At 43.4% G+C, this 144,179-nt stretch overlaps 3 protein-coding genes across 4 annotated transcripts; all 3 read left to right on the forward strand.

Annotated features, from left to right (window-relative positions):
• Window positions 1-19,860: 19,860 nt before the first annotated feature.
• Window positions 19,861-29,445, forward strand: LOC311132085 (NADH dehydrogenase [ubiquinone] flavoprotein 1, mitochondrial-like). The gene is made up of 11 exons (XM_084165261.1): window positions 19,861-19,944; window positions 20,673-20,788; window positions 20,907-20,989; window positions 24,651-24,821; window positions 25,002-25,185; window positions 25,412-25,601; window positions 25,825-26,037; window positions 26,400-26,566; window positions 28,367-28,448; window positions 28,645-28,790; window positions 29,131-29,445. The coding sequence occupies exons 2-11, from the start codon at window positions 20,681-20,683 to the stop codon at window positions 29,206-29,208; spliced, it is 1,422 nt and encodes a 473-aa protein (XP_084021387.1). The 5' UTR covers window positions 19,861-19,944; window positions 20,673-20,680; the 3' UTR covers window positions 29,209-29,445.
• Window positions 29,446-34,083: 4,638 nt separating this feature from the next.
• LOC311132677 (uncharacterized protein) lies at window positions 34,084-40,920 on the forward strand. Of its 2 annotated transcripts, none has more exons than XM_084165945.1 (5): window positions 34,084-34,119; window positions 34,717-34,877; window positions 34,958-35,073; window positions 35,600-35,743; window positions 39,950-40,920. In XM_084165945.1, the coding sequence occupies exons 2-5, from the start codon at window positions 34,763-34,765 to the stop codon at window positions 40,664-40,666; spliced, it is 1,092 nt and encodes a 363-aa protein (XP_084022071.1). In that variant the 5' UTR covers window positions 34,084-34,119; window positions 34,717-34,762; the 3' UTR covers window positions 40,667-40,920. The 2 variants fall into 2 exon arrangements, with proteins under 2 accessions (XP_084022071.1, XP_084022072.1); XM_084165946.1 differs by having other exon boundaries at window positions 34,118-34,334.
• A 2,155-nt stretch (window positions 40,921-43,075) lies between these two features.
• LOC311133065 (histone-lysine N-methyltransferase 2B-like) lies at window positions 43,076-115,257 on the forward strand. Its single transcript, XM_084166498.1, has 37 exons — window positions 43,076-43,404; window positions 62,929-62,995; window positions 63,194-64,783; window positions 68,221-68,456; window positions 70,127-70,186; window positions 70,796-70,952; window positions 71,129-71,375; window positions 71,555-71,616; window positions 73,966-74,229; window positions 74,583-74,656; window positions 75,163-75,555; window positions 75,753-75,866; window positions 76,115-76,261; window positions 76,352-76,444; window positions 76,752-76,869; window positions 85,096-85,212; window positions 85,591-85,775; window positions 86,141-86,245; window positions 86,522-86,632; window positions 90,066-90,142; window positions 90,408-90,592; window positions 90,900-90,997; window positions 94,703-94,837; window positions 95,216-95,374; window positions 95,601-95,718; window positions 103,793-103,871; window positions 104,100-104,257; window positions 104,517-104,675; window positions 104,934-107,313; window positions 107,455-107,562; window positions 110,626-110,780; window positions 110,946-111,077; window positions 111,305-111,557; window positions 111,795-111,908; window positions 112,028-112,111; window positions 112,244-112,373; window positions 112,797-115,257. The coding sequence occupies exons 1-37, from the start codon at window positions 43,105-43,107 to the stop codon at window positions 113,070-113,072; spliced, it is 9,240 nt and encodes a 3,079-aa protein (XP_084022624.1). The 5' UTR covers window positions 43,076-43,104; the 3' UTR covers window positions 113,073-115,257.
• The last annotated feature ends 28,922 nt before the right edge of the window (window positions 115,258-144,179 follow it).

Genomic DNA, 144,179 nt, shown 5'->3' on the forward strand with positions numbered 1-144,179 from the left:
CCCAGCGACAGCCCCAAAACATCACTGCTCTAGAGGAGATCTGCATGGAGGAATGGGCCAAAATACCAGCAACAGTGTGTGAAAACCTTGTGAAGACTTACAGAAAACGTTTGACCTGTGTCATTGCCAACAAAGGGTATATAACAAAGTATTGAGAAACTTTTGTTATTGACCAAATACTTATTTTCCACCATAATTTGCAAATAAATTCATAAAAAATCCTACAATGTGATTTTCTGGAGAAAAAAAATCTCATTTTGTCTGTCATAGTTGACGTGTACCTATGGTGAAAATTACAGGCCTCTCTCATCTTTTTAAGTGGGAGAACTTGCACAATTGGTGGCTGACTAAATACTTTTTTTCCCCACTGTACGTTTTTCCAGCAGCAGACTATGATCGATAATGTCAAAAGCTGCACTGAAGTCTAATAAAACAGCTCCCACAATCTTTTTATCATCAAGTTCTCTCAGCCAATCATCAGTCATTTGTGTAAGTGCTGTGCTTGTTGAATGTCCTTCTCTATAAGCATGCTGAAATTGTCAATTTGTTTACAGTAAATTTGGCATTTTATCTGGTCAAACACAATTTTTCCCAATAGTTTACTAAGGGTTGGTAACAGGCTAATTGGTCGGCTATTTGAGCCAGTAAAGGGGGCTTTACTATTCTTAGGTAGCGGAATGACTTTTGCTTCCCTCCAAGCCTGGGGGCACACACATTCTAGTAGGCTTAAATTGAAAATATTGCAAATATTAGTGGCAATATTGTCCGCTATTATCCTCAGAAATGTTCCATCCCGGTGGCTTGTTATTGTTAATAGACAACACATTTTTTTCACCTCTTCCACATTCACTTGAAGGATTTCAAAATTACAATGCTTGTCTTTCATAATTTGGTCAGATATACTTGGATTTGTAGTGTCAGCAATTGTTGCTGGCATATCATACCTAAGTTTGCTAATCTTGCCAATGAAGAAATTATTAAAGTAGTTGGCATTATCAGTTGGTTTTGTGATGAATGAGCCATCTGATTCAATGAATGATGGAGCTGAGTTTGCCTTTTTTTCCCAAAATTTAATTTAAGGTGCTCCAAAGCTCTTTACTATCATTCTTTGTCATTTATCCTTGTTTCATAGTGTTGTTTCTTCTTATTTTTTATTCAGTTTAGTCACATGATTTCTCAATTTGCAATACGTTTGCCAATCGTTTGTGCAGCCAGACTTATTTGCCATTCCTTTTGCCTCATCCCTCTCAACCATACAATTGTTGAATTCCTCATCAATCCACGATGATTCAACAGTTTGCACAGTCATTTTCTTAATGGGTGCATGCTTATTAGTAACTGGAATAAGCAATTTCATAAATGTGTCAAGTGCAGTGTCTGTTTCTCCTCATTACACACCACAGACCAACATATATTCTTTACATCAGCAACATAGGAATCACAAAACTTATTGTATGACCTCTTATACACAATACTAGGCCCAGCCTTTGGAACTTTGGTTTTCCTAGATATGGCTACTATATTGTGATCACTACATCCAATGGATTTGGATACTGCTTTCAAACAAATCTCTGCAGCATTAGTAAAGATATGATCAATACATGTTGATGATTTAATTCCTGTACTGTTTGTAACCACCCTGGTAGGTTGACTGATAACCTGAACCAGGCACTGGTTACAGTTTGAAGCTTTCACTTGAGTGGGCAGCCTGATGAAAGCCAGTCAATATTGAAATCATCCAGAAAGTATACCTTTCTATTGATATCACGTACATTTTCAAGCATTTCACGCGTTATCCAGATACTGACTGTTAGCACTTGTTGGTCTATAGCAGCTTCCCACCAGAATTGGCTTTAGGTGAGGCAGATGAACCTGTAGCCATATTACTTCAACAGTATTTAACATGAGATCTTCTCTAATCTTCACAGGAATGTGGTTCTGAATATAAACAGCAACACCTCCACCATTGACATTTCTATCTTTTCTGTAAATGTTATAACCTTGTATTGATACCACTGTATCATCAAAGGTATTATCTAAGTGAGTTTCAGAGAATATGAATGTCATCTGTTACTAGCAAATTATTGATTTCATGAACCTTGTTTCTTAAGCTACATATGTTAACGTGGGCTATTTTGAGCACTTTTCTTCTGGGATGCTTACTTGTTTTTATTGCTTTTCTGGGAAGCTTAGCAGCAGTAGATGTGCTCATGTTCTTTATGTTAGTGCAGCGTGAGCTGCACACAGTGGACTGCCACCTCGGGCACACCGGCTCAGTGCTAACAGTATAAATCTGGTTCTTAGGCACATGACTACTGCACACAATAGCTGTAGGATCAGCAGAGGCATTCAGGGCAGTTAGAGGGACATACATTAGGTTACTGATATTGTATCTACCGACGCCCCTGATATAATGTACATTTGCTGAAGCATTTTCACAACTCTGCGTCACAGTTAACTAGATGAGTTGAAAACCAGGGGTGAACATAGAACAAGGACCAACAAGGTTAACACTAACGATGTCGTTGTTAGTGATGAAAAATTAATTAACGTTTTAGTTAAGACTTAGCTGGTAACGTTAGCTAGCTAGCTTCTTTAACAGGCTAACGTTAGCTAACTTGGTATACAGTTAGCGTAACAATAACGTTAACTTCACTTAAACACGTTTATTTTACACATTAAAAACCTAGTAGCAAGCTACATCTATGAAGAACGTAGATCATATACAGAGCTCTAGCTAAGTGAATAGCAATATGTTGCGTTAGCTGAAATACCTACCACCATCTCTACCTAAGAACATGCACTGAAAGTTCGAACGGTCAAAGCAGAACCCAAAACGGTCTTGAGTGGCAATGCATCTTATCTTCTTCTTCTTTGAGATTGGGTTGGCGGATCGCATCCAACTTTTAAGGTGCATACACCACCGCCTACTGTACTGGAGTGTGAGGCCAGTCACGGCCTACCTACATTAAATTATCTTCATTAGTCCTGTTCCTCTAAGAAAGTGAAATAGAGCGCTAGACACCACTTCCCTCCCCTTTCCTCCCCCACTACACCACCCAAACCCCAACCCCGTCCAGCCTCTCTAACCCTTTCACACATTCTCTCCCTATCTATTTCATACAGTTCACAAAATATCAACACATACTCTACCATTTCCTCCACTAAACCTGTTTCATGTCTCCCTATCATCCACAACGTGGCATTCAAACCTGTGTGCCCATACCATAGTCTACTCCACACAACTTCCTCTCTCCTACATCCCATACTCCCCACCTCTTCCCTAACTGACCGTTGCATGCGATAAAATTGCCTCCCCTTACTACATCCCACTCCCTTTGCCAAAGATCGAGCCCTTTTGCCCGGATCAAGGACTTGACTTCGCTGCGGCCCAGCGGGACCTGAATATCTACCCCCTCTCTCCTCACCGCACTCTTAGCCACCACATCAGCCTTGTCATTACCCTCCACACCCACATGGGCGGGAACCCAGCAAAAGCTTACCACCATTCCCATCCTCTCCAATCCCATTAACAGCACCATCATCTCCACAAACAAGTCTCCCCAATCCGACCTTCCCGTCTTCACACTACTCAACACTGCAGCCGAATCAGAGCAGATCACCACTCTGAGTGGTTTCACCTCCTCCAAAGATCTTAAACCTATAATCATGGCATCAACTTGGCCGCATACATTGACACATAATCAGTTAACCGCTTACATACTCTAACATTGAAATCTGGGATATACACCCCTGCCCCCACCCTACCACTGACTGCATCCTTTGAACCATCTGTATATATCCTTAAAAACAAATAAAACCGATTATCTATATATCTCTCCACACACCGTCTCACATCCTCAACCCATTCTCTCCTACCCTCAATCCTATCCACATCTACACTTGGTTTCGGAAACATCTACAGAGGAATGTTCTCCAATGCAATTGCCGGCCCTATCTCTCTCTCCCCCATTTCCATATTCTACCACTTTCTGCCCAATTGTCCACCCGTACGCCCTCTACATACCCACTCGCTCCCAGCATTCCCCAGTTGCCGTGACTGGAGGATGTCCTTCTAAACTCCCTTTCAACCTCGCCCAGTACGCTAATGCAAGTTTGTCCCACCTTATCCTCAGTGGCAGTTCCCCACTATCCACCTGCAATGCCTCAACAGGTGTCATCCTGAAGGCGCTGTAGTACCGTTTTGGCTGCCAATCCATATACAAAGCATCCATAATCCAAAGATGACCTGATCAATGCCTGATACATATACAGTGGGGGAAAAAAGTATTTAGTCAGCCACCAATTGTGCAAGTTCTCCCACTTAAAAAGATGAGAGAGGCCTGTAATTTTCATCATAGGTACACGTCAACTATGACAGACAAAATGAGAAAAAAAATTCCAGAAAATCACATTGTAGGATTTTTAATGAATTTATTTGCAAATTATGGTGGAAAATAAGTATTTGGTCAATAACAAAAGTTTCTCAATACTTTGTTATATACCCTTTGTTGGCAATGACACAGGTCAAACGTTTTCTGTAAGTCTTCACAAGGTTTTCACACACTGTTGCTGGTATTTTGGCCCATTCCTCCATGCAGATCTCCTCTAGAGCAGTGATGTTTTGGGGCTGTCGCTGGGCAACACGGACTTTCAACTCCCTCCAAAGATTTTCTATGGGGTTGAGATCTGGAGACTGGCTAGGCCACTCCAGGACCTTGAAATGCTTCTTACGAAGCCACTCCTTCGTTGCCCGGGCGGTGTGTTTGGGATCATTGTCATGCTGAAAGACCCAGCCACGTTTCATCTTCAATGCCCTTGCTGATGGAAGGAGGTTTTCACTCAAAATCTCACAATACATGGCCCCAATCATTCTTTCCTTTACACGGATCAGTCGTCCTGGTCCCTTTGCAGAAAAACAGCCCCAAAGCATGATGTTTCCACCCACATGCTTCACAGTAGGTATGGTGTTCTTTGGATGCAACTCAGCATTCTTTGTCCTCCAAATACGACGAGTGGAGTTTTTACCAAAAAGTTCTATTTTGGTTTCATCTGACCATATGACATTCTCCCAATCCTCTTCTGGATCATCCAAATGCACTCTAGCAAACTTCAGATGGGGCTGGACATGTACTGTCTTAAGCAGGGGGACAAGTCTGGATTTGAGTCCCTGGCGGCGTAGTGTGTTACTGATGGTAGGCTTTGTTACTTTGGTCCCAGCTCTCTGCAGGTCATTCACTAGGTCCCCCCGTGTGGTTCTGGGATTTTTGCTCACCGTTCTTGTGATCATTTTGACCCCACGGGGTGAGATCCTGCGTGGAGCCCCAGATCGAGGGAGATTATCAGTGGTCTTGTATGTCTTCCATTTCCTAATAATTGCTCCCACAGTTGATTTCTTCAAACCAAGCTGCTTACCTATTGCAGATTCAGTCTTCCCAGCCTGGTGCAGGTCTACAATTTTGTTTCTGGTGTCCTTTGACAGCTCTTTGGCCTTGGCCAAAGTGGAGTTTGGAGTGTGACTGTTTGAGGTTGTGGACAGGTGTCTTTTATACTGATAACAATTTCAAACAGGTGCCATTAATACAGGTAACGAGTGGAGGACAGAGGAGCCTCTTAAAGAAGAAGTTACAGGTCTGTGAGAGCCAGAAATCTTGCTTGTTTGTAGGTGACCAAATACTTATTTTCCACCATAATTTGCAAATAAATTAATTAAAAATCCTACAATGTGATTTTCTGGATTTTTTTTTCTCAATTTGTCTGTCATAGTTGACGTGTACCTATGATGAAAATTACAGGCCTCTCTCATCTTTTTAAGTGGGAGAACATGCACAATTGGTGGCTGACTAAATACTTTTTTCCCCCACTGTACAACAGTGTTTGTCTATCCGACCCCCAATCATATCCTGCCACTGCCCTCATTGGGTTTAGCACCTTCCTACACTTAATTTCAATATACTCAACATGTCTCTTCCATGTAAGCATCTCATCAAACCACATACCTAAACACTTTAACTCAGAAACCCTACCTATATCCTGACCATATATTTGCAGCTTAACATCTTTAACCTTCTTCCTAGAAAACACCATAAAGCAGGACTTGGCCACAGACATCCTAAACTCCCATGTTAGAGACCAATCTTCCACAACTCCCACAGCTTCTTGCATCTTCCTCATCACATACTGTATTTCACATTCCCACCTCTCTTCCATACAGCCCCATCATCAGCATACAAGGCCACACTCACTCCCTGTCCCACCTCCTTAAATATGTCATCTATCATCAGGGTGAACAACACAGGACTAACCACACTTCCCTGAGGAGTACCATTGTCCACTTCAAACCACATTGACAATTCTGACCCCACCCTCACCCGTATGTTTCGATCGAACAGGAAGTCCATGATCCAGTTATACAGATGTCCCCCAATGCCCAATGCACTCAACTTGATCAACAACCCTTCCCTCCACATGGTATCGTAAGCTTTCTCAATGTCAAAATACAACACTCATCACCTCTTTTATTGTCAGGACCTTGACTATCTCTGTACTAACTGTCACCAGAGCATCCATGGCAGACCTGCTTCTCCTAAAACCACTCACTCATCAAACCCCTAACTTCCAAGAAATACATCATCCTACTCACTATCATCTTTTCCATCAACTTACACATGTTGGATGTCACGCGATAGGCCTCTAACTGCCCGCCCTAGCGGGATCTTTACCTGGTTTTACAAACGGCAACACCACCGCACGTTTCCACCCAGCAGGTATCACCCCAGTCCTCCACACCTTATTATACAACCCTAACACTGCTTCCAACACGCTGTTCGGTGCATGCTTATACATCACATAACACACCCTATCTTCTCCAGGAGCAGTCTGCCCGCAGCCCTCCAATGCCCTTGTCATCTCAAACATATAAAACTCTGCATCCATAGCTTCTCCTGACTCCCCTTTTTTCTTTAAAGCATCTCCATACCCCTTTAACCTTTCTCTACGTCTATGAACTGCTGCAAACGCACCACCTAGGACATTTGCCTTTTCTTTACTTGATACAGCTGTGACGTTTCCTTTTACCAACACTGGAATTCCAGCATTTTTACCTTTCCCCATAATTTTTTAAAACATTTTCCAAACCGCATGTGATGCATACTGAGTGTAAGAAGAGGCAGGACGCAGACGCAGGAATTAACAAGGTCAAGGTTTACTTAACAATAAGAAAGATAAATAACAAAGAGAGAGTAAACGACACGACGCTAACCAATCACACACACAACATCATCCAGAACAGTCCAGGGCTAAATAGGGTTGGTGATGAGATGATGAGGTGCAGGTGCGCTGGAGGTGAATAGGGTGCGTTGGGTTTCCATTCCGATGTTGCCGAGGTGGTGCACTCAGACTGGTGGCTCAGTAGACTGGCGAATCAGAGTGCCGTAGGGGAGCAACGGGAGGAGATGTGACACCGCACCATTTTCGGTCCCTCTAGCAATAGTGGAGCAAAATTCACGCCATGCCTCCCTTTTCGCTGTCCTAATCGTTCTTCTCACCATCACTCTCTTCCTTTGATACTCCATTAGATTCCTTTCTGTCAATCCATTCTTAAGTACCCGTAGAGCTATATCCCTTTCCTGCACCACCTTCGAGCACTCGTCTGTCCACCATGGCACCACCCGCCGTCTTCCTCCCCCCGAACACACTGGAATGGTCACATCTGCAGCTGATATAATTACAGACGTTACTGCCTCAGTGCACTCATCCACAGACCTTTCCATTGATAACTTTTGTCCCGCCCGCTCAGACAGCCTTGAACATCTTCCAGTTAGCTTTCTCAAAGCACCACCTCATGTTATTGCCTTTACTTTGCATACACACACTTATATTGACCTTACATCGAACCGGAAAATAATCTCTCCCTACCGTGTTTTCTCTCATTTCCCATTCACACCTCCCTGCCACCACCGCAGATACCAATGTCAAGTCCAAGCATGACTCTGTACGCCTCGCCACATTGATTCTCGTCCCCCTCCCATCATTAACACACACTAATCCCCTGTTATCCATTAATTCTTCAACTATACTCCCATTGTTATCTTTATGCGTACTTCCCCAGATTTCATTATGGGCATTAAAATCACTACACCATATTACCTTCCTACCCCTACACGTCCTATCAATCCCTTCTAACTGTGCACTAACATGAGAGGTTTGCAGGGGTTATAGAAGTGAACTATTACAATGTTGCCCCTATTCCTACATATTTCTATCCCCACACATTCCTATTCCTGTATCTCCAATACTCTGTACGCCATCCCCTCATTAACGAACGTAGCACAACCCCCACCCGACCCCTCCACTCTATCACGCCGTACCGAACTGAATCCCGGAATCACAAACTCCAGTCTCTTGGACACACACTACATCTGGCACTACATCCACGTCATATACAAACTTCTTAAACTCCTGCCCATTAGCTATTAAACTTCTAGTGTTCCATTGAAGGACAGCAAAAACCATACTAAATAGGTTGTTACAACCCATCACCTCTTGGCTGATTCAACATCTCATGCATCATTACTCCAGTTGCTTCTGTAATTCCCAGGAAATCTTTGGCAGCGCGTACCACCACAGCGATGTGTGCAGAATTTTTCTTAACTTGAACACTCATATTCATCACACTACACATGAATGCCAAGAAGTCAACCCTGTTCACCACCAACGATTATTTTTTGACAGCACACTGATGGTCACATTTTGTGGAGACCCTAGTTTATGCTACTCCCTCACCTCCCCCTTCCATCGGAGGCCGCTGCACCAATTTCCTAACAGGTTCTGTACTTTGAACTCTCCGTCCTGCTTCAGCATACGTTACCTTGTTTGTGATCTTATATCTCTGTACCTCTGCTTCCTACTTCTGTGCTATTCATCCCCCGAACGCAGCACTATGTTCCCCGCCGCAGTTACAGCACCTTGCCTTGGCCTCCACCCCACACTTGCCATATTCTTGTGGTCCCCCACACTTCTCACAACGTCTCTGCCCCTTACAGACGATAGCTACATGTCCCATGCGCTGACACTTAAAGCACAGAAGCGGCACTGGCACAAACTCCCTAACATAAAAGCTGATGAATCCTAGATGTACTCGTCTCGGAAGATTCCGTTCAAACTCTAACAGCACCGTAGTGCTTTCTACTCCACCCTCCCTTTTCTTACTGATCATTCGCCTCGCCTCAATCATTTTCCTCCCGGTCACCTCCCTCTTAAACTCCTCCATTGACACCTCCATCGGTACTCCCGCAATCACCCCTCTAACTTTCGCCCTTCTGCCAGGGATATGCAGTAGGGTGAAGGTTTTCGCCTCCATTTTCAATATCTTGTCCCTCTGAGCCATATTAACCTAAAATATCAATACCTTTCCTTTTCCTACACACCTTGCATCTTTTACATGTCCTATATCTGATTTGATGGCCTTTGACAACGTTATCGGATGTAACATTTTACTGGTTGGCTCAGAAATAAACACCATTACTTTGTTCTCCTTTACCTCATCTCCCTGCCTGTTTGCTCTTCTAGATTCCCCCCTTCCATCTATGTCCCCATCTGTGTTAAATCCACCCTCATCCCCTTTTCTGAACCTTTCCTATTTTATTTTTTCCGTACAGTCGTGTAGGTAGACTCATCACTGATCCTACTACCTTTATCCTTCTCAGACGTATTCCCATCTGAGCTACCTGCCATGCCTACCTCAGTCTCAGTACAGCTGTGCAGATCCGCCAACCAAATGCACCACTGCGTTCACTTCCAAAACCGAATGTTATGATCGAACACAAAACAAAAACGATGTCAATGTTCAAAGTCAAATTCCGCGTTTATCTGGTACGTCGTGATTCAAACCGGGTGCTCGCCCAATTGGCACTGCTCTTGATCCTCCCGTTTCTTAAACTCTGCTCCCCATCCTCTGACTTCTCTAATTTTTTACATTTTAGTCATTTAGCAGACGCTCTTATCCAGAGTGACTTACAGTTAGTGAGTGCATACATTTTTCATACTGGGCCCCCGTGGGAATCGAACCCACAACCCTGGCGTTGAAAGCGCCATGCTCTACCAACTGAGCTACAGGAGGCCTTCATTTGGACTAATCTTCCAAGAGTCCTTAAACATGAAAATACAATTTATAATACAATCACATTTTCACATATAACACACTGTTACAAACAACAGACATAATACACTGACATATTGACCGGATAAATACTCTGACAGTCTGAAAAGATAGATTGATTCGTTAATCTACCATAGTCCTGCACAACCTTCCAATGTATTATATTTAAATGGTTCTAAAGTGTTGTTTGAATTTATATATCAAAAGGTTTCTGGTTTGCTCAGATAAATTATTCAATTTCTTTATTGCTCTGAATCGAAATGTTATTTTGCCAATTTCTCTTTTCTGCCGGGATAACACATAGATGGTGGACAATCTATTCCTAGTATTGACTGAATATCTGTCTCTTACCAACTGAATACTGTTGTGAATGGAGTTTGGCCGTTTTAAATGGTGTACATTGTGAAATAAAATATGCATGTTTGTTTCAATTATCTTGTCGACTGATGAGCTTCCAAGAGCACTGAGCATGACTCCAACAGAAAAATCATATCTCCACCTTAAAACAATCTTTGCTGCTTTGTTCTGTGCAATCTGCAGCATCTATTGGATATTCATTTGGCAAGAAAAGGACAGCTGAGATTTACAAAACTTGTCTAGTATGTTGAAAGCAATATTGTATCAAGGTACTGGCCTTTTTCTTTAGTGTGGACCCGATCCAATGTAGACTTAAAGGATTGTCATTACTATTGGAGATTCATTTGGCAAGAAAGACATGTCATCAGTAGACACAAGTTTAAGGATATCTTGTATTAAACATACAAACTTCTGAGGCTTAATATGCAGTGCACTGAATTCTAGCATGCTTAGTTGTGTAACATTTTAAATGAGTCAACAGTCAATTTACTAATACATAGCAGTCAAGACTTGGATAACTTGTCCAGTTTGAAAATATTATTGCATCAAGATAATTGACTTTTTCTTTAGTGTAGACCCGATCCAATGTAGACTTTTAGAACTGTCATTACTATTGGAGATTCATTTGACAATTAAAAAAGACAAGTCATCAGTAGTCAAAAGTGTAATGACATCTTGTACTTAACATACAAACTTCTAGGCTAAATATGCAGTGCACTGGATTTTCACAGGATGCTTTCTGTTGAACATTTTAAACTCGAGTCAGCATTAAATGTACTTATACATAGCAGCTGGGGTCTCTGATAGCCCATATAGACTATGAATTAGAAACATATCATTTTCATGCCTCAAACCATTTTACTGTAACCTACTGGACTCAATTTACCATAAAAAAAATTGTGAAACCCTTGCCCACCATAGCAAATTGCCTATGTGAAGACAAGCTTAAACTCTGCATAGGTTCTCATGTGTACATTGGTAATATGATAGTTTTTGAGCAAGCACTTACTGTAGGAAAACACAAACTGTGACTAGATTTGCGTACAAGACAATCATGATCAGAGAGGACATTGATTATAAAATCTCTCCTTTCAGCAGGGGCGGTGTGTTCATTAGGGCGATATGGGCGACGCACTGCCAAACGGGAAAAGGAAGGGATTTTTTTTCTAATCAATTATATCACGGCAACAGTAGTTATCAGTGTTCTAATCTAGACGTCTGATCTGCCACTAAATGTCCAATCAGGCTAAAGTCGTGCTTCAAATGGCCCCGCCCCTTTTGGGGCGATTTCAGTCAGGTTGAAAATCGCCCCAGAAGTCTCTCATAGACTCTCATGTAAAATCATTTTTTTTCAAATATCAGAGCTTTCAATACAATCTCTATGGGTTCCGGGAGGGCTTGCACTTACGCGCTTTCGTCATACGTAACATAACCATGAACGTAACTAAGAAAAGAGCGGGTAGCAGCGTCAATCAATTCACGTACTACTGTCAAGATGGCTAGCGTTCAGTGCAACTCGATTGTCTCTTTGAAAGAAGTTCCTTTTTGTCTGCGAACAAATCAAGATAAATTGGCAACGAAACAATTAGGACCTCCCAGACCAAATTTAATAATTCAACAGGTTTCTACTAAAGGGGGAAAGTCCTACACCCGAGGATTTTCAAAAAATTGGTACGAACGAAAAACCTGGCTAGCAGGCTGCGATGTAGCTAATGCAGTCATCTGCTACCCCTGCTTACTCTTTCACCCTGAAGGCGGCACGGCAGACAGCACCGCTTGGACAGCGACTGGTGTAACGGACATGCACCATCTTTCAGAAAAGATTAAGAAACATGAGCTGTCAAAGACCCACATGGATAGCTGTTTGAGATTGTCTGCTTTGGGGAGAGTGAACATTGCCACTCAACTGGATGAGGGATACAGGCTAGCTGTCCGCCGCCACAACGATGAGGTTAGCAAGAACCGCCACATCCTCAGCCGGCTAATCCAGTGTGTGAAGTTTTGCGGAGTGTTTGAGTTAGCTTTGCGAGGCAAAGATGAAACTGAGGGCTCCACCAACCCTGGTATTTTTCTTGGACTTGTCAACTTTGTGGCACAATTAGATGAGGTGTTTTATGGAAATGCATATTGTTTATGCAGTGTTGAGGAATGTGAAAGAACACCCTTGATTATTTTTACTGTGATAACTTATTTTGCTTTTGTAAGCCAACACTTTTGAGATCAGTCAATAAATGCTTCTGGTATTGACTTATATGCTGCCCCTGTCTTCATGTTGTTGCTGGACATATCTTTTTTTAAATGTGTGTAGGTCACCTAAATCATCAGAAAAATTGCCCCCTCTGAGAATTTTTTCAGGAGCCGCCACTGGTTGGTAGTGAGGGCACGTGGGCTTGGCCGCTCAACCACTGCATGACGGATGGGATGGTTACTTGCTCATATTGTCGTTTGCCTTCTATTGGTCCTGAAAGACAATATTCATTCATTTCTGGCTCATATGCATAGTGTTTACTGTGGTGGGTTGGGCCTGAACAGCAAATATGATAAATTGTTTTTGTAAAATGAATAATTCTCTCAAACAATACTATCACTTGCCAAACTAAGATGTCATTAAGCAAACTACTGTAATGTACAGTCGTGGTCAAAAGTTTTGAGAATGACACAAATACTAATTTTCACAAAGTCTGCTGCCTCAGTTTTGATGATGGCAATTTGCATATACTCCAGAATGTCATGAAGAGTGATCAGATGAATTGCAATTAATTGCAAAGTCCCTCTTTGCCATGAAAATGTACTTAATCCCCCAAAAACATTTCCACTGCATTTCAGCCCTGCCACAAAAGGACCAGCTGCCATCATGTTAGTGATTCTCTCGTTAACACAGGTGAGATTGTTGACGAGGACAAGGCTGGAGATCACTATGTCATGCTGATTGAGTTAGAATAACAGACTGGAAGCTTTAAAAGGAGGGTGGTGCTTGAAATCATTGTTCTTCCTCTGTTAACCATGGTTACCTGCAAGGAAACACATGCCGTCATCATTGCTTTGCACAAAAAGGGCTTCACAGGCAAAGATATTGCTGGTAGTAAGATTGCACCTAAATCAACCATTTATCGGATCATCAAGAAGTTCAAGGAGAGATGTTCAATTGTTGTGAAGAAGGCGTCAGGGTGCCCAAGAAAGTCCAGCAAGCGCCAGGACCATCTCCTAAAGTTGATTCAGCTGCGGGATCGGGGCACCACCAGTGCAGAGCTTGCTCAGGAATGGCAGCAGGCAGGTGTGAGTGCATCTGCATGCACAGTGAGGCGAATACTTTTGGAGGATGGCCTGGTGTCAAGAAGAGCAGCAAAGAAGCCACTTCTTTCCAGGAAAAACATCAGGGACAGATATTCTGCAAAAGGTACAGGGATTGGACTGCTGAGGACTGGGGTAAAGTCATTTTCTCTGATGAATCCCCCCATCCGGAAAACACCTTGTACGGAGAAGACAAGGTGAGCGCTACCATCAGTCCTGTGTCATGCCAACAGTAAAGCATCCTGAGACCCTTCATGTGTGGGGTTGCTTCTCAGCCAAGGGAGTGGGCTCACTCACAATTTTGCCTAAGAACACAGCCATGAATAAAGAATGGTACCAACACATCCTCCGAGAGCAACTTCTCCCAACCATCCAAGAACAGTTTGGTGACGACCAATGCCTTTTCCAGCATGATGGAGCACCTTGCCATAAGGCAAAAGTGATAACTAAGTGGCTCGGGGAACAAAACATCGACATTTTGGGTCCATGGCCAGGAAACTCTCCAGACCTTAATCCCATTGAGAACTTGTGGTCGATCCTCAAGAGGCGGGTGGACAAACAAAAACCTACAAATTCTGACAAACTCCAAGCATTGATTATGCAAAAATGGGCTGCCATCTGTCAGGATGTGGCCCAGAAGTTAATTGACAGCATGCCAGGGCGGATTGCAGAGGTCTTGAAAAAGAAGGGTCAACACTGCAAATATTGAATCTATGCATAAACTGAATGTAATTGTCAATAAAAGCCTTTGACACTTATGGAATGCTTGTAATTATACTTCAGTATACCATAGTAACATCTGACAAAAATATCTCATAACACTGAAGCAGTGAACTTTGTGAAGACCAATACTTGTGTCAATCTCAAAACTTTTGACCATGACTGTAGTTGGTCACACCTAGTGGCCGGGGACTTTAATGCAGACACTGTTTTGGTTCAAGGCTATAAGTGAATCAGAGGTCTCCTATTCTAAGTGCCACTATGGAGCCCACTATGCAAATCATATGCCATAATGACCCTATGAAGAAAAATGTATTGCGTTTTTAAACATTCAATGGGTAAGTCAGTGAAAATGTGTGTTTATACTGTGTCCTTACAATACAAATAGAACAGAATACATTTGAAATGCTTGTATAATGTAACTATTTGGCAACTAACCATTGAAGACTTCAGAAAAGGCTAAATAAGTAAGTAACACTTAAATAGTTAATCACACATTTTCTAACAAAACATTATTGGTATTATGGGTGTTATGTATTAAAAGGTTTGTCTTCCAGTTCCTACCACAATCATTACTTTAACATTCAGTTTATTTTTAAGTATTTTCGGTTATGTCACCCGTTTCTTTACATTCAGTATTTTAAGTAATTTTATGTATAATACTGTACAGTATATCATGATGTGGGAGACAGCTAGCCTCCTATGAACCCACATCATCCTATTAACTACATCAACTCCCTCATACAACAAAACTTAATTGGCATGACCTTGGTGTCCTGCTGGATAAAAGCCCCAGTTACCAATAAGTATCGGTGTAAAGGATATTTTGCTTGTCCCTCTCTGGTTCCACGTACATGATCACTAGCATTCAGTGTTCTTTCAGCTCATGGGCATGCAAGCAGCAACTTTACTTTATTTATTATTATTCTAACTACTTTACCTCTTAACCAAGTGGCATCTATGCAGAAAGATCAGGATCACTGCAGAGTCTCTTCGCAAGAATGGGTGTTCTTTAGGCTTGACAACCTCAAGATCTTTACGAGTCATACACCTTGCTGGTTACCAAACTGTGTATCGAAGCCTCTCCTGGGAGAGGGGACACAAAGCTGCTTGTGCAGCAGTTCAGTTGAATACAACTAGAAATCTTCACCTCTCCCTTAATCTCATCGCCCTCTACAGTTCTCCATGGCACACCCTGGTTTTACATGTTACACTAGCTGCTCAACAAGATGCTGTGGCAGCTTCCCTCCAGATGAGGCCTGCTCACAGCGAGGAGGAGAGATTAGGCATCTGAATCGAGATCACCTTGAAGTTTATGTGGCATTTGATGGGTCAGATCCCCTGAAGCAGTCTGTAATGAGACGGTCATCCACACCACATTGAGCACTAGTGGAGCTCTCTCAACCAGATTGCTTTATGCATGTAGGTGAAAATAGTATTGTATACGCTGAAACAGTCAGGCTGAGGACTCAGTGAATTGCACTGTATCTGACTGGGTTTCCACAATACCACAATCAGATGGTCAGCCTCAGTCTGAAAGGTGTATGTAGCTGCCATATCTGTATGACATGCCACTGTAGAATATCAATAAGTGTCAGCACACTTCTTAGACAGCAGATCATTATAAAGAGCTGGATGACTATAACCTCCATGCATCATCAGTTACTGTATTATAACTACAACAGTGAAGTTTCAGTCCGCTAGGTATATCTCAGCATGGGCATATCTCTGGGTGACGTGGACATCCCCAAGCTTATCAAAATATTACTAATACAATATTGCACCATCCCATTCTCTGGGCTCTGTCTGCAATCATAACCAGTAGTATATACCAGGAATAATGACACATAGAATAATAATAGATGTTTGGTGAAACTATGATTTATGTATGACCACTGGTGTCTTTGCCACTCTATTCTGTAGGAGGGATTTAAAATAATTTGACATGATTTATATGAATCGGGTCATGCACATACAGACTTTGAAATGAACAAGGGAGAGGTTAAATGTAGGCTAAGTCTGGCATAAGCTTATTCCCACACTTTACAATAACTCTGCTGCAGTGGTCTTAGGTAGTCTCTGTATAGGCCCTCCATTGCGACACTGCTGCCCAGTTGAAGAGCTTGTGATCTCCATGCAGCACCACAACCCCATGCGCCTTCGGAAAAGCACCCCTCAGCCTCAGAAGATGGCCTTGTGGAGGCACGCAGCCATAGAGTCATTATACCCTAATGTAGGCTTATTTGCCTACTAAAGTGTAGAGCATGCATGATGCGTGCAAACTCGTCATTCCAACCTATTTGAACATTTCATTAATCCTTCATTCAGTTCAGTCAGACAGTATGTCATCCATTCTGTCATTTGTCTAAGTTGCAATAGGAACTAAATCATAGAGAATAGAACAGTCTTATCCATTTATTTATTGAAATCCATGAGTGTATTCAAAATGATCTAAATTCTCCAAAGTTCTTTAGCCTATCACTTTAATAATTCAATGTTTAATTTAGGCCTATCCAAATACAAATAGGCCTTCAACTTGTAGGCATTGCAATTTAGGCTTTCATTTTGGGTACTGGTGTCTTGCAGAATAATTTGAGAACTATATGTGTTTTATAACTGTTTTTATTATAGAGCTCCCCTTAAAGAGAGACCCTAACTCACAGGCCTCTAAATATAGCCTGTAAATACATTTTAAACAAAGTAGTTGAAGAAGCACATGAAGTGGCTGATAGGGAAAACAGATCTGGCAATAAGAATAGGCTATAGATAGTCTTGACCATTTGGGACCCCTTGGCTATTTCGCTCAGGACAGGTTATAGCCAAGACTTAATCAATATTTTGTTTTGTCTCATTTATTGATATGGATATAGCCTCTGCGTGGTGGGGTTGTGCAATGCAAACGGCTATAACAAGCCTACATACAGAGTGGAATTCGCTAATACAACAGTCAAAATGCCTAATATAAGGCCTACAGTCCGTGCTCCCAAATACTGGAAAAAGTGTGATTCATTAGGTTACATGATCACCACAGTAACCCCACGCTGGCTATTAAATAACACACAATAGCATGGCATATTTAGAAATCGGAATAAGCCTAAATCATATTTACTTTCTATTTTGCAGCTCAGGCGGTTATTCTAGACAAGGCTCTTCTGTGTCTTTTATCATTCTCACACAAGTCATTAGCTAAAGGCCCAAGCCTATACTACGCCATCTACTGGTATAACATTGTTATCGAATGCAGTTCTAAAACAAGCTCTACACTTTTATTTTGGAAATGAAACCGGAAGCTGCAAAGCAACTACTGTCTGGGCTATAGTTACTTGATTGACTAGCTAACTTCGACTAGCTACTTTCGATTCATGTCCTTTGCAGATGCCACATTACTGACAAAAGTTTGTAAGCATAAAAAAGATCTGTAACCGAGTAAAATGAGATGTAAAGTAAGAATTGAATGTGTAAATGTTAATTCATAGTCGTAACATAGGGTTTGTACGTTTACAGATCTAATTTAATATTTACATTTCATGTTTTCTTACAATCCTAACCATTTATATATGGATTTTCTTATGATCCTAAAGATAGATAGGTTCAACCTTTTGGCAGCTATCACGCTCCATACAGCTGAGTCAAGGAGACAGAGGAGCAGGAGCACACTTCGTGCCAACTTTTTACCAGTTGTAGGTAGGCTATTTAGATTGCTCATTATGGAAACACCCATTTCCCATAAAACATATTAACGCGCTAGAACTGATTTAACAGCGACAAAGCATTGGAAAACAACTTTAGGCGTACTAGAGCTCTTTAGATAAATTCGCCCAGAGGTGTTTTAAAGCAAACTGCATTCTAATGTTGACTTTTCTGATGGATAACAGTATCAAGCGAAGGGTTTTACTCATACTCAGTTCTAGGGTCTGGAGCGCTGCTTGAGTGGACATTTTAAATGGAAGTTTTGGAAATCCCTCGCGTGCTTGTGTTATGAGAAAAAGTCCACAATGAAAATTACATTAAATGTGGAGAATGATAGGCTACATTTGCATCTGTTGGCCACCAAGTTGGCTATTAATGTATATTCCATTGCAGGCTACTGTAGCCTACCATTTGATACAATAAATATATTGAAATGATGATATCACTGGAGTCATTGCAAATCAATGTGCCAATCAATTTGTGCTACCTGGAGCTGGCAAACGGATTTAATAAATAGCCTATAACTCAGTTTGTTGTTGTAGCCTTGTGTTATTATGCAATTATTAATGGCCATGTTTAGTAAATTAAATTGGAAGTTATCAATTGTGATCATGGTCACAGCTCTATCGCAAATGTATCATTCTCTACATTTAATGTCAGTTTCATTGTGGACTTTACTCTGAAATTAGATGTTGGCATGTTGGCCTATTGGCCTATAGGCTACCTGCGTCTAGCTCAGCCAACCATGGCAAAGTTGAATTGCAATTGTAAACCCAGATTTTAGTCAATAGCCTATGCCTATTGAAATAACAAGTCAATCTAGCAAATAGGCCATTTATAACGGTTTGTAGTCTTAACATCTGGCACATAAAAACGGCACAATTGCCAGAAAATAGCCCAACATTCCTTTTTTGAAGTTCGTTCAAGTGTTTCTTGCACAGAGATTTCGAGATCCTCTGTCCAACTTTCATCACTCAAACTCTCCTGTCGGATTTATCTATAGTTATGCACATGTGCAAACAGGATTTATTTAAGCAATAATGCCCGAGGGGGTGTGGTATATGGCCAATATACCACGGCTAAGGGCTGTTCTTACGCACAACGCAACGCGTTCAGGGTTTGAGCCCTGAATGCTGATTGGTTGAAAGCCATGGTATATCAGACGTGTACCACGGGAATGACAAAGACTTACTTTTTACTGTTCTAATTACGTTGGTAACCAGTTTATAATAGCAATAAGGCACCTCAGGGGTTTGTGGTATATGGCCAATATACCACGGCTAAGAGCTATGAACAGCCCTTAGCCATGGTATATTGGCCATATACCACACCTCCTCGGGCCTTATTGCTTAATCATAGCAGTCAAAACAAGTAAAATTGACATCCATTGATGGAAAATGATCTGGAGAGTTTAATAAGGGCTACATATTCTTAAACTCACGATAATCTTTATTTTGATGGAAATCCGGATTTTGCTTCTTAGCCTACGTCGTTAAAAATGACGTCGGTATTCTTCTTAATTCGCTCTATAACGTTATGGAAAATTGTTTATTAATCTTTTGCCGCGAAAACAGTTTTCATGCCTTGTGGGCTGGTTTTCAGAGGTCAATTGACTACACATTTTTGCTAGACCTGGCAACCCTGTTTACACCGCGGACTGTTTCCGAACTAGAAGCATTAGCTTCCGTTCAATATTTAGTAACACTTGCTCGGGACACAACACTAAGGTAGGAAAACCTCTTCAACAAAAACATTGGTGATTTTGTTGTTTTCATGGCTACATTAATACAGCACACAAAACAACAAGATTCTTATGAGACTTGGAGCAGTTTTATGGACCAGAAGTCGATTGTCGTCTCCTGTTTAGCATGCTAGTTAGGTAGCTAGCTATCACAATCAAAGTGGAGGTCATAGTGGGACGTACTATGCAGGTCCTGCCAGTGCAGTGTCAGGGTAGAATGTGTTCGGCTTTTAGCTAACTATATATTTGACGATTTCTCCTTATACACCTTTGAACATAAATCCGGGAAATTGTACAATTCAGTGCTATTTATCCCAACCTAACATGTCTGATTAGCTAGCAATTTATTGTTAATGAGTTGGCAATGACAAGTGTTTTCTTTAACTCAGTGGCTGCGAAAAATAGCTTAAATTAGAGAAGTTGGGCATTTGCCTGGCACATAAGCAGTACGTTAGGTAAGCTTCCGTGGATGTTATGATGTGCATTGATGCCAGTCATGTAACTGCGCCTAATGTTTTTGTGTTGTAATTGGGTCATGTCATATTGCCATTGGGTTTTGTAATGTTGCTCAAGCTTTTGTAATGGGGATGGAACTGAAGCCTGCCCTAGATGTTGCCCAGCGGATTTAATTGTATTGTGGCTACATTTGAAATAATTTCTGAACTATCGACTTGTGTACTTTCCTGCATCCTGCCCATCCTGTCCTTCAACCAGTCATCAGAATGCTGACCTTGTCCCGGCGGGCGTTGGTGTATGCGGCGGCTCCGGCCCCAGTTGCTGTCTGTCAAGGCGGAGTGACTGCAATCACACGATTCAACAGCATGGCTGAGGTATCCTTCCACGCAACATGCGTAAACAAAGTGCAAACTTGACAGTTGCAGACTGCAGGCAGCAAATACTCTATATTGTATTTAGATGATTAGGCCTACAGTTTTACAATCTCTTTAGGCACCGCCAAAGAAGACAACATTTGGACCCCTGGCTGACCAGGATAGAATTTTCACCAACCTGTATGGCAGACATGACTGGAGGTACCATCACAAACTGCTCTCCATTAGGGCTGACCCCATTTAGTCAATTGTTTAGTCGATAGGCTGTTGATAGACTGAGATTTCTTTAGTCAAGCAGTAGCAAAAAAATATATAAATAAGTATGGTGTACAAGACACCTGTCTGAGTGGACTGATCCATTGTGGAGGCAGTGGGGATGGCACAGTCCATCAGTCTAAAACATGTGCTACTGAAATTGTATATGGTTATATTACATAAGAACAATGGTGCAACACCTTGTGGTGATGTATGTTCTTATTGTTAATCCCAGCCCCTGTCCCCGCAGGAGGCCTTTGCCTTTTGGTAGGCCATCATTGTAAATAAGAATTTGTTCTTAGCTGACTTGCCTAGTTAAATAAAGGTTAAATAAAAAAAGTAATAAAAAACACCGAATAAAAATTATATTATTTTATAACAAATGCACTTTCTCCTACGTTGGATAGTGGTTGCTGTCCGCGGTTCAGAAACACATCAGTGCACTGTTGAATTGGCGCCTTTTCCTAGACCATGTTGCTATGTGCATAATAGCAAAGTTAACCAGCATATTGGTGTTGAGAGCAATGCGGCGGAGGCAGCAGCAGAATGAGGGGATGAGAAAACAGCCCTTGCCTTATTGTCTAAGAAAAGTGAGGAGAGAGGAAACCTCAACTTAATTAGGTCTATAATCAATAGCCTAACTGTTAAATGTGCCTGGCTTTATAAATCATCAACATATCTACAGAAATAAGACAGATTCTGCTTCTGTTGCCTGTTTGAGTGTTTCTTTAATAGCCTGCTGATTCCTTGAGTGCCAAGCCTCACACAACGACATGTCAACTAAACAATTTCACAAATGTGGCTGTTTTTAAATATTTGCTTTGCTGTAATAAAGGCTTTACACTTGTTTTCGTTAGAACAGTCTCTGGTATTATAATACACTGCTCAAAAAAATAAAGGGAACACTTAAACAACACAATGTAACTCCAAGTCAATCACACTTCTGTGAAATCAAACTGTCCACTTAGGAAGCAACACTGATTGACAATACATTTCACATGCTGTTGTGCAAATGGAATAGACAACAGGTGGAAATTATAGGCAATTAGCAAGACACCCCCAATAAAGAAGTGGTTATGCAGGTGGTGACCACAGACCACTTCTCAGTTCCTATGCTTCCTGGCTGATGTTTTGGTCACTTTTGAATGCTGGCGGTGCTTTCACTCTAGTGGTAGCATGAGACGGAGTCTACAACCCACAAAAGTGGCTCAGGTAGTGCAGCTCATCCAGGATGGCACATCAATGCGAGCTGTGGCAAGAAGGTTTGCTGTGTCTGTCAGCGTAGTGTCCAGAGCATGGAGGCGCTACCAGGAGACAGGCCAGTACATCAGGAGACGTGGAGGAGGCCGTAGGAGGGCAACAACCGAGCAGCAGGACCGCTACCTCCGCCTTTGTGCAAGGAGGAGCAGGAGGAGCACTGCCAGAGCCCTGCAAAATGACCTCCAGCAGGCCACAAATGTGCATGTGTCTGCTCAAACGGTCAGAAACAGACTCCATGAGGGTGGTATGAGGGCCCGACGTCCACAGGTGGGGGTTGTGCTTACAGCCCAACACCGTGCAGGACGTTTGGCATTTGCCAGAGAACACCAAGATTGGCAAATTCGCCACTGGCGCCCTGTGCTCTTCACAGATGAAAGCAGGTTCACACTGAGCACATGTGACAGACGTGACAGAGTCTGGAGACGCCGTGGAGAACGTTCTGCTGCCTGCAACATCCTCCAGCGTGACCAGTTTGGCGGTGGGTCAGTCATGGTGTGGGGTGGCATTTCTTTGGGGGGCCGCACAGCCCTCCATGTGCTCGCCAGAGGTAGCCTGACTGCCATTAGGTACCAAGATGAGATCCTCAGACCCCTTGTGAGACCATATGCTGGTGCGGTTGGCCCTGGGTTCCTCCTAATGCAAGACAATGCTAGACCTCATGTGGCTGAAGTGTGTCAGCAGTTCCTGCAAGAGGAAGGCATTGATGCTATGGACTGGCCCGCCCGTTCCCCAGACCTGAATCCAATTGAGCACATCTGGGACATCATGTCTCGCTCCATCCACTAACGCCACGTTGCACCACAGACTGTCCAGGAGTTGGCGGATGCTTTAGTCCAGGTCTGGGAGGAGATCCCTCAGGAGACCATCCGCCACCTCATCAGGAGCATGCCCAGGCGTTGTAGGGAGGTCATACAGGCACGTGGAGGCCACACACACTACTGAGCCTCATTTTGACTTGTTTTAAGGACATTACATCAAAGTTGGATCAGCCTGTAGTGTGGTTTTCCACTTTAATTTTGAGGGTGACTCCAAATCCAGACCTCCATGGGTTGATACATTTGATTTCCATTGATAATATTTGTGTGATTTTGTTGTCAGCACATTCAACTATGTAAAGAAAAAAGTATTTCATAAGATTATTTCATTCATTCAGATCTAGGATGTGTTGTTTAAGTGTTCCCTTTATTTTTTTGAGCAGTGTATATTTAGTGTTGTTTACACTGTTCCAAATTCTCAGAAATATGTATTATAACAATAACGCACCTTTTTCTTGATCTTCTTATTGTTATTATTACTATTATTATTATGATCATAAGTAATGTCATTATCATTAGTAGGCTTAATATAGCAACCTTGTATAACCACCATTGAGCTGTAGGCGTAAGAGCGCATCCTTTTTAGTCTTAATACCGTAACTTACTTAGGCCTATATTTCAATACTTATATAGGCTACTGTATCAATCAATCATTCATTTGTTCATGTCATCACACAGTATACGAGTTATTCATGATTTGAAATGCAATCATGCATTTTAGTTTTAAAATAAAATAAAGCAAGCCTCTAATAATTAGCTTAAACAATAAATAAACCGTTCCTTTTTGGAAATTGCATTCACTAATGAATGCGACTGTTTTTACTCTTTGCTGTAACAAAGGCTTAAAATTTTTTTTTACAAAAGACTGATACGCTTATCATTTATTTAGTGTTGTTTACATAGTTCTAAACAGTCAGGAAAATTATATAGTAATCTATACATCACCTGTTTTGCACACATAATATGCACGCACCTTATTTTTCTTGATCTCCAGTATTTTCCACTACTAGTCAAATTTATTGCACACATCTGACTTTCCCTTTACCTCCATTTACCTTCCCTTTCCACCTTTACCTCCTAGTCCCGTCCGAATCTGCCATGTCAGTAATTTTGACATAGCAGGAGTGTAACAATTCCAGCCAGAATAACCTACTGTTTTTTGACTCCCTCTAGTAATTTGTGTGTCTTAATTATTTAATCAAACAGTGTGCTTAAAGCATCAGACAAGCTCAGTGAATATAGTTGATTTGATTAAAACACATAAGATGTGTCAATATATGGAGAAATACACTTTTTGAAATTTCGACCAAGATTATTTTTAGTTGGGGACAGCCCTACTCTCCCTACACAACATTGTACACAATGTTGGAAATGCTGGCCTTTGGGATATGAGAGCTTGGGCCAGTGTTCTTCATATGTATAAGAATATACCATTCCATGCATATTACTTATTTATAAAGTATTATGCTAATGTTGTAGTATTCTTAGGAATTAGGTGTCATATTTATCCCTCTCTCCCTATGTTGTCCCAGGTTGAAGGGAGCTCAGAGTCGTGGTGACTGGTACAAGACCAAGGAGATCTTGCTGAAGGGAGTGGACTGGATCCTCAATGAGATCAAAGTCTCAGGGCTGCGGGGGAGAGGTGGAGCCGGGTTCCCCACTGGCATGAAGTGGGGCTTCATGAACAAGCCCAGTGATGGCAGGTCAGTGGTACTGCCCTTATTGCTCATTTAAAGCTCTGTGGTGACATTTCCCCTAGGTACTGATCTAGGATCAGCTTCCACTCCCCCAATTCTAACCCCCATTTGACTCCTGTGCCAACTTTGACCTGAGTAAGGAATCTAAAACTAAAACTCCTATCCCCCCCTTCATCTGTTCCTTAGGCCAAAGTACCTGGTGGTGAATGCTGATGAAGGAGAACCTGGCACCTGTAAGGACAGGGAGATCATGCGTAACGACCCACACAAGCTGGTGGAGGGCTGCCTGGTGGCAGGAAGGGCCATGGGAGCCCGTGCTGCCTACATCTACATCAGGGGAGAGTTCTACAACGAGTCCTCCAACCTGCAGGTGAGAGCAGGGACTGCATGAAAAGGTAAAACAAGTTCATAACTACAAAACAGTTGAGGTTGATCTCTAGGCAGTTAGGCTGCAATTCTTCTTAGATGTGGCACACTTTTTCACCTTCACCTTTTCCGATGTTCTTACTAAATTGAACACATATATGATTCCTTTAAGATAATCGATTTTGAATGACATTCATTGATGTCTTCTTTGATCCTGGTTTTGACCTCAGATAGCCATCAATGAGGCCTATGCGGCTGGTCTGATTGGGAAGAACTCCTGCGGCTCTGGCTACGACTTTGATGTGTTTGTGATGCGTGGGGCCGGTGCCTACATCTGTGGAGAGGAGACGGCACTCATCGAGTCCCTCGAGGGCAAGCAAGGGAAGCCCCGCCTGAAGCCCCCATTCCCTGCTGATGTGGGTGAGTTACTGAGGTGGAGAGGGAGATGGAGTCCTCCCCATGATGTAGTCATACCACAATATGGAACTAATCATGACATGGCAATGGCATGTTATTGATGATAATAGGTCAATTTAGAGGTTCAACCAAACACCTACTTCAATACCAATAACATCCAAATATCCTTTGACTTTTCTTCTAAAAGTTTAATTCTAAACTTGTTGACCGTTTTGTTCCCTCTAAGGTGTGTTTGGTTGCCCAACAACTGTCGCCAACGTGGAAACAGTAGCCGTGGCGCCCACTATTTGTCGCCGTGGTGGCACGTGGTTCCTAGGCTTTGGCAGAGAGAGGAATTCGGGCACAAAACTCTTCAACATCTCGGGTCATGTCAACACCCCCTGCACAGTGGAGGAGGAGATGTCTATTCCTCTCAAGGACCTCATCGAGCGGCACGCAGGTAAGTCCTTAGCGTACACCACCGTGAGCATTTAAAACTGAGCTGCATCTGTCTCTTCCCAATGTATACTAACCACCTCACCATTGTAACTACAGTTAGCAAACATCTGCTTATGAATGTCAGTTCTAAGATATCCAATATATATGTACTGAATGTTGTCTTAAATTAGTAAAAAGGCAATCCAGAGGATTTTAAGATAGCAGGTGGTTTTGTATCAAAGCCCTGGATCAGGTTGCCTAGTAAACACTAATGCCACTACAGATCTTTTTCAGTAGTAAGGCACAGTATTTATCTCATACTTGCTCATTAACTCACACACGCAGCCTCAATTCAACTGACAGAAGTGTATGTCTCTCTCTCAGGTGGCGTGCGCGGTGGCTGGGACAATCTGTTGTGTGTGATACCTGGAGGCTCTTCCACACCCCTCATCCCCCGTTCAGTGTGTGACACCGTGCTGATGGACTTTGACGGCCTGGTCCAGGCTCAGACTGGCCTCGGCACCGCTGCTCTCATCGTCATGGACAAATCTGTAAGCTCTCACCCACACAGTATGGGCTGGTTTCCCAGACATTGATCAGGCCTAGTCCAGGACTAAGAAGCACTTTCAATGGAAGATCTCCATTGAAAAGGTTATTTAGTCCAGGACTAGGGTTAATCTGTGTCTGGGAAACCAGCCCTATATGTATAAGTAACAGTATAACACTGATGAGAAAGTGATTCTTACATCTAGGAGAACCGAAATTTGATTCTTACGTCTAGGAGAACCGAAATTTGATCTAACACATTGAGATATACAGTACCAGTCAAAAGTTTGGACACACCTACTCATTCAAGGGTTTTTCTTTACTTTGACTATTTACTACATTGTAGAATAATAGTGAAGACATCACAACTATGAAATAACACATATGGAATCATGTAGTAACCAAAAAGGTGTTAAACAAATCAAAATAGATTTGAGATTTTTCAAATAGCCACCCTTTGCCTTGATGACAGCTTTGCACACTCTTGGCATTCTCTCAACCAGCTTCACCTGGAATGCATTTCCAACAGTCTTAAAGAAGTTCCCACATATGCTGAGCACTTGTTGGCTGCTTTTCCTTCACTCTGCGGTCTGACTCATCCCAAACCATCTCAATTGGGTTGAGGTCAGGGGATTGTGGAGGCCAGGTCATCTGATGCAGCACTCCATCACTCTCCTTCTTGGTAAAATAGCCCTTACACAGCCTGGAGGTGTGTTGGGTCATTGTCCTGTTGAAAAACAAATGATAGTCCCACTAAGCCCAAACCAGATGGGATGGCGTATCGCTGCAGAATTCTGTGGTAGCCATGCTGATTAAGTGTGCCTTGAATTCTAAATAAATCACAGACAGTGTCACCAGCAAAGCACCCTGGAATACATTACACCTCTTGCATGCATTACGGTGGGAACTACACATGCGGAGATCATCCGTTCACCCACACCAACCAAAAATCTCCAATTTGGACTCCAGACCAAAGGACACATTTCCACCGGTCTAATGTCCTTTGCTCGTGTTTCTTGGCCCAAGCAGATCTCTTATTGGTGTCATTTAGTAGTGATTTCTTTGCAGCAACACGACCACAAAGTCCCCTCTGAACAGTTGATGTTGAGATGTGTCTGTGACTTGAACTCTGAAGCATTTATTTGGGCTGCAATTTCTGAGGCTGGTAACTAATTAACTTATCCTCTGCAGCAGAGGTAACTCTGGGTCTTCCATTCCTGTGGCGGTCCTCATGAGAGCCAGTTTCATCATAGCGCTTGATGGTTTTTGCGACTGCACTTGAAGAAACTTTCAAAGTTCTTGAAATGTTCCGTATTGACTGACCTTCATGTCTTAAAGTAATGATGGACGGTCGTTTCGCTTTGCTTATTTGAGCTGTTCTTGCCATAATATGGACTTGGTCTTTTACCAAACAGGGCTATCTTCTGTATACCCCCCTACCTTGTCACAACACAACTGATTGGCTCAAATGCATTAAGAAGGAAAGAAATTCCACAAATTAACTTTTAAGAAGGCACACCTGTTAATTGAAATGTATTCCAGGTGACTACCTCATGAAGCTGGTTGAGAGAATGCCAAGCGTGTGCAAAGGGTGGCTATTTGAAGAATCTCAAATATAAAATATATTTGGATTTGTTTAACACTTTTTTGGTTACTACATGATTCCATATGTGTTATTTCATAGTTTTGATGTCTTCACTATTATTCTACAATGTAAAAATAAAGAATAACCCTGGAATGAGTAGGTGTGTCCAAACTTTTGACTGGTAGTGTATGTTGTTGAGAGATGTACTCTGTCATTGCAGACGGACGTCATCAGAGCCATTGCCCGTTTGATTGAGTTCTACAAACACGAGAGCTGTGGCCAGTGCACCCCCTGCAGGGAGGGTAAGGATATTTTTGAGTGACACATTCTGGTTGGCCCACCATTTTGGGCTGTCCTTGCTCGCACAAGGCTACTTACTTTCTTAACTATTTTGATTCAAATGTTGTACCTTTAAAGAGTGCTACAAGTCTGTTTGTCTCTACCCTATTCCCATCTGTATCTCACTCATTCAAACTTTTTCTCTTGTCCTGTGTGAAGGAGTGGACTGGATGAACAAGATGATGTGGCGCTTTGTTAAGGGTGATGCAGGGGTGGCTGAGATCGACATGATCTGGGAAATCAGCAAACAGATTGAGGGGCACACCATCTGTGCCTTGGGTGATGGAGCCGCGTGGCCCGTACAGGTGAATACAGGAGATAGATATAAACACACTGAGGCTCAACTTGTTATGCCTCATTCACACTATAGTGCCAAGCTGAGCTATCCTGGGCAGGCCTGGCTACACATCTATCCACCATAGTGAAAATAAAATATCCAAGCCAGCACAGTACGGTTGGTTCGGTCAGCCATATAGAGTGAATTAGGCATTAGTGTGTATTGGTGGTAACTAATACAGGTTTCTATGGGCTGTGCCTGTATCTGTCCAGAGAGATAGCTATTTAAACAGATTTGATTTGGTAATAGTGTAGTTTGGTGACTGGCCCTTTTCGTAACTCACTCTCTCCTCTTCTTTCTCTCTGTAGGGATTGATCAGACACTTCAGGCCTATCATGGAGACCCGAATTGCAGAGTTCCAGCAGAAGGACCAGGCCAGGTCTTAAATCTCTCCTTTGTCCCCTCCCTCTCTCCTGAAAATGGCCTCATGACGTCATTCACCGTCTACCCATCATTCACAGATTATTGAAACAAGAATGTGTTTCCTCTCACTCATTGCCTTCCTGTTTTTGCTTTGTCTAAAGTCGCCAATAAAGCTCTATGAACCCTAAAATAGGTAAACAATTCAACAGTTATATGTATTGTTTATTTAAGACTTATAAAATGTAATCTTGGAATTGCTACTTGTTTCTGAATCAGTGTTTCGCTCCTGTCATGTGTAACAGATGGAAAATTGTTGTGGGGGATGTTACATGAAATTGCAGCTGTTGATGATGCTATACAAATTATTTATGAATATCAGTGTCTTGCAATTGCCTTATTTGAGGTCATTTCACTTTCTCACAGCAGAAATAGATTAATCTAGTCCACCATATCAGAGTGAAACAGTCCAAGAAAAGTCTGAAATGTGATCTGACTGACTTCACCCTAAAAATGTTACAGCCTGTGCATAAGGACCATATGGTCTATTAACGACACATACATTTTCTAGGCACAAGCATTTACTTGGTAATGCTTGTAGATCAATGTTATGATGAGTTTCTAGGGTATCAAGTGATTACGAATGTAAGGATGTACTTAGACACTTTTGATGGGGAGTTCATACAAGATATTTAATATGGTAACATGGTTAGTTATAACAGAAGGACAGAGCTTTGCCTCTCATCTCCCTCACTCCAGAACAAAGATCCACTCTCTCTATATATACACTCTGTTACAAGTCTCTCCACGAACATCTGGTAATCATCATGAGCACTCCCATTCTTTGATGTTATTACTCTTTACCCCAAGTCAGTATATCCTGTCCATCAATCATGCTATCATAAACATCACTAATCTCCTTTGACATAACGGAATGTAGACTCTGTGGCACCAAGCCACTTATCTAGTAACTAACCTGGTCCCCACGATACTATGACATGACATCATAACACTAAAAAACCTCATGTCAATCCACTTTTCTTTTTCTTATTTTGTGGCAAGTAAAATGACTTAACCCCCAACAGTTCATATAAAATACAATATTCCCAATCAGTAGTATATATATATATATATATATGACTAGAGCCTAAACTATGCTAGATAACTGAGATTTCACCCCTTTCTACCTTCTATACCTGAATCCAACCTGATTCTCAATATATTTAATTAACAAAGGTGTAAATTCTCAGTCATCTATCTTATGCGATATCAAACCTCTCAAACCTCTATAGACTCAGTCTGAGTAAAAGAAACACATATAATTAACTATTATATACAGTGGGGAGAACAAGTATTTGATACACTGCCGATTTTGCAGGTTTTCCTACTTACAAAGCATGTAGAGGTCTGTCATTTTTATCATAGGTACACTTCAACTGTGAGAGCCGTTGTGAGAGCACATTGTATGATTTTTAAGTAATTAATTTGCATTTTATTGCATGACATAAGTATTTGATTACCTACCAACCAGTAAGAATTCCGGCTCTCACAGACCTGTTAGTTTTTCTTTAAGAAGCCCTCCTGTTCTCCACTCATTACCTGTATTAACTGCACCTGTTTGAACTCGTTACCTGTATAAAAGACACCTGTCCACACACTCAATCAAACAGACTCCAACCTCGCCCCAATGGCCAAGACCAGAGAGCTGTGTAAGGACATCAGGGATAAAATTGTAGACCTGCACAAGGCTGGGATGGGCTACAGGACAATAGGCAAGCAGCTTGGTGAGAAGGCAACAACTGTTGGCGCAATTATTAGAAAATGTAAGTTCAAGATGACGGTCAATCACCCTCGGTCTGGGGCTCCATGCAAGATCTCACCTCGTGGGACATCAATGATCATGAGGAAGGTGAGGGATCAGCCCAGAACTACACGGCAGGACCTGGTCAATGACCTGAAGAGAGCTGGGACCACAGTCTCAAAGAAAACCATTAGTAACACACTACACTCCTTAAAAAAGGAGGGACTGTTGGATTCTAGCTTGAAATATACTTATTCATGTTACCATACTATAACTTATTGACTACTTTACATGTATAAGGAATGTATATGTTGGGGTCAATGAAGGGACATAGTGTATGGAAAGTTACTGAGTGAGATAATGGGAAGTGCAGAAAGTTAATATTCTGTTCCATATTTCTAAGGAGGGAGGCGAAGGGCAATAGTTAGTCTCTGATAAGGCAGGCCAGCTGCAGATCTAGGGAAGAGCGAGGAATTCGGCTCGAGGTCAAGTCAACAGGTGAAGTGAGAAGAAACCTCTGGGAGGGGGTCCAGAGGGGCTTACCACGACGATCCTCCTACTACAGTCCTATCTCACACACATACACTTCCACAAAGGTTCTAGCAGAGGGGCCCACCACGACGATCCTCCTACTACAGTCCTATCTCACACACATACACTTCCACAAAGGTTCTAGCAGAGGGGCCCACCACGACGATCCTCCTACTACAGTCCTATCTCACACACATACACTTCCACGCCCACGAAGGTTCTAGCATCATGCAGGGCCATGACTACACCAGTGAGAGCAACCAATTAAGTTCCGGCCTTGCAAAAGAGATGTATTGGCTGTCTAGATGTGTAACGAGTTGATCCCGCCTATTAGGAGGTTATAAATATATATAATTTTGTAATCATACCTTCTCTTTGCAGCTGTATGACCCAGTGGGTGAATAAACTTGGTTTGAGCTTTTTCAAGTCGTCCGTTTGAGTTTTTACTCTGTTTGTTCAGAACCTAACAGTAGCATGTGACAACATCAGGATCATATCCAGGATAGCATCACAAATGAATACATAAATACCACTTGAAGCTTGATGATGAGTTGATCCTTTGAATCAGCTGTATACAATAGTGTTAAGGCAAAAACAAGTGAGTCCCCAGGACCAGGACTGAGAACCACTGCTCTTAATTGGGACCTCTTCATCTGCAGACAGTCTTTCACAGCTCTCTGTATCTGAGGACAGAAAACATCACAAGAAACAGACTTCATTATACTCAAATGAGACAGCACTGAATATTATGTTACTATTATCTCATTCCTCACTTCTAGGGACTGGAACTACACAAAAGTACCGGCCCTATCCAGAATAGCCTACTCTCTCACTTTGACATTTGGGGCTGCTATCCTTTCATCCTCCTCCATGGCTGCTAGCTAGCTACCTACAAATGCATTTGGAGTTTGTTTTTTACAATGATAAATACATCAAGATTGCTAGCTAATATGAAGTTAGGTAGCTGGTGATATTTAATTCACTTAGCTAGCTATACAGTATGTAAAGTTGGCTAGATAACTAGCTAGCTACGTTGGCATCTCACTTGAGTTAGCCTGTACTGTAGCTAGTTAGCTAATAATACATTGTTTTCTTACATTTTCGAAATGTATTTACTTACTTGAATAGGTTCTCCCAGCCATGTGGATGATTGGAAACAGGCCAGCAAAGTTTGTTTGTCACCAGAGCGGTTTAGAGCATATTACTATTTACCTGTGAATAAATTCATGAAATGGAGAATGGATTAAACTATTTACCAATTTAATAACCAGACCTTATTACAAACTTGCTATGGTGAATTATTGAAGCAGTATGCTGCCAGCACACCCACACGCGAGCCACTTTGGGCGGCCACAACGACACGCGGCAATTTACCGAGTAGAAGGCAAAAGACGCTCCTGAATGTGGTGGCAAGGTGGAACGCGCAACTCGTTCATTCTGTGGAACAGCACTGTTGGCCTATAAGCCTACAGGCGGGAGCTGTTGAGAATGTTCGATAAATCACACTTTTTCTATGCTATGAACATTCTAAATTTCGTTAGTGTTGATAAAACAAGTTTACTGGAGAACTGAGACCAAGTAGAGACTTTGGACAGGGTGGATAATGGTATAATATAAGGCAGTTTATTCAGAGGTAAAGATATCTGGAATCGCGTGCACGGACCCGTTCGTCAATCTCGTAGGGAGATATCTGAGAGAGCCCCTAAACATTGTGTGCTGACATTTTATACAATAAAATGAAGTAGGTTGAATCTAGTCGTTCTGATCTTCTGATTGGTCCTGATGAGTTGGGCGAGGTCACCTCCAGGCTAGTGTCACTGTTGCATTGGCTCTGAGTCGGGTTCTCTGTCTTCAGATGTTCAGCCTAAGAGAAGGGGGTTTTTGTGTGTGTGTGTGTTTGTGTGTGTTTAACAGTGGTGTGTGTGTGTGTGTGTGTTTATCAGTGGTGTGTGTGTGTGTGTGTGTGTGTGTGTGTGTGTTTATCAGTGATGATGTGTGTGTGTGTGTGTGTGTGTGTGTGTGTGTGTGTGTGTGTGTGTCCTCAGAGCAAGAACTCGTGAGTTGGAAGAACTGAGAGACCTATGGCGTGGGTGTTGTCCATAGCCACCTGCTGATAAGGCTGACAAGATAGAAGTCTGTTGTGCATTGTATTAAATACAAAGGCCCAACACAAGATGGGTCATGCACAATATTTTAGTCAGACCAAGCTATAACATTATATATTTACTACGACATTAGTAAGTAGTATTTTAGAGTAGTTTCTATGCAATATTGATAAATGAGGCCCCAGGTGTTTTAATCGGCATATGCTTACTTCGATTTGGACCTTATGGCGATTAAGATCAACAGAGTAAGGTGTTTACATGACTATTGCATAATCTGCCTACTGCCATTATCAATTCAATTATTACTGTGCATGTAAACGTACTCATTATGCCAATGATTTACCTCCATAGTATGATTCGTTCTTTTGGCTAAACGAGTCGAAAAGACCCGAGTCAGTAAAAAGAGCCGAACTTCCGTGATGGCCAAGCCAGTAACATCCAGTGTCACGTGATATGGGTCAACCGTTCACACAAAGACTTCATTTCATTGGACGCTTTGGGTAAGCAACGGTTGAAGCTTACTAGCTACGTATAAATTGATTTTCTTGTGCAATCTCAAATTATATATTTTTTAAATTGCATGAAAACCTAATACAACATTATAGCTAATGCTATTTTTATAATTCTCGTGGAAAATGTCTGCTTCAGTTCCAGTTTGAAATTCCCAATATTTCCCCCTCCCTGTGTGTTGTCTGCGTTGCCTGGCTGAAGCTAGGTAGCTAGCTAACGTTACTTTGCTTGCTTATATTTGCGGTTTTTCTGGTTTGTTATCAATGCCTTTTACTGTTCTGTAAAAAGTATATCTAGTGGCAAAGCCAGCCAGCCTTCCCAGCTAGTTAGCATGCTAAATTATCATTCATCAAGTTCCTCAATCATTTGATCCACGCACGGCGCATTTTTGTTCACTTGGTTGTAGCTGGCTACTTAGCTAGCTACCAACTAGTTATCGAAACATACACACAGGTTCACATTGGCTAGCTATTAGTTGACAATTAACACGGGCTTAGTTTTGCCAATTAACACGATGAGCAAAATAAGACAATGATGCAGATATTAATTTATTCACACATCTGATGATGCCTATATTTTTGTTACAGCCCGATGTAAACTTGTGTTTGCATTGCTGGGTGGATTCAGACGTCAATGGAGTTGGGTAATGTTATGTTGGACATAGAGCAGGTCGTTCTGGGGGAAGAGGTGATGACCAGTGCCACAGCGACCACCATCAAACCACAGACTGTTCCTGCTCTCCAACCCTGTAAGAACATTTGCATTTGTATATTTCAGATTGTTGTTAATGTGTTTGAATTTGAAGTGCAGTATCTCCTCTTATTGCAGATCAGCATGACAGCCTACAGTGTTTTCAGTGCTTCATTACATTTTGTAATGCCAAGGCCAAGGAGAGGCACATGAGGAAGAGCCATCGTGAAGAATACAAGCAGTCGCTCCAACAGGTACGGAATGGAGAAAAGAAATGCAAGATGCATTGCAGGAGTAGGGTGAAGTTGCCCCTAGATTTTTTATTTATTTTTTACCTTTATTTAACTAGGCAAGTCAGTTAAGAACAAATTCTTATTTACAATGACGGCCTACACCGGCCAAACCTGGACGACGCTGTGCGCCGCCCTATGGTACTCCCAATCACAGCCGGTTGTGATACAGCCTGGAATTGAACCAGGGGGTCTGTAGTGACGCCTCAAGCCCTGAGATGCAGTGCCTTAGACCGCTCCGCCACTCGGGAGCCCGAGTGATGCTAATCTTGGGTCATTTTTAGGATTTTCCTTAGTAATGGTTAAGTTTAGAATTTGGGAGGGGAGCTGATCGTAAATCTGTATGGTGTACCTAGGGGAAACTTCACCCCGGAGCTGCAAAGCACACAGCTTAACAGTAGGATGCTGTAGCCCTATATGCACAGCATATATAATGATGTACATTACCTCTAACACTGTTAATTATTTGCTGTTTTGTGTTATTTTGCAGACCAATACGCTGTTCACCTGTTATGTGTGCGATCGTACCTTCTCCTCCTCTGAGGAGCTGACACAGCACCAGACCTCACACAGCCTGGAAGACAAGCCCTTCCGCTGCCCCCACTGCCAGGGAAGCTTCCGGACCTTCTCTGAGGTGAGAGAACTGTCTTTCAATGGAAGTTGTAAAGTCTTGTCTGTAATTACTTTTAGTTGTGTGTGTGTAAGGACCCCAGTAATCTCGGTTAACCCAGAACTAAAATCGTTCCTAATTTGGTCAGATGCTCGATTGGGTTTTGGGGGTAAGCATGTAAGAAATTGAGATTTCCGGTTTGCGAAGTCTCCACCCTCGCAAAAGGAAACTCTTAGCCAAAGCCCTCTCTTCTGATATTTTCACCTGTTTTTATCATCTGTTGAAGCAAAGTAGTTTAACCCTTTACACCCGTACCCAGGTTGAAAATGGCAGATTTGGCCACTGATAAGTTATAAATGACATCAGAGCTCATGCTCTGCGCTTCACAGGGCTGTATGGCTTTTGACGGACAGTCATTCTGAACTTGAGCACCGCACGCTGCAAGAAGTTACCCCCACCCTTCCTGCTAATTGGGTAACTTTAGCAAATGTTTTGTTGTTTGAGTGAGGGAATGCTGTAAATGAAGAGGACTATATGTATTTTGAAAGATGAGACATTGAAGATTAAAATAAATACCACTTTCATGTCATACAAGCAAGCCAAACACCCTTGAGTCCAAATGTGCACTTCAAATTTTCATATCATAAAACTCATGTCATATACAGTGTCAAACATTTATGATCACTGTTTGATGTACAGTTACAAGATGAAATAGCGTCAACCTGGGTTGTTCTGAACAGAATGAGCCTATGTTTGTCTATTGTGAAGAAAATTCGCTGCAGAACACGCATCTGAAGGCACTCATGACTCCTTTCTATGCGCCCCAAAATTACGATCTGTTTAGCTGAATTGCCTTGTGAAAGCCTAACACAGACATCATATTTTATAACTTAGCTAGTCATGTTGGCAATAAAACAAGCTTTCAAATTATGCCCACCTGACCCAGATTGCGATTTTAAAATGGGCTGTTTTTGGATTGCGTAAACAACAGTAATTGTGCGATGGCGGGGCTGCAGGGTTGTTCCGAACAAAACAACTACAAGTGTGCTTGCTCTAGTTCAGGGGTGGGCAGACCTTTTGGCTCAAGGGCCACATTGAGTTTTTGAAACCAGGTGAAGGGCCACATGCTATATGTGTGACAAAACATGTGAAGCCTTTATTAATTTTCACATTGACACGCAACTAATAGTATACTTTAGGTGTGCATATGCTTGCAGAACAATTCTGTTCAAGTTTTTTGTGAACACATTTTTTACAACATTTATATAATTTATAACATCACAGACACAGTCAAACACACACACACACAGATCCTGCATCTCTACCCTTGTACAGTACAATCAAACTTAGTCACAATATGCAAACTTAAAAATATATATTATATGACTGGAGACATGCAAAATGTAACAACAGATGTGTAAAAAAAAAAAAACGATTCTAACATTTGAGTGAATCATATGGTAAGAGCATCCATTTAATTTGGAATGGTCTGTTTTTTTAAAGCATATTAAGGAACAATTATCATCTCCATTGTGAGCCATATTTACAGTTATCCTATCACCTCAGCCCAAATCTGACGGATGAGTTATTACCTGTATCCAAGTGCATTGTTGGATAATTCTCACTGCATAACCATCACCATGAAAAAGCATAATCCTTGCTTACCCCAGTCACGGTTATTCGAGTCTTAATGTGAACAATGGGTCTGGTTACCTCTCTTGGCAAGGGCATCAAAGTCTGTTGTCATCTTTGATGTAGAGATTCTCAGAACAGCTGACAAGTGGTAATTTGTTCAATTTGTCCTGTGATGGGATTTGTTGTAATTCATGACTGAAAACGTTTGTTCACACACATATGTGGACCCGAATAAAACAAGCATCCTTTGGGCGTGCTTTTTAATGTTTGGAAACTTTGTTTCATTCAGTGAGCCATAGAACTGGCCTATTGTTGCTGTTTTGTACTTCTCCTTCAAAGCACTGGATGTCGATGAGCTCCAATTGTGTGTCTGGTTGTGCTTTCTCACTGTCGAAAGACTGGGCATGGTACAAGCTCCAGCTCAGTCTCAATCTTGGTGAAGTCTGAGAAGCGGTGGGAAAACTCAGCATGCAGGTCAATCAAAGTGCTACTGTATGTCTCAGTGCGGCACTGCGATATGGGCGCGTTCAGTGCGGCCATTGTCGGAAAATAAGCTAGAGACCGGCTGCTCATTTGTCTAGAGAACAACATAAGTTTGGCTTTCACGTTGGAATACAGTTCATGCACAAAAACACAATTTCCCTGCAGTTTCACATTTAGATTGTTCAGATGCCCCAGTATGTCCACACCGAAAGCAAAGTCGCCCAGCCAGTCTGTGTCTTTCAACTCTGAGAAGTCGTCAGCTTTACCAACCGTATCAAGGAACATACCTTTCTCCCCTCTCAGTTCCCACACACGGCGAAATACTTTTCCCAGGCTTAGCCAGCACACATTTGAATGGTACAACAGGTCCTGGTGCTCTGCCTCTGTGTCATTGAGCAGCTGAATGACGATGGTTAAAGCCCCCTTGCCCATATAAAGTTGACAAGTTTTACAACCACTTTGACAACATTTTCCAGCGTTAACACACTTTTACACAGGGCTTCCTGATGATTAATACAGTGAATAAATATAAATTCCTCTGAGTTAGGGCTTTCTTCTTTTACTTTGTCTTGTAATCTTTTTAGTAGGCAAATGTTTTTACCGGTTAGATTTGGTGATCCATCTGTTGTGACGTTTGTCCGTTTTTCCAAGCAGGCAGACACGCTGTCATATAAGTCAGAGCCCCTGGTTGTTCCCATCATTGAGTCCACTTTTCTCATTTTCGCAGCACTAATTTTTCACGTCAAAAGTCGTCAGGCAATGAAGTGGCTATGATGGCGCATTCTGAATCTGACTGAAGGGCCAAATACAGAGCGCGCTGCCTGGCTACAGCGCCATCTATTGGAGGTTGTTTGTATATCATGGAATGAGTAATTTTAGGCCAAAAATCATAACTAAAATATAATAATATTTAATACATTTAAAAAATGTCTCGCGGGCCGGATTGAAGTGCCTGGCGCGCCGTACTTTGCCCCCCCTTGCTCTAGTTCCTCAGCTCAAAAAAGCACCTTATAGTTGAAGACTCTTCTTTAGCCTTGTTCACACTGCAGGCCATAATGCTCAAAGGATAAGATCCACATTTCAAAACAAGTCCTTTTTAGCTAGTCACAGCAGTCAACTATAGCTAGGTAGCTGTTTAGCTTTCTAGCACATTCACTCATTTTGTTTGTAAACAATTAACAAGCTAGCTAGCTACAACCTCATGTTCTTGTCAAACTGTCAACAGAGTAGCTAGCAAGCAAAAATATATGGCAAATAACAGTCTAACAACTACTTGAGGGAAAATAAATCAGATTTGACCGTTCAGACACAAGTCATAGGGCCAGGTATCAGATTTGTATCTGACTTCAAACCACATATGAAGGTGGTTAGAAATCTGGCTTTGCTATTCAGACCGCAGGAAAAATAACAGATTTGAATCGGAAATGCAAATAAATTGGATTTGAGTCACTTCAAACTGCTTGAAATTACTTAGGAACTGTGCACGCTTAGGAGAGGTGTGTGGCCACTTGGAGACACCAGTTAGTCCTCTCAGTAAAACCATTGTATTTTTTTCTTTCTTCTTATGTTGCACCTACCCCACATTTTTCTGGAATATTCTTATGTTACTGAATGTATCCAGAGTATTTTCAGATTTTGTTATTAACAAATGCAGCGAAAAGTACAGTAAATGTAAAATGCACTAAAATCAAGTGTAATGTCTAATACATTTCATTTCAATTTAGCCCTGTCCATATAGGCCAATTCCCATGAGTGTCAATGGTTAAGCACCGCCTTCACCCAATCCTGATGCCTCCAAATAACCAGTGACGAAAGCACAAGACCCAGAATTAATTAATGATTCTCGTTATCTCACGCATCCCATAGAATGCAGACAGATCTACGGTACTAGTTATGTTTACGTAGTCTGTCCATGAGAGATTAGGACCCCAGCAATATTAGCTGTGGTCATGGCATCAGCTAATGGGAATCCCAATAAAGATAAAGAACCGGGGGCTAGGCAGGTGCTCTGTAGTACATCTGCCTTTTGTTGTCCATTGGTGCCTTGGTCCCCGTGTTTGTTTCCTCAAGATGGCCTGAGCCTCTTATAATTTTTGTTTCTGTCTCTCATAGTTGACAGTCCACCGGCGACAGCTGTGCAAAGAGCGGCAGTGTGTGTGCAAGGAATGTGGCGTGGTATTACGGGGCCCAAACCAGTTACGCACCCACCGCCTCACCCAGCACCCCCAGCCACTGGAAGAGGAGGATGATGACACCAAGACTCACCGTTGTGGCAAGTGCGGCCGCGGGTTTGAGGCGGAGGTGGATCTTGTGCTGCACCAGGAGAACTTTGCAGGTGATCAGCATTGCGATGCAAAGGTCCCGGCCAAAAAACGTGGCCGACCTCCCAAGAAAGTGTCTGAGGCTGAGCCGAAGTCTGCTGAGGAAGAGGCAGCAAACGGAGAGAAGAGCAGAGAAGTTGAGGAGGGGGGAGAGGAGTCTGTGGCAAAAAGAGGAAAAGGACCGGGGCGACCCCCTAAGGAGGAGCTCCAAATTCCCTGTCCTGAAGCTGAGTGTGACCTCACGTTCTCCTCTGTTGCCCTTCTCCGGGCCCACAAGAAGGAGAAGCACGGGCATCCGTCTCAACCTAGCAAGGCTCACCCCTGCTCTGAGTGTGAAGAGAGCTATGCCCAGCCGGAGCAGCTCAAAGCCCACATGGCCAGGGCTCACAGCTCTGGCCGACACAACTGCCCAACCTGCGGCAAGAGCTTTGGCAGGGAGAGCAACCTAAAGGCACACCAGAAGACACACACTGAGGGAGAAGAGGCAACAGACAAAGAAAAGAGATAATCTGGGGAAAAGGAATATCATCATGGAAAATGTATGTAATGGTTTAGGGTTTTAAAAATATAATTTTGGGTAAAACAGGCCTTGATGTGGGTGGGTTTTTTATGTTCAAGATAGGGGTTTGGAGTATGTGACATACCATTATACAAAAGCACTCAGTTGGATCATTAGCTTGTTCCTGGTTGGTCCCACTGTGGTTATTTTAAAGTGCTTTTAGAAAAACAACAATGTACTGTGTATAAAACCCTTTATACTGATGTGTGCATAATTGTGAATTACAACTGCCCCCCAGAGTGGGAATCTTATTTGTTTCCATATTGCCCACACCTTAAAAAATAATAATTTTGTATTCATATTACGGATGTAGAGCTAGTCTACCGATTTGCCTCAAATGTGAGAAGTTTTTGTAACTTATAGTATTGATTTTAGTAAGAAATCAATGGGTTTCATGGTTTACCATTCCACTCATGATTTAGTTTACGTTCCTGTCAAGGTATCTTCTGATCATGTAAAGTATATTATATTGGTCCGGAGAATCCATTGTTCTGTGAAGGATGTCATTGTTGTATTCAAGTGATCTTGTACTTTTTTCATCCACAATGAAATAGTAATGGCATTAAACTGAGTGATTTAAATTGCAATCTGTAATCAATGTGAATGTAAGGTTATGGGAAATGTCACCCTGAAATGAATGGAAACGATAAGCACTGAATAAGATTGTATGGTGCTTATCTTTTCCATTCATTTGGGGTTGTTGTGGCAGAAGGAGCTAGTGAGGATAGATATGAAGAATGAGGAGGAAATCCAAAGGCTTGTTGCAGAAAAAGGAAAAGATGAGGAGAGGTCAAAGGGGAAGGAAGACCAAAAAGGGATAGAGAATAACTGCCTCAAATAAAGGCAAAAGCTTGTAGTGGAGAAGGGGAAAGAGGATGAAAATAACACCTTGAACCAGCTAAGGAGTGAGCTGGAGAGGAGATGGGCTAAGGAGGGATGGGTCCAGGTCAAGGCCAGCATGGAGATGTAGAGGAGCAGCAAAGAAACAGGAGAAATAGGGGTGGTGCTGCTGAAGGAGATGGATGCCATAAAAAAAATACTCCCTGAATATTGGCGGGTGGTGAGCCAAATGAAAATTAGCATCATAGAGAAGTGCATAGAGAGATGGAAAGACAGATTTTTGGGGGTATTTTATATAATTGCTGTGCTCACCACTTATGGTTGTCATTACAAATAAGAATATGTGTGGTTACCTGCACAATATTTATACTGAACAAAAATATAAACGCAACATGCAACAATTTAAAATATTTTACTGAGTTACAGTTCATATGAGGAAATCAGTCAATTAAAATAAATTCATTAGGCCCTAATTTATGGATTTCACATGACTGGGAATACAGATATGCATCTGTTGGTCACAGATACCATTTAAAAAATGGGCCTCACAATGGGCCTCATGATCTTATCACTGCATTTTGTGCATTCAAATTGCCATCGATAAAATGCAATTGTGTTTGTTGTCCGTAGCTTATGCCTGCCCATACCATAACCCCACCGCCACAATGGGGCACTCTGTTCACAACATTTACATCAGCAAACCGCTCACCCACACAACGCCATACACGTGGTCTGCGGTTGTGAGGCCGGTTGGACGTACTGCCAAATTATCTAAAACAACATTGGAAGCGGCTTATGGTAGAGAAATGAACATTAAATTCTCTGGCAACAGCTCTGGTGGACATTTCTGCAGTCAGCATGCCAATTGCATGCTCCCCTAAAACTTGAGACATCTGTGTCACTGTGTTGTCTGACAAAACTGCACATTTTAGAGTGGCCTTTTATTGTCCCCAGCACAAGATGCACCTGTGTAATGATAATGCTGTTTAATCATCTTCTTGATATGCCACACTTGTCAGGTGGATGGATTATCTTGGCAAATGAGAAATGCTCACCAACAGGGATGTAAACAAATGTGTGCACAACATTTGAAATAAATAAGCTTTTTGTGTATATGGAACATTTCTGGGATCTTTTATTTTAGCTAATGAAACATGGGACCAACACTTTACATGTTGCGTTTATATTTTTGTTTAGTGTATATACATACATATTATGGCAAAAAGGAGTGGAATAAGTGGGCAGAAGGGAAAAAAGGGTCAAATGTGCAAATATTTACTGCAAGTGGACTGAATACTGAATAATACAATTTTTAGATATTATTTGTACTTAATTGAAATATAAAACATGAATAAAACAATGTGTCTATGTATGTACTGTTCACATTCATAAACCCTCGAAAGGACGCTCAGAATTCTGAAATACAACAAACTCGTTTTCCCATGATGCAACGGTATTTCCTTCCTATCTCGCGCCTTTCCATCTTGTTTTACCACAAAGCTACAGCGTACCACCGTCGTTGTTTTTGTTGTAGTTGCTTGTGAATAATGGCGGCAGCGGAAGGGGGATTATCATCTCCTGCTAATGTGACTGGCTTTAGCACTCCGGCCGTGGCCCGGTCTCGTTTCCCTGGCCGGCCATGGACATCTCGTAGTCGGCTACGGTCTGAGAAACGTCCGCAGCGGGGACGTTTCGACTCGGAAGGTGGAGAGGTAATCACTGGAGGCCCGAGGCCCATCAACATTGGACTAACGTTGTGCGAGGACCCGTCACTGCTACATTTACTCGGGATTGCTGAGAAACATAGGCGCCAGAGAGACGCGGGTTTCTACTCAAGCGGGAGTGAGGTGAGTTTCCAAGCCAAGCACTGTGCACCAGCCCCACACCACAGACCCAATTAAAACGTGCATGTTCCACAGACCTCGCTGTAATATCGGTGATATTGAGAATCAAGTATTTGTGATAACGTTAATACCTGGACTAGTAAACGTTAGCTTGCTAAGTAGCTATCTAGCTAAATTATACAATTGTTCAAACTTCAACGTTTACTAACTACCAATCCACTACTCAGTGGCAAGTTGACAAGCTAGTAGCTAACATAGTGACAACATCTCCAAGGCTGACAGTTTCTTAGACTGACTAACTTTAACTTTACCAGGATCTTTGACAATCGTTTACGTTCGGCGGTGAAATTTGCGGTAACCAACGTCACCCTGGCTGTATACAAGTTTGTTGTCTGCTTGCCTGGAAACCCGACGTTGAATTGCATTGAATTATGCCTGGCAGAAATGAGTGTTTGAATTAGTAAAGTTTCCTCCCATGACCTCTACAAGCCAGAATGTTGAATGAAATTACATTTGAGCGTACTTTACCGGTTGTCCGTGCGATTGGTCCTTTTGGTTGTAGGATTGTCAGACTATCCACAGGAAAGCATAATGAAATCAAGTTTTCAAAGCGCTGGTAGCGTGTTCAGATTTACACTGCGTTCGGAAAGTATTCAGACCCTTGACTTTTTCCACATTTTGTTACTTTACAGCCTTATTCTAAAATGGATTAAACTGTTTTTTCCCCATCATCAATCTGCACACACAATACCCCATAATGACAAAGCAAAACCAGTTTTTTTTTTGCAAATGTATAAAAAACAGAAATATTACATTTTACATAAGTATTCAGACCCTAAACTCAGTACTTTATTGAAGCACCTTTGGCAGTGATTACAGCCTCGTCTTCTTGGGTACGCTACAAGCTTGGTACACCTGTATTTGGGGGGTTTATCCCATTCTTCTCTGCAGATCCTCTCAAGCTCTGTCAGGTTGGATGGGGAGCGTCGCTGCACAGCTGTTTTCAGGTCTCTCCAGAGATGTTAGATCGGGTTCAAGTCCGGGCTCTGGCTGGGCCACTCAAGGACATTCAGAGACTTGTCCCGAAGCCACTCCTGCGTTGTCTTGGCTGTGTGCTTAGGGTTGTTGTCCTGTTGGAATGTGAACCTTTGCCACAGTCTGAGTGCCAGGTTTCCTCCAGGCGTGACGCATGGCATTCAGGCCAAAGAGTTAAATCTGGGTTTCATCATACCAGAGAATCTTGTTTCTCATGGTCTGAGTCCTTTAGGTGCCTTTTGGCAAACTTCAAGCAGGCTGTCATGTGCCTTTTACTGAGGAGTGGCTTCCGTCTGGCCACTCTACCATAAAGGCCTGATTGGTTGCGTGCTGCAGAGATGGTTGTCCTTCTGGAAGGTTCTCCCATCTCCACAGAGGAACTCAGGAACAGAGTGACCATTGGGGTCTTGGTCACCTCCCTGACCAAGGCCCTTCTCCTCCAATTGCTCAGTTTGGCCAGGCGGCCAGCTCTAGAAAGAGTCTTGATGGTTCCAAACTAATTCCATTTAAGAATGGAGGAGGCCACTGTGTTCTTGGGGACCTGAGCTCAGTTTCAAGTCTCATAGCAAAGGGTCTGAATACTTATGTAAATAAGGAAATTGTTTTTTTCACACAGTGGCAAGAAAGTATGTGAACCCTTTGGAATTACTTGGATTTCTGCATAAATTGGTCATAAAATTTGATCTGCTCTTCATCTAAGTCACAACAATAGACGAACAGTGTGCTTAAACTAATAAGACAATTATACGTATTAATGTCTTTTATTGAACACACCGTGTAAACATTCACAGTGCAGGGTGGGAAAGTATGTGAACCCTTGGATTTAATAACTGTTTGACCCTCCTTTGGCAGCAATAACCTCAACCAAACTTTTTCTGTAGTTGCACAACCCCCCACAAAATGGGGTTGAGGTCAGGACTCTGACTGGGCCACTCCAGAAGGTGCATTTTCTTCTGTTAAAGCCATTTTGTTGTTGATTTACTTCTGTGTTTTGGGTCGTTGTCCTGTTGCATCACCTAACTTCTGTTGAGCTTCAATTGGCGGACAGATAGCCTTACATTCTCCTGCAAAATGTCTTGATAAACTTGGGAATTCATTTTTCCGTCGACGATAGCAAGCTGTCCAGGGCCTGAGTCAGCAAAGCATCCCCAAACCATGATGCTCCCTCCACCATTCTTTACAGTTGGGATGAGGTTTTGATGCTGGTGTGCTGTGCCTTTTTTTTTTCTCCACACATAGTGTTGTGTGTTCCTTCCAAACAACTCAACTTTAGTTTCATATGTCCACAGAATATTTTGCCAGGAGCGCTGTGGAACATCCAGTTGCTCTTTTGTGAACTTCAGACGTGCAGCAGTGTTTTCTTTTTGGACAGCAGTGGCTTCTTCCGTGGTGTCCTCCCATGAACACCATTCTTGTTTAGTGTTTTATGTATCGTGGACTCGTCAACAGATGTTAGCATGTTCCAGAGATTTCTGTAAGTCTTTAGCTGACACTCTAGGATTCTTCTTAACCTCATTGAGCATTCTGCGCTTTTGCAGTCATCTTTGCAGGACGGCCACTCCTAGGGAGAGTAGCAACAGTGCTGAACTTTCTCCATTTATAGATAATTTGTCATACCGTGGACTGATGAACATCAAGGTTTAGACATACTTTTGTAACCCTTTCCAGCTTTATGCAAGTCAACCATTCTTAATCTTAGGTCTTCTGAGATCTCTTTTGTTCAAGGCTTGGTTCACATCAGGCAATGCTTCTTGTGAATAGCAAACTCTTTTTCTTTTTTTTTTATAGGGCAGGGCAGCTCTAACCAACATCTCCAATCTCGTCTTATTGATTGGACTACAGGTTAGCTGACTCCAATTAGCTTTTGGAGAAGTCATTAGCCTAGGTTCACATACTTTTTCCCAACCTACACTGTGAATGTTTAAATTATGTATTCAATATAGACCAAAATACAATAATTTGTGTTATTAGTTCAAGCACACTGTTCGTCTATTGTTGTGACTTAGATGAAGATCAGATCAAATTTTATGACCAATTTATGAAGAAATCCAGGTAATTCCAAAGGGTTCACATACTTTTTCTTGCCACCGTAATATATACATTTCCAAAAATGTCTAAACCTATTTTCGCTTTGTCAATGTGGGGTATTGTGTGTAGATTTGAGTTTGGGTTTTTTGTTGATCCATTTTAGAATAAGGCTGAAACGTAACAAAATGTGGAAAAAGGGAAGCGGTCTGAATACTTTCCAAATGCACTGTATATCACATGAAGCATGCACATAACCATGTAAACACGTGCACGAGCTCAGCAAGTATGCATATGTCTCATGCATGTATTTTTATCTTGTGTGCCTGCTTCAGGTGATAGAAATCTGAATACACTACCAGCGCTTTGAAAAGTTGATGTAATTACACTTTCTTGTGGATATATTGTCTCACATTCCTACCGCCAAAAGGTCCAACCGCACTGACAACCAGTAAAGTATGTTAAAATATCATTTTATTCAGCATTCTGGCTTGTAGAGGTCATGAGAGGAAACTTTCCTGATTCAAACTATCATTTCTGCCCGACATCGAGTTCAATGCAATTCAAGAGCCTGTTTCCAGGCAAGTTGAATGCCGACTTAGCTAGCTATAGTAAAACAATTTATTTAGGAAGTGATTATACTGTATCTACAATTGCAACACAGTCACATTCACACAATTCCACCATTACACTACATAGTATCAATGTTGATCTCGCTCAGTCAGATTATTCCCCATATATTGTAGCATCTGTCACCCAGTCCACTCCTGACAGCCCCCATCATTCGTGCAAAACGTCTGAGCCTGTGGGAACAGCAACGATCATGAGACGTTCCTCTGCATTGTTTGAGTGGGCTAAACCAAAAGCTTGGTCTGTGTGTCATTTAAACTAAGCAGTTTGTCCTAGCTAATATTTAACTGACTTCTCACACCCTAGTCTAGTAGTATTGCCAGTTATCTCTTATATGTGAGCTTGTCATTGCATCATCAATCAAATTGGTGCTCATGCTCACAACAACTAGGCTAATTGCTGCTTGACATGAGATCTGTGCATGGATATTTGCCCCATTCTGCAAGTAATTTAGAACTATACTGATAGACCAGCATTTCCCAAACTCTGTCCTAGGGACCCCAAGGGGTGCACTACACAGCTGACTCAAATGATCAAAGCTTGTTGATTAGTTGATTGTTTGATTCAGTTGTGTAGTGCTAGGGCAAAAACCAAAACGTGCACCCCTTGGGGTCCTGAGGACCAAGTTTGGGAAACCCTTTTATAGACCAATGCATCCTAGATAGCTAGTTACTCACCATCTCTTTTTTCAACAGTACTTTCTGTCTGATATTTCTTCCACCAGGCTTTGTAGTTGACTTATTGAATAGCAATGGGGCATTGGCCTGTGTTAGAGCATTAGATGTTGTGATAAAAAGCTGTTAGATTCATTCTAGATCTCCATGATCATGGGGCTTTACAGTTGTTCCGACCTAAACTGATGCAATCCTTTGGATTAGACTGTACAGTTACATTTAGGTTGTGTCTGCTACCTGTGGGTACGCCAGACAGCTCTACATACTCACCAGATGTGTAGTACAGCAGTAGCATGGTCTCGCTGACAGGGTCCCTTTTGATTCTGAGTGAGATTGACCATTACCAGAGTGTGAAGAGATATATGTGAGTTTAGAAGTGTACCAAAGTGTACCATTCACAATGCAGTACAATACACAATGGGGCAGCAGGGAGCTTAGTGGTTAAGAGCATTGTGCCAGTAACCAAAAGGTCGCTGGTTCTAATCCCCGAGCCGACTAGGTGGAAAATCTGTCGATGTGCCCTTGAGCAAGGCACTTAACTCTAATTGCACCTGTAAGTCGCTCTGGATAAGAGCGTCTGCTAAATGACTAAAATGTGAAATGTAAATGATTGGAAGATATAACATTTTGCCATTTCCTCTTAAATGTGAACTCTTTTTAGTCATGCTTCATATAGCAGAGATCGTGTGTTAGATCTTTACTTGCCAGGATGAATTGCCATTTGTTATACTGTAACTGTAGTCGCTCTGGATAAGAGCGTCTGCTAAATGACTAAAATGTAAATGTGGAGCAATTCACATAATGTTCAATTGATTGATTTGGTGAGTGCTGACTATATTTAGGTTCAGGGAATCTTATGCAGGCTATTCATTGATTCAATGCTATAGTTAGAGGAAACTCGCCTTTCATTTAATAACGTTATTTTCTTAGGGAAGAGCAAACATTCATTTGTTGAGTTTGAATATTAAACTGAACTGTCTGACAGAACCTTTTAATCAGTAGTCTTTTGCTTCAATACATATTTTAACTTGACAAGGTGTATAAGGAATTTTCAGTAATGTACTAGATGAATGCATTTCCACCGAAGGACCCATGAACACCAATGTGAAGTTCATAGGAGCATATGAAATTGGGTGTCAAATGAAAGTAGCTTTTTGGGAAATACATTTTCCTTGACACCCAAAAGTACTCTTTACAATTTGAATGTATAGCAGGACAGGAAAATGGTCTAATTCACACACTTATCAAGAGAACATCCCTGGTCATCCCTACTGCCTCTGATCTGGTGGACTCACTAAACACACATGCTTCGTTTGTAAATGATTTCTGAGTGTTGGAGTGTGCCCTTGGCTATCCGTAAATATAAAAAACAAGAAAATGGTGCCGTCTGGTTTGCTTAATATACGGAATTTGAAATGATTTATACTTTTGATACTTTAAGTATATTTTAGCAATTACATTTACTTTTGTTACTTAAGTATATTTAACCAAATAGTTTTAGACTTTTACTCAAGTAGGATTTTACTGGGTGACTTTTACTTGAGTCATTTCCTATTAAGGTGTCTTTTACTAAAGTATGACAATTGGATACTTTTTCCACCACTGAACTTTCTATGCAAAGCTAACTTTCATCAAGGGCTTAGGTGATGTGTAATTGGTTGCCTTTCTCTCTTTGTCAGTACTTGTTCTAAGCGTAACGGATGTGACCGTTATGGACAGTTCATAACATGATCATGGACTCACTAATCAGCATCACTGAATAACGCAATCATGCACTTCCTACTGCTTCCGAAGTGTGTTGATGTTAGCTAGCTAGCTAGTTAGCAGGCAATCTTAATCTATCTGTGTGAGTGATCCATTTTGTGTGTACTCACGTTGTCATATGAACTGCAATGATGCGTTGTTCTGCTAACCGGATCATTGCATGTGATCACATCACATGGCATAATAAAGTTCTTAAAAATCCATAAACTTTCACCGGTCATGCTGAGTTTAACTTCCTGAGTAAGTACGGGTAACCCCCAGTGACAATATTGGTCTGTATCTGTGTGGTCTGCCCTGCGGCGCGAGAGGCACTTGAGAACTGCAGCTGTCAAGCCTGAGGTGATTTACGATCTGAGAAGACATTGCCGAAAGTGCGAACCCTTTGCCATTGGTAGGTTATAAAACTTTTTCTTTTACCCTTTCACGTAATGAAAAATGAAGAATAGTTTAACCCTTTATAGGAAAGACATCAACATAATGACATGTCAAGATATACTAGAGATGAGTGCAGCTAGGACAAATAAACATGGAAATGAAGGTATCAAACCCAGTCTATGGTTAGGAGTAAATATATGCCATTTAGCAGATGCTTTTATCTAAAGTGACTTACGTGCATATATTTGGCCCCATGGGAATCGAACTCACAACTTTAGCCATGCTAGCGCCAAGCTCTACCAACTGAGCCACACAGGACCACAGAGGTTAGGGCTGGGATTAGGGTTAGCCAGTGGTACCTGGTGGAGGGAGAAACCGGAGGACGGGCTCATTGTAATACATAGTTATACGGAATGTAATGAGGAATGGTATCAAACGTGTTTGATACCACTCCTCATACCGTTCCTTCCATTACAATGAGCCTGTCCTGCGGATTTTCCCTCCACCACTAACCCTTACACCAGCCTTAACCCATAACATGTAAAAACAATGAATTTATTTCAACATCCTAAAAAATGTTGTGGTAAAGAGAGAGAGAGAGCAGTGATATTGAAAATAATAACTTTATTTTATTTTTATTTCAGCAATGGTTAAAACAAATGCTGAGTGCCAAAAGGCATATAGAGAGGAAAATAAATGATGACTCCTTCAAAGATAGGGAAAGAGAAAGGAAGTAAGCTGGGAGATTAATCAAGAAACAAACACAAACAAAGCATGAGGCAGAGATGGAAAGGGGAAAAAGCAAGATTAAGGCAGAGGAAAAAGCGCCATGTCTAAAAGAGGCAATGTTATTGTCAAAGACCCCACCAACCAACTCATCCCCATCTTCAGCCTTTAGGTCAAAGCAGGCTCTTGTACTAAAAGCTTTGCCAGGAAGTCGAAATAAAAAGGCTGTTGTTTGGAAGCTGGGAATTTCAATGTTCTTATGTGAACTCTCCAATAAAACAAAATACTTGGTAAAGGGGTTTTATATTAGAAACGACATCTCCCGGCAGGCACCAGGGATAAGGGATGTAATGACCATCAGAGAGGGAGGACACACAAAAAAAGCTGCAGAAACGGCACCTAGCAACAGTTGAAGTCGGAAGTTTACATACACTTAGGTTGGAGTCATTAAAACTAGTTTTTCAACCACTCCACAAATTTCTTGTTAACAAACTATAGTTTTGGCAAGTCGGTTAGGACATCTACTTTGTGCATGACACAAGTCGTTTTTCCAACAATTGTTTACAGACAGATTATTTCACTTATAATTCACTGTATCACAATTCCAGTGGGTCAGAAGTTTACATACACTAAGTTGACTGTGCCTTTAAACAGCTTGGAAAATTCCAGAAAATGATGTCATGGCTTTAGAAGCTTCTGATAGGCTAATTTACATCATTTGAGTCAATTGGAGGTGTACCTGTGGATGTATTTCAAGGCCTACCTTCAAACTCAGTGCCTCTTTGCTTGACATCATGGGAAAATCAAAAGAAATAGCCAAGACCTCAGTCTGGTTCATCCTTTGGAGCAATTTCCAAACGCCTGAAGGTACCACGTTCATCTGTACAAACAATAGTACGCAAGTATAAACACCATGGGACCGTGCAGCCGTCATACCGCTCCGGAAGGAGACGCGTTCTGTCTCCTAGAGATGAACGTACTTTGGTGCGAAAAGTGCAAATCAATCCCAGAACAACAGCAAAGGACCTTGTGAAGATGCTGGAGGGAACGGGTACAAAAGTATCTATATCCACAGTAAAACGAGTCCTATATCGACATAACCTGAAAGGCTGCTCAGCAAGGAAGAAGCCACTGCTCCAAAACCGCCATAAAAAAGCCAGACTACGGTTTGTAACTGCACATGGGGACAAAGATCGTACCTTTTGGAGAAATGTCCTCTGGTCTGATGAAACAAAAATAGAACTGTTTGGCCATAATGACCATCATTATGTTTGGAGGAAAAAGGGGGACGCTTGCAAGCCGAAGAACACCATCCCAACCGTGAAGCACGGGGGTGGCAGCATCATGCTGTGTGAGTGCTTTGCTGCAGGAGGGACTGGTGCACTTCACAAAATAGATGGCATCATGAGGAAGGAAAATGATGTGGATATATTGAAGCAACATCTCAAGACATCAGTCAGGAAGTTAAAGCTTGGTCGCAAATGGGTCTTCCAAATGGACAATGACCCCAAGCATACTTCCAAAGTTGGAAGAGCATGGCGCTTGCAATGCCAGGGTTGTGGGTTTGTTTCCCACGGGGGGCCAGTATGAAAATGTATGCACTCACTTAACTGTAAGTCACTCTGGATAAGAGCGTCTGCTAAATGACTAAAAATGTAAAAATGTGGCAAAATGGCTTAAGGACAACAAAGTCAAGGTATTGGAGTGGCCATCACAAAGCCCTGACCTCAATCCTATAGAAAATGTGTGGGCAGAACTGAAAAGGCGTGTGCGAGCAAGGAGGCCTACATACCTGACTGAATTACACCAGCTCTGTCAGGAGGAATGGGCCAAAATTCACCCAACTTATTGTGGGAAGCTTGTGGAAGGCTACCCGAAACATTTGACCCAAGTTAAACAATTTAAAGGCAATGCTACCAAATACTAATTGAGTGTATGTAAACTTCTGACCCATTGGGAATGTGATGAAATAAATAAAAATTCTCTCCTACTATTATTCTGACATTTCACATTCTTAAAATAAAGTGGTGATCCTAACTGACCTACGACAGCGAATTTTTACTAGGATTAAATGTCAGGAATTGTGAAAAACAGAGTTTAAATGTATTTGCCTAAGGTGTATGTTAACTTCCGACTTCAACTGTATGTCGGCGTTGGAGGCATATCGATGCTTCAAGGTAGAAAATCCAGAGGCTGTTATTGGGAAATTCCCCCCATGTTCTCCGGTGCTCGGAGACACCAAGAAATGTGTGCCTCTGCCATTACCACGAGAACGTGAAACTGCTTCTGGATTGTTTGCGCCAGCATGTACTACGAAAGGCATTTCACAGCACAACCGAGTTTGTTGAAGCCTTGGTCTGCTGTGCTGACAGCCCTCAATGTATGCTGAATACCTGTGCGTACCGCAGCAACGCCAAACTGCTTGCCATTCATATTCTTAAGAACATTCCTGAAGAGGACAAGCAAACACATACAACTTGGTATGCCTGGAAGGCAGAGGGAGTGCAGGTAAAGGTCCAGAAGAGTGGGGTGCTGGGGGACGTGCTCCATTTTCTTGAGACTACAGCCCCAAAGTTCTTGAGGCACTGTTTTGTGAAAAGAAAGCAAAGTGCCTCCTTTCAGGAGAAGAAAGCTGATGAGTCTGTGATGCTGCAGGTAGACTTTGCAGACAACTACACTGCTGCATATCTGGATTATATCCAGTCTGCACACTGGCATCAGAGGCAGATCACTCTGTTTACTTCTGTGGTGTGGGCTGATGGAGAACCCCTGTCATGTGTCATCGTAGTGACAGCTTGGAGCATGACAAGAAAGCTCTGGCAACCTTTTTAAATACGAGCGTTCAAAATATACAAGCAAAACATCCCAGGTAAAACAGTTGCACATCTTCAGCAATTTGGCTGCCTCAAAATTCAAGAACAAGTTTACCTGGAAATACTTGTCAACAACACTAAAAGAGCTATTCCCAACAATGTGCATTGAGTGGCACTAGTTTGCCACAAGCCACGGAAAAGGTGCAGTGGATGGAGTGGGGGCACAGTTAAGAGGGCTGTTAGCGTAGCCGTGGTCAACGATGCTGCAACCTTTTTAGCTGTGGCAAAACGGAGCTGCCCGAATGTACAGATAAAGCTGATTACATCGGAAGAGATTGCGGACTTCACCCAGAATCATCACCTGGAGGACCTGTGGAAAGATCTTAGACCTGTTCCAGGCACTCAGGCCATCCATCATGTTGAGCCCATCTCATGGGGAAAAGTGAGACACAGAGACCGTTCATCTGCATGTCAATCAGCTGAGCACGCTTTTGTGCAGTGTCCTCCAAGCAGTGTACTGCCACTCAATCCTCTGACCAGTCCTTGTCCAGTTCCACAGTCGTGAACATTAAAACAGGGTACTGCCTCCTTGTCACATACAAGGCCACAAAATCCAACAGGCAGTTCGTGGGACTGGTAACATAAAGATTCTGATGCTGTTGAAATCCAGTTATTGAGGAGAAATGCCAGTCAAGGAGAACAAGGCTTAGGTGGCGGCAGGTAAAGTTGTCCAGTCCCTGTGTCCTTTTGTGAACAACAGGGGTAAGTACCATTTCACAGAGCCTGTGCTGGCAGATTAAAGGGTGTGAGATTAATACAAAGCATGAGTTTATAAATGAACAGCATTTGAGTTTTATTCTGTGACTCAGTAGGTGGTTGATAATAACATTTAATCTTTGAAATAAAACATCTATCATTAATGATCTTGAATAAAGTTACTAAAAGTTTGTACATTTGAAATAGAGTGCAGTGTCATCATTTGCAGTTTCTTTTGGGACCTTGTCACATCCATAACACCACATTTTCCTCTAGTGTTATGAAAATGCACATTTTATTTAATTTTTATTGAAGTATGCAATCCTCTAATTAACAATGAAAATAAAGATTTTCAAATAAATCATTCAAAACGCATTTTTTAGCACGTGCATTTTCGGTTGGTTAACACGAGTGCACTTTGATAGCCTATGCAATAATTATTTAAAATACTGGTGATTTCTTAGTTCTTTGAGGTACACTGCATTTTCAGATGGCTACAAAGGTAGTATGATGGTGAAACATCTTTTAATATATAAACACTCATTTTGCACCGCTTCACATCATAACGGTCAATTTCTCTCTAAAGTATATATGAAAATGTTAATATTTTCATCATTGTTGTTTTTGTGTGTAGCCAAGCCTTCCTTTTTAAAGTGTCTTAATATTTTACCCTTTGCCATAATGCAAGTTTTGTTGTTCCGTTACTTCAAAGTGGTAGGTGAAAAATCTGTCTGTGCCCTTGAGCAAGGCACTTAACCCTAATTGCTCCTGTAAGTCGCTCTGGATAAGAGCGTCTGCTAAATGACTAAAATGTAAATGTATTACTTACAACTTTGTAATTTTGTACTCTTCCCCCACAAGGTAAAAAAATAAATACACAAGCATTTTTCACTTATATTTAAGTCAATTCTGTGAGAATTATTTTCTCATTTTGTGTGCAAATGTCACATCCATAACACTGGAATTGCCCTTTAAGTTTAAGAAATATTGCCATGTAGTTCCATTACCAAAAACCCACATGTCTTTAAGATATTTTCTAATTTCTCTCTTTCATGAGGGAGGATAATGAAAGTTCACACAAGTAACAAGTAATGGTAGACCTACCAATTAGTTAGTGATTTAACTGATTTAACTGATTATCAATTTTGTTTATGAATTATTAAGTGATTAAAACTTGTAATTCCTTAATTGGCTACAATGGGAAATCATAAGTCACAAACCACAGTTGGGTCTGTCCTCATTCCAGTGTCATACTGTTATGTTCAACTCATAAATGTTTTATTTCCCCTTTTGTTGTCTGGTGGTCAAAGCAAGTGTTAAAACAGTCTGGATAAGCTCTCTCTCCTCTGTCTGCCTTGCTCTTTCTCTCTCAAGTTTGGATAGTACAGTGAGTAGAGCACAGAGTACAATACGGTACAGTACAGAGTAGAGTACAGTAACAAAGATAGGCTAAAACTGCTTCTCCAATAGAAATTCCCGATCACACGTCATGGCAACGTTGGCTAGCTAAGCTCATGCTCAGAAACACCTCATCGGGTCTAATGGTCGCCTTGCGCCCAACTGCGCATGTGCAGGTCATCAAATCATAGGCACTCCTTCAATATAAAGTAGTTTTTGACAAATGAAAATGTGTCAATTTGTCACATTCACGAGGTTGGAGTAATAACATGTTCAACTACTTAAAACATTGGCACGAATCTAGGTTGTGCCTTTTTAGATTTAAAGAAAATGAACAACTAAGGAAGATTTTTTTCACTTCTCTCAATGACTTCTCAAACCCCGGCCTGGTGTCTCGCTGTGTTGCGCCTCTGGGTTTAGAAACTGTGACAGTACTGAGTACAGTACATTGAGTAGAGAACAGTACAGTCCAATACAGTAAAGAAAAGTACACTGTACTCTACTTTTTTCAAACTCAAGGTGTAATGTCATAGCGGACACACCATTCTTTATGCAGACATCTTTGAATCTTAATTCAGAGCAGATATTTATGTTTTTGGAAAATGTGGTCGCATAAAAACCTGAGGGAGATTTTATCGTAATTCCGTGACCAAAGTTTGCATCTGCACAGTTCTTCCACTAAATTAGTTTTTGTAAAGATTTCAGTGGTAATTGTTCAAAGGAGTCCTTGTGCATTGGAGACCTTGTCAGTTGTATGGTTTGTTAAACTTTGAAATCAATGGTTTTTGTTTGGCATACATTTTAAAGTAAAACAAAAAAACTGAGTCAAAGCCTAATTCCTTTACGTGGAATTGACCATGAGTAACTTCCAACATATTTGCTGGGTCTTTCATTGTACATAAAAGTCGTAAACTAAAGTGTGCAGGAGGGTAACCTCATTGCAGCACAGTAGCCTATAGGATGAGTCAAAATACAACAGTGCCCGGTGCAATCAGGTTATTTTCAGGCTCAAGGTGGTGGACGTGACAGGGGGCGTGGCAATGAGAGCGGTCGGCCATCGGCGTGGCTACATTGTAGAGAATTTGAGGCCCCCATCTTGGCGCTGTAGAGACATTTCTGCAGTTTTAAAGCTAATTTCCTACAATTCTACATATTCTATCATGGAACTGAGAGAAAATGTTGCAGTTTTAAAGCTAGTTTCCTGTAAATCTATGTATTTTGCCATGGATAATGTTTTTTTGCTCAAACATAACATTTACATTTTAGTCATTTATCAGACGCTCTTATCCAGAGCGACTTACAGTTAGTGAGTGCATACATGTTTTGTTTTATTTTATTTATCTATACTGGCCCCCCGTGGGAAACGCCATGCTCTACCAACTGAGCTACACGGGACTATATACAAAACATTTACAAAAACTAAATAACCACTTCCTTCAGTAATGGAAAAACAGAAATGTCCAAATATTTTACAGCAAGAACATTGTAAAGGCCGATTTACAAAAGATCTGACAGGATAGTACACATATCCCAGCTGCATTCGAGTAGGGAAAGACTCCACATCAAAAAACACAAAAACAGACACCACTTTGAAGAAGGCAAGAAAAACAAAGTACTTCCGGGTCACAGATTTTTGGACTCCTTCAGAATAACAGTCCCGTCTTGTACATTTTGTAAATGAATAATTACGGGCGAAAATGAGGGAAAATGTGCACAATTGTCTGTTACATGTACATTTACGTCATTTAGCAGACGCTCTTATCCAGAGCGACTTACAAATTGGTGCATTCACCTTATAGCCAGTGGGATAACCACTTTACAATGTGTTATTTTTTTATATTTTTTGGGGGGGGGTGTGTTGGGGTAAGGGAGGGGTAGAAGGATTACTTTATCCTATCCCAGGTATTCCTTAAAGAGGTGGGGTTTCAAATGTCTCTGGAAGGTGGTGAGTGACTCCGCTGTCCTGGCGTCGTGAGGGAGCTTGTTCCACCATTGGGGTGCCAGAGCAGCGAACAGTTTTGACTGGGCTGAGCGGGAACTATGCTTCCGCAGAGGAAGGGGAGCCAGCAGGCCAGAGGTGGATGAACGCAATGCCCTCGTTTGGGTGTAGGGACTGATCAGAGCCTGAAGGTACGGAGGTGCCGTTCCCCTCACAGCTCCATAGGCAAGCACCATGGTCTTGTAACAGATGCGAGCTTCAACTGGAAGCCAGTGGAGTGTGCGGAGGAGGGGGGTGACGTGAGAGAACTTGGGAAGGTTGAACACCAGACGGGCTGCGGCATTCTGGATGAGTTGTAGGGGTTTAATGGCAAAGGCAGGGAGCCCAGCCAACAGCGAGTTGCAGTAATCCAGACGGGAGATGACAAGTGCCTGGATTAGGACCTGTGCCGCTTCCTGTGTAAGGCAGGGTCGTACTCTCCGAATGTTGTAGAGCATGAACCTACAGGATCGGGTCACCGCCTTGATGTTAGCGGAGAACGACAGGGTGTTGTCCAGGGTCACGCCAAGGCTCTTCGCACTCTGGGAGGAGGACACAACGGAGTTGTCAACCGTGATGGCGAGATCATGGAGCGGGCAGTCCTTCCCCGGGAGGAATAGCAGCTCCGTCTTGCCAAGGTTCAGCTTGAGGTGGTGATCCGTCATCCATACTGATATGTCTGCCAGACATGCAGAGATGCGATTCGCCACCTGGTTATCAGAAGGGGGAAAGGAGAAGATTAGTTGTGTATCGTCAGCGTAGCAATGATAGGAGAGGCCATGTGAGGATATGACAGAGCCAAGTGACTTGGTGTATAGGGAGAAAAGGAGAGGGCCTAGAACTGAGCCCTGGGGGACACCAGTGGTGAGAGCACGTGGTGCGGAGACAGCTTCTCGCCACGCCACTTGGTAGGAGTGACCGGTCAGGTAGGACGCAATCCAAGAGTAAGCCGCGCCGGAGATGCCCAGCTCGGAGAGGGTGGAGAGGAGGATCTGATGGTTCACAGTACCCGAGGTCGTCGGGTAAGCTCGGCGTCGGGTAAGCTTGGCTTTACACATAGTCTTTAGCCAATACTGCTTAATTCATTGTTTTGGGAATTTTATATTCTTCCTGACGGTCTCGCTTTTTGGGGGGGGGATTGTTAGTTCTCAAAGATTATATAATTTAAAAAATATAGGTCCCATTTTCTACATACTTAATATCTGGTTTTAGTTGTTTAACCACTTACATGTAATCTACGTAATCCCCAAAAGTAATTTATCATGAGGGCCATAAACAATAACTAGTAATGCTGCATACTTAAAGGTAAGAATCTCATCCTTCTGGTAAAAATTGTTATAAGTGCTGAGGTGTAGTCATGTTTGAGGACACAAGCTCAAGTACAAATATAATTGTAGTCTATTTCCTATTCAACTGTATGAATAAGGCTTGAAATTACTCATATGCTTTCTAAATGTAGTATAATCAAATTATAAATCGACTACGTTTTCACCTTAACTGTAAAATACATATTTGTATGTTTAGTGTTAGAGAAAATGTGCATATTTCTTAACTGTCAAAACGTCTACCTCCACCGCTGTGAAAGTCACACACAGCACTAGCTTGGCTTCCTGAACTTGTTAGGAACTCTCCTTTCATCTCATATTAATATTGTCCGTCTATGACAGTGGTTTTTGTTTGAACTCTATGAATTAGTTTAGATTACTGGCTATAAACCGATCCCTGAATGTGCTAGAGTGACGAAACCGCTAACTTCTGCTGCACTACGATGTAAGGATTGCAGGCAAATGCTTCGTCAGTGGCTGTGACATAGGGTTCAGCCAGGAGTTGATGGATAGTCGGAAGAGCGAATGAAATGGTAGGAGGTACATCCCAGCTTCAAGTGGTAACAGATTTCACATCCTAGGTCCCACAGGCGGAAAATATATACACTGCTGTGTCCATGAGAAGCAGGGATATCGCTCAGTGCACGCCATTTCGATCTATTGTGTCCACAGACTGATTTTATAAGTGAAATTGTTGGTCAGAACCGGTACCAGTATGGATGTGTGTAAAGTGCATTCGGAAAGTATTCAGACCCCTTGACTTTTTCCACATTGTGTTACGTTACAGCCTTATTCTGAAATGGATTCAATTGTTTTTTCCCGTCAATCTACACACAATACCCCATAATGACGACAGCAAAAACAGGTTTTTAGAAATGTTTGCAAATGTATTAAAAATAAAAAACAGATCACATTTACATAACTATTCAGACCCTTTACTCAGTACTTTGTTGAAACACCTTTGGCAGCGATTACAGCCTCAAGTGTTCTTGGGAATGACACTACAAGCTTGGCACACCTGTATTTGGGGACTCCCATTCTTCTCTGCAGATCCTCTCAAGCTCTGTCAGGTTGGATGGGGTGCGTCGCTGCACCGCTATTTTCAGGTCTCTCCAGAGATGTTCGATTGGGTTCAAGTCCGGGCTCTGGCTGGGCCACTCAAGGACATTCAGAGACTTGTCACGAAGCCACTCCTGCGTTGTCTTGGCTGTGTGCTTAGGGTCATTAGGTGAACCTTCGCCCCAGTCTGAGGTCCTGAGCACTCTGGAGCAGGTTTTCATCAAGGATCTCTGTACTTTGCTCCGTTCATCTTTGCTTCGATCCTGACTAGTCTCCCTGCCGCTGAAAAACATCCCCACAGCATGATGCTGCCTCCACCGTGCTTCACCGTAGCGTGGTGCCAGGTTTCCTCCAGACGTGATGCTTGGCATTCAGGCCAAAGAGTTCAATCTTGGTTTCATCAGACCAGAGAATCTTGTTTCTTATGGTCTGAGAGTACTTTAGGTGCCTTTTGGCAAACTCCAAACGGGCTGTCATGTGTCTTACTGAGGAGTGTCTTCCGTCTGGCCACTCTACCATAAAGGCCTGATTGGTGGAGTACTGCAGAGATGGTTGTCCTTCTGGAAGGTTCTCCCATCTCCACAGAGGAACTCTGGAGCTATGTCAGTGACCATCGGGTTCTTGGTCACCTCCCTGACCAAGGCTCTTCTCCCCCAATTGCTCAGTTTGGCCGTGCGGCTAGCTCTAGGAACAGTCTTGGTGGTCCCAAACTTCTTTCATTTAAGAATGATGGAGGCCACTGTGTTCTTGGGGACCTTCAATACTGCAGACATTTTTTGGTACCCTTCCCAAGATCTGGGCCTCGATGCAATCCTGTCTCTGAGCTCTACAGACAATTCCTTCGACCTCATGGCTTGGTTTTTGCTCTGACATGCACTGTCAACTGTGGGACCTTATATACACAGGCGTGTGCGCCTTTCCAAATCACAGGTGGACTCCAATCAAGTTGTAGAAACATCTCAAGGATGATCAATGGAAACAGGATGCCCCTGAACTCAATTTCGAGTCTCGTAGTAAAGGGTCTTAATACTTATGTGAATACGTTTTTTAAAAATAAATTAGCTAACATGTCTAAACCTGTTTTTCGCTTTGTCATTATGGGGTGTTGTGTGTAGATTGATGAAAAAAATATGTAATCTATTTCAGAGTAAGGCTAACGTAACAATGTGGAAAAAGTCAAGGGGTCTGAATACTTTCCGAATGCGCTGTACACACTTACTTACATGTAAGGGATAAACACTGATGGTTTGTACATTATCTGTAAATAATGGATGACTTGGTACTGCCAGAGTTTATTAGTTCCAGATAATGTACAGAACGCAGACATTTATCCCGCTAATACCACGATTGCTAAAGAAAACAAGCACACATTTACTGGTAAAATGATATGTTTTCATTGAGATTAAACTTTTTTATAAGTTAATTCATACTATTTCATCCACCTAAACCTGGTTGTTAGAACTATCGGTTAGGTTGCTAGAGAAGCGGACTTGTTGTTCATTGTATTTGTTTATTGCTATGTAGGCTGGCAATGTTCTTATCCCTTGTTTGCTAGCTAGCCAACTCTGATAGAATAACATCAAAATAGCTGCGTTTGTTTAAGCTGTTTTCTAATTAAATGTATTTGGATGCATCCATGCTACTGTACATACGTAGTGCCTGTTGAGGGATTACACCTACACAAAGTACATTTCATCCATTTAAATAAAAGTTAGAAAATGATTAGTCTTTTTTTATGTTTGTTGTTCATAGTTTGGTTGCTAGCTCCAATAATACTGCCTACTTTTAATATAAATATTTTGTTAGTGGTGGTGGGGGAGGGGGTAGAATCGAGTGGATTTGGGCCATTGCTGGGCTGATTTCTCGCTTGTGCTTCCTGGGTTACAGAGGGGGGGAGCTGATCCTAGAGCAGCACTCCTACTCTGAGATGTTTTCTGAATAAGGGTGGAATACAGGCAGCTATACATTTGTGCAATAAGACACAAGGGGGTGTGGTATATTGGCCATATACCACAAACCCCCGAGGTGCCTTATTGCTATTATAAACTGGTTACCAACGTAATTAGAGCAGTAAAAATACATGTTTTGTCATACCTGTGGTGTACGGTCTGATATACCACGGCTGTCAGCCAATCAGCATTCAGGGCTCGAACCACCCAGTTTCTAAGTAGCTTTATACACTCACAGTAAAGTTCCTTTTAATGTCACCCAGATCTTTGGGAATTGGTTGACTCAGTCATTTTTCCATGTGCTCTGTCTATTTTCCACTTAGAAATCCTGTCAGTCTTTACTCCCAGTAAAAAGGTAGTCTCCGGCCCCGATATAGTTTTTCATGTTTCTTTTGTCACACGGTTTGCATGGGGGCAGGTTGCTCTCTCAGCTAGTGAGCTGATTGCACTTTTACTGATTAGAGAATTTTTTTGCCTTGCTATTTTTAATCGTTCTCTTTTCTTACACATCCTCAACTTCTGGCAATGCTGTAGAATACGATTCAGATCTGTATTTATGAACAGTGTACATTTCAGTGTACTTTTCATGATGGCCTATATTTTCCGTGGAAGTGGAGTTTGATCAATGATCATACTTTGCATTTGTACTAGCCTAGACCTAATTTGTAATTGCACATGTCCGTTTGCAGTTATCCCCCACTACATTTTGAAGCCTGATCTCTCGAACCAGTTCAGTGTGATGGTTTGTAAACCGATATCACCTGGGCTGCTGCCCATGGTTTCATCTGATCCCACCCCTTACCAACCCTGTGAAAAGATCGACTAGTCCTAAACATTTAATTATTAATTGTAAAGAAAGATACGTTGGCTGATTATTAGGCCTAATGTAGTAAAGATGCAAAGTATTAGTATAGTGTAGCCTATTGTGGTGGTTATGGTCAGTATGATATTTTTTGTTAAACACAGTGGGAACATGAAATTATGAATTATATTCCTACCCTGTTTTATTCTGTGTTTTAGGATGAGGATTTCACTGGGTTTGGGACGCAATACCGGCCTACGCTCTCAGCACACAATATCTATAAAAGTAAGTAGGCTAATGATGAACAGTAATGTGAGATATCACCTGTGCTCAGGAATGCTCACATTTCCTAGCAGAAATATGCAGTAGCCTTCATATTTTCCATTTATTGCTTTGGTAGCATACCTGATAGTATGCATGATCAAGTTATTGTCTGACATTAGTCTATTTGTATTAAGACATGTTTCCCCCTCTCATTTCTAGGCAGTCCTTTCCAATCATCATTATTGAAGCCAAAAAAGCCTCCCCCAGCTCCAGAACTTACAGCAAAGCTTAAGAAAAGTGGAGGCAAAGGCTCCGAAGAAGAGGTTGGAGAGGGTCAGGAAGAAAACGCTGTGAAACCCAAAATAATTGCCAAACTGGCAGCCCAAAAAAAATCACTCAGTTTGTGTGTTAACTCTACAGGAAAGCAGGCTGCTGGGACAAAGGCCTCAAAAGGCAATGGCAGTGCAAAATCAGAGGGCTCTGATAGGAAAAGGGGAAGCAAGGCGATGGAATCGTCTTCAACAGCTAGAAAGAGGAACAGGCAAGACCAAACGACCAAGGTGGGCAGGGGAGGCTCAGGGTCCAGCACAGCCCGAGCCCAAACCAGCAGAGACAAGCAGGGCAAACTGGTGTGGACCCTGACAGTGGTCAAGGGCAAAGGGAAGACCTCCAAGGGCAAAGAGGCTGGGGGGGTAACAGCAGACAACAGTGAAACAGACAAAGCTAAGCCACAGAGGTTTGGGAAGACGAGAAAAGGATCTCAGCAAGGAGACAAGGTTGAAGCACAGGCTCAGTCTAGAAATGGAAAGACGACGACGGATCTCCACACCGCCTCTCAAGGAGTAGCACTGTCCCCTGAACCTGTGAATAAGCAGCAGCAGCAAAGGAAGAGGGTGTCCAGGGGAACCGTGGATTCCCCTGAGGCTGGAGCTGAGATGGGTCAGGAGCCAGCAATACCCCCGGAAAGAAAGAAACCAGCACCATATAAGCGCAAGTCCATATTTGGCCTCAGAAGGAAGCCCAGTAATGTGCAGAGGCTTAGTCCGCCAGATTCTGTTGTGAAACACTTCCGTCGTAAGGTTGTCTTCTACACCTACGTGCCAGAGTACCTCCCAGCCCCAGTGAAGCAGGAGGGACAGGAGCCGCAGAGGGAGAGCACCGGGACAGAGGGCAAGCTTCTCCTGTCCCCTGGAAAGATTCAGCAAGGAGGCAGCAGTAACCTCTCCTTGCCTGTGGTGAGTGCCAGGTCTTCACGTGTCATCAAGGCACCCAAGAGGTTCCTCAACGACGAGATAATATCCTGGCCCAGGGGCTCCCTGAAAAAGAAGAACCAACACAAGGTGAAGGAGGAGGATGCCATGAGCCTATCCTTTTATGATTCAGACAATGATGACATTGACAACTTGTCTCAAACTCCAGGTCAAAATGAGTTCAAACCTGAAGTTGACAGCTCAACTGGTAAAAAAACACTTAAGACCAGCCTGTCCTCAACTCTGTCTGTGATGGACTCAACACTCAACCCAGGATCATCCCACCTCGAAGTCTACGAGAGACTCAAGAAGCAGACCATCAGCCTGGCCCAGAAGAAGAAGAAAGGGCTTAGTGCTGCTGAGGGTAAACCAGCAGAAGAAGAAGCCCAGGAGGACCTAAGTTTGACCTCGCCGGTTAGGAAAAGGGGGAGGTCCAAGCTGAAGATGGAGGACCTCAACTCTCCCGGGGTTGTGAGGAAACTGGCGGTGCTGGTCAGTAACGCTGCTGCATCATCTGAGACTCTGGAGGAGGCAGCAAACAACACAGAAAATGTCCAAGGTAAGACCTTTTCTGTGCTCAGTTAAATATTTGTTGTTCGCTTAATGGATCTTTAGGAACTATTTATTTTATTTATTTATTTATTTATTACAGAAAATTATTTGGACTGTTGTGATAAAATAGTATTCTTAGATGTTGTCATGCATATACAGTTCATTCGGAAAGTATTCAGACCCCTTGACTTTTTCCACATTTTATTACGTTACAGCCTTATTCTAAAATGTATTAAATAAATAAACATCTTCATGAATCTACACACAATACCCCATAATGACAAAGCGAAAAAACGTTTTTTTAGAAATGTTTGCGAATGTATTAAACATTTTTAAAAAACATACCTTATTTACATAAGTATTCACACCCTTTGCTATGAGACTCGAAATTGAGCTCAGGTGCATCCTGTTTCCATTGATCATCCTTGAGATGTTTCTAGAACTTAATTGGAGTCCACCTGTGGTCAATTCAATTGATTGGACATGATTTGGAAAGGCACACACCCATAGTTGACAGTGCATGTCAGAGCAAAAACCAAGCCATGAGGTTGAAGGAATTGTCCGTAAAGCTCAGAGACAGGATTGTGTCGAGGCACAGATCTGGGGAAGGGTACCAAAACATTTCTTCAGCATTTGAAGGTTCCCAAGAACACAGTGGCCTCCATCATTCTTAAATGGAAGAAGTTTGGAACCACCAAGACTCTCCCTAGAGCTGGCAGCCCAGCCAAACTGAGCAATTGGGGGAGAAGGGCCTTGGTCAGGGAGGTGACCAAGAACCCGATGGTCACTCTGACAGAGCTCCAGAGTTCCTCTGTGGAGATGGGAGAACCTTCCAGAAGGACAACCATCTCTGCAGCGCTCTACCAATCAGGCCTTTTATGGTAGAGTGGCCAGACTGAAACCACTCCACAGTAAAAGGAACATGACAGCCCGCTTGGAGTTTGACAAAAGGCACCTAAAGGACTCTCACACCATGAGAAACAAGATTATTTTATCTGATGAAACCAAGATTTAACTCTTTGGCCTGAATGCCAAGCGTCACGTCTGGAGGAAACCTGGCACCCATCCCTACGGTGAAGCGTGGTGGTGGCAGCATCATGTTGTGGGCATGTTTTTCAGCGGCAAGGAGAGGGAGACTAGTCAGGATCTAGGGAAGGATGAACAGAGCAAAGTACTGCGAGATCCTTGATGAAAACCTTCTCCAGAGTGCTCAGGACCTCAGACTGGGGCGAAGGTTCACCTTCCAACAGGACAATGACCCTAAGAACACAGCCAAGACAACGCAGGAGTGGCTTCAGGACAAGTCTCTGAATGTCCTTTTAGTTGCCCAGCCAGAGCCCGGACTTGAACCCGATCAAATATCTCTGGAGAGACCTGAAAAATCTCCATCCAACCTGATAGCTTGAGAGGATCTGCAGAGAAGAATTGAAGAAACCCCCCAAATGCAGGTGTGCCAAGCTTGTAGCGTCATACCCAAGAAGACTCGAGGCTGTAATCGTTGACAATGATGCTTCAACAAAGTACTGAGTAAAGGGTCTGAATACTTATGTAAATGTAATATTTCAGATTTTTTCAAATATATACAGTGAGGGGGAAAAAAGTATTTGATACCCTGCTGATTTTGTACGTTTGCCCACTGACAAAGAAATGATCAGTCTATAATTTTAATGGTAGGTTTATTTGAACAGTGAGAGACAGAATAACAACAAATAAATCCAGAAAACACATGTCAAAAATGTTATAAATTGATTTGCATTTTAATGAGGGAAATAAGTATTTGACCCTTCTGCAAAACATGACTTAGTACTTGGTGGCAAAACCCTTGTTGGCAATCAGAGGTCAGATGTTTCTTGTAGTTGGCCACCAGATTTGCACACATCTCAGGAGGGATTTTGTCCCACTCCTCTTTGCAGATCTTCTCCAAGTCATTAAGGTTTCGAGGCAGATGTTTGGCAACTCGAACCTTCAACTCCCTCCACAGATTTTCAATGGGATTAAGGTCTGGAGACTGGCTAGGCCACTCCAGGACCTTAATGTGCTTCTTCTTGAGCCACTCCTTTGTTGCCTTGGCCGTGTGTTTTGGGTCATGATGGTTTTTGGCCCCGTACATGGCCCCGTCCATCGTCCCTTTTGATGCGGTGAAGTTGTCCTGTCCCCTTAGCAGAAAAAACACCCCCAAAGCATAATGTTTCCTCCATGTTTGATGGTGGGGATGGTGTTCTTGGGTTCATAGGCAGCATTCCTCCTCCTTCAAACACAGCGAGTTGAGTTGATGCCAAAGAGCTCCATTTTGGTTTCATCTGACCACAACACTTTCACCCAGTTCTCCTCTGAATCATTCAGATGTTCATTGGCAAACTTCAGACGGGCATGTATATGTTCTTTCTTGAGCAGGGGGACCTTGCGGGCACTGCAGGATTTCAGTCCTTCATGGCATAGTGTGTTACCAATTGTTTTCTTGGTGACTATGGTCCCAGCTGCCTTGAGATCATTGACAAGATCCTCCCATGTAGTTCTGGGCTGATTCCTCACCGTTCTCATGATCATTGCAACTCCACGAGGTGAGATCTTGCATGGAGCCCCAGGCCGAGGGAGATTGACAATTCTTTTGTGTTTATTCCATTTGCGAATAATCGCACCAACTGTTGTCACCTTCTCACCAAGCTGCTTGGCGATGGTTTTGTAGCTCATTCCAGCCTTGTGTAGGTCTACAATCTTGTCCCTGACATCCTTGGAGAGCTCTTTGGTCTTGGCCATGGTGGAGAGTTTGGAATCTGATTGCTTCTGTGGACAGGTGTCTTTTTATACAGGTAACAAACTGAGATTAGGAGCACTCCCTTTAAGAGTGTGCTCCTAATCTCAGCGCGTTACCTGTATAAAAGACACCTGGGAGCCAGAAATCTTTCTGATTGAGAGGGGGTCAAATACTCATTTCCCTCATTAAAATGCAAATCAATTTATAACATTTTTGACATGCATTTTCTGGATTTTTTTGTTATTCTGTCTCTCACTGTTCAAATAAACCTACCGTTAAAATTGTAGACTGATCATTTCTTTGTCAGTGGGCAAACGTACAAAATCAGCAGGGGATCAAATACTTTTTTCCTCACTGTATGTGTGTGTATATATATATATATATATATACACACACACACAAACCTGTTTTTCCTTTGTCTTTATGGGGTGTTGTGTGTAGATTGATGAGGGGGGAAAAAATATTTAATCCATTTTAGATTAAGGCTCTAACGTAACAAAATGTGGAAAAAGTCAAGGGGTCTGAATACTTTCCGAAAGCACTGTAGGCCTTATTGGAAACCACATATTACCATAGGATGGAGCAGTATAGCTTGCAGTTTAGGGAATAGGTTGCCATTTGGCAGGTTTGATGACTGTCAGCCTTTTGGAAGTCAGTCAGAGGGACAGTTGCTTGATTCTTCTCCCCAGGGGCAGAAGCTGCTGATGAAGGGGTTTACGAAGGGGAAAGCCAGGCTGATGGGGGTGATGGGGTGGTGGTGGAACAGGGGAGCACCAGCCATCGGATCAACCTCACCAGCACCAACAAGAGGATGTTCCATCTGCTGAAGAGGGCCAAGGTCCAGCTCATTAAGATCGACCAGCTGAAGAGAGCAAAGCTGCAGCTTGTGAAGATCGACCAGCAAAGACCGATGAAGTCATCACAGGTGAGAATCTGTGACTTTGATTTACCCTGTTTGCATGCATACACACACACACACACACTAACTAACTAACTAACTACCGGTCAAATGTTTTAGAACACCTACTCATTCAAGGGGTTTTCTTTCTTTTTACAATTTTTTTCATTGTAGAATAATAGTGACGACATCAAAACTATGAAATAACACAAATGGAATCATAGTAACCAAAAAAGTTTTGAACAAATCAAAATATATTTTAGATTTGAGATTATTCAAATAGCCACCCTTTGCCTTGTTGACAACTATGCACACTCTTGGCATTCTCTCAACCAGCTTCATGAGGTAGTCACCTGGAATGCATTTCAATTAACAGGTGTGCCTTCTTAAAAGTTAATTTGTGGAATTTCTTTCCTTCTTAATGCGTTTGAGCCAATTGTGTTGTGACAAGGTAGGGGGGTATACAGAAGATAGCCCTATTTGGTAAAAGACCAAGTCCATATGGCAAGAACAGCTCAAATAAGCGAAGAGAAACGACAGTCCGTCATTACTTTAAGACATGAAGGTCAGTCAATACGGAACATTTCAAGAACTTTGAAGGTTTCTTCGGGTGCAGTCGCAAAAACCATCAAGTGCTATGATGAAACTGGCTCTCATGAGGACCGCCACAGGAAAGGAAGACCCAGAGTTACCTCTGCTGCAGAGGATAAGTTCATTAGAGTTAACTGCACCTCAGATTGCAGCCCAAATAATTGCGTCGCAGAGTTCAAGTAACAGACACATCACAACATCAACGGTTCAATGGAGACTGTATGAATCAGGCCTTTATGGTCGAATTGCTACAAAGAAACCACTACTAAAGGACAGCAATAAGAAGAAGAGACTTGCTTGGGCCAAGAAACACGAGCAATGGACATTAGACCGGTGGAAATGTGTCCTTTGGTCTGGAGTCCAAATTTGAGATTTTTGGTTCCAACCGCCATGTCTTTGTGAGACGGAGAGTAGGTGAACGGATCTCCGCATGTGTGGTTCCCACCATGAAGCATGGAAGACGAGGTGTGATGGTGTGGGGGTGCTTTGCTGGTGACACGGTCTGTGATTTATTTAGAATTCAAGGCACACTTAACCAGCATGGCTACCACGCCATCCCATCTGGTTTGCACTTTGTGGGACTATCATTTTTTTTTTTTTTAACAGGACAATTCGTTTTGTCCAACACACCTCCAGGCTGTGCAAGGGCTATTTTACCAAGGAGGAGAGTGATGGAGTGCTGCATCAATGACCTGGCCTCCACAATCACCTGACCTCAATCCAATTGAGATGGTTTGGGATGAGTTGGGCTGCAATTTTTTGATACTTCAAGGGGTCTTAAAATTCAAAATGAAAATGCTCCTTGGTGTGACGTTCTTAAAACAATTCCATATAGCTTAGTAGTACCACTCCCCCGGAGTGACTCCATGCAGCTTATGTGACTTGTTAATCAAATATTTACTCCGGGGGAGTAAATAACAAGATCCATTGTGAATACTTTCTGAAGGCACTGTAGAATCGTGAGAATCACAATACATATCGTATCGGCACCTAAGTATCGTGAGCTCCCTGGCAATTCCCAGCCCAACTTATTACTATGGCACTGAAAGGTCATAGTTTAATTGTTACACTCTTGTCTCTTTCATCTCCTGTCTGGATCGGTAAAGCTTGGTCCCAGAGATTTAGGAGTAGGAGGGGGCAGAAGGAGGAGAGGAGGCTCTGCTCAGGTGAGCCCATGTTTCCTGACCCTGGCTTTGTTTTTGGTTTTGTCTAGCCGCCTGGGTCCGTGTCATTCTTCATCTCTGTTTGATTGATGCTTATGTATTGTTGATGTTTTTAGTACAGTGTTTTGTTGTTTTTATTTTTTATTTAATCCTTATTTTACCAGGTAAGTTGACTGAACATATTCTCATTTACAGCAACGACCTGTGGAATAGTTACAGGGGAGTTGAATGAGCCAATTGGAAGCTGGAGATGATTAGGGGGTCATGATGGTATGAGGGCCAGATTTAGCCAGGACACCGGGGTTAACACCCCTAGTGCCATGATATATTTTAGTGACCGCAGAGTCAGGACACCCGTTTTTAACGTTCCATTTGAAAGACTGCACCCTACACAGGGCAATGTCCCCTCACTGCCCTGGGGCATTGGATCCTTAAAAAAAAAAAAAAAATTACCAGAGGAAAGAGTGCCTAGCTTCAGTGGCCTGTCTTGGTTTTCTCTTGAATTTGGCTTAGGCCATTTGTGCGTGGGCGCATTTTGGTGTCTGTCTTTAGGGTGGAGTTTCATTATAATTTATTACTAATATGTTCCACCACATGATCCTGTTCCCATAGGACCAATTCCCTGGCGGTCCACGCATCAAGCACGTCTGTCGGGCAGCAGCAGTGGCGTTGGGGCAACCCCGTGCCATGGTGCCTGACGATATCCCCAGGCTTAGTGCTCTGCCCCTCCATGAGCGAGAGGGCATCACCACCTCACCAGCTGTAGAAGGTAACCTTTGCTTATGAAGCACACTGCTAAGAACGGTGGTTACCTATTACCTTGTTTTCTTTTCTTGATTTTAGCTTTCTGTCGATTCCGGTATATGACCTTAGCTCAGTGACCTATGTTTGCAAACTCATTATAAGATGATTTTTGGATCTCTCGCTCGTGCTCTCTGTTTTTAGACATTGCGGATGACCCCTCTGATCAGGAAATCGAGAGCACTCAGGAACACAAGACGACAAGACGGAAGCACAAGTACAGCAAGCAGCGGAAGTTGAAGCGAAACTATAACGAGGTTGGTCCTGGGGGCCGCGCCACCCGCTGTGGGACATGCCAGGGCTGCCTCCATGAGGGCGACTGCAGCACCTGCTTCAACTGCCTGGACAAGCCCAAGTTTGGAGGGCCCAACACCAGACGCCAGTGCTGTGTGTAAGTGACTGTACCTAGAATTGTAGCCGTTGCTCCAACTTCTCATCCTCTCATGGACACGCACTCAGGCACACACAGTCTTTTTCATTTCTAGAGTCAGCTCTAGTTGTCCTGTATGCAAATTGAACATGGCACCCTTTTTTAAAATGATGATAATAAATATTTCCCTGTGCCACCAGGTTAAAACGATGTGTTCGGATTGAGGCGAGGAAAGTAAAGCGCGGCATCAAGCCATTCGCAGGTTTGTAGGTGTTCTTATGTTGAATACATCCGTGTTTATATAATTTTGCATTTCAAATCAAATCAAATTTTATTGGTCACATGCGCCGAATACAACAGGTGCAGACATTACAGTGAAATGCTTACTTACAGCCCTTAACCAACAGTGCATTTATTTTTAACAAAAAAAGTAAAAATAAAACAACAACAAAAAAAGTGTTGAGAAAAAAAGAGCAGAAGTAAAATAAAATAACAGTAGGGAGGCTATATATACAGGGGGGGTACCGGTGCAGAGTCAATGTGCATGGACACTGGCTAGTTGAGATAGTTGAATTAATATGTACATGTGGGTAGAGTTAAAGTGGCTATGCATAAATAATTAACAGAGTAGCAGCAGCGTAAAAAGGATGGGGTGGGGGGGGGGGGGGGCAGTGCAAATAGTCCGGCTAGCCATGATTAGCTGTTCAGGAGTCTTATGGCTTGGGGGTAGAAGCTGTTGAGAAGTCTTTTGGACCTAGACTTGGCACTCCGGTACCGCTTGCCGTGCGGTAGCAGGGAGAACAGTCTATGACTAGGGTGGCTGGAGTCTTTGACAATTTTGAGGGCCTTCCTCTGACACCGCCTGGTATAGAGGTCCTGGATGGCAGGAAGCTTGGCCCCAGTGATGTACTGGGCTGTACGCACTACCCTCTGTAGTGCCTTGCGGTCGGAGGCCAAGCAGTTGCCATACCAGGCGGTGATGCAACCAGTCAGGATGCTCTCGATGGTGCAGCTGTAGAATTTTTTGAGGATCTGAGGACCCATGCCAAATCTTTTCAGTCTCCTGAGGGGGAATAGGCTTTGTCGTGCCCTCTTCACGACTGTCTTGGTGTGTTTTGACCATGATAGTTTGTTGGTGATGTGGACACCAAGGAACTTGAAGCTCTCAACCTGTTCCACTACAGCCCCGTCGATGAGAATGGGGGCGTGCTCAGTCCTCTTTTTTTTCCTGTAGTCCACAATCATCTCCTTTGTCTTGGTCACGTTGAGGGAGAGGTTGTTGTCCTGGCACCACACGGCCAGGTCTCTGACCTCCTCCCTATAGGCTGTCTCATCGTTGTCGGTGATCAGGCCTACCACTGTTGTGTCGTCGGCAAACTTAATGATGGTGTTGGAGTCGTGCCTGGCCATGCAGTCATGGGTGAACAGAGAGTACAGGAGGGGACTGAGCACGCACCCCTGAGGGGCCCCCGTGTTGAGGATCAGTGTGGCAGATGTGTTGTTACCTACCCTTACCACCTGGGGGCGGCCCGTCAGGAAGTCCAGGATCCAGTTGCAGAGGGAGGTGTTTAGTCCCAGGATCCTTAGCTTAGTGATGAGCTTAGAGGGCACTATGGTGTTGAATGCTGAGCTGTAGTCAATGAATAGCATTCTCACGTAGGTGTTCCTCTTGTCCAGGTGGGAAAGGGCAGTGTGGAGTGCAATAGAGATTGCATCATCTGTGGATCTGTTGGGGCGGTATGCAAATTGGAGTGGGTCTAGGGTTTCTGGGATAATGCTGTTGATATGAGCCATGACCAGCCTTTCAAAGCACTTCATGGCTACAGACGTCAGTGCTACGGGTCGGTAGTCATTTAGGCAGGTTATCTTAGAGTCCTTGGGCACGGGGACTATGGTGGTCTGCTTGAAACATGTTGGTATTACAGACTCAGTCAGGGACATGTTGAAAATGTCAGTGAAGACACTTGCCATTTGTCCTTTAGCAGATGCTCTTATCCAATTATTGCATTCATCTTAAGATAACTAGTTGAGACAACATATCACAATTGTATCAAGTACATTTCCCCTGAAAGTATTTAACAGCAATGTCAGTGCTAGTAGGAAAAGACAAGTGTCTTTTTTTTGGGAGTGGGGCATTGGGGGCACCATGAGTTATTTAAGATACTCTTCAAAGAGGGAGGGTTTCAGACGTTTTTGGAATATGGGCAGGGATTCCGCTGTCCTGACTTTACGGGGAAGCTTGTTCCACCGTTGGGTTGCCAGGACAGAGAAGAGTTTTGACTGGGCTGAAAGGGATCTGCCCTCCTGTAGGGGTGGGAGGGCCAAGAGACCAGATGTGGCGGAACGGAGTGCTCGGGTTGAGATGTAGGGTTTGAGCATAGCCTGAAGTTGATGGGCAGTTCCCCATGCTGCTCCGTAGGCAAGCACCAGGGTCTTGAAGAGGATGGATCATTTACTAATGAATAACTCCACTTGTGTGTTTTTGCTCTTACGACCAAAAACATTGAATCCGTTAACTGAAAGACACACTAGAACACTGTGGCCTGCCTCATGGCCCAAATATTCAGCCAGTGTTTTTAGCTTTACCACTGGGCTTCTCTTTGTCGTGCAGTCCTTTCGAGGCGGCGGCGCCAGTCGTCAGCTAATGGCCTTCAGTCCAGCAATGATGAGTGGTCGGAATCCTGGGGAGAGGCAGAGGTGGCGTCGGCCCCGTCAACCCTTGGAGGCTGCCTGAGCCCTTCCAGGAAGCAGCCGAGGCGGAACGTGGTGCCGCGCTCCTACAGCAGCCTGCTGAAGTCCGACTCGGACTCGGACACAGGCGGAGAAGCCGCGGTCAATAGTCCTGTAAAGAATCCTGTCGCTCCCAGCAGCCAAGGTAACGCCGTACACCGGGATAGGAGCCGTACTGTATGGATTAAAATATAGGTTGATGCACATTCGGTCTCTCCTTTTGAGTTGGACCACAACAAGATCCATTGAACTCCATCCTTGAAATGGAGTGATTTGACAGGTAGAATTGAAGGATGTATAGCCATTAGCCAAGCAGATCAGAAGATTAGGGGTGGATGTTGGAGACCATAGTAATTGAGATTAAATATGACTGTGATTGAGGATGGAAGTGCAGGTCCTAAATAAATGTTTTTGAGTGGTTTCAGGGTATTGGTTTGAGTATTTATGTTTTAAAACCCATTTGCTCTCTGACGGATGCTGCTCCCTCTGATGACCCAGTGCCCAGTGAAGTTGTAAGGCTCCGCAAACCTGGGCCACCCAAAGGACTGCCGGGCCGACGCAGAGCCGACAAGGTAATGACTCGTATAACTCTCTGTTCTCATGTTGGAAAAGCTTACGCCTTTCACATTCATCCCTGATGCATGCATTATACCTTAAATAACTGCTCCTCTGGAATCTTCCTTAATGTTTTTCTCAAACTTAATCTAATCCTTTATGGTCCATAGATGCCGTGACTCTTTCCATGTTTCTCTTGACTGGTATGACCTATGATTTCTTTCTCGCTCTCTCTAACATCGTTGACTACTGTTGGTGATTGGACCTCTTTCTTTTCCTCTGGTTTGACTTGGCATGCCTTAGCTCTGTGATCGGGCTTATCTAACCCTCTCTTAACTCTTCTCCTTCACTTCTCTTATCAACACTTTTTTTTTTTTCTCAAAGCCAAAGGTGGTTTCGGTGGCTCTCCTTCATCTTTCCTCTGCCTTGGCCCGCCGCTTAGCATGTGACCGTGCTCGTGCTGTAACGCTGGTCGCCCTCTCAATGGCTTAAGCAGTCCCCCCCCCCCCCTTCACATGCACAGGGGAGCAACTCCGAGGAGCACCGCCAAGAGCTGTTGGTTACAGAGGGCCACCTAGCAAGGAGCCCCAGCGAGCCCTGCCCACCCAGGATCCCACCGCTGCGGTTACGGTGGCTGCTGCAGGTGCAGCTGCAGCGTCTGCCCCCATTTGTGGTGCAGTCAGTCCTGCAGAGGGACGAGGAGTCGGGGGAGGAGGAGTCTTTGCAGGAAGAGGAGACGACTGTTGTTAAAGAGGGAGAGCAACAACACAATCCCAGAATTGATCCCCACTATGTCCTTCGTTCCCAGAATGCCGTGGAAAACACGTCAACGAACATCCTCACCGCGCTAACCAACGGACTCTCCCAAAAGGGCCACTTGAAGACCGGGACGCACAGGATCCGCGTAGACTTTAAGGTGTAACTCTCTCACACTCACTCACTCTCCCTCCCATATAAACTTTCTTAAAAATGATGTGAAATTGTTTATTTTCTTATGAACTCATTGCCAACTGTCTTTCTTTCTCCTTCTTTGTCGCTCATATACTCTTAATAAACATTTTATTTTGCAGTCGTTCATTAACTAATTGTTTCTCTCCCTCTTCTTTCTCCCAGGAGGACTGTGCCATCCAGAACGTGTGGTTGATGGGCGGTCTGAGTATCCTCACCTCTGTCCCCGTCACCCCTCAGCCTGTCTGTCTGCTCTGTGCCAGCAAAGGACACCATGAGGTAATCATGGAAATGCATCCACAGAATATTCAGTGCCTGTGTTTGCAGTATTATCATTAGAATAATCACATTTCATTGTAGATAAGTATTACTCTGACCATTTTGAGGAAACAAATTAACTAGGAAGCACACAGGAGACTCCATAGGTTTACTGAATAGCTACACTGGGTTGTCTGGAAAACAGTAGGTTTAGTGCAATATGTGTTCTCCTGATTTTGACTGCCTTCTGCCTTTCCACCTTCCCTCAGATGATCTACTGCCAGGTGTGCTGCGAACCCTTCCACAGCTTCTGCCTCTGGCCCGAAGAGCGCCCCCAAGAGGAGAACAAGGAGAACTGGTGCTGCCGCCGCTGCAAGTTCTGCCACGTGTGCGGTCGCAAGAGCAAGAACAACAAGGTGTGTATGGTCAGCAGGATCTGAGATTCAGTAGTCTAGTGTTTTTTCACCCCCACTTTCAAATTGTATACGTACTATTTCTTCCTTTAGCCTGTGTTGCAGTGCAGGAGGTGTCAGAACTGCTACCACCCCTCCTGTCTGGGACCCACCTACCCAAAGCCCATCAACTGTAACATGCCCTGGGTAAGTATCAGGAATTTAATATATATTACAGTTTAGCTTCTCTTCTCCCCATTCTGATTTATTACCATGTTTTTCACTGTACTGTGGGTCAATACCATAAAATGCAAGTGTATTGTCCAGTTTGCATAAGTGCCTTGCTCAAGGGCACAACAATAGTGGATTCCAGTAATGATCTGAAACCAGCAATCCTCAGTTCTCAGCCAGTTCAGTTCCCACATTTCTTCGCCCAACCTGGGACTTGAACCAGCGACCTTCCGGTTACTGGTCCATCTCTCTAACCTCTGGGCTACCTGCCCCCGTGTCCTAGGTGTGTATGACGTGTATCCGGTGTAAGAGCTGTGGAGTGACCCCAGGGAAGACCTGGGACATGGCCTGGAACCACGAGCAGGACCTCTGTCCTGACTGCAGCACCCTCCACAGCAAAGGTAGGATCTCAGTGAGTCACACAGAGACACGTCACAAGTCAACCAAGGTTGGGTCGGAGCAAGGTATAGACAATCTCCAGGAACAGGCCAAGAAGAGAGGGATGAGGGCAGTTGTATAGATGGACTGATACTTGGTCAGGATCTCACTGTCATTTAGGGCTGACCCCAATTAGTCGATTGTTTGGTCGATAGGCTATTGGTCGACATTTTATATTTTTTGTTTTGTAGACCAGCAGCAAATATATATATTTTTTATGCCACACGAGACACCTATCTGATTCGCGGCCATCTCCGTTAACTAATCCATTGCGTAGGCCGAGACTAATCCATTGCGGATGGCACAGTCCAAGAAGAAGGGAAGTGTGGCTAAGATGCTCAATGCACGTCTTTCTCCAGAATGCGCTCTCTCCCGCCAATTTGTGCACATTCATTGTTTGTTAACTTCATTGTATCAAATCGAATGATTCTTAGTGTCTGTCAATTCCACATTACATATCACCAGTAGTACATTTACCGTTAATTCCTATGAATTCTAATCTACAATGTTTGTTTATGGTAATCCTAGTGGCGCAGTGGTCTAAGGCACTGCATCGCAGTGCTAGCTGTGCCTCTAGAGATCCTGGTTCGAATCCAGGCTCTATCGTAGCCGGCGGCGACCGGGAGACCCATGGGGCGGCGCACAATTGGCCCAGCGTCGTCCAGGGTAGGGGAGGGAATGGCCGGCAGGGGATGTAGCTCAGTTGGTAGAGCATGGCGTTTGCAACGCCAGTGTTGTGGGTTCGATAAAATCATGTATGCGCTAACTGTAAGTCGCTCTGGATAAGAGCGTCTGCTAAATGACATAAATGTTAATGCATTCAATATATTATTATTCCAGTCTTTTACCATTCTCATTGTCAGAGTGGACACGTTGTTTGCAGACTGCACAACCTATGCTTGTGAGAAACAGGTTTTAGTTTATTTCATTCCATTTACGAGTTTTGTCAATTTAGTCATTGTCTTTTGTTTGGAGAGCTCCTGTCAATGTTGAGTAAAAACTCGACGTACCAAGTTGCGCACTTTTTGGAAGCGAACCACTATTTCGGCCCTTCGCTATATCGGCATCGAACGCGTCACCCTCCCTAGGAGAGGGGGTGACCTTGACAATTTATTATTAAAACGAGAGGCCGCTTGGATCTTTAATTAAAGACCCTTGCCCCCTTCGGTCTCAACGTGGAGTTTGATCTGAAGCCATTCTTGTGATTGTTTTTTTGCTATCCATTGTAAATAATGTTTGTAGGCCTATGTAGCCAAATTGTATCTATGGTCGTATGTTATCCATTTATGCTTTTTTATATGTTCTATTTATATCTGTAAATCAACCAATGAAATCAAGCAGTTTGCATCAGTTGCTGGGACTGCTTCTCTCTGTCCAGTGACCCTGCCGACCAAGGACGGGTCTGAGGAACTATTTGGCGTAGCAGCCAGCTAGCTGCCTATCAAGCTAGTGAGGTTTTCTTGAGGGCTTGAATGCAGCCCGTGACGCAGTTAGCCATTGTGGCTGGGACTGCGGATTGTCCTGGGTTTGTGGCTGTCTAGATCCCTGCTGTTTGTTGTGTTTTCAATCTTCCCTGTGACCTGCCCTGTCTGGAAGTGCGAGGAGTAACAGTGTAACCTACGTTGCTAGCTACCATGACAAAGCCCAAAGCTGGTGTGAGTACCGTTAAGGACAGTGGTGTCTCTATCACAGGTGAAGGATCTTTTAAATGAACAAAAATAGTTCTACAAGCAGTTGTTACAACAACAACAAAATAGCTTCAAGTGTTTTGTCCAAATACTGGTAGATTCAACTAATAAAATAATGGACGACCTGACCAGAGAGGTCCAGGACCTGAAGAACAGTTTGCAGTTCTCCCATGGTCAGCTCGATGAGTTGAAACAGGAGAATGGCAAGATGACAGCAATCTGTAAGTCATTGAGAGAGGACATCAGTTCTGTGTGTGTGTGTGTGAATCCATGATAACAATGACAGAGAAATCAGACTCGAGGGACAATCAAGGCTGAACAACGTGGTTGTAGACGGAATTGCAGAATCTCCACATGAGACCTGGACGGAGTCTGAGGACAAAGTGAGGGAAATGAATTCTGAGAAATTGAAGATGGACCACAGGAAGATTGAGGTGGAGTGCACCCACAGGACTGGAAAACCCACCACCGGCCTAGGTGACAGGCCCAGGCCGATAGTGGTCAAGTTCCTGAGGTTCAAGGACAAGTAAGCTGTTCTGGAAAGAGCCAAGAACTTAAGAGGAACGTACAGTTGAAGTCGGAAGTTTACATATACCTTAGCCAAATACCTTTTTAAATCCAGTTTTTCACAATTCCTGACATTTAATCCTTGTACAAGTTCCCTGGTCAGTTAGGATCACCACTTTATTTTAAGAATGTGAAATGTCAGAATAATAGTAGAGAGAATTATTTATTTAAGCTTTTATTTCTTTCATCACATTCCCAGTGGGTCCAAAGTTTACATACACTCAATTAGTATTTGGTAGCATTGCCTTTAAATTGTTTAACTTGGGTCAAACGTTTCGGGTAGCCTTACACAAGCTTCCCACAATAAGTTGGGTGAATTTTGGCCCATTCCTCCTGACAGAGCTGGTGTAACTGAGTCAGGTTTGTAGGCCTCCTTGCTCGCACACGCTTTTTCAGTTCTGCCCACACATTTTCTATAGGATTGAGGTCAGGGCTTTGTGATGGCCACTCCAATACCTTGACTTTGTTGTCCTTAACCCATTTTGCCACAACTTTGGAAGTATGCTTGGGGTCATTGTCCATTTGGAAGACCCATTTGCGACCAAGCTTTAACTTCCTGACTGATGTCTTGAGATGTTGCTTCAATATATCCACATCATTTTTCTTCCACATGATGCCATCTATTTTGTGAAGTGCACCAGTCCCTCCTGCAGCAAAGCACCCCCACAGCATGATGCTGCCACCCCCGTGCTTCACGGTTGGGATGGTGTTCTTCGGCTTGCAAGCGTCCACCTTTTTCCTCCAAACATAATGATGGTCATTATGGCCAAACAGTTCTATTTTTGTTTCATCAGACCAGAGGACATTTCTCCAAAAAGTACGATCTTTGCTGTTGTTCTGGGATTGATTTGCACTTTTCGCACCAATGTACGTTCATCTCTAGGAGACAGAACGCGTCTCCTTCCTGAGCGGTATGACGGCTGCGTGGTCCCATGGTGTTTATACTTGCATATTATTTGTACAGATGAACGTGGTACCTTCAGGCGTTTGGAAATTGCTCCCAAGGATGAACCAGACTTGTGGAGGTCTACACATTTTTTTCTGAGGTCTTTGCTGATTTCTTTTGATTTTCCCATGATGTCAAGCAAAGAGGCACTGAGTTTGAAGGTATGCCTTGAAATACATCCACAGGTACACCTCCAATTGATTCAAATGATGTCAATTAGCCTATCAGAAGCTTCTAAAGCCATGACATCATTTTCTGGAATTTTCCAAGCTGGTTAAAGGCACAGTCAACTTAGTGTATGTAAACTTCTGACCCACTGGAATTGTGATACAGTGAATTATAAGTGAAATAATCTGTCTGTAAACAATTGTTGGAAAAATTAAGTGTGTCATGCACAAAGTAGATGTCCTAACCGACTTGCCAAAACTATAGTTTGTTAACAAGAAATGTGTGGAGTGGTTGAAAAACGAGTTTTAATGACTCCAACCTAAGTGTATGTAAACTTCCGACTTCAATTGTATATCTTCCTCAACGAGGGCTATCCTGAAGCTGTGTGCCAGAAGAGGAAAGAACTTATCCCAGCCATGAAAGCTGCCAGAGCACGTGGGGACATTGCTTACATCAGCTATGACAGTCTCATTGTCCAACCTCCCTCCCAGAAGCCTGGAAGTGATAAGATAGCCAAGCCTATGGGTTCGTAGCGTCAACCCCACAGTGCGCACACACACACACCAATTGATTAATGGACTGCTGAATGTATATTTTCGCTTGCTTTGTTTGCTCTTTTCCATGTTATGTCTATCTCTGATAAGCTATCCAGGGAAGGGCTGAAAATAGCCCATATTGATATATGTAGCCTTAGAAATAAGGTTAATGAAATCAATAACTTGCTAACATCAGATAACATTAATAAATTAGCTATTTCTGAGACTCACTTACATAATTAATTTGATGATACAGAAGTAGCAATACAAGGATATAACATCTATAGAAGAGACAAATGCTTATGGGTCAGGTGTTGCTGTATATAGTCAGAGCCATATCCCTGTAATGCTTAGAGAAGATCTTATGTCACATTTTATTGAAGTGTTGTGGTTGCAGGTTCACTTGGCACATCTAAAGCCTTTTCTTTTGGGTTGTTGCTATAGGCCACCAAGTGCTAACAGTCAGTATCTCTAAATAATGTGTGTGAAATGCTTGATAGTGTATGCGATGTAAACAGGGAGGTGTACTTTCTTGGGGACTTGAATATTGACTGGTTTTCTTCAACCTGTCCACTCAAGAGGAGCTTCTCACTGTAACCAGTGCATGTGTTACGTTCCCCAGTTTCTATGTTGTGGTTTGTATTTTCAATCTGGTTCAGGTTATTAATCAACCTACCAGGGTGTTTATAAACACTACAGGAACAAGATCATCCACATGTATCGATCACATTTTTACTAATACTGTAGAACTTTGTTCTAAGCTGTATCCATACCCATTGGATGCAGTGATCACAATATAGTGGCTATATCCAGGAAAGCCAAAGTTCCAAAAGCTGGGCCTAAAATAGTGTATAAGAGATCATACAAAATATTTTGCTGTGACTCTGATGTGGATGATATTTGTTGGTCTGATGTGATTTAATAAGGAGCATCCAGACGCTGCACTTGATTAATTTATAACATTTCTTCTTCCAATTATTGATAAACATGCACCTGTTAAGAAAACTGACTGTTAGAACTGTTAAGGCTCCATGGATTGATGACGATTGAAAAACTGTATGGTTGAAAGAGATGGGGCAAAAGGAGTGGCTAATAAGTCTGGCTGCACATCTGACTGGCTGACTTACTGCAAATTGAGAAATTATGTAACTAAACTCTACAAAAAGAAGAAACTGTATTATGAAGCCAAGATCAATGATATAAAGAATGATGGAAAAAAGTACTTTAAATGAAATTATGGGCAGAAAGACATTCAACTCCATCTTTCATCGAATCAGATGGCTTATTCATCACAAAACCATTTGATGTTGCCAATTATTTTAATGATTACTTAATTGGCAAAGTGGGCAAACTTAGGCAGGAACTGCCAACAACGAACAGTGAGCCATCGTATTCATGCATAAAAAAACAAATAATGAAAGAAAAGAATTGCAAGTTTTAATTTTGTAAAAGTTTAGTGTAGGAGAAGTGGGGAAATTATTGTTATCGATCAATAATGACAAACCTCCTGGCATTGACAACTTAGATGGAAAGCTACCGAGGATGGTAACTGACTCTATAGCCACTCCTATCTGTCATATATTTAATCTAAGCCTAGAGGAAAGTCTTTGTCCTCAGGCCTGGAGGGAAACCAAAGTCATTCCTCTAACCAAGAGTGGTAAAGCTGGTTCTAACAGCAGACTATAAGCTTGCTGCCAGCTCTTAGCAAACTGTTGGAAAAAATTGTTTGACCAAATACAATGTTGTTAATCTGTTTACAGAGAAATAGCAGACTTTCAGCATGCTTATAGAGAAGGGCACTCAACATGTACTGCACTGACACTGATGATTGGTTGAAAGCAATTGATAAGAAGATTGTGGGAGCTGTACTGTTAGATTTCAGTGCAGCCTTTGATATTATTGACCATAACCTGTTGTTGAAAAAAACGTATGTGTTATGGCTTTTCAACCTCCGCCATATCATGGATTCAGAGCTATCTATCTAATAGAACTCAGAGGGTTGTCTTTAATGGAAGCTTCTCTAATGTCAAATATGTGTGTTGTACTGCAGGGCAGCTCTCTAGGCCCTCTACTCTTTTCTATTTTTACCAATGACCTACCACTGGCATTAAACAAAGCATGTGTGTCCATGTATGCTGATGATTCAACCATATATCTATCAGCAGCCACTGCTTTTGCAGTCACTGAAACCCTTAACAAAGAGGGGTGGCCAGTAATAAACCAGCCCTGAACATCTCTAAAACTAAGAGCATTGTATTTGGTACAAATCATTCCTTAAGTTCTAGACCTCAGCTGAATCTGGTAATGAATGAGAAAAAGAAAAAAAGTGTATGCACTCACTAACTGTAAGTCGCTCTGGATAAGAGCGTCTGCTAAATGACAAATGTAAAATGAATGGTGTGGCTGTTGAACAAGTTGAGGAGACTAAATTATTTGGCGTTACCTTAGATTGTAAACTGTCATGATCAAAACATATACAATGGCTTGCGAAAGTATTCACCCCCCTTGGCATTTTTCCTATTTTATTGCCTTACAACCTGGAATTTAAAATGGATTTTTTTGGGGGTTTGTATCATTTGATTTACACAACATGCCTACCACTTTGAAGTTGCCAAATATTTTTTCTTGTGAAACAAACAAGAAATAAGACAAAAAAACTGAACATGAGCGTGCATAACTATTCACCCCCCCCCCCAAAGTCAATACTTTGTAGTGACACCTTTTGCAGCACTCCATCACTCTCCTTCTTGGTAAGAATCTCAAATATAAAATATATTTTGATTTGTTTAACACTTTTTTGGTTACTACATGATTCCATATGTGTTATTTCATAGTTTTGATGTCTTCACTATTATTCTACAATGAAGGATATAGTAAAAATAAAGAAAAACCCTGGAATGAGTAGGTGTGTCCAAACTTGACTGGTACTGTAAAAACAAAAAAGATACCTTATTTACATAAGTATTCAGACCCTTTGCTATGAGACTAGAAATTTCCATTGATCATCCTTGATGTTTCTACAACTTGATTGGAGTCCACCTGTGGTAAATTCAATTGATGATTTGGAAAGGCACACACCTGTCTATATAAGGTCCCACAGTTGACAGTGCATGTCAAAGCAGAAACCAAGCCATGAGGTCGAAGGTATTGTCCATAGAGCTCCGAGACAGGATTGTGTCGAGGCACAGATCTGGGGAAGGGTACCAAAAAATGTTTGCAGCGTTGAAGGTCCCCAAGAACACAGTGGCCTCCATCGGTCTTAAATGGAAGAAGTTTGGAACCACCAAGACTCTTTCTAGAGCTGGCCGCCTGACCAAACTGAGCAATCGGGGGGAGAAGGGACTTGGTCAGGTAGGTGACCAAGAACCCGATGGTCACTCTGACAGAGCTCCAGAGTTCCTCTGTGGAGATGGGAGAACCTTTCATAAGGACAACCAAGCGTCACGTCTGGAGGAAGCCTGGCACCATCCCTATGGTGAAGCATGGTTGTGGCAGCATCATGCTGTGGGGATGTTTTTTAGAGGATGACCAGTCAGGATCGAGGGAAAGATGAACGGGGCAAAGTACAGAGAGATCCTTGATGAAAACCTGCCCCAGAGCTCTCAGGACATCAGACTGGGGTGAAGGTTCACCTTCCAACAGGACAACACCCTAATCACGCAGCCAAGACAACGCAAGACTGGCTTCGGGACAAGTCTCTGAATGTCCTTGACTGGCCCAGCCAGAGCCCGGACTTGAACCCGATGGAACATCTCTGGAGAGACCTGAAAATAGCTGTGCAGCGACGCTCCCCGTCCAACCTGACAGAGCTTGAGAGGATCTGCAGAGAAGAACGGGAGAAACTCCCAAGTTTGTGCCAAGCTTGTAGCGTCATACCCAAGAAGACTTGCGGCTGTAATCGCTGTCAAAGGTTCTTCAACAAAGTACTGAGGAAAGGGTCTGAGTTCTTATGTAAATGTGATATTTCTGTTTATTTTTAATACATTGGCAAACATTTTTTTTGCTTTGTCATTATGGGGTGTTGTGTGTAGATTGATGAGAAAAAACAAACGTGGATAACGTCAAGGGGTCTGAATACTTTCCGAATGCACTGTATAGTGGTTTTTACACACAGGGTGTGTCTATTTATGGAAAAATACACATTTTAAAATGTCGACCAATCGTCGAAAGAACAGATTACTTTCTGTCAACCCCACAATTTTTTTTTCGGACAGCCATGTTATTAAATTATTATTTAAAAAAATCATTGATCTGATTTTTTTTGGGGGGGGGTTTCTTTACAAGGGATCTTCTGCACCGTCTGCTCCAAGTGTTACGAGGAGAACGACCACAACAACAGCCAGATGATGGAGTGCTCCAGGTGTAGCCACTGGGTGCATTCTAAATGTGAAGGACTCTCTGGTGAGTGACACTAATATTTCAGCTTTAAAACGGTCTTTATCAAGGGGATGTACAACAGGGGTGGCCAACACTCATCAAAGTGTTACTGGGTATACAGGCTTTTGATCTCGCCCTACACACACACACACACACCTAATCCAGCTAATCAAGGTTCCAAGGAGCATCTCATTGGTAGAATCAGGTGTGTTAGAGATAAGGTCTGGAACCAAATCCTGCAAGAGGGTAGCTCTCAAGGCCACCCCTGTTAACCGTATGTGTAGGGGAAGATGCCACCTCAACTAAAATGTAGGCCCTAACTTGAGGGATCAAAACAACTATCCCACTATAAACCCACTCCATTACATTAAAATTCTGCCTCTCTTCTCTTCTGTCTCCCAGACGACCTGTATGAGATCATGTCCAGCCTGCCAGAGAGCGTAGTATACACCTGTGAACCCTGCAGCCAATCACAGCCCAGATTCTGGAAGGAGGAGCTGAAGGAAAGGCTGAGGGCAGGGCTAGAGAAAGTGCTGACCAACCTCCTTTCTGACTCCTCCGCCCAGCACCTAATCACCTGCAGGGAGGTAATGTCTGCCGCCGTGTAGCTCAGTTGGTAGAGCAAGGCGTTTGCAACGCCAGGGTTGTGGGTTCGATTCCCACGTGTGGCCAGTATGAAAATGTATGCACTCGCTAACTGTAAGTCGCTCTGGATAAGACCGTCTGCTAAATGACTAAAATGTCAAATGTAAATGTAAAGACGTCACGAGTCAGACACTCGTAACATACTCTCTTGCTTTCACAACATGGGTTGTTTCTGTATCCAAAATCAAGTATAAAAAGTGTATTTAAAACTTTTCCACGTTTAGACTGTCTTATGGATTGTATATCCCTGACCCTCTGACGATGGTCTCCATTTTACTGTACTATGCTGTTCTTTTGTTTTCTGCAGTGTGAGGAGTCCACGGAACTAGATGCTTTCTGGGACCAACAGCAGCCCATCTGCGACCTACATGCCGTTGGTCAAAAATGTACAGGGGGCCAGTACACTTCACTGGTGAGAGACCCCAGTCCTTTATTAACATTTGAATTATGCCACATAAAAACTATTAAGACCTAGAGGTTATTGTTTTTGCTCTCAGGGCATCAATGTTCCGCTGTGAATCGTGTAGCTCTTTTCAGACCACATTCTGATCACTTCATATACAGTTTGGTAATTTAGCAGATGCTCTTAGATGTTCTAATGAGAGGAACAAAATCCCACATATTGTACAACAATACAGCCGTCTCCTAAACTTGACACCTGTTTTTCCTGCTCTTGTCCATCAATCAGAAATCATTCCATGAGGATGTTGTCGTGGTGATGAGGAAGTGGCTGAAGGAGGAGGAGTCTCTCCCTGAGGACCTGAGGCCCACCTGTTTGGCCAGGTCTCACTACCTGAAGGTTAGTAGAAAGACCTTTCCTCCATTAATGCTATAGACATTTATTATGGGCCATACTGGGCCATATCATTATTTTTTATTTATTTACTCAGATTAGTAGAGTGTCTGCATTAAAACATAAAATTTCTGAGCTCTTTTATGATATTTTATTAATTGCCTCATTTTTTAAAAATGTTACAGCCTTATTCTAAAATTGATTAAAAACATTTTTTACCCCATATTGACAAATATTTTTTTAGTGTGTGTGTATATATATATATATATATATATATATACACACACACACACACACACAGTGGGGGAAAAAAAGTATTTAGTCAGCCACCAATTGTGCAAGTTCTCTCACTTAAAAAGATGAGAGAGGCCTGTAATTTTCATCATAGGTACACGTCAACTATGACAGACAAATTGAGAAAAAAAAATCCAGAAAATCAATTTATTTGCAAATTATGGTGGAAAATAAGTATTTGGTCACCTACAAACAAGCAAGATTTCTGGCTCTCACAGACCTGTAACTTCTTCTTTAAGAGGCTCCTCTGTCCTCCACTCGTTACCTGTATTAACGGCACTTGTTTGAACTTGTTATCAGTATAAAAGACACCTGTCCACAACCTCAAACAGTCACACTCCAAACTCCACTATGGCCAAGACCAAAGAGCTGTCAAAGGACACCAGAAACAAAATTGTAGACCTGCACCAGGCTGGTAAGCAGCTTGGTTTGAAGAAATCAACTGTGGGAGCAATTATTAGGAAATGGAAGACATACAAGACCACTGATAATATCCCTCGATCTGGGGCTCCACGCTAGATCTCACCCCGTGGGGTCAAAATGATCACAAGAACGGTGAGCAAAAATCCCAGAACCACACGGGGGGACCTAGTGAATGACCTGCAGAGAGCTGGGACCAAAGTAACAAAGCCTACCATCAGTAACACACTACGCCGCCAGGGACTCAAATCCTGCAGTGCCAGACGTGTCCCCCTGCTTAAGCCAGTACATGTCCTGGCCCGTCTGAAGTTTGCTAGAGTGCATTTGGATGATCCAGAAGAGGATTGGGAGAATGTCATATGGTCAGATGAAACCAAAATATAACTTTTTGGTAAAAACTCAACTCGTCGTGTTTGGAGGACAAAGAATGCTGAGTTGCATCCAAAGAAAACCATACCTACTGTGAAGCATGGGGGTGGAAAAATCATGCTTTGAGGCTGTTTTTCTGCAAAGGGACCAGGACGACTGATCCGTGTAAAGGAAAGAATGAATGGGGCCATGTATCGTGAGATTTTGAGTGAAAACCTCCTTCCATCAGCAAGGGCATTGAAGATGAAACGTGGCTGGGTCTTTCAGCATGACAATGATCCCAAACACACCGCCCGGGCAACGAAGGAGTGGCTTCGTAATAAGCATTTCAAGGTCCTGGAGTGGCCTAGCCAGTCTCCAGATCTCAACCCCATAGAAAATCTTTGGAGGGAGTTGAAAGTCTGTGTTGCCCAGCGACAGCCCCAAAACATCACTGCTCTAGAGGAGATCTGCATGGAGGAATGGGCCAAAATACCAGCAACAGTGTGTGAAAACCTTGTGAAGACTTACAGAAAACGTTTGACCTGTGTCATTGTCAACAAAGGGTATATAACAAAGTATTGAGAAACTTTTGTTATTGACCAAATACTTATTTTCCACCATAATTTGCAAATAAATTCATTAAAAATCCTACAATGTTATTTTCTGGATTTTTTCTTTCTCATTTTGTCTGTCATAGTTGACGTGTACCTATGATGAAAATTACAGGCCTCTCATCTTTTTAAGTGGGAGAACTTGCACAATTGGTGGCTGACTAAATACTTTATTTCCCCACTGTATATATATATTTTTTCCTTATTTTTTTTCTTCTTAAAAACCTGAGTATTCAGACCCTTTGCTATGAGACTTGAAATTGAGCTCAGGTGCATCCTGTTTCCATTGATCATTACATTTACATTTACATTTTAGTCATTTAGCAGACGCTCTTATCCAGAGCGACTTACAGGAGCAAGTAGGGTTAAGTGCCTTGCTCAAGGGCACATCGACAGATTTTTCACCTAGTTGGCTCGGGGATTAGAACCAGCGACCTTTCGGTTACTGGCACAACGCTCTTAACCACTAAGCTACCTGCCTCCCCATCATCCTTGAGATGTTTCTGTAACTTGATTTGGTGTCCACCTGTGGTAAATTCAATTGATTGGACATTATTTGGAAAGCACACAGTGCATGTCGGAGCAAAAACCAAGCCAAGAGGTCGAAGGAATTGTCCGTAGAGCTCCGAGACAGGATTGTGTCGAGGCACATATCTGGGGAAGGGTACCAAAAAATGTCTGCAGCGTTGAAGGTCCCCAAGAACACAGTGGCCTCCATCGTTCTTAAATGGAAGAAGTTTGGAACCACCAAGACTCTTTCTAGAGCTGGCCGCCTGACCAAACTGAGCAATCGGGGGGAGAAGGGCCTTGTTCAGGGAGGTGACCAAGAACCCAATAGTCACTCTGACACAGCTCTAGAGTTCCTCTGTGGAGATGGGGGAACTTTCCAGAAGGACAACTATCTCTGCAGCACTCCACCAATCAGGCCTTTGTTTTAGTGGCCAGACAGAAGCCACTCCTCAGTAAAAGGCACATGACAGCCCGCTTGGAGTTTGCCAAAAGGCACCTAAAGGACTCTGACCATGAGAAACAAGATTCTCTGATCTGATGAAACCAATATTGAACTCTTTGGCCTCAATGCCAAGCGTCACGTCTGGAGGAAAGCTGGCACCATCCCTATGGTGAAGCATGGTGGTGGCAGCATCATGCTGTGGGGATGTTTTCAGCAGCAGGGACTGGGAGACTAGTAAAGTACAGAGAGATCCTTGATGAAAACTTGCTCCAGAGCGCTCAGGACCTCAGACTGGGGCGAAGGTTCACCTTCCAACAGGACAACGACCCTAAGCACACAGCCAAGACAACGCAGGAGTGGCTTCCTGATAAGTCTCTGAATGTCCTTGAGTGGCCCAGCCAGAGCCCAGACTTTAACCCAATTGAACATCTCTGGAGCGATGCTCCCCATCCATCCTGACAGAGTTTGAGAGGATCTGCAGAGAAGAATGGGAGAAACTCTCCAAATACAGGTGTGCCAAGCTTGTAGCGTCATACCCAAGAGGACTCAAGGCTGTAATTGCTGCCAAAAGTGCTTCAACAAAGTACTGAGTAAAGGTTCTGAATTCTTATGTAAATGTTATATTTCAGTTTTGTATTTTGTATAAATGTACAAACATTTCCAAGTCTGTTTTTGCTTTGTCATCATGGGGTATTGTGTGTAGATTGAGGGAAAAAAACTATTTAATCAATTTTAGAATAAGGCTGTAAAATGTGGAAAAAGTCAAGGGGTCTGAATACTTTCTGAATGCACTGTATCTATGTCCTTTCAGTTGCTGGAGGAGACTTTCAGTTGGTTTCATAGCCAGGATCAGAAAATGTGGGACCCAATCTCCAAAGATTTCCCAAGGTAAATGGATACACTATGTGTAGACAGTATGACTGTGTATGTTGTCGATTTTGACCGACGGATATTGTTGTTCTTTCTCACATTTCTGCCAAGAAGATAAACGAGCGAATCTCCCTGACCAAACCAACTATGACAATAAATAGTTTTACCTTCATAAAGATAAAGCAAGCATAGAATAATTATTTTTGAAAAGCTAGCAAAGAATACTTGTTCAAAAAAGCTCTGTGCTGAACAAGTCTTCCCCCCCCCCTTTCTTCTGTCTCAGTGGTATGCTCCCTGAGGCAGTTCTTCCTCCCTCTAAGGAGCACAGCTATGCACAGTGGCTGGAGAGGACGTACCAAGTTACCAGGGGTGCAGATTACCTCCAGCAGGGGAACCGCGTCCCTCCCCCATACTCAGTCACCACCTATCAGTCCCGGGCTCTGGAGGGCCTCCCACTCAAATCCCAAGGTATGGAGTCTTTGGTTTGTGTCCCAAATAGGGGGTCTGGTCATAGGCATAGGGCTCCGGTCAACAGTAGTGCACTATATAAGGAATAGGGTGCCATTTGGGACAAAGCCTATCTATCACTCCCTCTGTAAGCCTATGTCCTGGTCTCAAAGCAGACATGTAACCCTATTCACCGGCACACAAAATGTTTGTTGTGTGTAAAGTAATTGAGTGGAAGGACTGATGGTGATCTCGCTTTTTACTTCATCCTAACAATGTGAATGATCAATTATATGATTGATGAATGTGTTTGGTCTATCTGGTGTAGGTACAAATGGTGCTCTAACCAGGGCCCTGGAACTCGACTGGACCAAAGATGAGAGGCAGTGTACACTCTGCCAACAGTTTGGCGACGCCACACCCAACGTGAGTTTCCCTCCCCCCTCTGTACTGATCCCACACAGTAATTGTATTGATAAGGAGACGGGACACCATTGTGTTAGCTTCAGAATTTTTTTTACTAAGATAAAACCATACATAGAGCATTATGGGTACCGTAGTACAGTTTTTCTCAACTCCGGTCCTTGAGTACCTCAAACAGAACGTAACTTTATGACTAACTACTTCCCTGAAGGAGGGAAATGAGGAACAACATACTATGGGGGGAGTCGCGCACTCGTTACTTCGGTTGAAGGATCTACAATCACGCCTAACAAGGCCAATGAAATCCGCACCTTGCTGGAAGCCCTGCCTTCCACAGGTGATAAGCATGAGGCTTGGATTAATTCCTTCACTGAGCCCAGGAACGGGCAGTGCGGGGCCAAACAGGAGTTGTACCTCTTTCCCACCTTCAGGGAACAGTTGTTATAGTCAAAATGTTACGTTCCCTTTAATTCAGTCAACTTCAGTACAACATACTATGGGGAAATATAATCACGCCCCAAGCTGACCAACGGATACTAAATGAAACTGCCCATGGCAGACCACCCCGACCTGACCCCGCGAGATTCTGCATTTTGGGTATTGTGCAAACGGCACGCTGCTTAGTGACTTTCCCCTGTCCCAGCTGTAAGCACACTGGGCTACACTGGGAGCAGTGACATCCAAGCAATAAAACCTCACAAAAGTATGTGGTGATGCTCAACTCACTGCAGCACAAATATATCCTACACTCAACCCTTTAAACAATGCCGGACTCCTGGTGGAGTGGGCGCATACACCGCTAGTTAACCCTTGCCCCTTGCTGCAATATGCCGTGGAGATAGCCTCCACAATCCAGTGGAAGAGACGCTGCTTAGGGAGTGCCCTGCCACGAGCTGGATTAGCAAAATAGACAAAAAGCTGGTCACATAACCAGATATCCCGGGTCCATTCGATGTACATGCGTAAAGCTTGCACCGGACACAGGGCATTTAACCTCTGTTGCTCTTCAGAAGCAAAAGGAGTAGGTGAAAATGGAAATGGCTCAAAGCTAAGGACCTGTAGGACATAGCCATGACTTTCGGGGGGGAAGGCCGCATTTGGACGCAACGTCACCTTAGAGTGGCCCGGGGCGAACTGAGTACAGGACGTGTGTACCGATAACATGTTTAGCCAAAGTCATGAGCAGGGAGATTTTGTAGTAGAGGATCAGGGCCAAGTCCCATGTGGGCGCAATTGGTTTAGAGACCAGTCTGAGACAACCGCACAACCAGGATCCTGGATCCGACATAGAAACCTCTCTGATTACCTGTGTCTGGAGACGGGAGGTTATTCCCTCCCTCAAAACGGGCACTGAGGCCTCAACAGTCGACCTGATGACGTCACTGAAGCGTGGGGGACGTGCAACAAGTTGTAGCCTGTACCCCGACGTCACTGTTCGCATGATCCATAGCAAAACTGTGCATGCACCCCATTGTTTGTAGCCAACAGCGAGCCTCCCGTCAAGTGCCATTTGAAGGGGCGGTACGCCACCATATGGACTGGGAGAGATTTTGTTATTTTTCCCTTTCCAACACTCTCGACCACCGTGTGTCTGAATGTGGATAAGGGACACTTTTCATTGTACACACACGTGGGAGACGCAACACTTTTGACACTCGTGAACACTGTGGAACTTTGGGTTGACACAACTGTGTTTATGTGCCAAGGTTTGCCTGAAGCCAGGTCCACTCTGGGATCGGGGGCTCCGGCAATAGGTGAAGTACCCCGATTGGCATTGCCCCTTGGGGGTACTTCTGTCACAACGAGCCTCACTCAGTTTAGGCAGTAAGATGCGTCCCAGTAACCGACTGGCACCCAGCATTGGACCGCACGCATAAAAATAGATCCAGGGGAAAACCACTATCGTGACGGTTATCATACCAGTCATAGTTACCAGTGCCACGACATCTTTGAACCCAACTTATTACTCTCACCCTGGGGAGATTGATATACCCCTTGAACCCTGTGAACACCAAGGAACGCGGGGTAACAGAGGGTGGTTTAAACATGAACAAGCTTCCAAACTAAGTTGTGCTTCTGTGAGACTGTATAGCCTAGGTGAAGCCCTGCCCCTTATGGACACAGGGCTCCAGCAATGTCTGACGTAGCACCCCGTTTGGCTGTAACCAAATGTGGTGGCACTGACATCACAGTAATATTTTTGTGGTGGGGCTCACCGGTCAATCAGACACGTGCTAAGGCCCCTCGCTCTGAGGTTACCCGAGCCAAGTGCTCGGAGGCTGCTTCCTCATCTGAGGTGCCTGCATGCCCCGCTTCCTCCACTCCCTCCAACTCCAAGAATTTGAAATAGGAATGTCATTGCCATATTGCCGGGGGAAAGCTAGGAAGCTTCATTTGCCGGAAGTTATGCATGCTAACTGATGTTAGCCATGATAAGGCTTCTAGTCTAAGCTAGGCTAGCTAGCCTCTTTGACTGCAACACGGTCCATTTTAGAATAACCAAGCGACTTAACACTGGCTACGTACACTAAACAAGAGAGCTACCCAAGCAATTGCACCATTAGGAAGCCGGAATAGCTGGCAGTAGCTAGCTCGCCTTTGCACGTTAGCTAACCTGGCTAGCATGCTATGCAGCACTTGTTAGCTAGCCTGGTCTCAAGTCTATGTAGGACCGGATCACTGTGGTGGGACCAGGACCCTTCTGGGAAGAGAGGCAAGCGGTGCTTAATCAAGGCACACACAGGCAGCGGGGGGATATCCACAGAACCTGGTCACCCTCTCTCTTCGAGTAGCCTCCCATAACTGGCAACAGAGCGCACAGGAACCGGGAGACATTCAACCCGACCAACTACCCAACCCATCTCCGCGTTCCGCAACTCCGACTTAGTCGAGGTACGGGCACCCGGGAGAGGAAGTCATTATCGGAACCACCAAGCCCAGCCGTCCCCTAGTCTCGCACACAAACTGATTCGAGCGAGGGCAGCCTGCGCATGTGCCGAGACAGAAGACAACAAACATGGGTATCTTTTAATTAATTGGGGGCATGGTCGCGAACCTGAAACTGGCTTGTTATTCTTTGTCGTTTCGGTCTCGTTAGCCATCTTACCTATTGCTGAAGCCAGACCAAGCAATTAGAAGAATAACTAATTGTTTGTATGGTTCTCATAAGTTTCCTAATCATAAACTTCAGCACACAACGTCCAGGGGGTGAGCACGCTCTACAACTAAGGGACAGTTTAGTTGGCGCAACGTAAGTCAGTCTCGTGTTCCAATTGTTTGTTTTTGTACCGTGAAATGTTCCTGTTCACACCAAGGTGGAGAGCGGAATAATTCCAAGAATGGAAGGAGGGGCATCCAGCGAGCCGTATATTTCATTGGCCTTGTCGGGCGTGATTGTAGATCCTTCAACCGAAGTCGCGAGAGTGCGACTCCTCCATAGTGTGTTGTACCAAAGTTGACTGACTGAAAGGCATTTTTGTTGTAGCCGTACACCCGATTTTAAATTAGTCAACTAATCATCAAGTACTTGACTAGTTGAGTTACGTGTGTTCTATGCGGCTATTCTGTTTGGGGGTACTCAAGGATTGGAGTTGTATAACACTTCTGTAGGACATTATACCCACAGTAATGGTATTAGCAGCTATTCAGACATCCCAGAATGTTGTCTCAGGTCCACTCTAAATGTGAATGTCCTCATTTTTATTGAAGGACGCGGGCAGGCTCCTGTACCTGGGGCAGAACGAGTGGGCCCACGTTAATTGCTGCCTGTGGTCTGCTGAGGTGTACGAAGACAACGGAGCTCTACTCCAAGTACACAGTGCTGTCTCCAGGGGGCGCCACATGGTAAGAATGCGTAGACATCACCATAGTTGCGCCTCAAATGGCACCCTGTTTCCTATAAAGTGCAATACTTTTGACCAGGGCCCAAATTGGACTATGTAGGGAATAGGGTGACATTTTGGACACTTCCCACATCAAAGCTGGAGTACATCCTTACCCAATAGGCTTTGTATTCAGGCATAAGTGTGCAGTTGCCCATTTTTTAAACATTGTAATAAAATAAAATCAACTTTATTGTTCCAAAGATAGAATTGTCTTGTCAGGTCTGCTATGTCCATTTAGTTATAATGAGAATGTTTACTCTTCAGGGAGTTTTCTGCTAGTCGTTCTCATTCTCTGTTTTCTTTCCTCTTCTACTCATTCCACCTTTCTTCCCTACAGCGCTGTGAGCGTTGTGGCCAGGCGGGGGCGACGGTGGGCTGCTGTCTCTCATCCTGTCAGAGTAACTACCACTTCATGTGCGCCCGCGCCCGCAACTGTGTCTTCCAGGAGGACAGGAAGGTCTTCTGCTCCAGGCACCGCGATCTCGTCAGTGAGAAGGTGAACTTTTATGTATGGACTAATGAGGCATACACACACAGAAACAAACAGTCATCTTTCCAATGGTGAGCACCTCCACTTTAACTGTGACTTGTCAGCGGCATCCAAACTTCACACCTGGTGGCTTATTGTGTAGCGTTAGGGCCTATGTTATGTCTCCGGACACACACACACATACACACACCTACGTCTCAGGATTTACAGGCCCGTTTCCGCTCCTCTCCAGATGGTGTATGGGAATGGGTTTGAAGTTCTCCGGCGGGTCTACGTGGACTTCGAAGGGATCAGCCTCCGTAGGAAGTTTCTGACTGGCCTGGAGCCAGAGTCTATAAATATGACCATTGGTGAGTATGTGTACATCCCCAATGGCACTCTATTCACTATTTAGTGCACGGCTTTTAACCCTTTACACTCGTGGGAATTAGCCTATATGGATAGGGCTAAATTGAAATGTGTTTTACAGAAGAAATATGGAAAGCATATGCATACCAATGGTCGCAATTAAAAGAGAACAGTTTGGAGATTGTGGGGAAATTATTAGACTAACGGTGAGGACACAGCAGTTCACCTGACACAAGACTGAATCTAAACATTACACTGTGACTTTATGTGCATTTTACATTTACTGTACTTTCCAATGCATTTGTTGAAATGAAATCTGAAAATACTCTGCATACATTTAGTAACATGATAAGAATATTATTGGAACATTTGGGGTAGGTGCATCATAAGACAAAAAAATGCCAAAGGTTTGAGTGAGAGGTCAAACTGGTTTCTCCAAGTGGCCACGCACCTCTCCAAAGTATGCACAGTTCCTAAGTAAATTCAGTGCACTTTTATGACTCAAAGAAGAGTCTTCAACTATAATGTGCTTTTTTGAGCTCTCCTAGCTGTGCTGTTGAGGAACTAGAGCAAGCACACTTGTAGTTGTTTTGTTTGGAACACAGCCCTGCATCCCCGCCACCAGGGTTTCCGTCAGGGATAATGTGGCGCCGGACATTTGACCGGCAGCATTTTAATTTACCGGACATTTGAGAAATGTACCTGACCCGTGTGTATTGGGTGTATCCACCCACTGTGCTCAGAATGACATAAATTACATTTTGATTATGGTCATTCATATTAACAGAACATGCAAGTCGAAGATGCAACGATGTGCGGTCCTTTTTACCGAATTCTGATGTGAACTTCGAAATATCTGTCCACATTTACTTTTCCTCAGCCAACAAGACGAGTAACGAACAGTAAAATCACTACCCTGCACTGAGTGTACAAATCATTAAGGATACCTGCTCTTTCCATGACATAGACTGACCAGGTGCATCCAAGTGAAAGATATGATCCTTTATTGATGTCACTTGTTAAATCCACTTCAATCAGTGTGGATGAAAGTTAAATAAGGATTTTTAAGCCTTGAGACAATTGAGATATGGATTGTGTGTGTGCCATTCAGAGGGTGAATGGGCAAGACAAAATATTTGTACCTTTGAACGGGGCATGGTAGTAGGTGCCAGGCGCACCAGTTTATGTCAAGAACTGCAACGCTGCTGGGGTTTCACGCTCAACAGTTTCCCGTGTGTATCAAGAATGGTCCACCACCCAAAGGACATCCAAGCAACTTGACACAACAGTGGGAAGCATTGGTGTCGACATGGGCCAGCATCCCTGTGGAATGCTTTTGACACCTTGTAGAGTCCATGATCCAACGAATTGAGGCTGTTCTGAGTGCAAGGGGGGGGACTCAATATTAGGTAGATGTTCTTAATGTTTAAGTGTATGTCAATCTACCATCCCCCATAGAAAAGTTGACCTATTGTATTGGTCAGCTTGTCGACAAAGAAATAGCCTATTCCAAACAGACTCTGGGACAGTTATGGGACGAGAGATCCCAAATTGATTTTATTTTAAATTCATACAACCAGTAGGCCTAGGTTACATAAAAAAATAAACATTCAAAAGCAAGGAGTCTAATGCAACAGATCAGAACGTTTAGCTTAAAATGTTGATAAACTATTTATTCACATAAGCATAGCAGTGCTCACAAGGCAGTAGGCTATGCGCAAATGTTTGTTCCATAATGCAAAACCGTTGTCAAAAGGGCACCGCACATGCGAGCGGTTTCATGTGACAGAGGTTAAAATATCCGTTAGAAATGTAGAAAGAGGGCATATCTAATATGCAACAACTAGCTTTTACTTGGCTCATCGCACTCTAATGACTCCTTGGGGTGGGCAGGGCGCCTGCAGGCTGACCTCGTCGTCAGTTGAACGGTGTTTCCTCCGACACATTGGTGCGGCTGGCTTCCAGGTTAAGCGGGCGGGTGTTAAGAAGCGCGGTTAGGCGGGTCATGTTTCGGAGAACGCATGACTCGACCTTCGTTGGGAAGTTGCAGCGATGAGACAAGATCGAAATTGGGGAGAAAAAGGGGGTAAAATGCAACAAAAAATTGAAATAATAATAAAATACCTTATTTACATAAGTATTCAGACCCTTTGCTATGAGACTCGAAATTTAGCTCCGGTGCATCCTGTTTCCATTTATCATCCTTGAGATGTTTCTAGAACTTGATTGGAGTCCACCTGTGGTCAATTCAATTGATTGGACATGATTTGGAAAGGCACACACCTGTCTATATAAGATCCCACAGTTGACAGTGCATGTCAGAGCAAAAACTAAGCCAGGAGGTCGAAGGAATTCTCCGTAGAGCTCCGAGACAGGATTGTGTCGAGGCCCAGATCTGGGGAAGCGTACCAAAAAATGTCTGCAGCGTTGAAGGTCCCCAAGAACACAGTGGCCTCCATCATTCTTAAATGGAAGAAATTAGGAACCACCAAGACTGTTCCTAGAGCTAGCCGCCCGGCCAAACTGAGCAATCGGGAGAGGAAGGCTCTTGGTCAGGGAGGTGACCAAGAACCCGATGGTCACTCTGACAGAGCTCTAGAGTTCCTCTGTGGAGATGGGAGAGCCTTCCAGAAGGACAACCATATCTGCAGCACTCCACCAATCAGGACTTTATGGTAGTGGCCAGAGTGCTCAGGACCTCAGACTGGGGCGAAGGTTCACCTTCCAACAGGGCAACGACCCTAAGCACACAGCCAAGACAACGCAGGAGTGGCTTCGGGACAAGTCTCTGAATGTCCTTGAGTTGCCCAGCCAGAGGCCGGTCTTGAACCCGATGGAACATCTCTGGAGAGACCTGAAAATAGCTGTGCAGCGGCGCTCCCCATCCAACCTGACAGAGCTTGAGAGGATCTGCAGAGAATAATGGGAGAAATTCCCCAAATACAGGTGTACCAAGCTTGTAGCGTCATACCCAAGAAGACTTGAGGCTTTTATCACTGCCAAAGGTGCTTCAACAAAGTACTGAGTAAAGGGTCTGAATACTTAAGTAAATGTGATATTTCTGTTTTATTTTATTTCTAAAAAACTGTTTTTGCTTTGTCATTATGGGGTATTGTGTGTAGATTGAGGATATATTTTTTTTAATCCGTTTTAGAAAAAGGCTGTAATGTAACAAAATGTGGAAAAAGGGGTCTGAATACTTTCCGAATGCACTGTATCACCAGTAGTAGCCTATATTTACCGTTAATTTTCATAATTTAGTTTATCATAATATTTGTTTAGTTACGGTAAATTCTGTTAATGCATTCAATATACAGTGAGGGGAAAAAAGTATTTGATCCCCTGCTGATTTTGTACATTTGCCCACTGACAACAAAATGATCAGTCTTTAATTTTAATGGTAGGTTTATTTGAACAGTGAGAGACAGAATAACAAACAAAAAAATCCAGAAAAACACATGTCAAAAATATTATGAAAAGATTTGCATTTTAATGAGGGAAATAAGTATTTGACCCCTCTGCAAAACATGACTTAGTACTTGGTGGCAAAACCCTTGGCAATCACAGAGGTCAGATGTTTCTTGTAGTTGGCCACCAGATTTACACACATCTCAGGAGGTATTTTGTCCCACTCCTCTTTGCAGATCTTCTCCAAGTCATTAAGGTTTCGATGCTGACGTTTGGCAACTCGAACCTTCAGCTCCCTCCACATATTTTCTATGGGATTAAGGTCTGGAGACTGGCTAGGCCACTCCAGGACCTTAATGTGCTTCTTCTTGAGCCACTCCTTTGTTGCCTTGGCCGTGTGTTTTGGGTCATTGTCATGCTGGAATACCCATTCACGACCCATTTTCAATGCCCTGGCTGAGGGAAGGAGGTTCTCACCCAAGATTTGACGGTACATGGCCCCGTCCATCGTCCCCCAAACACCCCCAAAGCATAATGTTTCCACCTCCACGTTTGATGGTGGGGATGGTGTTCTTGGGGTCATAGGCAGCATTCCTCCTCCTCCAAACACGGTGAGTTGAGTTGATGCCAAAGAGCTCCATTTTGGTCTCATCTGACCACAACACTTTCACCCAGTTCTCCTCTGAATCATTCAGATGTTCATTGGCAAACTTCAGACGGGCCTGTATATGTGCTTTCTTGTGCAGGGGGACCCTGCGGGCGTTGCAGGATTTCAGTCCTTCACGGCGTAGTGTGTTACCAATTGTTTTCTTGGTGACTATGGTCCCAGCTGCCTTGAGATCATTGAAAAGATCCTTCCGTGTAGTTCTGGGCTGATTCCTCACCTTTCTCATGATCATTGCAACTCCACGAGGTGAGATCTTGCATGGAGCCCCAGGCCGAGGGAGATTGACAGTTCTTTTGTGTTTCTTCCATTTGCGAATAATCGCACCAACTGTTGTCACCTTCTCACCAAGCCGCTTGGCGATGGTCTTGTAGCCCATTCCAGCCTTGTGTAGGTCTACAATCTTGTCCCTGATATCCTTGGAGAGCTCTTTGGTCTTGGCCATGGTGGAGAGTTTGGAATCTGATTGATTGCTTCTGTGAACAGGTCTTTTATACAGGTAAAAAGATGAGATTAGGAGCACTCCCTTTAAGAGTGTGCTCTTAATCTTAGCTCCTTACCTGTATAAAAGACACCTGGGAGCCAGAAATTTTTCTGATTGAGAGGGGGTCAAATACTTATTTCCCTCATTAAAATGCAAATGAATTTATAACATTTTTGACATGCGTTTTTCTGGATTTTTTTGTTGTTATTCTGTCTCTCACTGTTCAAATACACCTACCATAAAAATTATAGACTGATAATTTCTTTGTCAGTGGGCAAACGTACAAAATCAGCTGGGGATCAAATACTTTTTTCCCTCACTGTATTATTATTAGTCGTTTACCGTTCTCATTGTCGGAGTGCACACATTGTTTGCAGAGCTTACAACCTATGCTACACTTGTGAGGAAAAAGTTTAGGTTTATTTCATTCCATTTACGAGTTTTGTCAATTTATTAATTGTCTTTTGTTTGGAGCATTCCTGTCAATGCTACCGGGCCTGCGGGTAAATGTAGGCCTAGAAATGTGCCCATTTGGGGATATCTGATTTAGCATTTCTGATTGTCTTAACTCTCCACCACTAATGAGCTGTGGAGCTTTTCAAAGTACTTTTTTGTTTACCTCAATCAGCAAGTAAAGTCTGTTTTTAGAATCCATTGAGAATGACAATAGTTCCTCAATGTATTAGAAAAATATTTCCAGCTCTCTCCCTTTTGATAACCACTTGGCATGAAAGGGAAAAATGGAAAGCTCTGATCCAGTTGAAACATAAAATACCTGATTTACTTCTTATCCCTTGCACAAATAGCCTACAGCTGTGTTCTGTACCGAGCTCTATCTTTTACAATGTTGCAAATTTGCTAGCTCGAGCTTCGGGCAGGACCCAGTTGATAGTTGATATAATATTTCAAGTTCGTTGCAGACAGGCCATGTGATTTATAGGGTATTTATTTTTATCGGGATATTTCTACCTGCAGGCTGCAATGTTTTTATTTGTTGGCTTTATGTAGGCTATTTTTACATGGTTGGCAATAGAAGTTACTTTTAGATTTGTAGCATCCTCATTTAGATTTAGAACCACATGATAAGGATCAGTTTGAGATACAAAGACTATTATAAATTAAATGAAACTGTTCACGAAAATGTGCATATGAAAATCATAACTTGCACGCAGCTTGGTAGAAATGGTAAGATAAATTTGCACTCCAAATGAAAAAGGTTGCCTACCCCTGGTGTAGCCTATTACCGGCAACTTCAGGAGCATAAGGGCAGAATCTGCGAAGGCCAGCAGCGAGGAGGAGGGTCGGAAACACTCTTTTTCTTCTTGTAGTTAGGCTATTAAAGCATCAGACAAGCTCAGTACAGATAGTTGATTTTATTAAAAAAGCCCTAATGTTTTCAAAATGCATACTGCCTCCAGCTCATTGCAAAGTGGTGAGTGACGCGCTGATGAAGCCTGCCTTCCGTTGCCCATGCATTTGCTGTTTGAAATGCTGTTGCAGCAGTTTCTCACGCTTTCTGACTGATTTTCTGCTCAAAGGCTCTGTATCTGTGTGCTGTACGCATGTGCTAAAGAAGATGCATAACAAATATACTGTACACGCGCAAATTTAATTCCACTAAATCATGCAAATTAACCTATAGACCGATAAGCATGACCAGTCAAATATATTTCCATCGACTGGTATTTCCATCAATGAAGAGGCTAAAAATTATTATTTCGCAATGGGATTTTCTTCTTCTCCCGGAATATTGGCCCCGCCAATTTTATTTGTCAGCTTTTCTATCGGCCAAATGCCGGCTATTAACAGCTAACCTTAAACCTTGCCGCCATCACACAATTACTATTTATGCAAACCAACAATTGTCCATTATAAATCGCAATCTGGGTCAGGTGGGCATCATTTCAAACCTTGTTCTATTGCAGACATAACTAGCTAAATTATAAAATATGATCTTAGTGTTAGGCTTTCACAAGGAAATTCAGTGAAGCAGATCGTAATTATGGTGCGCATAGAATGGCGTCATGAGTGCGTTCAGATGAAACTGCCAATTTTCAATAGACAATACAACAAACAGGCTCATTCTGTTCAGGACAACCCAGGGTATAACGCCATTTAATCTTCTAACTGTACATCAAACATGGTGATCGTGGGGCCTCCCGAATGGCGCAGTAGTCTAAGGCACTGCATCGCAGTGCTAGCTGTCCCACTAGAGATCCTGGTTCGAGTCCAGGCTCTGTCGCAGCCGGCCGCGACCGGGAGACCCATGGGGCTGCGCCCAATTTGGCCCAGCGTCGTCCAGGGAGGGTTTGGCCAGCAGGGATGTTCTTGTCCCATCGCGCACTAGCGACTCCAGTGGCGGGCCGGGCGTAGTGCACGCTGACTCGGTCGCCAGGTGTACAGTGTTTCTTCCGGCCCATTGGTGCGGCTGGTTTCCGGGTTAAGCGGGCACTGCGTCAAGAAGCAGTGCGGCTCGGTTGTGTTTCGGAGGACGCACAACTCTCGACCTTCGCCTCTCCCGTGTCCGTACGGGAGTTGCAGCGACGGGACAAGACTGTAACGACCAATTAAATACCACGAAATTGGGGAGAAAAAGGGGGTGAAATACCAACAAAAAAAACAAAAAACATGTTGATCGTTAACGTTGACACTGTATATTACATGAGTTTTATGATATGGAAATGTGAAGTGCACATTTGGACTCACGGGTGTTTGGCTTGCTTGTATGACATAAAACCGTTTTTAATTATAATCCTCTTAATTTACAGCATTTCCCTCAAACAAATAAAAATTGCAAACCGTCTTTGTAGCGCGCAGTACTCAAGTTCAGAACGGGTGTCAGTCAAAACCCGTACAGAGCTGTGAAGCAGAGACCCTGAGCTCTGATGTCATGTATAGCACAGCCACTGCATTCCAATTTAGGCACTTATCAGTGTCCAAATCTGTAATTTTCAACCCGTATACTGGTACTACATTTACATTTACATTTTAGTCATTTAGCAGACGCTCTTATCCAGAGAGACTTAGTGAGTGCATACATATTTTTTTTTATACTGGCCCCCCGTGGGAATCGAACCCACAACCCTGCCGTTGCAAACGCCATGCTCTACCAACTGAGCTACATCCCTGCCGGCCATTCCCTCCCCTACCCTGGACGACGCTGGGCCAATTGTGCGCCGCCCTATGGGTCTCCCGGTCACGGGTTCGAACCAGGATCTCTAGTGGCACAGCTAGCACTGCGATGCAGTGCCTTAGACCACTGCGCCACTCGGGAGGTTTTACTAGTTTTAAACGGTTAACAAAAACCCCGGGCTCTGGTCAAAAGTAGTGCATTACATAGGGAATAGGGTTCCATTTGGGACAAAACCTATGTCGAGGGGCTTTTGAGTTGGAAGGCGTGACCCATATACTCTAAAAGTTTGACCAGTAAGGGAATTACTGTATTTTACTGTCATCAATCATTCCCCTTTTTACTCGTGAAACCATTTGAAACTATCCATCTGTCTCCTTCTATATCCAGGCTCTCTTCAGATCAACAAGCTGGGTGTGCTGACTGAACTATCAGCAAATGGCGCGAGGTTGTATCCTGTGGGCTACCAGTAAGACATCCATTTAGATGCTTCTTGTTTTGAATAATCCATTTGTGAATAATGTAGTCAGGGTTGTCATTGTCTTGTTTAATATACTGTTATTATAAGATATGAGAATGGCCGTATAAAACTCCAGTTACTTTGCAGAAGAACTTCATTTAGAAATTCTATTGGGCTGTATATATTTTACTTTACTCACCTTCTCATCCTCCTCCCTCCCTCTCTTCCTCCGTCCAGGTGCTCTCGGCTGTACTGGAGCACAGTGGACCCTCGGCGGCGCTGTAAGTACACCTGTAAGGTGACAGAGGTGTGCTCTCCACTCCCAGAGAAGCCAGGAGAACCACAGTGGTGGGACCAGGAGGAGAACCGAACCATAGCCCACAGCTACTGCAAAGGTCAGCAAACCCACCTAACCTGCCCCTATCTGGTAGTAGAGTGGAGCACTTCAATGGATAACCTTGATGTCCCATATTTTATATTTGTTTCTTCTTTTCAGTTGAAATAATTAACAGAGGGATAAGTATAACAACATAATTAAGTACATGGGAATCGTACAATATTTACTATTCAAAGGGGACAATTTACTAGAATCTACTAATTCTCAGAGTAGACTCTTCAAAGTAAATAATGTTCCTTTTTTTGTTCCATCACCAGAAATGGAGATTCCAGAGGATGTGATGAGTCCTCTGCCCATTGAGGTATGTCCCAGCACCACCCCGTCCCCCCTGAAACAGGAGCCTGGGGCCAAAACCCCTGGTTACTCACAGACCAGGAGACCAGCAGGAGGAACATCTCGACCTCTTCCCTCTCCCGGTAACATTGACATTGAGTTAGTTATCAATACCAGTTTATATCAGTTTAATATCTAGTGTCAGTTAACAGTGAGATCTCTGCTTTATTGAGGAAAGTTTTTACTTACTATGAGTGATATGTTGCCTTACTTGATTACCTTAAATGTAATGCACTGACTAAGTCGCTTAGGATATGAGCGTCTGCTAAATGACATCAACGTAACATTTTAATATCGCTCTCTTCTGTCATGACACTGACTCGTGATCCTCTAATCTCAAGGGAGTGCCATGACCAAATCCCACCACGTCCTGACTCTCAGGGATCTGGACGATACCTGCCGGCCGCGTCGCCTGTCTCGGGGCCGCCACTCCGGGGACTCCTCTTCCCCCACCGATGGCCCCGCGGGACCAATGACGCTCCGTTCAGGGGGCACCCTCCACCCCAGGTCCCTACCCTCCAGCTGGAGCTCCCCTCCCTTGTCCCCCTCCAGTGTTACCTCCCCTCTCTCTCTGCGGCCTGGCGCCATCGGCAGCCCCCCCTCCAACCTCCCTCTGGCCATCCGCAACTCCTCCAGAATCCGACAGCCATTCAAAATCACAACTCCAGTGTCCGCTGAGGTGCCACAAGACTTCTTAGCGTCATCCGAGCCAGAGGAGGCAGTGGTGGTGCCCTCAAACGGGATCACATTGACAGCAAATAACATGGAGGAAGACACAGACGTCGGCCCCCTGATGTTGGATCAGGACTTGCCCTTCGCGCCATACGACGTGGCGGACGCAGACGTGGCGGTGGCCTCTGTGCTAAACGCCAAGCTGGAGTTTGACGAGGCCTTGCTGAACGAGACTGTGGCGCTTCACTGTGGAGGTTCCCAGACAGGTGGAGGAGATATGGAGGAGGAGGAGGCATTAGAGGAGGAGACTCAGGGTGGGGACAACATGGATGCCAACAACAAGGCCCCAGTATTCACCAAAGCAATGGCCACTAAAGAGGTCCTGGAGAACGGTTCCTCAGACGAAGACATGGATCACTACTTGAAGTTATCGCGTATGTTGGTGGTGTGCGAAGCCTCCAACGACTCAGGGCAGGCAAGTCTCCCTCTCTCCTCACCTCCTCCTACATCTCAGTCCATCTCACAGCTTGACGGAGCTGATAACGGCTCTGAGAGTGACTCAAGCGATTCTACCTGCGATGAGGAAGAAACTCAGGAAGAGGGGAAGAGTGGGGAAGATCAGGGGAATGACACTCAAGGCGTGTTTGAAACCTGTGACCCAAATAACGACATGTCTGTTGAAAAGGAGGTTCTGATGGACTCAGAGCAAATGGAATCCCAGAACGAGGTTCTTCTGGACCTCAGCAGTGGCCATTTTGTTTCGGATGACGACAGCACCAGCGAGTACCTGGCTAATAATAAAAAAGTAGTGCTTGATGACAGCGATAGCGACAGCTCTGGCTCCTCTACAGATTCTCTTGTTGGAGTGGACGACGAGATGGGAGACCCAGACTTCGAGCCGGAACCCAAACCCAACCAAAAATCACCTCCCGTAAAAACCATCAACGTCATGGAATGCCCTACTCCTGTGAGCGTGAGAACTATTCCACGTAAACCCACACCAACGCAGAGAAAAATCATCAGGGTGTCCCTACCCTCTGGACCTGCTCTGCCTCTGAATGTAGCCTTCTCTTCGACACCCATCGCTGTTCGAACCATTCCAAGGACAGTCACCTCCACCGCCTCCCCGACCCCATTCGTAATAAATGGCATGAACTCTATACCCTTACAGACAGGGGCCAATAGGGGGAGAACTATCGCTATCCGCCTGGCCACCCCCAGACAAGCAGCTCAGCAGCAGCTGACTGCCACTATTCAGTCTGGAGCCTCCAACTCAGCCCCGTCCCCACAGGTTCTGCTAGTCAACCGTCAAGGTCAGATTCTGATGAAAGATCCAAACACCAACACCTTCCAGACGGTCAGCACCAGCTCCCCTTCCTACAGCCGCATCAGCCAGATTGCCAAGATGATCCACAACAGTGATGCCCTGCCCCGCGCGGTTCCCCAGATGGTGGTCGTACCCGCTACATCTACACCCTCGCCACGGACAGCCATCTTCCATAGTTCAAATTTCATCACCAGTAACCGAAACAACACCACCACACCAACCACCATCTCTAACAGAAACAACACCACACCAGCAACCACCACCAATCTCCTGATCAGGACCCCACAGAGTTTGCATGATGGGCGAGTGTTGGTCCGAGCCATCCCCGTGACGAGTGGAGCTAAACAAGTGAGGGTCAAGTGCGTCTCTGTGCCCAGCTCTCCAGTGATGATGGGCAACCAGGCCCAAGCTATCTTAGACAGAGCCATGGCTACTCATCGCGAGCCCTCTCGGATACGGCCTAATATCCTCAGGGTGAGCCCGTCCCAGCTGAGCCCATCCCAGTTCCAGGTCCACCCGTTCCTCAACAAGCTCCAGTCCCCTCTAGCCATCTCAGACACTCCTAGTCAGATGCGCCGCCACGAGCCGGCCACCGTACCTGAATCCCAGGTCCGCGTCAAGAGAGTGTCCTTCGTCGCTGAGCGTCCCGGCAAGAAGAAATGTAAGACTGATTTCCTCCCGCAGTCACCCTCTAGTGACCTTGATGACCTAGATGGCAGCAGGTAAGGCAGAGTACCATATGTACAATATGAGATGATGGAATTATTTTATTTTACTTGGAATGTTGTAACTCTGACTGCACTACATATTTTCCAATTGGGACAATAAAGAAAACAGTCACTGTTTTTTTTTACCTCACACAGAAATAGTGGTGTTCGAATCAAAGCCCCAACAATGAAAGATGTGCTGGATCTGGACCAGGAGAAAGTTGAGCCCAAGGTGATCCTACCACCAGAACCTGAGAAGATCAGGTTAGTTTCTTCTCAAACACGACCATAGCAAGATGGATGCCACAAATACACACTGCAAGGTTAATTTGATTAAACAATTATAATTAGAATGCATAAGTACGGAGCCCCTTAGGGGTCATGGTCAAGAAAAATAAAAGCTGCAAGGCTAGTCCATTCCCTCTTTTTTTTTATTAGTTCCCTCAGTATAAAAAGTAATTCCCTCATATATATTTTTTTTCCCTGAATAGAAAAAGTAGTTCCCTCAATTTTATTAGTCATTCCCTCTCTATTAATTTGGTCCCTCAGATCTCTAGGCTTATAAGAATGGCATTCTCCTTATGTAGGCCTACCCCGGTCCCATTCCTACTTGGCCGATAACATATTGCAGCCTAAATGTAATTCTATTTTGTTAATTACATGCTTCAAATGGTGATGATCACTGACCATTCAATAGCTAGTTCCAGTTTCATTGTTTTCATATGCCTTTGAATCATAAGGGCAAATAATAACATTCAAAACCCCTTAATTAGGCTAAGAAATGTCAATAGCCTGAAAAGCTAGGAGCCTCGCTAGCAGTCATAATTGAATGATGCATGTTTTTAATGCAAACCAAATAAACTTTGTGCAAACTCTGATTCATACACTTGGACAACATGAAGAGTTGTCCATTTTGCGCACCTCTCATCCCTGCGACCCAGTGTTTTACCAGCTTCATGCATATAGTTAGGGCTATACATCCACTAAAACATGGCACCAGCCAAGTGCCTGGATGTGTTTATGACTGTTAACAATTGTGCATGTGACTCATGAGAGTGAATTTATTGTGCATAATTTCCAAGCAGCTTCTGTGTTAACAGGTGCGCTAGAATTCTGTCATGATCTTAGCTGTTCTATAGCCTGTCTATACTCCAGGGGAGTTGGTTAGCTAGCTATCCTAGCCTGGCAATTAGCTAATATCCAGGTGAACGTACTGTCATCGCAACAAAGCAAATAGCGATCCATTTTTGTGATGAACATAGACCCAGAGCCTCTTTAAACCATCTATCTGTGCCTGGTTGGCGAAGTCACTATACAGCTATAGCGAGCAAGATGCCTTGCTAGCAGCTCAGTCACACACGCACGCACACGCAGCAGCATGCTTCTGAAAATCTGGGAAAGGGGTGCAGAGAGAGACAGAATGCTGATTCCGAGAGGACAATTACATGATTGAGGGAGCAAATGCATAAATTGAGGGAATGGATTAATAAAATTGAGGGATCTACTTTTTATATTGAGGGAACGCATTTTTAAATTGAGGGAATTAATTTGTTATTGAAGGAACTAATGAACAAACGGTGGGAACGGATTAGCCTGGCTGTTTTTTTTCTCTCTCCACCATGACCCTTAAGGGGCTCCGTACATACAGTCCATTCGGAAAGTATTCAGAACCCTTCCCTTTTCCCACATTTTGTTACGTTATAGCCTTATTCTAAAATTGATTAAATTACATGTTTTCCTCATCAATCTACACACAATACCTCATAATGACAAAGCGAAAACAGTTTTTAAATACATTTTTGCAAATGTATTAAAAATAAAAAACATACCTTATTTACGTAAGTATTCAGACACTTTGCTATGAGACTCGAAATTGAGCGCAGGTGCATCCTGTTTCCATTGATCATCCTTGAGATGTTTCTACAGCTTGATTGGAGTCCACCTGTGATAAATGCAATTGTTTGGACATTATTTGGGAAGGCACGCCTGTCTATATAAGGTCCCACAGTTGACAGTGCATGTCAGAACAAAAACCAAGCCATAAGGTCGACGGAATTGTCGGTAGAGCTCCAAGACAGGATTGTGTTGTGGCACAGATCTGGGGATGGAAGAAGTTTGGAACCACCAAGACTCTTCCTAGAGCTGGCCGCCAAGCCAAACTGAGCAATCGGGGGAGAAGGGCCTTGGTCAGGGAGGTGACCAAGAACCTGATGGTCAGTCTGACAGAGCTCCAGAGTTCCTCTGTGGAGATGGGCGAACCTTCCAGAAGGACAACCATCTCGGCAGCACTCCACCAATCAGCCCTTTATGGTAGAGTGGCCAGACGGAAGCCACTCCTCAGCAAAAGGCACATGACAGCCCGTTTGGAGTTTGCCAAAAGGCACCTGAAGGACTCTGACCATGAGAAACAAGATTCTCTGGTCTGATGAAACCAAGATAGAACTCTTTGGCCTGAATGACAAGCATCACATCTGTAGGAAACCTATATGAAACCCTACGGTGAAGCATGGTGATGGGGATGTTTTTCAGCGGCAAGGACTGGGAGACAAGTCGGAGTTGAGGGAAAGATGAACGGAGCAAAGTACAGAGAGTTCCTTAATGAAAACCTGCTCAGGACCTCAGACTGGGGAGAAGGTTCACCTTCCAACAGGACAAAGACCCTAAGCACACAGCCAAGACAATGCAGGAGTGGCTTCGGGACAAGTCTCTGAATGTCCTTGAGTGGCCCAGCCAGAGCCCGGACTTGAACCCGATCGAACATCTCTGGAGAGACCTGAAAATAGCTGTGCAGCGACACTCCCCATCCAACCTGACAGAGCTTGAGAGGATCTGCAGAGAAGACTGGGAGAAACTCCCCAAATACAGGTGTGCCAAGCTTGTAGCGTCGTATCCAAGAAGACGCAAGGCTGTAATCGCTGCCAAAGGTGCTTCAACAAAGTACTGAGTAAAGGGTCTGAATACTTATGTAAATGTTATTTTTCTATAAACCTGTTTTTGCTTTGTCATTAGGGGTGTTGTGTGTAGTTTGATGGGTGGAAAAAACAATTTAATCCATTTTAGAATAAGGCTGTAACGTAACAAAATGTGGAAAAAGTCAAGGGGTCTGAATACTTTCCGAATACACTGTGTGCGCTTTTATTAATTAAAAAAGCTGACATGTTTCGGCTTCACTCAGTCCGCCGTCACATTTTCTTTTTTGGAATGACTTAACCCAGATGAGCAACCCTTTCCATAGAAGCCTTCAGTAGAACAGGGATATCTAAACTCTATTACACCTTCGTTTTAATGAATTCATATAACACCATGTCTGTGTGTCCTGTCTTATAGACCACCTCCCATACCTCAGATGGCACATCAGCCCAACAGCACTCTACGTCCACCCAACAGCAGCATCACTCAGAGTAGCAGCAACATCCATGGGAAAACCCACGTATGGGTCAGTGCCCGCCATGGAGATCTCTCTGACTGGGGCCCCTACTCAGGTGGGCATCCTTGTATACATTCAGCATTGAGCAGTTTTACTCTTTTTTTTTTATTCTACCAAAAACCCATATTAGAAATGTATTCTGAATGATAATATATATTTATAATTTCTGGTTTAAAAAAATCTTAACCTTCCTATTCTTAACACACTTCAAACCTCTCAGGTTTCAGCTCTGACGAGGACACATCGCCACCTAAACAGGACAAGACCAGGTTTGCCCACAGGAACCAGCCCCACCTGTGCTTTGAGATCACCAGCGACGACGGCTTCCATGTACAGGCAGACAGCATAGAGGGTAAGAATCTCAGCCTAACTACAGAAACAGTAGCTGTAACTTATATAGTTGTAGCTATAGCTATTCCTATTTGTGTATATAAAAGCATTTTCTATGCAGAATCTGTTGAACTGGCTTTTAAGTCCAGGGCTAGGCTTAATGTGTGTCCAGTAAACCGACCCTATGTAGTATAGCATTATATTTTGTTATTCATATCCTCCTTTTTTTCTCTCCTCTCCCTCCCTCAGTGGCGTGGCGAGCGGTGATCGACGGCGTCCTGGAGGCCCGAGCGGGGTTCCATTTGAAGGCGTTGCCCCTGGGCGGGGTAATCGGGGCGCGGGTTCTGGGCCTGCTCCACGACGCTGTCATCTTCTTACTGGAGCAGCTGCAGGGCGCCGCCAGCTGTAAACAACACCGCTTCCGCTTCCACCGCTACGACACCCCTGACGACGAACTGCCCATCAACCCCAGCGGCTGTGCCCGTGCCGAGGTCTACTCGCGGTAAGAACCAAGCACTGATGTATGTGGTTAAAATAGGCATGTTGACAACAGAGCCATCTTGCTGTAAGGTCTCCATAACTTTATCCCTTATTGGAATGTAGAGGTGATTTTCATTTTGAAGCTTAAGTAATTGAATCTGAATTTCTATGTTGTAGCCTGAATTCTACATCTCCTACATTTTAGAACATGAAATGACTAGCTATAACGAACTCCCTCTCTGCCTCTGTCTCCTCACAGGAAGTCAACCTTCGACATGTTCAACTTCTTGGCGTCTCAACACAGACAACTGCCTAACATCATGTCGACACCATGTGACGAGGAGGACGATGACGTCCTACTGAAATCCACCAGGTTAGACAACTCCACAATTACAGCTAATGCTTTAATTTAATTGTATCTTTAGTATTTTGTGTTTTTTTTCTGAGATAAATAAGTTCTAACCTACTGTATTCTCCATGTTCCTATCTCAGACGAGCCACCAGCACAGAGCTTCCCATGGCCATGCGCTTCAGACACCTGGAGAAGACCTCTAAGGAAGCAGTGGGGGTTTACAGGTAACTAAGAAAGAAAACGATTTGTTAATGTTCTAATATTATTACTATTATGATTACTTTGTTTTTTGGGGGGTAAAATACTTCATACTTTTTTTCTCTTTCACTGTTTCTTTGATATTTTCCTTATCCTAGGTCTGAAATTCACGGACGTGGTCTGTTCTGCAAGAGGAACATTGAGGCAGGGGAGATGGTGATCGAGTACGCAGGCACCGTCATCCGTGCGGTTCTCACAGACAAGAGAGAGAAATACTATGACAGCAAGGTTGGTCAACAAAATCAATGGAGTTATCACTGTCTCATAAGCAGTTTACAGAAACTGGTTGTGCTGCAGATGTTTAGGTTGAATGCAACGGAAAATAAAGCAATGCATCTCATTTTAGAAACTACAGCAATGCAAAAAAATACAGCAATGCATTTAATTTCAGAAAATACAGCTATGCAAAAAAATACAGCTATGCATCTCATTTCATTCAATAACTAAATATATTTTAAACATTTGTGACGATACATTTTAATCTGAGCACTTAGATTTTGAACATGCATTCATGATGTGCGGCTTTTAGTGTTTGTTTGTTTTGTATTTATTGTGTTTTTATAGCTGGCGCAAAACATGTCCCCTTTCGCTGATTAATTAAGTACTATCTCATCTTTGTCTTCTAAAACCCACCTCTTATCTACTCGTCAGGGCATCGGCTGTTACATGTTCCGCATTGATGACTTTGATGTAGTTGACGCCACCATGCACGGCAATGCCGCCCGTTTCATCAACCACTCATGCGAGCCCAACTGCTACTCGCGCGTCATCCTCGTCGACAGCCACAAGCACATCGTCATCTTCGCCCTGCGTAAGATCTACCGTGGCGAGGAGCTCACCTACGACTACAAGTTCCCCATCGAGGACGACAGCAGCAAGCTGCACTGCAACTGTGCCACCAGGCGCTGCCGCCGCTTCCTCAACTAGAAGATCAACCTAACAAACAGACATCAAGTTGGAGTACTTTAATTCCTAGAGGGAGACTGGGAGACAGGGAGGCGAGGGGAAATGCAATGATATGGTCATAAGAGTGCCGTTGCCCATAAGTACTGATGAATCGGACCCTCATCCGTAGATAGTTTAATTTACAGACCGACTGATATTACGCTTTTTTATTTAAAGACTGACTGGTGGACATTTTGTGGTTATATCCCAGAGCATGGTTTCCCAAACTCTGTCTACCGCTACAGGCATCTATTCTAGGCCTGCAAGGAAACCCAGTTGATTCAGACCTCAGTACTTTAGGCCACTGGTGACATTACACCATCTCATGGGCAACTCGCGTGGTTTGTCTACGTTCTTGAATCAGTTGCCAATGGCCTCTGCTGAAAATGGAGCTAAATATTCCACAGTTGTGGTGCTTATCACTTAGACCAGTTTGTCATTCAGATTACTCTGTTTTAAAGAGGAATTCCATGTTATTGTAGCTATGACAATACAAGGCTACACTTGAGTGGAGGGGAAACCGATTTTAGCACCTTATTTTCAATGGCCATAAGCGTGGGCGTTGCTATACATAAAAGGCAATACTGACCTTGGAAGAATAAAAGTCTGTTGTATTTTTTTAACTTAGACCCAAGCCACCTCAAGTATATATTTTAGAGCAGCTACATTTTAATTGCCCATGTCGATGGGGACCATTATAACAGAAAATGCGTCCCAAATGACATTTAGGACATGGCCTGAGACTCTTATGAGCAGGGGGCAGGTTCAGGTTGTTGTTCCTTTTGTTGTACTTTTATGAAGGTGCTGTTCAACTACCCTAAAGGTTGCTTTCACCTATGTTTTTAATAAAGGTAGACTCAGCGAAGTGACGTTGCTACGATCACCACCGCAGATATTGAGATGAGCGAGATGCAAGACTTCAATCACACACAGTATCTGCGCATGTGCGTACGGGTTAGATTCACGCTGTTACAGCGTGGTAGCCAGGGCACATAAACAGCGGAGAAGTTGAGCCTCACGCTGCAACGCTCATATTTTGAAATTGACCCACTTGTGCTGTTTACTCTCTGCAACGCTGTCATATCGCTGAGTCTACTTTACACTTGTTCTCCACTAATTTCTCCCATGTTCTTGAAATTAGAATGTCATTTCTGTGTAAACAGATATCTTGATGCACCCCTCTAGAAAGAAATAATGGAACATGTTTTAGTCTGCCAGGTATACTTTTTTTCACTATTGTTTTTGTCGTTTTGCCCCAGACTTTAATACTGGGGAAAGTAATATGGTTTTGGGTGAAAAAAACTGCTTTGGTAAGTCTACTCCCTCCCTATCATTTTACAACCCAATGTGTATATGTTTGCATGTATATTGGTATAAATGTATAATCAAAATGCTAATGAAAATAAATAAATGTGATGTGTTGTCAAATATTAACCTGGTTTATATTCGGTACTGAACACCCACTAATTTTAAACAGGGTCATGAAGCTTACAGTACAATACCTGGTCGTAGTCTATTCTCAATTTGTTGTCCTTTTATCTTCTCTATCTGTTTTGTGTTCCCCTTCTACTTACCTGACTGTGACCACTCCTCTCCCCTGTTTCACAGGTGTACTACCTCAGTGGCTCACCATGACATTAACAAGAGAAGATAATGTTTTGGTCTGTTACAATAACTACTTCAGCCAGTGCTTGAGGTATTGGACCTCAGTTTCTGTTTGTTCCGGCCCAAGTCAAGCACTGACTGTAGTAAACCATGTAGAATGCATGGCCAATAGATCGTGTCATTCTAAGTGGTATGCTAGTATGGATATTGTAACTTGCTCTTGGTTTCCAACTCCTGCTGTGCTGGCTCGAATGTGCAACCCCATTTTAGGGCACTGAGCTGGCTGTGCATGCAACACCATCTACATGTTTTAGTTGGGGTTTGGAGGGGTCTCTGCCCCAGAGTACTGAATAAATGCAGTGTGTTATTGCCGTAGGACTGTTTTAAATATATTTAAAATAAGATGTTATCTCACTGCGTGTTGAATGAACATGGTTCTGTTACCTTGAAACAAGGCAAACTTTGTCTGTACATAGTTGTATAAACATTTTCTAAACCTTTTTTTTTTGGTACACACTTTTTTGTATTTATTATCTTGGCTTAATAAAGATGTTGAAATGTTTCAAGTAATGTTGGTGAGGGATTCTTTTTATTTTGGGGGAATTAAATGTATATATACAGTGCATTCGGAAAGTATTCAGACCACTTACCTTTTTCCACATTTTGTTACGTTACAGACTTACTCTAAAATGGATTAAATAAATAAAATTCCTCATCAATCTACACACAATACCCCATAATGACTAAACGAAAACAGGTTTTTATAAATGTATTACAAATAAACAAATACCTTATTTAGATAAGTATTCAGACCCTTTGCTAAGAGACTCGAAATTGAGCTCCGGTGCATCCTGTTTCCATTGATCATCCTTGAGATGTTTCTACAACTTGGAGTCCACCTGTGGTAAATTCAATTGATTGGACATGGTTTGGAAAGCACACAGTGCATGTCGGAGCAAAAACCAAGCCATGAGGTCGAAGGAATTGTCCGTAGAGCTCCGAGACAGGATTGTGTCGAGGCACAGATCTGGGGAAGGGTACCAAAAAATGTCTGCAGCATTGAAGGTCCCCAAGAACACAGTGGCCTCCATCATTCTTAAATGGAAGAAGTTTGGAACCAAGACTCTTCCTATAGCTGGCCGCCCGGCCAAACTGAACAATCTGGGGAGAAGGGCCTTGGTCAGGGAGGTGACCAAGAACCCGATGGTCACTCTGACAGAGCTCTAGAGTTCCTCTGTGGAGATGGGAGAACCTTCCAGAAGGACAACCATCTCTGCAGCACTCCACCAATCAGACCTTTATGGTAGAGTGGCCAGACGGAAGCCACTCCTCAGGACAGCCCGCTTGGAGTTTGCCCAAAGGCACCTAAAGGACTCTGACCATAAACAAGATTCTCTGGTCTGATGAATCCAAGATTGAACTCTTTGGCCTGAATGCCAAGTACACATCTGGAGGAAACCTGGCACCATCCCTATGGTGGTGGCAGCATCATGCTGTGGGGATGTTTTTCAGCAACAGGGACTGGGAGACTAGTCAGGATAGAGGGAAAGATGAACGGAGCAAAGTACAGATCCTTGATGAAAACCTGCTCCAGAGCGCTCAGGACCTCAGACTGGGGCGAAGGTTCACCTTCCAACAGGATAATGACCCTCAGCACACAGCCAAGACAACGCAGGAGTGGCTTCGGGACAAGTCTCTGAATGTCCTTTTAGTTGCCTAGCCAGAGCCCGGACTTGAACCCGATCTAACATCTCTGGAGAGACCTGAAAATAGCTGTGCAGCGACGCTCCCCATCCAACCAGACAGAACATAAGAGGATATGCAGAGAAGAATGGGAGAAACTCCCCAAATACAGGTGTGCCAAGCTTGTAGCGTAATACCCAAGAAGACTCAAGGCTGTAATCACTGCCAAAGGTGCTTCAAAGACTAAAGGGTCTGAATACCTACAGTGGGGAGAACAAGTAGTTGATACACTGCCGATTTTGCAGGTTTTCCTATTTGCAAAGCATGTAGAGGTCTGTAATTTTTATCATAGGTACACTTCAACGGTGAGAGACGGAATCTAAAACAAAAATCCAGAAAATCACATTGTATGATTTTTTTAGTAATTAATTTGCATTTTATTGTATGACATAAATATTTGATCACCTACCAACCAGTAAGAATTCCGGCTCTCACAGACCTGTTAGTTTTTCTTTAAGAAGCCCTCCTGTTCTCCACTCATTACCTGTATTAACTGCACCTGTTTGAACTCGTTACCTGTATAAAAGACACCTGTCCACACACTCAATCAAACAGACGCCAACCTCTCCACAATGGCCAAGACCAGAGAGCTGTGTAAGGACATCAGGGATACAATTGTAGACCTGCACAAGGCTGGGATGGGCTACAGGACAATAGGCAAGCAGCTTGGTGAGAAGGCAACAACTGTTGGCGCAATTATTAGAAAATGGAAGAAGTTCAAGATGACGGTCAATCACCCTCGGTCTGGGGCTCCATGCAAGATCTCACCTCGTGGGGCATCAATGATCATGAGGAAGGTGAGGGATCAGCCCAGAACTACACGGCAGGACCTGGTCAATGACCTGAAGAGAGCTGGGACCACAGTCTCAAAGAAAACCATTAGTAACACACTACGCCGTCATGGATTAAAATCCTGCAGCGCACGCAAGGTCCCCCTGCTCAAGCCAGCGCATGTCCAGGCCCGTCTGAAGTTTGCCAATGACCATCTGGATGATCCAGAGGAGGAATGGGAGAAGGTCTTGTGGTCTGATGAGACAAAAATAGAGCTTTTTGGTCTAAACTCCACTCGCCGTGTTTGGAGGAAGAAGAAGGATGAGTACAACCCCAAGAACACCATCCCAACCGTGAAGCATGGAGGTGGAAACATCATTCTTTGGGGATGTTTTTCTGCAAAGGGGACAGGACGACTGCACCGTATTGAGGGGAGGATGGATGGGGCCATGTGTCGCGAGATCTTGGCCAACAACCTTCTTCCCTCAGTAAGAGCATTGAAGATGGGTCGTGGCTGGGTCTTCCAGCATGACAACGACCCGAAACACACAGCCAGGGCAACTAAGGAATGGCTTTGTAAGATGCATCTCAAGGTCCTGGAGTGGCCTAGCCAGTCTCCAGACCTGAACCCAATAGAAAATCTTTGGAGGGAGCAGAAAGTCTGTATTGCCCAGCGACAGCCCCGAAACCTGAAGGATCTGGAGAAGGTCTGTATGGAGGAGTGGGCCAAAATCCCTGCTGCAGTGTGTGCAAACCTGGTCAAGACCTACAGGAAACGTATGATCTCTGTAATTGCAAACAAAGGTTTCTGTACCAAATATTAAGTTCTGCAATAAAATGCAAATGAATTACTTAAAAATCATAGAATGTGATTTTCTGGATTTTTGTTTTAGATTCCGTCTCTCACAGTTGACGTGTACCTATGATAAATATTACAGACCTCTACATGCTTTGTAAGTAGGAAAACCTGCAAAATCGGCAGTGTATCAAATACTTGTTCTCCCCACTGTATGTAAATGTCATATTTCAGTTTTTTATTTGTAATAAATTTGCAGAAATGTCTAAACCTGTTTTTTGCTTTGTCATTATGGGGTATTGTGTGTAGATTGATGTAAAAAAAAAAAAAAAAAAGTATTTAGTCAGCCACCAATTGTGCAAGTTCTCCCACTTAAAAATATGAGAGGCCTGTAATTTTCATCATAGGTACACGTCAACTATGACAGACAAAATGAGAAAGAAAATCACATTGTAGGATTTTTTATGAATTTATTTGCAAATTATGGTGGAAAATGGGTATTTGGTCAATAACAAAAGTTTCTCAATACTTTGTTATATACCCTTTGTTGGCAATGACACAGGTCAAATGTTTTCTGTAAGTCTTCACAAGGTTTTCACACACTGTTGCTGGTATTCTGGCCCATTCCTCCATGCAGATCTCCTCTAGAGCAGTGATGTTTTGGGGCTGTCGCTGGGCAACACGGACTTTCAACTCTCTCCAAAGACTTTCTATGGGGTTGAGATCTGGAGACTGGCTAGGCCACTCCAGGACCTTGAAATGCTTCTTACGAAGCCACTCCTTCATTGCCCGGGCGGTGTGTTTGGGATCATTGTCATGCTGAAAAACCCAGCCACGTTTCATCTTAAATGCCCTTGCTGATGGAAGGAGGTTTTCACTCAAAATCTCACGATACATGGCCCCATTCATTCTTTCCTTTACACGGATCAGTCGTCCTGGTCCCTTTGCAGAAAAACAGCCCCAAAGCATGATGTTTCCACCCCCATGCTTCACAGTAGGTATGGTGTTCTTTGGATGCAACTCAGCATTCTTTGTCCTCCAAACACGACGAGTTGAGTTTTTACCAAAAAGTTATATTTTGGTTTCATCTGACCATATGACATTCTCCCAATCCTCTTCTGGATCATCCAAATGCACTCTAGCAAACTTCAGACGGGCCTGGACATGTACTGGACACGTCTGACACTGCAGGATTTGAGTCCCTGGCGGCGTAGTGTGTTACTGATGGTAGGCTTTGTTACTTTGGTCCCAGCTCTCTGCAGGTCATTCACTAGGTCCCCCCGTGTGGTTCTGGGATTTTTGCTCACCGTTCTTGTGATCATTTTGACCCCACGGGGTGAGATCTTGCGTGGAGCCCCAGATCGAGGGAGATTATCAGTGGTCTTGTATGTCTTCCATTTCCTAATAATTGCTCCCACAGTTGATTTCTTCAAACCAAGCTGCTTACCTATTGCAGATTCAGTCTTCCCAGCCTGGTGCAGGTCTACAATTTTGTTTCTGGTGTCCTTTGACAGCTCTTTGGTATTGGCCATAGTGGAGATTGGAGTGTGACTGTTTGAGGTTGTGGACAGGTGTCTTTTATACTGATAACAAGTTCAAACAGGTGCCATTAATACAGGTAACGAGTGGAGGACAGAGGAGCCTCTTAAAGAAGAAGATACAGGTCTGTGAGAGCCAGAAATCTTGCTTGTTTGTAGGTGACCAAATACTTATTTTCCACCATAATTTGCAAATAAATTCATAAAAAATCCTACAATGTGATTTTCTGAAAAAAAAATCTCTCAATTTGTCTGTCATAGTTGACGTGTACCTATGATGAAAATTACAGGCCTCTCTCATCTTTTTAAGTGGGAGAACGTGCACAATTGGTGGCTGACTAAATACTTTTTTCCCCCACTGTATATAATGTCGATGCATTGCAGGAAAGCCACCACACCACACCACACCACACCACACCACACAATACTAAACAATACATTAATTGCACTATAATGGTGAAAAACGGTGCCCACAAACTGTAAGAGGCTACAAAAAGCTGTTCCAACAGCAGAGCTTTCTTTTCAGCACCATGGAGTGAATCCTTACCACTGCTACGCCTGCCTATCAGTGGAGCCTTGTCTGGATGCGAAATAGTTAATTCAGCTTTTACTGCCTTTTAAAGAAACATAGCTGATATGGCTGACTTGCTTAAACAAATGTGGTTATTACTGACAATTGAGATGTACAAACTATGGCATAAGGGGACGACGAGCGGATAAGAGGCAATCCGTAATTTCGATTAAGACATAAATGAGGGAGCTAGGACGGACGTAGTCAATATAACTATTTGTTCAGCACTTTTGAAAAGTACAGCGACTAAATTCAGAACATGGGCCATTCTTACAGTATTCTCCCTGTACACCAAGTCAGAACCGTAGGATAAATAAAGGGGGCATACAGTGTATTCAGACCCCTTGACTTTTTACATTTTACATTTACGTTTTAGTCATTTAGCAGACGCTCTTATCCAGAGCGACTTACAGTTAGTGTCCACATTTTTTTACGTTACAGCCTTATTTTAAAATTGATTAAATTGTTTTTTCCCTCATCAATCTACACATAATACCCCATAATGACAAAGCAAAAACATGTTTTTAGAAATGTTTGCAAATGTATTAAAAATAACAAACTGAAATATCACAATTACATAAGTATTCAGACCCTTTACTCAGTACTTTGTTGAAGCACCTTTGGCAGCGATTACAGCCTCGAGTCTTCTTGGGTATGACGCTACAAGCTAGGCATACCTGTATTTGGGGAGTTTCTCCCATTCTTCTCTGCAGATCCTCTCAAGCTCTGTCAGGCTGGACGGGGAGTGCCGGTGTCCTTTGACAGCTCTTTGGTCTTGGCCATAGTGGAGTTTGGAGTGTGACTGTTTGAGGTTGTGGACAGGTGTCTATTATACTGATAACAAGTTCAAACAGGTGCCATTAATACAGGTAACGAGTGGAGGACAGAGGAGCCTCTTAAAGAAGAAGTTACAGGTCTGTGAGAGCCAGAAATCTTGCTTGTTTGTAGGTGACTAAATACTTATTTTCCACCATAATTTGCAAATAAATTCATTAAAAATCCTACAATGTGATTTTCTGGAATTTTTTTCCTCATTTTGTCTGTCATAGTTGACGTGTACCTATGATGAAAATTACAGGCCTCTCTCATCTTTTTAAGTGGGAGAACTTGCACAATTGGTGGCTGACTAAATATTTTTTTCCCCACTGTATATTTTAACAATTACATTTACTTTTTACTCAAGTATGACAATTGTGTACTTTTCCCACCACTGCCTAATGCACGGATTGCGTCTAGAGGGATTGCGTCAATTTACGCATCCCTGTTTGGCTGTGATGGACTCCTCGCATAGCCATGGGGAAGGGGCATGGGTTCGGGTAAATCCCTGTCTGAGACAGCAATTTTACGGTACATTATTACAGTGCCTTGCAAAAGTATTATTCCCCCTTGGCGTTTTTCCTATTTTGTTGCATTACAACCTGTAATTTAAATTGATTTTTATTTGGATTTCATGTAATGGACATACACAAAATAGTCCAAATTGGTGAAGTGAAATGAAAAAAATAATTTGTTTCAAAAAATTCTAAAAATAAATAACGGAAAAGTGGTGCATGCATATGTATTCACCCCCTTTGCTATGAAGCCCCTAAATAAGATCTGGTGCAACCAATTACCTTCAGAAGTCACATAATTAGTTAAATAAAGTCCACCTGTGTGCAATCTAAGTGTCACATGATCTGTCACATGATCTCAGTATATATACACCTGTTCTGAAAGGCCCCAGAGTCTGCAACACCACTAAGCAAGGGGCACCACCAAGCAAGCGGCACCACGAAGACCAAGGAGCTCTCCAAACAGGTCAGGGACAAAGTTGTGGAGAAGTACAGATAAGGGTTGGGTTATAAAAAATTATCCGAAACTTTGAACATCCCACGGAGCACCATTAAATCCATTATAAAAAAATTGAAAGAATATGGCACCACAACAAACCTGCCAAAAGAGGGCATGCAAGGAGGGCATTAATCAGAGAGGCAACAAAGACACCAAAGATAACCCTGAAGGAGCTGCAAAGCTCCACAGCGGAGATTGGATTATCTGTCCATAGGACCACTTTATGCAGTACACTCCACAGAGCTGGGCTTTACAGAAGAGTGGCCAGAAAAAAGCCATTGCTTAAAGAAACAAATAAGCAAACATGTTTGGGAGACTCCCCAAACATATGGAAGAAGGTACTCTGGTCAGCTTTTTGGCCATCAAGGAAAACGCTATGTCTGGCACAAACCCAACACCTCTCATCACCCTGAGAACACCATCCCCACAGTGAAGCATGGTGGTGGCAGCATCATGCTGTGGGGATGTTTTTCATCGGCAGGGACTGGGAAACTAGTCAGAATTGAAGGAATGATGGATGGCGCTAAATACAGGGAAATTCTTGAGGGAAACCTGTTTCAGTCTTCCAGAGATTTGAGATGGGACGGAGGTTCACCTTCCAACAGGACAATGACCCTAAGCATACTGCTAAAGCAACACTTGAGTGGTTTAAGGGGAAACATTTAAATGTCTTGGAATGGCCTAGTCAAAGCCCAGACCTCAATCCAATTGAGAATCTGTGGTATGACTTAAAGATTGCTGTACACCAGCGGAACCCATCCAACTTGAAGGAGCTGGAGCAGTTTTGCCTTGAAGAATGGGCAAAAATCCCAGTGGCTAGATGTGCCAAGCTTATAGAGACATACCCCAAGAGACTTGCAGCTGTAATTGCTGCAAAGGGTGGCTCTACAAAGTATTGACTTTGAGGGGATGAATAGTTATGCACACTCAAGTTTTCTGTTTTTTTGTCTTATTTCTTGTTTGTTTCACAATAAAAAATATTTTGCATCTTCAAAGTTGTAGGCATGTTGTGTAAATCAAATTAGACAACCCCCCCCAAAATCCATTTTAATTCAAGGTTGTAAGGCAACAAAATAGGAAAAATGCCAATGGGGGTGAATAGTTTCGCAAGCCACTGTATAAGTCTAGCCACTATACCAGTGGTTCTCAACTAGTTTTGCCTGTGGACGCAAATTTTACAATGACAATTGAGTCACGACTCAATATTATGGACTGTTGATGATTACATTTTGTAATGTATTGCAGCTGCCTTCTTGGGCAGGCTTAACTTGCAAAATAGATAGTCTCAATGGGCTACTATTATGGTATTAAAGAAAGTCATTACACTGAGAAAACATTTATAAATTCAAGAGAATACGCCATTTAATTAGGCGACCAGTTCAGGAGTTGGGTGTAATAAATTATCAGACTCAGAACATGACATCAAAACCAGTCCAATAATGTTAATGAACAGTAACACATACCAGTGTTTAAAATAGAAGAAAAAAAACAATCATTAGGAATTCTTAATCATCAATTACCATGTGAATAGTTTCACAACCCATGAACATTTTATTTTAAAGGTGTACGTTTTTAATCAGTTCAATTAAATGTAATATGAATGTCAGAATTAACAATAATAATTAACATAGTGAACAATAACTAATTAACCTGTTTATTTATTGTGTGTGTGTGTGTGTGTGTGGCCTATCAGTGGGAAAGCTGGGGGTGTTTCTTCAGTTTGATAAGTTTATTGAAGTCTGGGGTGATGGTTGACAGGGCAACTCGGAGGTCATGCTGGCTGTCCAGTTTGTTTCTGTTTTTAGTTTTCAGCACGGCCATAGCAGAGAAGCCACTTTCACCCAGATAGGTAGTGCTGAACGGTAGCATGATTTTGATTGCATGACAGGCGAGAGCAGGATACTCTCCCACTACGCTACACCGGAACTGTGGCAGTGTCATTTCCGGGAAGTGCATGTTCAGTCCGCGATCAAACCACAGCTCCACCAGCTGATCTTCTTCGTTGCTTGGCAACGTGACGCTTCCTATCTCCACTCGAAAGTGGTCCCGTATTCAGTCGTCTTGTCTCCTGTTCTCTTCCGGGAAGTAGACGCAAAACGTTCCCTTTTTTTTTCTCCATGTGTCAAGGTGCGCTTTGTTGATCAGATTCTGAATCTCGAAATCAGCATTGGGAAACATGTCAATCCTCCCGTTAGAAACATGCCCAAACGGTAAGCTTAACCTTGAAGGCATCCACTTTGACCCTCTGTTCAAATCGATTGTGCTCCCTCCCTTGAGCACAATCGAGCAAATTCAGATGATCAAAAATTATCCGCTAGGTAGGCAACTTGCGCGAGCCATTCCTCACAATCGAAATGTTCGGCCAGAGGTGACTTGTTTTCCGAAAGAAACGCAGCAATATCAGCTCGAAGCTCATAAAAGCGAAATCCAGCGGACCTCTGCATGATAAAGCACCTGCTGGTGCTCGCTCCCCATATCCCTGCAGAAGGCCTGGAAACACCTGCTTTCGTGGAACTCTTTTTGATATAGTTGACACACTTGATCACATCCTGGAGAGTGGTGTGGGACTCAGGCACAATGTCCTTCGCTGCCAATGCCTCCCTGTGTAGGAAGCAGTGGTTCCACGTCGCAGTCGGTGCTCTCTCCAGGATCTGCTTTACTACCCTGGAGTGCTTTCCCGTCATGGCAGCTGCCCCATCAGTGGTCACACCGACGCATCCATCCCAGGCCAGTTCCATGGAGCCCAGGTACATATCCATTGTGTTAAAGACAGCCTCTGCAGTGGTGGTGGTGGACAAATCAGCACTAAAAAAGAACTGCTCCTCGAAGTTAATATCCCAGACGTGTTTGACATAGACCATTAGAATTGCATGGTTAGCCACATCTGTTGATTCATCAAGCTGCAGTGCATAATGGCCTTTTGCACTGATGCGCTCTGATGTCTGGCGCGTTATGTCCTCAGACATGTCCTGTATTCTCCTCCTCATGGTGTCATTGGATAGGGGTATGGTTTTAAGTTTGTTGGGGGCTGACTCTCCCAAGATTCTACTGCACATATCAATCGCAGCAGGGAGAATGAGATCCTCTGCGCTGGTGTGGGCTTTTTTGCACTGAGCAATGCAGCAGTAGATAAAGAGGGAGATGCACGCTTGTCCATTATTTAGCCTATTTGAGTAAATGATAGCTAACTATCCACAAGTGCAATGCCTGCAGAACACATCTGCATAGTTAGCTGTAAACCAAGCTAGCTGTCAGAAGAAGATCTTTATTATCTGATTGGACATGTCACATTTAAAACAAAACAATGTTGCAGAATGTCATTTTTATTGGATCAGTGTGTGTGTGTCGAGAAATATGTCAATTAATTGGATCAGTGTGTGTGTGTTGGGTGAGAACGTTATTGTATTGGTCAGTGAGTGTGTGCAGCGCGAAAACCCTCCGAGACCCGAACGTAGCTAGCTAGCCATTTCACCACTGCTGACGCGCTGCACGTGTAAAGTCAGCAACAATAAGCGGTGCAGCGGTATTCTTTCAAAATAAAAGTAAATATATATTCTTGCACAAGTCCCGCGACCCCTTAAAATCCTCCAGCGACGCCCATGGGGTCGCGACCCCCATATGAGAATCACTGCTCTATATGATGGACAAGTGGTAGCCTAAGTTAGCGGTAGCCTATAGCTGAGACAAATGCATAGCCTATAACGGAGACGATGCCCCTGTTTTGGGATAACCTATGCATCCTTTATTCTGCCCATCCTAGAAGACAATTTACCAATAGATGGATAGGTTAAAGGAGATTTTAGGCTACCAACCAAGTCATGTTAGATCAGGGATTATTTCTATAGTTTATGATCATTGATGATCATTGATCTAATATATACAGTATATTTAGATCATTGATTATTTCAAGAAAGGGAGAATCCAGCATGAATATTATCAAACGGTGCCTAAAATATGCTGTTTTACAGGAGTGGTCCTTGAGTTCCCTTTCTTCCCACAGACACGTTTGTACAGCCGTTGGATAGGCCTATTGCCGATAGGCTATAGACAAATGTACTTTCACTTGCCAACTGTAACCTGTTAGCCTACAGGTTATGGGTACTCAATTTAGTGGGTCGCTGTGGGTTAATAATGGGTTGCTAAATAGCAGTGTTGTAGCGAATTTGCAAGGTAGCTCGACATGGGACACATAGACACATAAAGCTCCTGGTCTCCAGGATCCCATTAATTGGGTGTGCTCACGTATGCCTACTAGCCTACAGTCGTTAGAAGGATAGTTGTCTTAAGGGTGAAATACTACTGTTAGTAAAACACCATACTGTTAATAGTTGCTATTATGCACAGATTTTTTTGTCCCCCCTATTTTTTCAATTTTTCAATGTTTTCTTTGACCTTTATTTTAGCAGGGAGTCGCATTGAGACCAATATCTATTTTACAAGGGAACCCTGCATATAGACAGTTTACAAATACAACATAATACAAATATACAAGATTACAAAACATTGGCCTAATATAGGCTATTCTGAAAGTCCCTTCTCTATTCTGAACATCATTTTCGTCATACGGGCCTAGCTGATAGACTTTCTAAACTAATGTAGGTGTAACCTTGTTACTTTTATCACTGTCAGAGAAGGGTTAATCGTTGCCTTGTATGTTTTACCTAGTCCCAGTAGAGAGAGCTAGTAGTGTATTGCAATAGAGAACTGCGGCAGAACTTTCTAGAGTGGAATGATGTTGATTTCAGAAAAGCAGCTCAGAGAGAGAAAGTGAAGTTCGAAACGATTGAATTATCGAGCTAATGTTAGCTACATAGCATAAAAAAACAGATTTCAGTAGATTATTGCGGTTTCTACAGTAGATGCCACAAAGGATTACATTTTGGGTTATTCTTCCAAGAGACCAGGCCCATAGCGAGCAAGTGAACAGCGCCTGCAGGAGTAGAACCACAGATCCTTGCGTCCATCATCCCTGCTGCTCCTTTTTATTTATTTTTGTTATTTAGCAGACGCTCTTATCCAGAGCGACTTACAGGAGCAATTAGGGTTAAGTGCCTTGCTCAAGGGCACACCGACATATTTTTCACCTAGTCAGCTCGGGGATTAGAACCAGCGACCTTTCGGTTACTGGCACAACGCTCTTAACCACTAAGCTACCTGCCGCCCTTTCCCCCCATTCCTAACGGAAGTGGACAATCAGACAGCAGATAAGCTTTTTTAGAGATCCCCAACATCCTTTCACTATAACACACTTTTTTTTTAAACATTTTTATTTTGGTACTTTGAACTGAACAGAGCTCTACCTCCTAAAGGGACAGTACTAACATAGCAACAAGGGTTGTTATTGGACTTGGGCTTGACCTTAAGGTTTAAATTTTTTTGTGATTTTTTTTTGTTGTATTAGGGTTTATTATTTTCTTGAAGTGCACTAATCTATGTATTCAATAAATGCCAGCTATATGTGTTCTATTTCCAAAATATTTGGTCTACAGTTTTCATAAAAAAATTAAATAAATCCTCCTTAGTCAAATCTAGCGTAGATTAGTGTGTTCTATCTGTTTTAGTTTAAGTAATCTAAACACACGTTACAGCATTAGCATATTTTTTGTGGCGAGCCAGCCAGGAGGATTTGTTTAAGAGTACACATATCTTTTGCCGGCCTGATTGGATATTTCAAACCTTTTTTTGTTTGAATTTTACATAACACTGGGTGACACTGTATCACAATGGATGTTCAACACCAGTATGAAGTAAATGTAAAGAAATCTGTCTGGTGCGAGTGAGGGAACTAGATCAAGAGGGTGATGCTACAATTATTCTAGAGTTTAATTCTGAAGACAATGTCACAAACCTAGGATCTAACTTCCCCCAAGATTTCACTAGTGTATTAGATCCAAACGTTACGTGGCGCATAGATAGCATTGACCAAATGGCTCAGGCCACTAGCAAGATCCCTGCTACACTTAGGGCCACCCCCATCCATTTTAGTGACAGCTCTAACTCTGAAGATGACGTAGACTCTAATGGTAGCTGCACCCCCCTGATACGTAAACATTCAAAGAAAACAGTGAATGTCGAGCCAGCCTCACCTCCCATGACCCTGAAAACACACAACGCAACAAAACCAAAGAAGCCAGCTCCACCAGCCCTGAGTGAAGACACATTGAACCCACCTGAAATGCAACGAATTGTCGTTGAGCATGTGATAAAGAATGATGGCTCTTCTACACCAAGTCAGGGATCCAAGTGCCTACGGTCCTTTCCAGGTAGGGTGCCTAAACCCCCTGGACTTTGAGACATGGTGTCTTCACGTCGAACTCATGTTTCAAGACAACCTTCCTGTCGACGTCCAATGGCGGAAGATATTGGAAAGTCTACTTCCACTTGCCTCTGACATCGTGAAACAGCTTGGTTCACACTAATCCCCAGGTGACTAGGTCAAAGTCCGGAATTCGGCTTATGGACTTGTTGAAGATGGTAGAGGGACGTTTCATGAGAGTCACCTGTCATTACAGCCTATCTTACCTCTCAATGACATACTGGAAGTAGAGGGTGCTGGTGGTCAAGTCGTACCTTACCTTGGCTGCATCGAAGATATTGCAGGAAAGTCTGAGGAAGTCAACACTCTAGCACTCATTGTGCCTGACTGCAGAACTAACATGGAGGTCCCTGTGCTAATAGGCACCAACATGTTGGACGTCCTGTATAGAAAATGTGCAGCTGACTATGAGAAGAACAATCATTGCAAGACAGAGGATAGAGCTTACTCTCCTCTTGTGAAAAACCTGTAGTTACATCATGACGAGCCCAGCATGCACAACCTTCCAAGAACGAGAGTGCCCATGATATCGAAGTGCCTGCTAGTCGAAACATTGTTGAGCTCTCTGTTCCCATGTATCTGACTTCCCTAACCTCAGGTACAAGCAAAGCAGAGAAATATAACACATCTCACCCTGCTCCAACAACAGCAGTGTGTACCACAATGTGCTCACCTGACTCCAAGAACATACTCACCTTTGACTTTGGAGATTCCCCTGTGCCTGCAGAGTGGAAAAAGAGGATTACTGTCAGATCCTACCCCTTTCAAACAGAGGCCAAGGCCTATCCACCCGTCTGACTATGAGGCTGTGACACTTCACCTAAAATAGCTTCAAAATGCAAATATAATTTGTGAGTCTGAAAGCCCCTTCGCATCTCCATTGTAGTTGTGAAGAAGAAGAGTGGAGCAATTAGGCTGTGCATAGACTACCAGAAGCTAAACAACCAGACAATCAAGGATGCATATGTCTTGCCAAATATCGAGGAGACATTATTTGCGCTAACCTCAGGGAAGTTCTAGTCTTCCTCAACGATCTCATTGTTTTCTCTAGTACCCTGGAGGAACATGAGGACAGCCTGCTGCGAGTACTGAACAGGTTGAAGGAATTCGAGTTGAAACTTTCTCCTTAGAAATGCCAGTTCTTTGTCAAATACCTTGGCCATGTGGTATCAGAGAATGGAGTGGAGACAGACCCTTCTAAAATTGCCACCCTTACTACCTGGCCGAGACCCAGAAACATCAAGGACCTCAAGTCCTTCCTTGGATTTGCAGGTTACTATAGGGTTTCATAAAGGACTACTCCAAAGTCGCAAGACCCCTCAATGATTTGACTGCTGGCTACTTTTCATCGAAGACACCATCAAGCTCTCAACATGGAAATCCAAAGGGTGGTCCAGATGTGGATCCGAAGCAGCCGTTCGATGACAAGTGGACCTCAAGATGTGAGGAAGCATTTAACAACCTCATCCACAAGCTCACTACTGCCCCACTCCTTAGATTTGCAAACCCAAAGCAGCCATACATATTGCATACGGATGCAAGACTGCATGGACTTGGTTCAGCCCTGTACCAGGAACAGAAAGGTAAACTGAGAGCTATCGCTTACGCGAGTAGAGGACTTTCAAGCTGTGAACGGAGATACCCCACACACAAACTTGAGTTTCTAGCCCTTATGATGGCAGTCACTGACACATTTTTCTACTACCTTTATGGGGCAAAATTGACCATAGTGACCGACAACAACCCGCTAACTTACGTGCTGATGTCTGCTAAACTAGATGCGGGGGGACATCGTTGGCTGGCTGCTCTTTCCAGTTTTGACTTCAGCATCCAGTACAGACCTGGGAAGAAAAAACTAAAACACTGATGGCCTCTCGAGATGGCCACATCCTGAAGATCCAACTGACTCCAGTTCCAAAGATGAGGATGATCGTATCCAGCAGTTCATTGTTCGGTTTATAAAGGAAAGAAAGGAGCCTTATTTTCCTGCAGAAGCTGTCAAAGCTGTTTGCCAGAAACACCTGTCACCCAAGCTTCTGACACAGAGCCAGAAAACACTGACTTACCCATGTCAGTCAAGTGCCTTGCCATCTACCTCAGTGCCACCCCTGCAGAGTTTTGCCAAGCTGATCTCCTCCCTGGATCCTGTACCCTGCCCCATATGTCACAACAAGACTGGGCCCTAGAGCAAAGGAATGATCCTGTCATCAGTAGGGTTATAACCATACTGAACACTGGAAAACCACTGTCCAGCTGATGCTCAGAGTAAGGGAACAACTGGTCTTGAACAATTAAGTTCTCTACAGGACGCGTGTCATCATGGGAGAACCTTCCTACCAGCTGGATCTACCAAGCAGTTACAGAAGAGCAGCACTTGAAGGTCTCCACGATGCTGTTGGACACATGGGTGTCAACTGAACCATGGATTTGGTTCGCACACAGTTCTATTAGCTGTGTAGGCCATGGATGTAAATGAGAAGATCCGGACCTGTGAGAAGGAAAGTTCGAGCTGAACTCAATGCTCCTCTGGTAGACATCAAAACAAGCCGGCCTTTAGAACTAGTCTGTATAGACTACCTTTCATTGGAGCCTGATAGAAGAGGGACTAAAACCATCCTAGTCATCACGGTCCACTTTACCAAATACGTCTGTAGCGATTCCCACCACAGACCAGAAGGCAAAGACGGTAGCAAAAGCCCTATGGAACCACTTCTTCATCCATTATGGATTTCCAGAACATTTGCATAGCGACCAAGGTCATGACTTTGAGTCCAACCTAATCAAAGAAATGTGCTCACTGCTTGGTATCAAAAAGACAAGGACGACTCCATATCATCCACGCGGGAATCCCGTGGAGAGATTCAATCGGACCCTTCTTGAGATGCTGGGAACCCTTGAAGACAAGGTGAGGTGGAGGGATTTTGTGCAGCCCTTGGATCATGCATATAACCACACAAGAAATGACATGACTGGATTCTCTCCATATCAATTTATGTTTGGGAGACAACCATGCCTGCCAATTGATCTCACTTTTGGGTTGAACCCTGAAGGACGCAGCAAAGTGTCTCGCTCAGAGTATGTCAAGAAGCTCAGAGAAAGCATTCAAGAGAGCTTGCTATTGAGCGTAGTGCAAAGATTGATCAACGGAACGAACAGAGGTTTGACAAAAAGGTGAGAGAATCTGTTTTGCAGACCGGATACCGCGTTCTGGTAAAGAAAGTTGGGATCCGGGGAGGCATAAAATTGCAGACCCTATGGAGTGAGACTATTTACACTGTTGTAAAACAGATCAAGAACTACCCTGTCTACGTTGTGGTACCAGAGCACTCAGAAGGGCCTGAACGGGTGTTTCATCTAGACTTACTCCTACCTTGTGGCTTCTTGTCATCAAGTGACGAAGAAGAGGAGCTACATCAGTGTAGGCCACCAAGGAAGCCAGACACCTCACAGCAAACTCCAGCTGCTGAAGTGGATAATAATACTGACCAGGCACAGATTCCTGAAGGTGATGATGAGGTTGAGTATTCATTTCCTCAGTCAGGGCTCTTGGACAGCACAGTAGTCATTGAAATTGAGGATGGTAGGACATACAAAGCTGAATAACAGGAATCCATATCAGAGGAAAGGTCTCCAGGACTAGAGGAACAAGCGGAAGAGGAAGTCCAATCAGAAGAAGAGAGCGAGGAAGCAGAATCGAGTCAGGAAGTGTCTACACTTAACCCCGAAGCCCAAACGTTCCAACCTCAAGAGGCACAAATGGATGGAAACTTGGAAGGAAACTAAGTACAATATTTACCTGTGGATCAGAGTGTAGAAGTTGTAACAGCGGAGACCCGAGATGAAACTATGGACACAAGCCAAAGTGATCAATCTGTGGAGGAAACCGAAAAGGATCCGGAACCTGAAGGAAAGGAAGAATAGGAGGATGAAGAGAGGCTTAGAGTTTCAGAAGGTGAAGAATCAGTCCAGGATTAGGAGATGGAATTGAGGAGATCCTCCAGAAAGAGAATAGCCCCTAGAAACTGACTTACCCTACATTAGGAAATTCCCCATTCTTAGTCATGCAGTCAATCTTAAGTGGTTTAGACCAAGCATTCTCCCAAGCCCTTGATTTTGACACTACTCCTTACATAAGTCAGCTCAGACCTATGTCTTCAGAGACCGTTTAAGGTGTAGTCTTATCACGTGCAAGGATGCATGCTGATTCAGGAGGGGAGGATGTGACCCTGTTCATTTTATCACTGTCAGAGAAGGGTTAAATGTTGTGTTGTATGTTTTACCTAGTCCCAGTAGAGGGAGCTAGTAGTGTATTGCAATAGAGAACTGAGTCAGAACTTTCTAGAGTGGAATGAAGGTGATTTCAGAAAAGCAGCTCAGAGAGAGAAAGTGAAGTTCGAAACAATCGAATTAGCGAGCTAATGTTAGCTACATAGCGTAAAAAAACAACATATTTCAGTTAATTATTGCTGTTTCTACAGTAGATGCCACAAAGGATTACATTTTGGGTTGTTTATCCTGATTCTCTGGTTGTTTGAGAATGATCAAACCCACAGCGAGCCAGTGAACAGCGACTGTGGGAGTGGAACCACATATCCTTGCGTCCATCATCCCTGCTGCTCCTTTCCCCCCAGTCCTAACAGAAGTGGACAATCGGACAACAGATAAGCTTATTAAGAGATCTTCAACATTCTTTCACTATAACACACTACCCGGATTGATTAAAAAAAATATATATTTTGTTACTTTGATCTGAACAGAGGTCTACCTCCTAAAGGTACAGTACTAACATAGCACAAGGATTGTTATTGGATTTGGGCTTGACCTTAAGGTTTCTATTTTTTTGAATGTGTTCTATTTCCAAAATATTTGGTCTACAGTATAGTTTTGATTTTTAAAATAAAAATCCTCTTAGTCGAATCTAGCTTAGATTAGTGTGTTCTATCTGTTTTAGTTTAAGTATTCTAAACACACGTCGCCTAGGCTACTCAGCAGAACGTTGTAGCGAATTCGGAGGGCAGACTGATTCCAGGTCTCTTTACAGTCAGTGACAGTGCCAAGAGAGGTTCTTCATTTGGTTGTGCTCAAAACGCACCATGGCAGTTAGAAGAGTGTATGCCTATAGTCTGAAGTTGCCAGGGGAAACTTGGTTTGTGTGTGTGTGTGCACAGTGATGCCTGTTATACGCGCATGTGCGCCAAATCTCGCATCCAAAGGGCTATAGTCTGTGAGTCACTCACCTTTCCCCGCTGTCCTGCCTCTGTTCTGGTGTGTGTGTGTGTGAGAGAGATTTCTCCTCCAAAGGACCATATTAATTTACCACTTTGGATGAGCAGGGTCTCTCCATGCACACTGTAATAGTAGCACCCACTAGCTTGAAACACATATTTAGAAATCACCCAGTTTTCCTAACCAAACCAATATTTCAACTTTTATTTTTTATTTTTACATAAGGTCAGTGGGGAAAATTGTGCAAGTTCTCCCACTTAAAAAGATGAGAGAGGCCTGTAATTTTCATCATAGGTACACGTCAACTATGACAGACAAATTGAGAGAAAAAAATCCAGAAAATCACATTGTAGGATTTTTTATGAATGTATTTGCAAATTATGGTGGAAAATAAGGATTTGGTCACCTACAAACAAGCAAGATTTCTGGCTCTCACAGACCTGTAACTTCTTCTTTAAGAGGCTCCTCTGTCCTCCACTCGTTACCTGTATTAATGGCACCTGTTTGAACTTGTTATCAGTATAAAAGACACCTGTCCACAACCTCAAACAGTCACACTCCAAACTCCACTATGGCCAAGACCAAAGAGCTGTCAAAGGACACCAGAAACAAAATTGTAGACCTGCACCAGGCTGGGAAGACTGAATCTGCAATAGGTAAGCAGCTTGGTTTGAAGAAATCAACTGTGGGAGCAATTATTAGGAAATGGAAGACATACAAGACCACTGATCATCTCCCTCGATCTGGGGCTCCACGCAAGATCTCACCCCGTGGGGTCAAAATGATCACAAGAACGGTGAGAAAAAATCCCAGAACCACACGGGGGGACCTAGTGAATGACCTGCAGAGAGCTGGGACCAAAGTAACAAAGCCTACCATCAGTAACACACTACGCCGCCAGGGACTCAAATCCTGCAGTGCCAGACATGTCCCCCTGCTTAAGCCAGTACATGTCCAGGCCCGTCTGAAGTTTGCTAGAGTGCATTTGGATGATCCAGAAGAGGATTGGGAGAATGTCATATGGTCAGATGAACTTTTTGGTAAAAACGCAACTCGTCGTGTTTGGAGGACAAAGAATGCTGAGTTGCATCCAAAGAACACCATACCTACTGTGAAGCATGGGGGTGGAAACATCATGCTTTGGGGCTGTTTTTCTGCAAAGGGACCAGGACGACTGATCCGTGTAAAGGAAAGAATGAATGGGGCCATGTATCGTGAGATTTTGAGTGAAAACCTCCTTCCATCAGCAAGGGCATTGAAGATGAAACGTGGCTGGGTCTTTCAGCATGACAATGATCCCAAACACACCGCCCGGGCAACGAAGGAGTGGCTTCGTAAGAAGCATTTCAAGGTCCTGGAGTGGCCTAGCCAGTCTCCAGATCTCAACCCCATTGAAAATCTTTGGAGGGAGTTGAAAGTCTGTGTTGCCCAGCGACAGCCCCAAAACATCACTGCTCTAGAGGAGATCTGCATGGAAAATACCAGCAACAGTGTGTCAAAACCTTGTGAAGACTTACAGAAAACGTTTGACCTGTGTCATTGCCAATAAAGGGTATATAACAAAGTATTGAGAAACTTTTGTTATTGACCAAATACTTATTTTCCACCATAATTTGCAAATAAATTCATTAAAAATCCTACAATGTGATTTTCTGGAAAAAAAATCTCATTTTGTCTCTCATAGTTGACGTGTACCTATGATGAAAATTACAGGCCTTTCGCATCTTTTTAAGTGGGAAAACTTGCACAATTGGTGGCTGACTAAATACTTTTTTCCCCCACTGTACATATGTTCATTTGAAAAATGATATCAAAATCTACATTTTACAGGGTAGAAAAATGTAAAATGTTAAAATGTATACTCTGTTTCTATTTATTTATTTTACGAGTGGATCGGAACATTTTGAAATTGAAACATTGAAACTAATATTCTATTATTACATTTGAACGATCGTATTGGATTGATAAGCATTACACGCACCAAAAAGCTTTCACTGTCGCTCCAGTGCTCGAAAGGCTGTGCAGTCCATTGAGATATAAAAGAACAGTGCAGTGGTGAGCATATAGAAAAGATGCTGCTGGGTAGGGTTACTGCCCTCAGTTGGAGTGGATATATTCAACAATTTGATGTAGGCCTAGCCAGCAACTTGGCTTGTAGCCTACCTGGCAACCTTGTGACCATGTAATTAGGAGTTAGGTGGATTTAGACAGTTCCGAAGCGATATTGCAAGAAATAGCAATGAGCACAATTTTAATGCATGCATTTGCTTCTTCAGGGGATGAGGAATGGATTTAATAGATAGTGGCCTACTATGCTATACCAGCAGAGGGCAGGCTTGTTCATTTTATGTCCACATGTTTCTTAGCCACCATTCCTATACATGAAGTGTGGTGCAGTGGCCTCAGGGTGAAGATAACCTACACCTAGATGGAGGATCAGCAAGTTCACCGACCACCTACAAAGGTACCTTATATAAACAAACTGACCTTAGATCAATATTTCAGGAAACTTAACTGGTGCAGTGACATTTTACATCACATAGATGAGAGATGGGGTTGTGTCCCAATTTTTTTTAACATTTACATTTTACGTCATTTAGCAGACGCTCTTATCCAGAGTGACTTACAGTTAGTGCATACATTATTCTTTTTTATTTTCATACTGGCCCCCCGTGGGAATCGAACCCACAACCCCAACTGAGCTACCTCCCTGCCGGCCATTCCCTCCCCTACCCTGGACGACGCTGGGCCAATTGTGCGCCGCCCCATTGGTCTCCCGGTTGCGGCCGGCTACAGCAGAGCCTGGATTCGAACCAGGATCTCTAGTGGCACAGCTAGCACTGCGATGCAGTGCCTTAGACCACTGCGCCACTTAGACCACTGCACCACAAGTCCTTTCACTCCCTATCTGCATCCCAAATGGCACCCTATTCCCCATATATGATATAGTGTACTACTATTGACCAAAGCTGTAGTTAAAGGTAGTGCACTATAGGAATAGGGTGCCATTTGGGATGCAGATAGGGAGTGAAAGGACTTGTGGTGCCAGATGTCGCTCAGACGGTGTGATCCCACACACGAACATGAAATGGAAAAGCCTCATGCTTTGTCAGTATGGCATAAACTGGTTTGGATTTTGTAGGTCATGGAAATGGTTTTGTGATAGAACAATGCACATTGTTAGATGGGTAGCACAGCATGAAGTGCTACTAACTTAGTAATAGTATGGTAACAAGTTATTCATTATACATTATTTTGCCCAGATATCCCTTAATTTCATTGTAATTATATTTTTTGTTTCAGAGTAGTACACCACATACAGTATGTAATAGAGGGGTTAACAATACAAGAAGTCACAATGCACAGTAAATATAATGCAGGAAAAAATACCAACCATAAACTGAAAGATATAAGACAAGTCATTGTCACTGTTTTGTTATGGGAATGTGTGTGTTCATAGTGTTCAGTTATTGCAGCTTTTCATGAAAAGGTATTGAGGTCCCTGAAGTTTGCTGCTGTGGTTTTTTAAATGTTTTAATGTTTTCCTCCCTCATAATAGGATCATGTTTCTTCTTTATTTGCCATTGCCTCAGGCTTACCAGTGTACCAAACATTAAATAACATTTGAAGACCGAAAGTATTAAGTAACAAATATACACACACACACAGTATGTGGTCCTCTGTATCTCAATTGGTAGAGCATGGCGCTTGTAACGCCAGGGTAGTGGGTTCGATCCCCGGACCACCCATACGTAAAAATGTATGCACACATGACTGTAAGTCGCTTTGGATAAAAGCGTCTTCTAAATGGCATATTATTATTTATTACATACATACACACACACACACACACACGCAAACAGAGAGAGCCACCCTCAGCTCTGAATCAGCCCTTCCCTTCCCCCTCTCTACATCTCTCTCCCCTTTTTTGTCCCCTTCCCCCTCGCCCTCTCCTTTTCCCTCCCTCTCACTCTCTCGCTTTTAGCCTGCAAGCACTATTTCAATCCTCTGTCTAGGAGAGAGCGAGACAGGCAGAGACAGAGAGAGCAAGCGCGAGCAAGAGAAAGAGGGAAAGGGGAGGGTATGGCAGATAGGATTTAGAGTTCAAGTGCACGTGTAGAAAATGGCCTGAATAAAATGGAGAGAGAGCAGAAATAAGCAAGGAAAAAGGGAGGCAAAAAGAGTCAGGACACAAAGCTGAACGAAAATGTATTAACCCAGGAATGAGGGTAAAAATGAAAGTACAAAAATTGAACACTGGGAGAGTGAGGGAAAAAATTATTCCAGCCCACTCCCCTTCCCTCTCTCCCCACTGACACACTCCTCCTCTATCCCGCCCTCCTGGATATTTCACCATGAACCCCCAGTCGTGCTAGCTTTCCCTTCTCTCCTCCCACCTCTTTACACACAGGCACACACATGCACACACACACCCGGGTTGACTCCTTCCCTCACGCGCATCTACTATCCACTTTCGCCTGAGACCGCAGCAAACCCAGGGCTTAGTTTTTTTTGTTTCTTCTTTTTTATTTGCTTGCTTTGGGTTTTCCCCTCATGTACAGCGAGACTAGACCCACTTCACCCTTACTCTGCAGAGAGAGCACCCCTGAAAACATAGGCCCTGGATTGTCCCTGCATCAGACTGCATGCTACCAATCGATTTGTGAATTTACGCCTCCCTATTATTTTTGCTCTTTCAACATTTGTTTTTGCTTGCTAACTTTGATTTTGTATTCAGTCCATTTCGACAAATTTCTTCACATACCCATTCTGGAAGAGGGGACGAAGAAAATAAGAGAACGCTTGCGGAATGGACAGATGAACGGGGACAGCAGAAAAAAAGAGTGAGAAAATGGAGAGCATTTTCTGTGGGAGCAAGAGAGGTAGGAGAGAGAATACCAGCACTACCAAGAAAGATTTTAGGGAGAGAAGAGAAGGGGGACCCGTAGGGGGAGAGAAGAAGGGAGGGACGTCTGGATAGGACTCGTCAAAATTGCAGGAAAAGGAGGAAAAAAAGAGAAAGCGAAAAAGAGATGAAACTGGACTTATCTCCTAAACCTGTGCTGGTACTTTCTGTTCACTTTTGTATTTTTTGCACTCTCACTTCTCATTTTCCATAATTCCTTCAATCTCACTCTCGCCTCTGTGTGTCTGTTCGTATCCTTTTTTCCTCTTCATACACTCATCCTTTATCGCTTTCTTTCTCTCAGATTCTCCTTTCTCCCGCCCTCCTCACGCCTTGCTCTATTTTTCAAGTCTTTACTTTTTGTTTGAAAAATGTGTTCCCTAGGATCCTAATCCCCCATCCTATCCCCTCTCTCGCTCTCGCTCTCCCTCTCTCCCTCGCTCGCTTACTCTTCCCCATCTGCTGTTCTGATACGTGGGCTCATATCTCATATGCTATCCTCGGTACCTCTCCCTGTAGGATTACCCTTGGTCACATTTAGATTAGGATTTTGGAGGGGGCTGCATTCAGAGCATCCAGTTCTGTGGGCCCAGACAGAGGAGAAAGAGAGAGGGAGCCTGGGTGTGGGGGGTTGGAGTGAGGGGTGCCGGCAGGTCACTCTTATGTGACTCCCTATGCATGCATGGGGTTGGGCCAATCACGTTTCATGTTTTATATCGATGTGTGTATCGAAAGGATGTGTGTTATAATTAAACTTTAAGGGAGACATGAAGGGCATGGCAGCATGGCTGATGAGAGCCAGGTTTTATCCTTTTAGTATTACAATGTGGGGCGATGGTATTGGAAGTTAGAAGTATAGGGTCGCCCCTTCTCTCTTTCCGTTATACGCTCCTCCCATCTTTTTCCCCTTTTCTGTCCCGTCTTCCATCCGTTCATCCGGGTACCCCTTGATCTGTCCGCCCTCCTGTAACTAAAGACAATATCCACAAATCAACATGTGGTCTGATGTCATCAATAGATCAGAGTAAATGAACTGCTGGTTCCGAAACGTTTTTTAAAAGTTTGTTTGATTATCTTTCCTGCATTTTTTAACTTATTTGACGTGGGGATATTTATTGGTAAAGAGAGAGGCTTGGTATGTGCTTTTGCTTGACTTGGACTGAAATACAGTGCATTCTGAAAGTATTCAGACCACTTCCCTTTTTCCACATTTTGTTATTACATTTTACATTTACGTCATTTAGCAGACGCTCTTATCCAGAGCGACTTACAGTTAGTGAATACATATATATATATTTTTATACTGGTCACCCGTGGGCATCAAACCCACAACCCTGGCGTTGCAAACGCCATGCTCTATCAACTGAGCTACATCCCTGCCGGCCATTCCCTCCCCTACCCTGGGCCAATTGTGCGCCGCCCATGAGTCTCCCGGTCGCGGCCGGCTGCGACAGAGCCTGGATTCGAACCAGGATCTCTAGTGGCACAGTTAGCACTGCGATGCAGTGCCTTAGACCACTGCGCCACTCAGGAGACTGCATGTTATGTTACAGCCTTATTCTAAAATTGATTAAATAAAACATTTTCCTCATCAATCTACACACAATACCCCATAATGACAAAGCGAAAACAGGTTTTTAGAATTTTTAGCACATTTATTAAATATAAAAAACAACAGTATTCAGACCCTTTGCTATGAGACTCGAAATTTAGCTCAGGTGCATCCTGTTTCCATTTATCATCCTTGAGATGTTTCTACAACTTGATTGGAGTCCACCTGTGGTAAATTCAATTGATTGGACATGATTTGGAAAGGCACACACTTGTCTATATAAGGTCCCACAGTTGATAGTGCATGTCAGAGCAAAAACCAAGACATGAGGTCGAAGGAATTGTCCGTAGAACTCAGAAACAGGATTGTGTCGAGGAACAGATCTGGGGATGGGTACCAAAAAATTTCTGCAGCATTGAAGGTCCCCAAGAACACAGTGGCTTCCATCATTCTTAAATGGAAGAAGTTTGGAACCACCAAGACTCTTCCTGGAGCTGGCCGCCCGGCCAAACTGAGCAATCAGGGGAGAAGGGCCTTGGTCAGGGAGGTGACCAAGAACCTGATGATCACTCTGACAGAGCTCCAGATTTCCTCTGTGGAGATGGGAGAACCTTCCAGAAGGACAACCATCTCTGCAGCACTCCACCAATCAGGCCTTTATGGTAGAGTGGCCAGATGGAAGCCACTCCTCAGTAAAAGCCCGCTTGGAGTTTGCCAAAAGGTACCTAAAGGACTCTCATACCATGAGAAACAAGATTCTCTGGTCTGATGAAACCAAGATTGAACTCTTTGGCCTGAATGCCAAGCGTCACATCTGGAGGAAACCTGGCACCATCCCTACGGTGAAACATGGTGGTGGCAGCATCATGCTATGAGGATGTTTTTCAGCGGCAGGGACTGGGAGACTAGTCAGGATCAAGGGAAACATTAACGGAGCAAAGTACAGAGAGATCCTTGATGAGGCGAAGGTTCATCTTCCAACAAGACAACAACCCTAAGCACACAGCCAAGACAACGGGAGTGGCTTCGGGACAAGTCTCTGAATGTGATTGAGTGGCCCAGCTAGAGCCCGGACTTGAACCCGATATAACATCTCTGGAGATACCTGAAAATAGCTGTGCAGCAACGTTCCCCATCCAACCTGACAGAGCTTGAGAGGATCTGCAGAGAAGAATGTGAGAAACTCCCCAAATACAGGTGTACCAAGCTTGTAGCGCCATACCCAAGAAGACTCGAGGCTTGCACCTAAATCAACCATTTATCGGATCATCAAGAACTTCAAGGAGAGAGGTTAAATTGTTGTGAAGAAGGCGTCAGGGCGCCCAAGAAAGTCCAGCAAGCGCCAGGACTGTCTCCTAAAGTTGATTAAGCTGCGGGATCGTGGCAACACCAGTGCAGAGCTTGCTCAGGAATGGCAGCAGGCAGGTGTGAGTGCATCTGCACGCACAGTGAGGCGAATACTTTTGGAGGATGGCCTGGTGTCAAGAAGGGCAGCGAGGAAGCCACTTCTCTCCAGGAAAAACATCAGGGACAGACTGATATTCTGCAAAAGGTGCAGGGATTGGACTGGTGAGGACGGAGGAAAAGTCATTTTCTCTGATGAATCCCCTTTCCGATTGTATGGGACATCTGGAAAAAAGCTTGTCCGGAGAAGACAAGGTGAGCGCTACCATCAGTCCTGTGTCATGCCAACAGTAAAGCATCCTGAGACCATTCATGTGTGGGGTTGCTTCTCAGCCAAGGGAGTGGGCTCACTCACAATTTTGCCTAAGAACACAGCCATGAATAAAGAATGGTACCAACACATCCTCCGAGAGCAACTTCTCCCAACCATCCAAGAACAGTTTGGTGACGAACAATGGTGGAGCACCTTGCCATAAGGCAAAAGTGATAACTAAGTGGCTCGGGGAAAAATACATCGACATTTTGGGTCCATGGCCAGGAAACACCCCAGACCTTAATCCCATTGAGAAATTGTGGTCAATCCTCAAGAGGCGGGTGGACAAACAAAAACCCACAAATTCTGACAAACTCCAAGCATTGATTATGCAAGAATAGGCTGCCATTAGTCAGGATGTGGCCCAGAAGTTAATTGACAGCCTGCCAGGGCGGATTGAAGAGGTCTTGAAAAAGAAGGGTCAACACTGCAAATATTGACTCTTTGCATAAACTTAATGTAATTGTCAATAAAAGCCTTTGACACTTATGGAGTGCTTGTAATTATACTTCAGTATACCATAGTAACATCTGACAAAAATATCTCATAACACTGAAGCAGCAAACTTTGTGAAGACCAATACTTGTGTCATTCTCAAAACTTTTGACCACGACTTACTCACAGCTTTTATTTCTTTCATCACAATCCCAGTGGGTCAGAAGTTTACATACACTCAATTAGTATTTGGTAGCATTGCCTTTAAATTGTTTAACTTGGGTCAAATGTTTTGGGTAGCCTTCCACAAGCTTCCCACAATAAGTTGGGTGAATTTTGGCCCATTCCTCCTGACAGAGCTGGTTTAACTGAGTCAGGTTTGTAGGCCTCCTTGCTCGCACATGCTTTTTCAGTTCTGCCCACAACTTTTCTGTAGGGTTGAGGTCAGGGCTTTGTGATGGCCACTCCAGTACCTTGACTTTGTTGTCCTTAAGCCATTTTCCCACAACTTTGGAAGTATGCTTGGGGTCATTGTCCATTTGGAAGACCCATTTGCGACCAAGCTTTAACTTCCTGACTGATGTCTTGAGATGTTGCTTCAATATATCCACATAATTTTCCTTCCTCATGATGCCATCTATTTTGTGAAGTGCACCAGTCCCTCCTGCAGCAAAGCACCCCCACAGCATGATGCTGCCACCCCTGTGCTTCACGGTTGGGAAGGTGTTCATCGGCTTGCAAGCGTCCCCCTTTTTCCTCCAAACATAACGATGGTCATTATGGCCAAACAGTTATATTTTTGTTTCATCAGACCAGAGGACATTTCTCCAAAAAGTACGATCTTTGTCCCCATGTGCAGTTACAAACCGTAGTCTGGCTTTTTTATGGCGGTTTTGGAGCAGTGGCTTCTTCCTTGCTGAGCGGCCTTTCAGGTTATGTCGATATAGGACTCGTTTTACTGTGGATGTAGATACTTTTGTACCGGTTTCCTACAGCATCTTCACAAGGTCCTTTGCTGTTGTTCTGGGATTGATTTGCACTTTTCGCACCAAAGTACGTTCATCTCTAGGAGGCAAATCGCGTCTCCTTCCTGAGATGTATGACGGCTGCGTGGTCCCATGGTGTTTATACTTGCATACTATTGTTTGTACAGATGAACGTGGTACCTTCAGGCATTTGGAAATTACTCCCAAGGATGAACCAGACTTGTGGAGGTCTACAATTTATTTTCTGAGGTCTTGGCTGATTTCTTTTGATTTTCCCATGATGTCAAGCAAAGAGGCACTGAGTTTGAAGGTAGGCCTTGAAATACAAATGATGTCAATTAGCCTATCAGAAGCTTCTAAAGCCATGACATCATTTTCTGGAATTTTCCGAGCTGTTTAAAGGTACAGTCAACTTAGTATATGTAAACTTCTGACCCACTGGAATTGTGATACAGTGAATTATAAGTGAGTTTTGATGTCTTCACTATTATTCTACAATGTAGAAAATAGTAAAAATAAAGAAAAACCCTTTAATGAGTAGGTGTTCTAAAACTCTTGACCGGTAGTGTATGTATGTATGTACACTACCTTTCAAAGGTTTGGGGTCACTTAGAAAGGTCCTTGTTTTCGAAAGAAAATAATTATTTTTGCCCATTAAAATAACATCAAATTGATCAGAAATACAGTGTAGACATGCTTGTAGACTGGCCAATAAAAATAAAAGATTAAGATGGGCAGTCTGAGATATGGCTTTTTCTTTGCAACTCTGCCTAGAAGGTCAGCATCCCGGAGTCGCCTCTTCACTGTTGACGTTGAGACTGGTGTTTTGCGTGTACTATTTAATGAAGCTGCCAGTTGAGGACCTGTGAGGCGCCTGTTTCTCAAACTAGACACTCTAATGTATTTGTCCTCTTGCTCAGTTGTGCACCGGGGCCTCCCACTCCTCTTTCTATTCTGGTTAGAGCCAGTTTGTGCTGTTCTGTGAAGGGAGTAGTACACAGCGTTGTACGAGATCTTCAGTTTCTTGGCAATTTCTCACATAGAATAGCCTTCATTTCTCAGAACAAGAATAGACTGACGCGTTTCAGAAGAAAGTT

Source organism: Coregonus lavaretus (assembly GCF_964263955.1).
Source record: "Coregonus lavaretus genome assembly, chromosome: 7".
NCBI classification, from domain to species: domain Eukaryota; kingdom Metazoa; phylum Chordata; class Actinopteri; order Salmoniformes; family Salmonidae; genus Coregonus; species Coregonus lavaretus.

What these genes read in the sequence shown, in the direction of transcription:
- LOC311133065 (XM_084166498.1), top strand. Translation starts at nt 43,105, where the DNA reads ATGGCGGCAGCGGAAGGGGGATTATCATCTCCTGCTAATGTGACTGGC. An exon ending in GTCTATAAATATGACCATTG is followed by an intron (nt 95,719 to 103,792) that starts GTGAGTATGTGT and finishes TTCTATATCCAG; the next exon opens with GCTCTCTTCAGATCAACAAG. An exon ending in CGTGCCGAGGTCTACTCGCG is followed by an intron (nt 111,558 to 111,794) that starts GTAAGAACCAAG and finishes GTCTCCTCACAG; the next exon opens with GAAGTCAACCTTCGACATGT.
- LOC311132085 (XM_084165261.1), top strand. Translation starts at nt 20,681, where the DNA reads ATGCTGACCTTGTCCCGGCGGGCGTTGGTGTATGCGGCGGCTCCGGCC. An exon ending in ACGAGTCCTCCAACCTGCAG is followed by an intron (nt 25,186 to 25,411) that starts GTGAGAGCAGGG and finishes TTTTGACCTCAG; the next exon opens with ATAGCCATCAATGAGGCCTA. An exon ending in GAGCCGCGTGGCCCGTACAG is followed by an intron (nt 28,791 to 29,130) that starts GTGAATACAGGA and finishes TTCTCTCTGTAG; the next exon opens with GGATTGATCAGACACTTCAG.
- LOC311132677 (XM_084165945.1), top strand. Translation starts at nt 34,763, where the DNA reads ATGGAGTTGGGTAATGTTATGTTGGACATAGAGCAGGTCGTTCTGGGG. An exon ending in ACAAGCAGTCGCTCCAACAG is followed by an intron (nt 35,074 to 35,599) that starts GTACGGAATGGA and finishes GTTATTTTGCAG; the next exon opens with ACCAATACGCTGTTCACCTG. An exon ending in GCTTCCGGACCTTCTCTGAG is followed by an intron (nt 35,744 to 39,949) that starts GTGAGAGAACTG and finishes TGTCTCTCATAG; the next exon opens with TTGACAGTCCACCGGCGACA.